This window comes from Chroicocephalus ridibundus, chromosome 6, assembly GCF_963924245.1.
Source record: "Chroicocephalus ridibundus chromosome 6, bChrRid1.1, whole genome shotgun sequence".
Classification (NCBI taxonomy): domain Eukaryota; kingdom Metazoa; phylum Chordata; class Aves; order Charadriiformes; family Laridae; genus Chroicocephalus; species Chroicocephalus ridibundus.
In genome coordinates this window covers 3,314,272-3,426,151 of record NC_086289.1, presented here as the reverse complement: position 1 = coordinate 3,426,151, position 111,880 = coordinate 3,314,272, and the positions used below count along the sequence as shown (strand labels likewise).

The window sequence follows — 111,880 nt, the reverse complement described above, 5'->3', positions numbered from 1 at the left end:
TTTAGTCATGGAGCTCTTACTGCGATGGCTGTATAGGGGAATGGTTTCCTCTGGAGAGATCTGCCAGAAACTTTATCCCTGCTTTTCTGCGTTGTTTTCCTTGCAAATCAGCTCTCTCACAGAAAACATTACACTAACATGACCAATCCCAGATACTCAACAACAAAACTCCTAAAAAGTCTTACCCAGACAGTCTCCTCATCTATCTGACCAGCTGAATAAACTCGAAGAAGTAACTAATGACTTGCATACACATACACGGGAAAATATTTGGGTTTAAAACAAATCCCCAGAATACTGTAACCCTCAGTGCTTTACGTTGCAATGGCTTGCAACCCTTAATGAGGTATTTCTGTCAGATGAAATTAATGATGCCAGCAAGCAAACAAACACCATGTCTTGCACACCTAAAACACTCTGCGTTCCCCAGGTGGGCTCCAGTTTGGATAATGCAAAATGCCAACCCCACCGAGAGGCTTTCTGTTTCAGAAGGAGAATGTTGTCAATGTGTTGTCAAGCCTACGCAGGCTCTGTACCTTAACGCCCCAAAACCATCTCAACATCTCACCCCAACAACATTAACATTATCAAACACTACTCTGTGGGCACGTACAGCAGTGTGAAGAGATGATCTAATGAGAGAAATGGGGAACAAATGGCAGTGCCTATTACTAAATGCTTGTAGAGTTGTACCAGCAGGAAAACAGGTCCCTCCTGAAGACGCAGGGCACGGGCCAACAGCAGGAGAACCGGACCTCAAACAGCATCCAACAAGAAGGAAAATTCCAGTCGTTGACAAGTGTGGGTGATCTCTAATTCAGGCTGGGGAATTTTCCACGTCAAGTACTATCCGATGGCAAATGTACTCTTCAGTTTGAAACGTCTGCAAGTCTGAAGTTAAATTATGCCAATTTTTTTTTCCTAAAACTCTAAACTTCATTAAGTTGATGCCTGCTTGTATAGGGCTAAGCCTGTGAGGCTCATGTTTTTCTGAAGCAACATTTTCCTGTACAGTCTATTTTCTATTACAATGACTGGATTGTAGAGCTGAAATGAATGTCAGAATTGTTTGCTTGAAACATTACCAGATACCTTATTTTCTGAGGCCTAGAAAGAGAAATTAGGTTTGCAACAGAGATCATTTTTGGTTTGCTGAAGCAAAGGTTTCGTATCATATAAAACATTCCCAGACAGTGATTTGCATTATGCATTTTGTCACCAGGCATTCTCCCAAGGTTATTTATACAAGAGAATTTCCACTTCAAATTGACACAAATTTGTCCTGCAGATTTTGAAAATTACATTTAGAGAAAATAAAAACATTCGGGAAGAACCCTTCTACAAACCCAAAAGATTTTGACAGTAGTGCCATGGCTTTAAGTCTGTGAGAAGGTGGAGTTACTGATGAGCCAGGGGAGGTGAGGACGCAGGAGGCCGGTGCGGTACTCTGTCTCCAAGGATGGCCAGCAGAAATGAGAGGAGACCAGGTCAGTTGGGAAGTGTCCTGCCCTGGTCAGCACGCTGACGGGGGTGCCAAGGGGCAGAAACCAGGCTGAGACATGTCACACCAACCCTGTGCCGTTCATCCCAGTTTCTCACCTGGTTCATTTCCTCACAAGGACCTGGGTGCTGTGATTTCCAAGCAGGATCAGCTCCTCTGTTTGATATTCCCAGCCAGACAGTCTGGGAATGCATACACGTATTTACATCCACTTACATATGCATATAAAATTGTATGAACACGGAGGAGAGATATATTACGACAGTTAGATTGAGCCATATGCCTTAAATTCCTGGGCATCCTGGAGGACAAATGTCTGATTTCCATGTAAAACACTCTTTCACTCCCAACGAGGAAGACTCTGGCTCTTTCACTCTGCCAGAGAAAAAGCAGGAAAAGTTTTGGGGCTCTCTTCTCCTGGTGGCACTAGGTGTCAGTCCCATACCAGAGGACATCCCTGACCCCGGCTGTGAGTATCTCGCTGTGTGCTCCTCTGCAGTCCGTCCAGATCCCTATGGATATCAAATACCCAATGTCTTGTCTCCATACCAAAAGGTCTTGCTGTGGCTCTAGAGTAAGACTACAAGCAGGCTTAAATGTATACAGTGAAGCAGGATGAAATGTATGTAGTAGTTCTCAATGGATGTGTGCAGGAAATCATTCCTCTGAAGGGTGCAAACTTAATGAACCAAAGCTGCATTTCTCTGAAGTCAAGAAACTAGAGACTAAGGAACCAAGGGGGAAAAATGTGAGGTTCTGACTGAAATCAAAGGGGATTTTGGCACTGATTTCTATAGGAAATGTCTCTAGCTGTTGTAGTGAGCTATAACTGGACGAAAGCTTGAAAGATAATCCTTCAGATTCAGTCTAGGAGACCATGTGTGTGGGTGTGTTTATGGCTATAATTTATCACTCTGTGGTGGAGACCCAGAAGTCCACCAGCAAGAAAGGCCCTCCTGTTTGAGGCAGGCCACATGTTTTTCCTGGAGAGCAGCAAGAGGGATCAATAAACCCACAGGAGAGCAGATCTACCACGCAGCTGAGCTGTGAAGCTTGGAGGATGCTCCTTCTTGCAGTCCCTTTTACAAGTTCTGCTCGGAGCTATGTGTGGTCCAGCCCTGATGTCGGCTCTCAGTACGGGACTACTTGCTTGGCTAAAAAGACTTTTTTTGGGGGAAGAACCCTGGCAGTTTCTTCCTCACAGCCAGCATTACCTTACCTTACGTGTCCTCTTGAAATGCCTTGAACTAATTGATGTGTTTTTAAGAATACCTCTGTGGAATGCAATATATTTGTTCAATAAATCTCTATCTTCTCTGCGAGCAAAAATTAACATCATTAATCCTACTTTACAAACACAAAGAGGCAAAGTAATCTAACAGAGACAGTCAGAGCACAAAATATAACTAGGTTCCTTGTGTCCAGCGCAGGTCACACAGCTGGAGGCTATCTCAGTGGCCAAAGCCCGGCTCACAAACATCCCTCTTCCAAAAAAACTGACCTTACATCTCAGGCTAGATTAGAAAAATAAAGCCCAGATATCAAAGGCCAAATTCCAGCCTCATTGAAACACACTCAATGGAGCGTTGGTGCAACGGAGGTTAACACTTGCGAGGATTTTTATAGGCAATATTTTTTTACCGTCGGATTTGTGGCGTACAAAGGCATGACTTCTCCAGCAGTTTCAATAATGGTGTTATATTTAACAGCACCAAATAAAAACACAGCAGTTGGATCAATATTATATTCATATTTTATTCCATAAATAAACTCCATTGGTTTGTAAGCTGGTTGTTTTTACTTCCAAAATGTACAAATAAAGATTTAAATATTTTTGGAGGAAGCATTACAGATGGTTTTAGTTCTGCAGTTTTGATGCAAACATACGTCTTGGCACCACTTCTTAATATGCCGTTTCTATAAATGCTTAATGCTCACAGAAGTGGAGTAAAATATATATTGCAATGAAAAACACGAAAAACAGCGTTATAATCAAATTTTTAAATATTGCTCTTTAACAGGTAAGCTTGCTATGTAGATTCACTATATAAACAGGAATAGAGTTCTTCAGAGAGCTAAAATATTGGTCCCTTTTGGTATGTTAAGTATTAATGTGAAACTGCTGCTGCTATGATTACGTGGTAATGCTATTTCAGCTAGTTTCTAAACATAACAAATAATGATATTCATTTTTCTTTACTTCAAGGATTTAACTCACAGGAAATCAATTAATAGAATACTTCAGAGAAATAAGTTTTCCAGATCTTATAAACCCAGTTCTATTGCTACAGAGACGTATACTTTTTAAAAGACTAAGATAAATAATACCACTGTAATTCAGTATTTGCATTAAAAATTCTTAAAATTATTTCCTCTGGGTAAACTGACCAAAAGGTGATGCTCTGAAACAGCTGCGTCCCTTTTAGACTGTTTTTGATGACTCGAAAGTTGCCCTAAAATTTCATTTGAAATATATATGATCTTTCTTTATATAAAGAGCCAAAGATAAGAAAAGTACCTCCAAGTAATTGAGATAACAGTAAATTTTATGGCTAATATAGCAGTCAAAGGCATTCAAGATCCAGTTAGGATGGTGGGCAAGAGAATCCTTTGTCATTCCGTGTTTCTTTGAAGGAGCTGGTCCAGTAATTGCTGGGAAAATAAAACAAAGCAAAGCAGCCTTAAGATACCATTAAAATACATGAGGAGGATAAAACTGTAGAAATCTGCAATGACACTGTAGGTGAGATGGTATTAACATTCTCGGACTTCAAATCTACTGGCTACATTGCTCGGAAAAAAAAAAAAAGGCACTGAAAGCTCTTCCATCTCGGACAGGAAGGGAGTAATTAGATGGAGGAACAGAGCCCTTAAACAATGAAAAACTGGTACTTGTGTGTATCATAGAGCTGAATTATCTGGGAATGCCTCAGATCCGCCCCCGGATTAGCTGTGCTAATGCAGTTTTCTACCACAACTAACTTACTACTCGTTTTTAAAAACCAAAAGTCTAGGGTTCTTATTCCAACACAAGGCTCAGCTGTTAATTCAAGTTTAAGGAAGTGCCTAACCCCAAGGACAAGATTTTAAAAAATGCTTTGCTCCTTTTCCCACGAGGCAGGTGCTGCCTCTACGGACCCCATTCACAGGTAAAGAAGGGTTACGAAATTATTCTTGGCATTCGCAATAAATCCTTACCTTTTTAAAGATCTCAACACGCAGTCTGTTACTCTGGATGATAATCCGTTTCTGTTTTTCTTCTTGTTTCTTTTTTACTTCTGGTAAATTGTCATAAATCCTGGAATGAATTTAGAAAGTTAACTTCACACGTCATCCCTGGCACTCGCAAATAATTTAGGTTTCCTATAGGAAACGTTTGCCTTCAATGCAATACTTGTCATTAATAGGCATCTCTAAGTACTTGAATTAAATTTATGGCACGGGAATTACAAATTATTAACAATAATGTTTTTATATAAAATCTAACTTGTTGAAAAACACTTTAATTTTGGACTAAAAAGTAAAGAAAGAGGCGGGATCGGGTTATCTCAATGCAGCAGTGGAATTCTGGAGTAGCTTCTCATGAGCTCTGTGGAGTTGGTTTCAATTTATAGCAACATAATTCAAACCAGAATCTGGCCTGTACACTTTTTTATATATATATATTTGTGTCACGAAATTAATACCAAGAAATTATTTTCAAGTATTTTTCTAAAATATATAGAATATGTAAAAATATTCTAAAATTCTCTAATCATCATTAAAAGACTGTAGACTGTTAACATTTTTTCTCACCGCCGTTAGAAACTCTTTTTACCAAGGAGAACATAATCTGCCCTTTGGAAAAATAACAGGAGTTGCCCTCAAAAGGTGACTTCTGGTCAGATCTTTTTCCACTGAAATAAATGATAAAATTCCTAGGGGTTTGAAAAGAAAGGCGGACCTTCCTTTGCAGGAGTCCTTCACGTGCAATGCCTGTTAGTCCCGATTTTTCCTCCTACTATTTTGCAATACCGAGTTCTCGAAGCAGCCTGGTTTGGCTCGCACTCAGCCAGGAGATTGTATTTGGGAGAAGAGAAATGGGACGCACCTTGAGCGCTCTTAAAAGCGGGGTGAATTCTGCACGGAAAGCCATTTGCAGCTTTCCTCGCTGTAAACGGTGGCGTGAAGTGCAATGCCGTTAAAGGTCACACCCCGCATTTCTAAGAGTTTGCTGCAATTCCCACACTACATGCCATAATCGGGATGAATAAAAAACCCCAAAGTGACTGTACTGCTTATATTTTCGAAGGTCCAGCATGAGGTACCACTCTGGGACTTTGTTCTCACACCATGGTACCCCACGCCATCTGAAACTGCTGGAAAAAGGATGCTGAAAGGGCAGAGCTGCCCCAAATGCATCAAACTGATGCAGTGGAAGAACAACGTGAGCATTGCACCGAAGCGTGGTACGCAGCGCTGACAGAACAGCCATCCAGCATATGGAGATGATGTGGAAATACGCTGCCTTAGGCGTGAGATGGCAGTGACTCGCAGCGAACTCTAAAGCGAAGTGATTTGTACCTTTTTGATCTCATATGCATCTCCTTCTCTGGAATGAATCTTTCCTTTGGTTTGAAGAGGTTATCTAGCAGAGGGAAAAAAAAAAAGTTAATATTGGAGGAATCTGCGTTTACTGAAATTTTAAATGTCACGTTCCATGATGACTTAAGGCCGGATCCAAATCTCCATAGGTCAATGAAAGGACATTTAACAACTTCATCCAGAGCCGAATTGGTTCCTGAGGCTGCCCTGCAGAAAGGGAAGGATGGAGAAGACCCGTAACAAAAAGCTTCGTTGCAGAGTTCGTTTATTTTAAATGCATATGACTTTTGTCATTGTCAGATGCAGCTGTGTACACCCTTTATTCAGATCAAGAACCAGCAAAGACTACCACTGTACCGAGTGACCTGTTTTCCCCACATACAGGCAGTTGCACCCACACACACCGGCCGCATCCTCAGCTGATGTGTGTTAGGCACCTGGCCTGGTACGATCATTTCCGATTCAATTTACTCCTGTCTTTCAGGGCTGTGAGTAGTTATGTCGAGCGTTAGGAGGAGGAAAATTGCATTACTCTTTCCCGATCAAATATGAAGATACCTGCGATAATTCCAATCAGCATTTCCCTGGATGCGGCAAAATAATTACCAATCTTAGCAGTTGACGGGTCTCAGGAATAGGTAATTTTAACACCTTCCTTGCAAATACGGTTTCTGAATGGGAAGGGATGTTGCTCGTACAAGGTGGGAAGCCAGTAAATACGTAATCAGAACTGGTCCTTGATGAAGGAGACTGTCTCTAAACACCTTTATCAGGAGAGGAGGGAGGACTGATGACCGCACAACTACGTTATTTAGATTAACACCAGGACGATGAAAGAAAAAGTGGGGAGATGGGGCAGGGTCCCCCCTCCGTCCAGCGGGATCATCCAGAGGGGGAAGGAACATCCCTGTAGGGCACGAGCTGCTGCCCTGGTGCACGCAGGCAACGTGGGTGGTTATAACTTGAGCTTCTCAGTTCAGGTGTAGGGAAAAAATGGTTTTATGTTGTGGTCTCTCAACACAAGGATGACCAGAGCGTTGCCTACGCCCAGCCAGGTCCAGGCCGTTTCCCCGGAGCACTGGGGACAGGGGTATGATGCCCTGTGTAGTCACAGTAACCTGAATATCAAAGCTATTTGCCAGTATCTTTGCAGAACATATGTATAAGATAAGTATATGTGCAAGCTTTTTAGCACTTCCATTTTCCAAGGAAGTTTAGGAGACATAATATATATCACAGCAGGCACCACGTTGACCCCTTTCTGCCACCTCACCGAAGAGACAAAATACAATAATCAAGGAAGAGAAGCAAATACAGAGAATAATTAGTTCCAGAACTGCCCAGTGCAGACACTGGCCCCGAGCAGACACAGTGTCCACTACCCAAAAAAGATCCCTTCCCCACCAGTATTCCTTCCCCGCTGTTTAGGACACCAAATGGGAGACGTCTCAGCAACCAAACAGCCTCAAGCAACTTAACGGGTCTACACCCAGAGGCAAAGTCGTCCTCAGATTACTGTGTTTCCCAGGAAAATGCTACATGTCCTTTAAGATCACTGTTGTATCTGGATGTAGAAATCAAAGGGAGCTTTGCAGCAGGTCCCGTTCTGAACTGGTAGAGTTTTCAAAACGCTAATTGAGAAAGGGGGGGAGGCCACGAAGCCTCCTCTGCCTGAGGACTAACTTTTCACCACTCGGCGGCTGTCTAACGCTTAATCATGCTTATTAAATCTTCAGTACACACAAGCAACATGCTCAATTTGCTAGGAAAATATAATTTGCCTTTTATTTATTAGTGCTCTTATGTTCATTTACGTGTTCGTTAACTTGAAAGCACTCGGATGCTATTGCTGTTCAAATAACCCTGAAACTTAAGGGAGCAGATTGCCTGTGACCTGCATGGTCCCAGCGAAGGATGGGGGTCTGGGGTCATCGATGATCTGGGAGTGGCGTGGATCCCAGCGCGGTTCAGAGCAGCCGCAGCGTGGTCCCTTGCTGCTGGAGGTTGCACGCCTGGTCCTGACAGCTCAGGGTCGCAGGATGCATCCCTTCCTGCAAGGCACGTCCTCTAACCCGGAGAATAGCACGGGATCAGGCTGAAAACCTAAAAAACCATCACTATAGGTTCTCTGCAGTGCTAAAACAAAACCAGAGGTGCTTCACGCTGCACAGCAAATTCAGGCGCTTTTCTAGTCTGTGTCACAATACGGTCCTCAGTACGTGATCCCTGGCGTGACAACCAGTTCCTTGTGTGTACCCACGTCCTTGGGCACAGAAAAGCAGCTGAGAGCACTGGAAATAACCCCCCAGAAGAAACCTGGACTACCCGCACCAAAACCTCCAGCAGCCGGCCATGGCGGACCTCTCCCAAGATGCGAGACAATCAGACAGCACGGAGCCCGCGTTCTATACGATTTCCTACACACCGCGAGAGACATCTGCTCAAATGCATGAATTTTTACTCCAGGAATTCTCAGATGTAGGATTTCTGGAATAAAACTAATTGGTTTAGGGATCCCCCCTCCCCTCCTTTTCCCTAAATAAAAGCTGTTAATGGGACATTAACATTCCCAGACCTCTGTGAGTAGCCACCAGGACATGCCGGGTCCCAGCCGGGGATCTGCAGGCCTGCGACCTGTCTTGTAAACAGTGTGACAAGCTAATCTGTATTTTTTCTACGAGTCGCTAAGACAGGCTGGCCTCTGTGTTCGAGTGCTGGGAAGTACCGCAGAGGCCGAGAGCTGTGCGAGTGCCGGAGCGTACGGCTGCTCCTCCGGAATAATCCTCTCCTGATGGTCTTGAAGGGCATCAGACCCATCACTGCCCGTGAGTCTGCCTGAAACTATGTATGTGGCTGTGCCGGTGGCTTTGAAAGGGAAGGCTCTGGGGAAAATCCTCCAAGAGAAAATAAATCTCCCTTGGTTATAAAAATGTCCTTTGTGAAGCAGCTCGGAGTCAAAAGGTTAACACTTAGGGGTAAAGATTCATGTAGTATCTCTCGGCTTACTCTCAGGTCACTATGTATAAGAAAAAAAAAATCCTATGCAAGCATCAAGCAGAAATAAGGCTAATCCTTGATGGATTTTAGGATTAGAATTCAATAATTATCTGAAAAATAAGTATAAATTGGTGTAAATGAAAAAATATAAATCATATGTGCATTTAAACACTTGCTCATGTTCAATACCAAGAGGAAAGCATATTTCAAAGTGGAAGAGCAGCACACGTTCAGAGCTATAACAACCTGCCAAACACATCATGAGGACCTGAATTAACATCCTTTCCTACCAAGCGAAGATCAAAGTGGAGCAGAAGGTGGACAATTCCCCAGGCTGATAGTCTTCTAAATTGCATTTTATCAAAGTTCCTTATCAAATTTCATAGCCCTGTATTACTTTTGCAGAAAACTATTGTGAAGGCTAGAAAAGAAGAGATTTCAAAGCAGACATTCAGCATTTCCCGTGATGCATGGCAGCTAAAAAAAGTATAGACAGATAGGCGTGAAACACTTCATTGGTGTTTTATTCAAACCTTGTGAAACTACCGAGCTTCTGGTATTTACACCGACACAGTGTGCAACCATGGTCTGACATCTCCACAGTGGGGGAAAGAAGCCACTTCAGCAGGTTGTAAACGAAAGTAAATGGGTCATCACTGTGATATATTTTAACTAAAGCTAAACTCCACCTCAGACAGGATGAGTAACTTTCCTGCTCGAGAAATTAGTAAATGTTTAGACAGAGGACAGAGAACAGATAAAATGGTTGTGTTGGAACCGTCCCCCGACTTCCTATTCACCACTAAATCACTGAAACACTTAAAAAAGAAAAAAAACTGGCAAAATTTATCAAAGGCTAAACTCTGCCCATCAGAATATGCACACATTTTCTCCGAATGTGAATGCAAATTCTCCAGGTTTGTTAGGAGCTAAAACGTGCCTTTGAGGATGTGTTGCCAGCCCCTGAAAAGCACAGCACTGATAGTGGTGGTTTGCTAATTAAACTGCTTTTTTACTGAACTGGAAAAATAATTCACCAAAAGCCCCTTCACCCAGAGAAGTCCTAAGATATAAAAGACTTTTTGAAACACTGCTTTTTTTGAATCAACAGTCCCCTAAAAAATAAGTTAGCCTTGAATCCAAGATAAATGTCAAGGTGGCATTCGGGGTAACATGCCCATAGCACTTGACTGGGAATTCGTCCAGAGAATATAAACTAGTGCCTACACCCAAGGGTGCTGCCCGAAGTTTTGCACGTCGTATGGCAATGACTTCATGCAATGAATTACTTCAGCTGAAGTCAACAGATGAGGTTTTGGTATTATTTATAAAAACTGCAATAACCCACTAGTTAAAGGTCTGATGTTAAGACTGCCTGGACCTTCTGCTTATCTCAGAGACGGGCTGAAGCTCAAAGGTGGTCCTTCACCCAAGAGGATCCACAGGAAGGGGGTTCATGGTCTGTCCCACACTGTGGCTATTGAGACTTCTGGTCCTCCTTAATATTTCAGTCTTAACAACGGAAAACATGACTAATATCTCCAAAAAAAGCTGTAAAGTTTACAGGTTTATGAAAACATTTTCATACTAAATTAATTTTGGGCATGATGCAGGAGATTTGAGACCCTTCTGCCCAAATGATACTTGAACATTCGTGGATTTAATCCAGAAAAAAAATTTAATTAGCATCTCCCCTGGCCTTCCAAAATAATTCTTGTTTGATTACAGCACGTAGTCTTGAGAAGCATAAAATTTCTTTCAAAAAATAGCAATTAATGGAGAAGGTACGACAGATCTTGGTAAATTCATCAAATGATTAATTTAATCTTTGGTAAAATTTGTACCAGCTTCTTAGTCCTGGGTTCTTTAGTTGCAATTTCTAATCGTGGGTGAAATCAGACCTGTAACTCCTAGATTAAAAAGCTCGTTTTTCTATTAGGCTGCTTCAAGACCCCAATGAAATTATCCCCCAGCAAACTGACAGAACTTCATGAGTCATCCATTATAAAGCACGTTGTTTCAATGCTGTCGTCATCCACACAAAACTCTTCATATTTGAAGATTTTCCAATTTATTGCCACCTTCCCTGCACAGAGGCTGGCTATCTCCCCCCTTGGCAAGGATGATGGCACGGAGGGGACATGCCGGTCACCCCATCCACTGCATCACCTCCTCCCCTGTCGTCACAGTGAGTCCGAGCATCGGGCTCCCAAGGGACCCTGTCACCCACTGCCAGTGACCTGCAACGTGCTGCTGGGCTTAGCTGACTCATAGGCACCGCTCTACTCAATGTGATGAATAATAATACCATAAAAATAGGTCATTCCTCTTCCTAATTCAATTACCCGACTGCAGCTTGGGCTTTATTCAGCGCCGTCAGCCTTAAGCAAGAGGCCAGGTGCCAACAGGACCAGTGGCACTACTGCTCACTATGAGTTTTGATGGGGAAAAGGAACGGGAGAAACGGCACAACCGAAGCCATACATGAACAGAGATGGGCTGGTGGCTGCAAACATCTCATCAACCACCAATGGCATCCGAAGACCACGAGGATGCATGTTAGCGGCTGCAGGATTTGCCAGCTGCCCATTTATTGCAAATTCCCAGGTTGCTGTCTTCTCCTCTCCCTACAGTCCAAATAAAAACCTCCCTGGCGTAGAGCTTCTCCAGAAACCAACCCCTTGAAAACACAAACAAGCAAACAGCCATCCGCGCCCTCCAGGCTTTTGCAGTTACAATAAAGCATGTTGGAAAGGTTTAGAAGCACGGCTGAAGAGGTATAAACTTGTTTCCAAAATATTAGTAAAGATACAGGATTTGGATGCAAATCCAGCGAAACACAGCAGGCACCGCGGTGGGGGTTGAATGCTAACGTTCAACTTATATTGCCCTTTCCAATGAACCACCGCCCTCTCAAAGGAAAGGAAAATGGAAGGTATGAAAAAAACATATGTGCCTGAGAAAATTTTTTTAAACCTCTAAGAGTGCTTGTGTACACTAAGATCACAAGGCTGTTCATTATGCAGATTTAAAGGCCTATAAACAGCTGGTAGTCCTGTCACTGAAGTAATTACATTACGGTTTTCGAGATTTAAATCCAGTTATTTGAACATTGTTTCTATTCAGTTCGTCACAGTGGGATCTCTAATTTGTTCGACATAGTCAACAGCCGAGTAGTCTATCTTGGACTAATTAGCACTCTTGAAATTTCGCAGTACGCATTACACAGCACAAAGGCTAGCGTGAGAGTTGCAGGTTCTCTGCCTTCAAAGTGCTCTTGTGACGATAAAATCTTCTGCAGGATAAACATTTTCATTTTTCCAAGATTACTTTTAGCATTTCGTAAAATCCTGCTCGTGAATTACAATTAAAAATGGTAAACAACTTGGGGTTTTTGAGGCTGAGAAGGTAAACGGAAACCACACAGATGTTGGTATTTATATGGAAATGATGTGAAATGCCAGTTATTTCTTTCTCCTACAAGAAACTAAAGTTGTAACAACACTGTCAAAACATTGGAAAACCGTGCGAGCTAATAATTTCGTGTTATCAAGAAAGATGCTTTAGTCTGAGGGAATAATCTCAGGTGGAGAAAACCCTCTGAAGGTCACCGCTCTTTTTTCTGGGTGAGAATTATTTTACTGAAATTAAAGCTGCAAGTCCCGAGCGAAGCGCGTGTAACGAGCTTGTTGCAGAGAGGTATCATTGCAAGTGCAGAGGGCAACACCTCCAGCTGCAGTTTAACCCCCATTTACACCCGCATAAAAGCAGGCTGGCACCCACAGGGACAGTCCCGGCTCTCCCCTCCTGTGCCACCTGCCCTTGCACATGGGAAACTGAGCCGGGAATGTCCTCCGGCGGCGGAAAACTAATCAGATAACTAATTTTATCGTCAGCGCTTGTGGCAAGTGTGCTGCAGCGACCCGCTCTGCGAGCACCTTGGGGTTGCGCGGAGACGATCTGCTCTTGCCCAGCCACAAATGTGCTCATAATCCATCCTTGGGGTCACTGTGTCGGGGTCAGTGGAAATTAAACTTCATCAGCCAACCTGCTCTTACAAAAAAGACCACTGGAAAATGTCTGAGGGTGTGCTGGCAATGAGCCCTATGAACCTCAGAGCCATAAAGACCTCTACCTCCTCAAATCCCAAAGACATCAGGGAAGAGCAAAAAAAAAGAGAAAGGAGGAAACTATCAGACTGAAAAAAGCAACCACAAGATCACACCCTGAAGCCTAGAGGTGCCGTCAATACGATGCTGTATACTTAAGCAAGTTTCCAGGTCATCATTTTACTCTCCTGGGTCCTTAATTGCAAATGTTGTTTCAATGTGTGTTGCTGTGAAAGAGCAGCCGGCTTCCCGAGAACAAGAAACCTGCAGGCGGGCTGCGTCTGGCTGAGATTTCTTAAAACTAGCAGGGAGAAGAGAAGAACCATTAGTTCTAGTACCAAATAAAATACCCGTGGCTATGGGGACGTGGCAGAGCTACTGTCCGGCATGCACAGAAATGTTTGGTGCCCAGTTCCCTTGACTTCTAATGGTGGCTGAGTCTAACACGTTTTGGCCTTTGGAAGTCACTGTGACAGACGCTTGTGGAGAAGACCTTGGGTATCTTAATTGGTTCCACAGAGTCAGTCTGTAATCTGCACTATGTGTCCAAGAAACTAAAAGACAAATATGATTTTAAATGGTGTTTTAAAATTCAGATGTGATTTTAAAATTCAAGGTATTTTAGGGACATACAGGTACATCCACAGCTCATCTTGATTATTGCTTCCGGTCATCCACGTTCAAGAAGCCAAACTAAAAGAAGAGCAGAGAGAACAGATGCAGCGTGGAACGGAGACTGTTATGAGGGATGAGAGGAGCGTTGGTCCTTCAGTCTAGCAAAACAAATATGAAAGGACTTATAACTGCTGTCTCTAGAGGATAGGCATTTTGCAATTTGAGAAGGCAAAAAGCTTTGTAAGATGGGGAACTACGCTGGCACTGTAACAAATGGGTATACACTGAGCATTAGCGTCTTGAAATGAAGAAGTTACTGCCACCAGAAGATGGTGATGCAGGGCTGATGCAGTGCACCCTGGGCTGTGGGACTGCCCTCTCCACAGCTTTGGTGTCACAGTCAGATGCTCCTGGACCACGACGGACTCACAATATAGCCAGTATATAGTATAGCCAGAGATGGAGGTGGCATCCAGGACTTTCTGTGGTTGGACGTACAGACACACCTGTGGGTATTTTTCCTTTTCTGGGTACAGAATCACAGACTGGCAGGGGTTGGAAGGGACCTCTGGAGATCATCTAGTCCAGCCCCCTGCCAGAGCAGGGTCACCCAGAGCAGGTGGCACAGGAACGCGTCCAGGCGGGTTTGGAATGTCTCCAGAGACGGAGACTCCACCACTGTGCCCTGCATAAATCCCAGGCTCTCTACCACTTGAAAAGCTGGCTTTGAAATACGTAGTCAGGGATGAACCCTGCCATGTCTCCTTTGCTCAGCCTGTTTTGGCTGGCAGGCACCTTTGGTGACCTCTGTGCATGGGTGCGGTACCAGAGCAGCCTGGGAGCTCTCGTTGGGAAGGGTACGGTCTCATTACACCCATAAAAATGAGAGGCTGGTGCCAAGGGAGGAGACGCTGTTCTCCTCCCTGTCTCCCACCCTCCCTCTCGCCTCCCCCGCATCAGCTCATCCCACCCCATCCCAACACTGTTTGACGAGCTGGGTCAGTCATTGGGTCTGACAAAAACTCAAAGAGGGAATCCTAGTCTAAAAAAAAATAATAAATAATTAAAAAGCAGCTCCTGATAGACCCAACTGAAATATGGGGGCACAGACGGGCCACGCACAGCGACAGAGCAGGCGGTGAAACTGCTGCTTGTGCCCACAGCATCCCTTACCCCAGGTTACAATGTGAAACGTCATCCTCGGGTCACTGCGATTTTGATGTCCACTTCCCATCTCAGAAAATGGAACTGTGCTTGCATCCCCTACCTGGACTACAGCGGCACTTTCATTTCGTTTTACTTTTGTTTTCTAAAACATGAGGCAAAGTCCTTCCTGGCTTTAAAAGCCCACATTAAATGCTAAAATGTTTTTTCCAGGGAATACAGAATAATGATGACAACAAATGATAACTTCTCTTCCTTCCAGCTTTGGGGGCAGGCAGAAGGGAAGGAGAAGGCTGCAACCCCGGTGACATCAGCGGGGACACCAGAAGGACACGGGCAGCCAGTGCCCTTGGCGAGCACGAGGGGGACGCCCTTGTCTCTTCTGCCAGAGGGGTTGCAACTGGAAAAGTTTGGGAGCACCTGTAGGAAACAAAGATCCCCCACTCTGGGGCTTATTAATGGTACTAATCCTTCAGCACAACAGCGTCAACCAGCAGAAGTCCTAAAATACCAATTGTCAGGACTCGGAGCAAATTAAATATGCTCAGTCCGCTCCTACGCAGCCCTCTGAACTGCCGCCTACGCAGTTGTGTTTTATGGGGGACCTAGGATTTCCAAAATTAATTACAATTATGCTTAAATAACAGACATGTGACACTTCTGTCATTATAAAAATATTAAGATCTTACAAACAGAAAATTATACATGGCTGCAGGAAGCCAGAGGAGTTACGGAAACTAAAGATTCTCTTTAGACAAATTTATCTTTAATGACCAACCACTAAAAGAGGGAAATAGTAATTTACTTGAATAATTAATGAATATATTTTAATATTATGCTTTTATTACTCATTAAACAAGAATAAAGATTACTCTTTAATTATAATTTAAGGAGAAAGAGGTTTAACCTTTCAATGTTTTGTTTCGTAAAGTATTTAGAGAGTGGTTTGGGGAACTCCCAAAGGCGAGCAAAGAAAGGGGGAGATGTTTGCCACTTCTTCTGTGATACATGACAAACTCCTGGCCTGGGCCACTGCCTGCTGGGAGGGCTTGCTGGTGCTGGCACAGAGCCACCACCACCGCGGGGCAGCGCCGCCCTGAGGGATCGGAACCCAAGAAAATTAACCGGGATAATTGAAACGGTGAATGAATTTTATCCACTCTTTAAAATATAATTCATGTTTTATGCTTTGTTTACTTACGCTTATTTAGCTCTTACTATAAAAACCCATTATGTATCTGATGTAAGGCAGACTCCATCATACCGTAACAGATGGCACAGATGTACCAACAGAAATTGGTACTCTCCAAAGCAAAGCATGGCAAAAGCCCCGAGATGGGGACTGCGCCCGGCCTTCCTGCACCCAGTCTCATTCCCCAGGGAGCAAAAAACACATACGCGTCTCCCAGCGCTGAGGGCATCAAAGATTTTATCTCCTGCTTCCCCCAGGCGACCCATCTAGTTGTTTAATGTTTTCCATTGATTAACTTTTCAGTAGAATAACGTGGCTTCAAACAGCCACAGATTTAAAACCAAAAATGTAAAGAGAATGTCATTCAATCAAGTGAATCTTTCTCTTTAGTCAACTGAATTAAGTAACAGCCAGATGGCAATCAAAAAACAAAACAAAACAGATAAAAGAAAAACAAAAGTAATTTGTTTAACATCTTGCGCCTAGGTAATATTTACAGAGGTGCTATTGGGAGGGAGCTGCGAGGGAGCTTCTCAGAGAGAAGCATTTTACTTGCCGGATATCGAGACTGTTTACCACTAGGGTAATAAACCAACCTAATCAACTTGAATTAGGAAATCACAGAGTTCAGATGCATTGATTTAGCAGCCTTGCATACAGCTGCTGGGCAGACGAGCGTACTTTCCCAGCTAGCTCACTGCTGAGGGCTTCATCAGTCAAGTGGCAAGTCCACACCTGAAGCTGCTGAGAAGCTGCTGAGAAGAATCATAGAATCTTCATGGTTGGAAAAGGACCTTTGAGATCATCGAGTCCAACCATATGCACACACAGAAAAAACCCAAAAAAAACCCCAAAAAACCCAAAACCAAACCAAAACAAAACCCCCAAAAAACCGCCAACAACCTACAGTCTCTGCCCTTCAGAGCATGCCCTGAAGTGCCACTTCTAGACGTTTCTTAAATACCTCTAGGGCTGGTGACTCAACCACCTCCCTGGGCAGGCTGTTCCAGTGCCTGACCACTCTTTCAGTAAAGTCATTCTTCCTAATATCTAATCTAAACCTCCCCTGCCGCAACTTCAGACCATTTCCTCTGGTCCTGTCATTATTCACCTGGGAGAAGAGGCCAACCCCCACCTCTCTACACCCTCCTTTCAGGGAGTTGTAGAGGGCTACAAGAAGACCAGATGGGGACTCCTACTCCCCAGTCCCACCTGTCCCCCCCACCTGTCACTTCTCTCCCCTAACTGCTCTTTCTGTGAGAGGTATGAAATGCCATTTCTTGCTATCACCTCTACAACTAGCAACAACTCGCATCACGCTGAAGAACACAACTGCACGTGACAATGATGAAAAGTCCCCAAGGAAGTCTCCTTCCGCTGCCACAGAGCACGGAAAACACCTCATCCCCACTAACCCATCTCTGTGCTCCAGAGACTTTCTGTTTTGAGCAGCAGGGCAGACGCTGGAGCGCTGGCGGGGCGAAGCTGGAGCAGCGGGTCTCACGTTTTTTCACAAAGTCAATATGGAAATCCTATACACGTGGCAAGATCTCAAAGACAGCTACAGACCTGTGGCGGGTCACAATTCAACTTACCACTGAGAGGGTGAGGAATGGTGTATTGCTTTTTTTTGCTTGAAGTGGATGTTGAGGAAAGCTTGCGAACGAGGGCTCCTTGGTTGCCTGCAGGAGCATCGCTCTGCTGGGCTTTCCTCAGCTGGACCATGTGCTCAAGCCTCTTCAGCCTTTCTTGGGAACGAGAGATGAACTGAGGCTTATGGATTTCTAGTGCTTCCTAAATGAAACAGAAAAACCGCTTGGTTTTAAAAAAAAAAATTAAAAGGAAGAAAAAAATGCGATATGCATCTAAGTGGGTTCAGTAAGAGATGCTCAATGAAAATGATTGCTTGTCTTTACGGAACGTAGCAAACTGCCCTCCTGTCTGTCTTCACTTCCTTATACTTTTAGAAAGCTGCTTTGGTGTGACATTTCCAGATCAGACAAAATAAGAATTTCTGGAAAAAAAAAACAACCCTCAACTTTCAGAAAACAGATTCAAAAGGTTTTGAATTACATATTTTTATAAGTTATCCAAATCCACGTTCTTGATGTTTTGCCTGTTTCCTTGTCTCACCCCATCGCCGAAACAGCTTGTCACCCGCAGGTCACAAACTTTCCTGTTTATTTAGGTTGTCAGGCAGATCTATTCATGGATGATCCAGAAAGAAAATGCTTTCCAGTCAAAGGCTGCTTCAGCATCTAGGAATGTCTCGGGGCAGGAGGCAGAAGTGGAGATTGATCTGCAACACGCTCCAGAGGAGACGGCAGGGAAGCACGTCTGCTGCTGGGGCTTGGTATCAACCTGGGGTCCTCTCCGTACCTACAGCTGCCGCTCGTGGTACTGGATGTCATGCACATTTTGGAAATTGTCAGTTCCAAGGTACAATATCAAAAATGTCTTTGGGAAATTTGTAAATCCCCAGACTTCTACCATGTTCCTCTACAGGAATGGCCGGTGGAGCCTAGAATGGGGAGCTTTTATAACCAGACAAGCCAAGCAAGTCTCGGCAGCTTATGCAAGCCACCAAAACTTCACTGGAAAGGAGAAAAATCAAGGAAACATGAACTTCTGCCCTCTGCTACTTCCCAGGAAGTGAAGACCATCCATGAAACAAAAAAGAAACAAAAAAGAAAAAAAAGGAAAAAAAATAATAAAAAAAATAATTAAAAAAAATCAATCCCCATATTAACAGCAACAACAACAACAACAAATTGATATTTTACCCGCAGCGTCCATGGGGCTGGTGGCGTTTTCTCGGCCTGGGAGCCGGTTTCTGGCCGGGTGAGCGCGTCGTTTTTCTCACGAGCAACATCTGGCGAGCGAGCGGCGGATAGTGTTACCCTGCTGGCTCCCTCCCGCTCGCCCTCCTCCTTGCGCTCCTTTCTTTTGTCACTTGAACCACAGAATTCATAATCACCTTCGAGAGATTTAAAAGTTCATTAAGAGTGCACGGTTAATTTTTTATTGGGTTCTCCACCTCATTAGACATAGAGGGCAATTTCTGAAATAAGAATGCCAAGGTATTATTAATAGGCCTCATTAAGCAGAATAGATCAAATCTAATCATAGGTGCTACTCACTGCCCTGTGACACCCAGAGTATCTTTCACATTAAGCCAGACATCACATCGAAGCGTAATTAAACCGCTCGGATGCTTAGCTCCATTTGCTGGTATTCGCTTCCCAAAAGCAAGACGCATCTGTAACACGGTGGCATCATGGAAAGGAAAGGATATCCCACTGCCGCTTGCAGCTTGAGTTCATTTCAATTTGTCGCACGTATTGTCGGGAATAACATGTTGTTATGGACCTTAATCACATATCATTTCTCTTTGACCATACCAAGACTTTCATAAACACTAGTCGTCTTTTTTTTTTTCTTTGCTGATAGTATGATTTTTCTTTCTATCATTTCTATATATTCATTAGCCAGTGGAAAGACTCCATGAAAAAAAATAAACAAAAAATGTGCATTATAGCATATTATTATGAAAGCTGTCGATTCACATTGAGAAAAAAAAGATTATTTTCTACACTTATAATTATTCTTTAACGCTCTATCACTCATACTCCCTGCACAAATTAGGACCAAAAGAGGCTATATGCTCAGAAATCAGAGTTGACAAGATTCTCATTTAGAGGACAGAATTAATCCAAAATAACAAAGGAACTTCAGAAGAGCTCCATATGAGCTATTTTGAAAAGTCACACTGGAGTACTTCTTCCTTGCCAAATAATTTGATTTCTAGAACTAAATATCTGGGAATAAAGCCCATTACTGTTTTATTTCAATTTTTGGTTACAATAAACTTAAAATATTTTCCTCTTTATGACATATTGTACATATTATATTGTACTTAAAAAAATATTAAAATGATCTGTGTTGGGTACATGTGCCTTATAAAAGCCTGAACTGTGTTTCCTCCCTAAGACTGTTCTTGTTAACATTTTGGGGAAAAAAAACCTTGAAACCTGTGAACATGAAATTAAACTCCTCGATAAGCCAGGTTTACAGAGGTGTCGATTAACTTTATCTTTGATAGATCTCAGCGGATGCTTCGCTTTTGTAAAACTAAGTCACTTCCAGTTAGTGACATGGCGTGATTTACCTTCAGGCACTGAAAGCAGAATGTAGCCTTTTCTCATCTAAATGGGTGTTCTATTCAGTAGCTTTACAGTCAGAAAGGAAAAAGTTTTGCCTACCCGCCTGCAAAAAATCGGTAAAAAACGCTGTAAGAAAAAAGGCCATATGATCATTATAGCATTTTTAAGGTGTTCTTGGAGTAAATTTCTCACGAAACTATTGATACGAAAGCCAAATTAATCTATAGGATATCCCAGTTGTCTTCTGCGAAAACACCTTATGCATGAGTACAGCTGCTTGTGTCATCTCTGTTTTAGCGATGTCAATAAACGCTGGAAGTAAGACATCCCAACGGGTGACAGCTAGAAGAAATTATGTTTTACATGCTGAAACCTTGTTGATAATCAGTTGTTAAACCTTTTCTTTTCTTTTCTTCGTGATCATGTCTCCAAACGAGGTTATTTCATGCTATGCCTGTGCACCACATAGTTCAGGCTGTTGGGTCGAAAAGAAAAGATTACAGAAGCGAAAGAAAGGTATGAGAACAAGGTTGTAAGACTAACCTCACTTCTGGTGTTTCTTGGTTGGCCTGGGAATGCTTGACTCTGCAATTTTAATGTATTTTTTCAGTATTTTTTTGAATCTACTTACAGAGTAAGCCTATCTTTCTCATTTTAATCTTGTTTTCTATTAACCATAGCAGTGTATAGAGTCAGATGAGTTGATTGATCTCTCACCAGATGACTCATACTCAGCACTTAAAGCTGGACAAAAATGGACTGACTTTCCATTATTTCACTTTTTTCTTTGAGACTGATCTCATCTTATTATTGAAACCATATTCCTAACAACCACAGTAGGATTTGTACCTTACTTTTTAGGAGCTGGTTTTGCCTGTGAACGTTTTCTTCCCAGAGGATTCTTGACGAAGCTTTTATATTGCACATACTGCGGGAGACAGAGTTTTTTGGCTTCAGGACGCCCCGCGCTTGGATCTCTTTGGATTTGGAGGTGCCCTCGGAGGGGTCTCTCTTTTCCGATGGGCCGTCAGTAGCCGCAGCAATTGCCTTTCTGTGAGCTGTATCTGGAATGGAGCCAGACGCTGTCGCGCTGCTCCTGCCCGCGGTGCATTGCTGCTTCTTGCTTCCTGACAGCATTTGTGTTCCTGTGAAAAACAGGAAAAATAAAAAAAAATAAATAAAAAAAATCAACAACCCCAAATTCTATAACATGGGAACATTTCTCTTCTCAGTCCTCTGGTTCTAATCATTTTTATTTCCTGCGAAACTGCTTTCGGTCATATATTTTAAAAGTTGTAACTGATACAAATTTTATTGCGGCTGTGCTGCAACAAAATGTTACTGATAGAAATAATCACAGAAGATACTCTTCATAAAAATAAATTGCCATTCTAAATAATATAGAGACACTGTGATGGGCAGCATGGAAGGAGTCAAAATACCTCTATCAAAAAGGTACGCTATGTGTCTTTCTCTTGTCTCTTATTCACTTGAGAGGAATATTCTAGATTGGTTAAACCTGATGGAAATTATAATTGCAGATCCAATGGTGGCTGTGACGAGAACTGAGGTCAAAGCGGTTTGGGGATCAGGGTTTTAACCTCTCCGTAGTGGGGCGGCTGCCTCGGAAGCATCCCCCATCCCCAGCATTTCTAGTGCCCTGTTCTGCCACTGTGCAAAGCCCCAGCAGGAACCAGCAGCAAAAAAACCTCTGATTTCTACAAGACATGCTCTCCCCTGGAATTGTTTTGATGAGAAGGATGTAGCACAGCAGCTACAACAGCAGGACCCTGCCATGACCAAAGCGACAGAGCTAGTTGGGAAAGCGCTGTGTTATACAGGCCTTGAAAGAGGATTCCCGCTGCGCACCACGGCTGCCAGCAAAACCCTAAAGCACTGAGAGCGTGGGCACATCAGCGCACAGGAGTGGCCACTTCCCAAGGTGCATTTAAGGCAGAGTTTTGACGGGAGACAAGAGAACAGAAGAAAAAAATCAGGAAATGAAATCCAAAGAATTAGGGACCACACGAAAAGGGCATCAGGATCAGCAAGGGGGCCGAGAAAGAAGGAGCAGATGGGAACTCTTTTACGTCCCTATAAACCCCTCGGCAGTGGTCCCTGGTGTGCAGGACCCACACGGCCACGCACGCAGCATGACTCTGCTCTTTCTTTTGTAATCACGCGCACAAATTGTCTATTGGCAGTCCTAGTCACAGGCTGATTCAAGGCCTAAATGTAGATGGAAATGCCCAATTGCTATTCAAAAACTCTGAAAGAAGGCAAACAAGAGATTTGGGAGGCATAAGGGAAACAAACCCAACTGGTTTCAGACTAACCATAAGCCCAAACAAACCAGGCAGGGCTTGTCCTGTTCTATGTTGTGGACACATGATATCTAATAAACAACTGGTGTTTCAGTACAAGCACTTTTTAAAAAGCAGCCACATAATTCTTTTCTCTGCTGACTCATTCTCAGCACTCCAAACCCTCTCTAAACACTTGTTTCCAATGTCTTGGTTGAGGACCGAGGGGAAATTAGAAGTGATTTTCTCCTTTGACCCAATCCCCGAGGAAGAGTGACATGCCACATCATGTCAGACACTTCCCTATCTCACAGTCATTAAGTACAATTAGGTCCTGCAGTGTGGTGCAGGAAGTTTTCAGTTCATTTTCCCAATCCTTAATCCCCTCACAATAGATGAGAGAAATACTCGTTGCCACAAAATGGTGGTCTCCTTCACTTTGTGGTGTTCTGAATGGCTCATGTTTCTTTGTTGATCAACCTGTATTTCTGAGGAAATCAGAGGCATTAAGGTACAGCATCGGGTGCAGATGAGAAAGCTTTTAACGTCTTAAGTTCCTTTCTATAACTGCCCGTACAGGCAGAAGGACTCAGCTTCTCAGGAGATGCTCTCATGAGGAATCCCTGAAGATCAGCATAGACAGAAAAAATAACTTTTTTCTAATTAACTTCCCTGAGATAAACCCCTTCCTAAGCAATTTCACAGCCATACAGAAAATCTGGTCAAAGCAAGGAAGTGCACACAGAGCTCCCAAATTCTAGGCTGGCATCCAAGCTCTCCCTCTTCTCTCTGGTATAACTTATTTCTCTCCTTGCTTTTCACACATTGCAAATATTTGCCTTATCTTTTGTCAAAACTTAGCTCTCGTCTCAGAGGAAAATAGTTTGGATGCAAATGCTCTCAACAAACTGGATAGACTCAGTTCCATCCCAGTTGGAGCTCATGCGTACACAGCGATCCGTTCCTTCATTCCCCGACCGATCCCATACCTGCAGTTACACACTGTGTTTCTACAAATGTTTTATGACATATGAAGGGAAAAAAAAAACACTGGGACAGATTAATGGGGTCATGGGCATCAAAGAATGTTTGTGGGAGGAGGTAGAAATAGGCAGCACGGTAGGAGAAGATGAAGAAAGCAGCAGGTAGCATTAAGTAACTGCAGAGCGGCAGAGAAGGAAGTCTCTTCACAAAGGCAGCCAAGATACTAGAAGGATAGAGGGGGGAAAAAAAAAGAGGGCAGCTAAGCCACAGAAAGAACTTGAATGGAAAACAGATTATCTCTTTAAATCATCTTTTAAATTAAAATAGTTTACTGGCCCGCAGAAAGCAGAGAGGAGAAGAAAAGACAGTGGAAAGGAGAAAAGAGTTCCTGCTCATCCAAGGCAGCATCACAGTAGGAGATAATTTGCCTTCATATCAAGAAAAGGTCTGTGCAATAAATGTGCGTGTTGTGAAGCCAAACAGCTTCTTCACTGAGATCGCCAGGGCGCTTAAACCGCTGCCGTGTGCCCGGGAGAGGCGATTTGCTGCGGCTGGGCATTGGTACCCAAAACTACAGCACGGATCATCAGGGTGGTGAAAACGGGCTGTGCTAGGTAGCCGAATAAAACAGCGGAGACCAGAGTGAGGGAAGGAGTTGTCTGTAAGTCACATCTCTCCTCTCCAACATCTTAGAATATAGATCTGAAGAAAAGAAAGAAGAGCTGCCTGGAGTATTCACACTCCATTTACTCCTAACTACCAAACTGGCTATTCGTGGATATTGGCTTCCACGTGTAAGTACAGTAACCTTCAAGAACCGAGAATTAAGCCCCAGGAATTTTCTTACATATAGTGCAAACGGAGACAGCCTTCCCTTTCACACTGCAGCCCTTCGCTGCTCAGAGAAATGCCCCCAGCGGCATTCTGCCCATAACACAAAGGGGAATTCCCTACAAAGACGTGGCTTAGGAGAGAAAGAAAAGAAAGGTCTAAAATTAGAAAAAGGTGATGGCTCCTTCTTCGCATTTTATGACAATTAGAAAAGCACGATTCCTTATGAAATTCAGGTATAAAAACACTGCATCCTGTCTGCATGAAAAGTGCCTGCCTTAGGATCTTGAACTAATATTATAACTAAATCTTAATCCTTATTAGATTCACAGTATGGTGGGGATATTCTTTTTTGGTAGTTAATTAAGGCAATAAGAAAAGGTGGGCCTTGTTCTTGTCTAACATCGAAGGCAATCAGAATAATAACGTAACCGATTTGCTGAATTCTTTCCTCTAACTCCCTCTTGAATTAACCTTTCAATTCAAAAGGTACACCCAGGCGCAGTCAATTCCCAGGAAAACACAGCAAAGCAAACCAGACATGGGCTCCAAAGATCAACTCCCTCATCCTCAAAGCAGCTGTCAATTACCTTAACTAACGAACGCAGATGCAAATGAAATTTAGAGGGGGGAAAAAAAAAAAAAAAAGAAAGAGGCAAAGGTACTTAAAGGTAAGATCACAGAGTTTCACTCTGTACATTCTGGATCCATTTTTAATATACCGTGTGGGGAATTAGGACTGTTACTCTCATTAAGACTATCTGGAATTGTATATCTAAATCCCCACACAGCAAACTTGAAATATATATACCCTTCTGAGAATAGGTAGAATTGCAACTGGATGACTAGCAATATATGTTTTTTCTATTATCCCAGCTGAAGAAAGACTTTAAAACTAATGAACAAAGACATGCAAGTGTAATGCTTCGGGAGATACAGGAGAACAAAACTCGAAGAAACAGAAAGCAGAATGACTCCGCTAATAAAATTCAGTGAATATAGATTCTGGTTGTAAAAGTTCAGCCGCTTGTAGGAGAAAAAGTTAAGGAGCAAAATCATAATTACATTCGGAGAAAAGTCCTTTTCGCCCTATGCAAGTAAGAAAAAGACAGCAGTTCAATTTTTAAATAACGACTTAGTGAAAACCATATGATATTGTAGGAGTTAAAAATATTCCGTAAAACCAGGGGTAGGTTTTCAAAAGCTCTTTTTTTTGTTGTTTTTTTTTTTCAAGAATCCTTGATCTCCGAGTAAAATGAGTATATTGTTTTACTGTAAAGTATCTTTTTACATTTTCCTCCCTCTCCCTTCAGGGGGTTTTGCTAACAGGAAGTGACCCTGCATTACAGCAGGTTAAACTTGCCTTTCCTTCAAACGCGGACAATTCAGGCAAACATCCACTTTTCCATTGTTACTCCTTTTTTTTTTTTTTTTTTTTCCCCTTTTCACTTTACAACAGGATAATGCAGCTTTTCATACTTTCATGTGGCACTCTTCCTTGCTTTTCAGTGTGGGGTTTTTGACCGTTCATGACAAAGTGCTTCTTTGAAATTGGCCAAAGCTCCTTTTAACAGACGCAGCGCTACAAATCCTCCGCGACCACCAAGCAAGCCTGACAAGAGGCGCCCGGGGAAGGAGACACACAACGTTGATTCACTGCGTGTCATTAACGAGATCAGACATCGCCACTGTAGGTAGGCTTTACATTACAGACCACCTGCTGGGTTTTTTGTTGTTTTTTTTTTTTTTTTAATTTAATAAAAGTCCCGTGCCCTGGGCTGCTGAGCTCTCCCAGACCTCTTTGATGGGAGCTGACACTGCTGGTACCCCAAGCAGAGAGGAGCAGCAATTAACGTTCCTTAAATGTAAGAAACTTCTACCTTCTTCAAGATTTAGACCCAGGCACACGTAGGCGTAGGTTGTACAGAGCCCACACGTGCCTCAAGCAGACAAGCAACGATCCGTGATCCAAAGCAAGACTCCAGCATCCCATGATGACAAGGACTGATGACTCAATTCCTACCATGAATCAGGTATTGCCACAGCTAAGCCATACGATCTTAGATGTAAGTAAACAGATCGCATCGTCTCAACAGCCTGGTAACACAGAAAAATGGAAACATTGAGAGCAATGACAATATTATTAGTTATTCCAGTGTTCGTCAAGGGATGGGAGATAGGATGGATAATTTATTGTTCAGATCACTGCCGAGGAAAAGACATCACTCTTAGTCAGTCGGCAAGGAGCGCTACAAAATTCAAATGTTTTTAGTACAATTTCTGCTGGCCAGCAGTGAGAACCGTGTCCCTAACTGGCTCTTGATGTTTGTCAAATGACTCGTTTGCAAAAGGCCAAGTGTCAGTTGCTGTTCAGCATTAGCGTCCACGGAAACTATCTGAATTGCAAAAAAACCCGACAGCTACCTGACAGTAGCTCTGCCCACGCTCCCTAACCAAAATGTAATGCTTAACGAGGTCTTGGATTTACCTTTCAGTAAAAACCTGGGGCTGGATCCTGAGGAACAGGGCTGGGCCACATCCTCAGCTCCATTCCCACAATTGTCTAGACCCAAAGTCGAGGCAACTTTGTAAGCTGTAACCAAAAGAATCAGCCAGATTGTTACTCCCGATGAATATGTCATTGTACCAATACCAGTGCTTCCTCAAACAGCCCTGCCTGGTGAGGATAAGGCTTAATTATCTCTTCTATACCAATAACACCTCAAGCTAAAAGTCTAGATTACAAAATTATCTCTAACATAAAAAGGTTGGGGTTTTTTCTAGCTAGTTCTTTTGGGTTTCTTTGTTTTTTCTTTTTTTTTTTTTTTAAATGACGTTGGCAACGGCAGACACATTTCTCAGAAGGAAGATGCTTTCTTTTTGCAAAAGCTACTATTTGACTGTAGAAAGTCATAATCATTTAAAAGAGAAAGCTTATCAAGTGTACCTAAGAGCTATTAGGCTTCAAACCTATAATCAGTCCAAAGTAGGAAGAGCCTCTTGATGTCAAGAAACAGCTTGTTTACAGAGGCTTTTGGCAAAATTAGAGTGTAGTCCAACACTTGGCTTCAGAGCAAACAATCCCATAATGCAGCTAATCAACGGCACCTCACAATAAGTCTCTCTGTGGTGACTGCCAATTTATTTTCTCAAAACACTTTACAAATAACTAATCAATCTTCCCTCTTGGTGTTAAATAAGGGAACGCCACTTCTTTCAGGGAGCCAATGGGTAGCCACGTGCCACTCAGGACAGGATGTGACGCGCCGACTCTGACCGCACACGGAGGAGTTTGGTGGAACAAGAGTGTAATTTGCAATGACTGCACCCGCAAAAAAAGGAAACGTTCCTGCCTGGCACCTGCAGGAGATCATCTTACACTCTGATTCATGGGAGTGTATTATTGCTGCAGAATATTTTAGTGGTCAGGAAATAATCCACCCACGTGACTGGATTCGACTGCTTGCACCAGTGAGTTCCCAATACCCAGCTGGTCGACAATACCGTTTGTGTATTTTGCTAACATTTTTCCCCTTTGCTTCCTATGTGCTGGGACAGGATAAAAGGAAAAATATTCCCTTTTCATTAAACCTTTTGTAATTTGGAGGTTGGTCAAGCACCCGGTAATTATTTTCTCATTGAAGATAATCAGTCTTAGATTTTAGACTCATGCCTCGAATCATCATTGTTTTGCTTGTCCTGCCTTTTGGGCCATGCTATACCAAAGCTGTGTCTTTAACAAACCCAACATTCCCGGGCAACTGGTCCTGAGTCTGAGAGGGTCTCTCTTCATATTGTTAAGAACCATGGAAATGGTTATTGAAAATACTTTGAAATTTGCTACTGTACTTATGAGACTGTAACATCCACGTAACAAAAATCTCAGCATTAGATATCCATGTTTGCATTTCAAGGATGTCATGCTAGAACCTATCAGGCGCTATTGTAGTGACTGAGGGAGTAATCTGATGCAGTGCGACTTTAAAAAAAAAAATAATATTCTGGATGATTCAGAACATTTAAATGGTGATTTGCAGGGTAAGAAATGTATCAACCACTTGGTATTCTCATCATGTCAAAGACACCTAGTTGTTCAGCTCTTTCTGATCATTTACCGCAGCCAGACTGAGCCAAGTACTCATTTCACAGACTGCAGAAGAGTTGCTCCCAGTTTAAACCAAGTGTGAATAAGGGGAAAATGAGGCCCTTTACTCCAGTGGCATAATGCAGTCACTGAAGCCACATAGCCCATCTCTTTCTCTTAATCATTATTTTAATGATTCCACTATTCAGCCCTCCAGTGCTTGCCCTGAGTGCTAACGAGTGACTTGCCCCCTCCAGAGTCTTTCACTTCAAATTGTCTCACATTTTCACTAACTCTGACAGCTCAAGATAGAAATGTCCACCCTGTGCAAGATGGAAAACAGTGGAACAAACCAAACCCTTAACTTTCACGTGCTGGAAAGCTGAACTTTAATTTGGATCTTCATCAGGCACTATGATCATCTTTGGGAAAAATAATTCTAATTTATCAGTTTCGCTCATAGAAATGCTGTGCTTAACATCGTTAACAGGGCAGACATCCTTCTGTCTTCAAGGGAAACAATGGCCTTTCTACCCAATGAGTTCATTGCTATGCCCCATAGTATAAAACTAAGCCTTTGATCTGTGAAATGCATGCTTCCTGAAGGTGGGGAGCTCCTTCAGCTCCAGTCAAATTACTTTATGGTCATGCCCTTAAATAAGTGAAAAAACCACACCAAAAGCCCCCACAAAACCAAACAAAAACCAATCCCCACCCATCCGTGGCTGCTTGTTGCCTAAAACCGCAGAGAAATTACTAAAGAACAATTAGCTCTATGGGAAACTGTGAGTGCTCTATTCACAGCCAAGGTCACCGTGACATCACAGGGCCACGGAGTCACCAGTGCCGTCACTGAAAAACCAGCCTGGGGGCAGCTTTGGCTTACACAGCCTTGAGCATCATCTCTCCCTCTTGCTTACGTCTGATGCTATGACCTGCAAGGGTAGCTATGCATCCATGTGACAGGGCAAAAGTCCACATCGCTCTTCTGAGTCCCGTTGTTCTTCTAAATAAGTGGAGTAGGGAAGAATATCTCTCCACACTGATCCCTTGCTTCTCCTCTTACACCCGAGGGCATCACCCCTTCCTTTGTCACACCAGAGGATGGGGAAGCTGGCAGCAGGCATTTGAAACAAGGAGAAAAACTCAAAGACCTTGGTACTCCATAAACATAAAAGGGTCCTACAGAGAAGAGGAGGCATCCCCTTCCTTTTTAAAATGAATAAAAAACCCTCCAAGATAAGGAGGGGCAACTCCTATTGCTCATCGCACAGGTTGGGGTCTGTCTCAAAGGCTGGCAGCATCTTCTAGAGTCACTCATAACTGAGGACTATTGATTCCTCACCAAATTTTCAATATCTGTAAGGACTGAGTCCTCAATTTCTCAGCGTTTCATGCAGTAGATGAAGGTCACATCGCAGTGTGACACAGGCCCAATGACACAAAATGTCTAGACTAAGGAAAATTGACAGCCTCCTCGATTTTAAATTTATACCAGATGAAGTGAAACATCAAAGGAGCTCCTTTTAATGGGCTTTTTGGCATGTGGTCCTTTGTTCTTAACAAGTCGGCACCAGCTGCTATGTCCATAATGCCAAGTCAGTAACGTCCCCGGCCAGATTCTCGGCTGATGTAAACCAGTGTCACTCCTCTGAAGGCAGATATTTCTATTGGTTGACATCAGCTGAAGATTTGGCTCCTCATGCTTAGCAGGTGCAAGCTAAAGTAAAATCTTCTGTGTCATATTTCATATTTCTCCTGTCTTCGCCATCACTACCGCTGTACACGTTCTCAGGCTGGAGAGTTAATTAGCATCAGCTGTAGCTACTCAAGTTTCTATACAATAAATTCCATATTGTAAGGAACAGCTTTCGTCTAATTATATCTTGTTCGTGTGTGTGTGTATATATATATGTATATATTTCCCCCCACACACACGCTCCAATCTCGTCCTCTGGGTTATTGCGTGGTGACTTTCCCATAAACAAAAAATGAGGTGAGAACACCAGATAGGCCACATTCATTCATTGCATCATTTCAAATACTATTTAATAGTTGAAAGTAAATGCTGTTAATAGGCTTCAGCCTTAAGATTGCCCACATTGGCCCATCATGATTACCCTGAGTACATATGAGTTTCAAGGTGACCTACAAATATTTTCTTGATATACAAATGTCTCAAATAGCCGGGGCTTTTCAATGTGTATTTAAAATGAAAACATTTTTTTTGCTTTGCAGGTAGCAGCATATCGAAATCCCACAACACAGACTGATTTTACTCTAATACAAGTGTGATATATATAGAGATATATATATATAGAGAGAGAGACGCACACTACATAAAAGAATTAAAATAGCTCTTGAAACAAAATCTAGTTATTTACCCCTTACTAAACATGCTGCTGTCTTCAGCATTTGTTAATAAAACTCTTATTTAAGAAGGAAGCAGAAGCTTACAATCACTTGGGGCCATTCAACACCCTAAAAAGCCCAGATCCCGTCTCAGATTTCCCCGTTCACTGTCTTGGGTTGCTTTATTTAAGTAAATCATGCTTTCAAGTCACCTGCCATTCTCTTTGGGAAAAAGTATAAGCAACCACAATACCCGCTCTCTGACCTGTCTTGTTCACGGATTTAAACACGTTCTTCCCCTTCTTGGGTACTTCATTCCTGTATTCTGCAGGAGAAGGGACGCCGGCAGCGCAGCCCCCCCAGGTACCCCCTGTTCCCGGGCTGGCTGCCCACATCCACAGTCGCAACCATCGCATCATATTGCCCTTCCATTGCTGACTCACGCGTGCCTCATAATCCCGTCCTTTGGTCATCTCCCCCCACCCTCCTTGCGCACCCTCCACATCTCCTCTACCTCAACGTAGGGCTGCGGGAGCCAGCACAGCGCCTACCATCCAAACCGCATTGACATTTCTCTCCACCTCAGCTGTTCTTCCTTAATAACTCTGCACAGCAGTTTTGGGCATGACAACAAAAGAAAAACAAAAGTGTAGATGTTATAAAAGTTGAGGTGTTAGCAGAAATTATTTCCATTTATAACATAGCTGACGTTTGTGAAGGTGCTCAGGCATCAAGACATTTACGATTATCTAAGCTTAAACATAAATTTAGATGTTGGCATTTATAATCTTTCATAGGAAAGTGATGATACTGTTTAATCAAGAGGTCAAAATGAATTTTAAGTTGTCCAATTTTCTTCTCTTTGCCCCTTTTTCTTAATTCAGCATAGAGCCCGGTAGGCAATAAATTGTAAAAGATGGATGGAAAACTAGATATTCATGTGGAATATATTCTTCATGAAAGGTAGGTGAGAAATTAAGATTAAAAATGCTCCTGTCTTCAGCAGAAACAAGACAAATCTTTTCATTTTTAACTTACCTTGTATTTATGAGACATCAGCTACAGACAGTAAAGGAAATTGCAGCATTCACTTAAAAGCAGCGTTAGCAAGTTCTGACAGCTTGTTAAAAGCCAAGACCAAAGGCAGGGTGATGCACATCGATCACCCGTGACAAAGACCTCATGGAGCTTACCCTTGATCGCATCCCTGAAGTGGGTCGTTTCACATTAACGGGTACATGTTCCTTAAGCTGCCCAAGGGATTTATGTGCTGGCCACTCATTACAAATAAACACAATTACGTCCTACAACTCTACGTCCTCCCACAGTTCAAGTCTGACTTCATGTGTAATATGGATTTTCCTGCACTTACAGTCCAGTTTCTTGCCAGATATTGGAAGTGAAGTAACCAAAGCAATGGGGCCAGCAGAAGGTACAGTCCATAGTGGTGAAATCACAAGATCATATTCCATCCGTGAGATGCTATAGCATGAAACATGGCTTTGAACGCTAACTGAGTTTGAGAGATTTGGATTCTAAGTATAATTACCATCCATGAGCATAGCCCAAGATTTACATTTCATTCTTATTCCTAAAATATCCTTTTCATATGTGGCACATTGTGGAAATATATACCTCTGGAGATTATCTGGACCAACCTCCTGCTTGAAAGCCAGGCCTTAGATTAGGTTATCCAGGTCCACGTAAAGCCAAGTCTTGAATACTTGGATTTGAACATGAAACAGTATGAGTAATACTGTAAGGAGAGTTGTCATTACGTTAGTGAAGCCACATGAAAAATTAGAGAAAGGACGCTCCAAAGAGGCCATGAGTCAACCGGCCTTATAGGAAACAGCAAACCTGGCCCCAGTACCTGTAAAGCAGGGAAATTTTTGGGTGCTCATTCCACTTCAGCTCCTAATAAGGCAGCCTGTACATCCTGGAAACTACATTTACAGATTTCATACAGCAAACTCTAGCCTTGAAAGTAATTTTTCTTTCTCTTTTTTCCCCATGGTGATGTTATTACCACTTGTATTTCTGCTGGCAGGAAGGTATTGCCTACAGCTGCAAACTAATATAAACTCAGACTTTCTGGGTCATCAGAAATGTGACGGACAAAGTGCTCTCCGCAGTTCCTTCATCCGTAAGATAACTACGTTAAAATATTAACATGGTGTCAAAAATCATTCACTGCCCCTTCTTTGCTAGTCCTTCCTTCTTTTTAAACGTTTAATTTCACACGCATTTCATTCCATAAGCATATATCAGACCAAAGCTTAAGGTGAATGGATTTGAGCTAGTAAACATTGGAGGAAAAAAAAAATCTAAAAGAATTGGGAATCTGTAATGGTATAAAGGACTTTGCTGATGGGGTAGTTATTTTGCTTTGCTCATAAAGCAGCATCTTGCAATACGGGTCTTGTAATCTTGAGCTGTATACACAGAAGGGCCACAGCAAAAAGCAGCAAGGCAACCGTGTCCCATTAGAGCTTTCTTTAGGTATTTCCAACTAGTCCAGGAAAAAAGAAAACGTACAACAGGCTGTAGGACTGTGCCAGATTTGCACCAGAAGGGAGAATAGGACCTGGGAGATCACTTCTCTCCCTCACTTCACCCATTTTCGGAACCAAGAGGAACTCACTTTTTCATTTTCTCCCAGGTTAAAATCATACCAATTGCCTTTCATTTTAATGAGCAGTGCGGATGTCTCATGCATTTAACTAGGTTTCTTGTGATTTGTCACATTTAATGGCTGACGGCTATGCAAGAGCTCATTACTTTAGGGATCCTGGTGAGAAAGATTGTTGTTCTGAAGCATTATTCTGGCTGTTTGTACAAATTTCACACAGGAAAGTAAGTAAGTAGTAAGCTGATAAACACCTTCTTATATTACAAAGGGCCTGATCAAGAGAAATATGTATCTTTACATTCTACATTATTGCTTACACAAAAGGTGGAAGCAGTTAAAAAGGTAACACTTCCCATGTTTATTTACACCTGTATTCATGTGTACACAAATGGTGGAAATAATTTCTCAAAACCCAGTATTTCTCAGCTGGTTACCTCACTTATTTCCTCTTTTTAGTAAAATTGTGGAACCATGAGCAGTGTCCTATTTCACTTTCTAACTACTTCTAGTAAAAGTGATTCTTTCATCACCACCACTGTATTACCAAGCCCAGGGAAGGATCGGTATTATTCTAATCCTTGATTCGGTGGTATACCACAGAGAAACCTTAGATGGTGTTGAACAAAGCATAGTATGCATAGTACTTTCTATGGAAACCTCAGGAGGACATCGTTATTTGAAATTAGGACGGTCTGCAATGAAGTCCAAAGCCGAAACACATAATTTGCTGGTGTCAGTCAGTGGAAGGTCCTCACCAACCATCACCCCTTTACATTTCTTCCTTGCTTTAGGCCTGGTTGGCATCTTCTCTCTCCTGTTCCCACTGTGACATCTCCCCTTCAACAACGGACAACGTTTATAAACATCAAGAAATATTTTACCTCAGGCGTTTTTCTGCAGCCAGCCCGAGGGGTGCTTCACCCCGCAGACCCCTGCGGCTTTCATTTAGGGGCCTGACTCCGGAATTACTGACACCGCTGGTTTCTTTGTGGAAAATCCTGGCTCTATTGATAATTTTCTTAAAGGTTAAAGCAGGAGGCCTCTGAATAAAGCAGCTGCCTTCTCACTGTTTGCATCTTGATTAACGGCAGGAGCCATCCCACTGGTTTCAGCAGTAACACAAGGTGCAAAGGGACGGAGCATCCTGGGTTTTGTGCCTTGTCCGGCCCGTGAGAAAGCACACAACAACTCTGCTGTCTCTTTTTTCCCATTTCCACACTGGGAGGATGAAGTTACAAATGAATCTTAGGAAGTGGCTTATGTTCGTATACTGACCCTTAGATCAAAAAGGCCATATGAGAACAAGGTAATTGCAATTAAATGTAGCCCAAGGTCGCAGGGTACACGGGGGGTAAGTTTAACCTTAGTGTTTTTGGTAAAAACCAGACTCGCTCATTGACATTCTTCCCATCCACACTCCCTTCCTGGAGAGTCAATAAACGCAGCTGTGGCTGTTCGAGTGTGCTGTAAAAGAGCTGCTACAGCCCGGCGCAGCAGAAGCTCTACCACTCTGGGCATGAAGCAATCCCCACCGTAGCTCTCCCTTCCCCAGGAGCAACCTTGCAAAGAAAATCTCATGTTTGCAAAATGCTTGGAGATGTTTGAAACAAATGCGTTGAAGATATGCAAACCATCCACCTGGAGCCATTAGTTACAAAGGCCTGGGCTTATTACTGCAGCCTTCTACATAAAAGCTGAAAATGATAATTTTTAATCACAAGGAGCACAAAACCAAGCTCAGTGCAGCCATCTCCTCCTTAATCTCACACCTTGAAATTCAGCCCTCATACAAAGAAATTCTCGGGGGCTAAGCGCTTGCATGTTGCTGTGAGAAAAACAACTAAATTGCAGTTATAAATGGTTAAAAATAGAGGTTTAATGCAGAAAACACAGGCAGAGTTTGCTCTATCACCTGATGAGCAGCATGCATCACGAGCATGGCAAATATATTCATGGTAGTCCTGGAACTGAAAACGTCTGGGTCGTGCTCTGACTCAGCGTGCCTCTGCAGAAGCAAAGGTTACCATTATCTGTTCACGTAAAATCATTGTGGTGGGTCTGTTCCAGCCTGAACCCCTGCTCCACCAGCCTGAGGTTTCTGGAAATTACTTACCTGCCTCATCCCTTGAATTAGGAAGCTGGAGAGAAAATGTAGCATGAGAGCTGCCAGATTGCTTATCGTCCTCTTCCTTTGTTGTTACTACGTTATTAGGTCCTCTGGGTATATCCACAAATGCTGGAAGTTCAGAGACAAAGACACTTTGTAAAGGGTATGTACTACCCAAATAGCCTTCATTTGTTGTCTCTCTATTAATTACATTCTTTTCTGTTAAGTCTGCACTCCAGTTTGATCTGAGTGGAGTCTTGTTTTCTCCTAGGAGCTTTGTCTTAAGTATCTCCTCTATTGGCTCTCCATTAGCTATGCCATCTACTCCATCTGCTGTTAATCTAGACGAACTGCAATTTATATTGAAGGACAACACTGATCGGTGAATTTTTTGGCATTTAATCCGAGGTTGGTCAAAGCACACATTGAGCGACTTGTCTAAATAATAGATGGTATTTGGACACTGCTGAGAAACCTGAAGGTGGACACATGAGACGAATGAAGGTGGTACTTTCTTTCTCCCATCCCTGCTTTGAAGATCCACGCCATTCTCCTTGTCGCCAGGGTCAAAAATCCACTTTCGTGACTCTTCACCTAATTGTGAGCAAGGTTCAGAAATCTTTAATGGAGAGACATTTTGGTTTGGAAGGCCGGGCGGAAGCCAGCGTTGGAGGGCAGCAGGGATTTTGCTGGAGGTGGTTGACACGGCGTTGGGCTCTTGCACAGCCCCAGCTCCACGTGCTGGGTCACCAGAGCCTGCAGCAACACGCCTGGCTGTAACAGTTATGGAGGCAAACCCTTTCTGCTGGTTTTGACACTGTTTTCCTTCTGTGATGGGAGAGTCCGATGGAGATGTGGCGTCATCTAAAGAAGCTTGAATTTCTAATCTGCTGGGAAGAACCGTAAATGCTCTACTAATGTTCACTGAGCCACGGTTAGCCAAAGATTGCTTGGTGTGATAAGCACTGGGCTGGGGGATCGTGGACTGCATAGGCAAAGCGGGCCGATTTTCTTTTGATTTATCCTCATCAATCATCTGCGAAATAAGTATCGGTGAAATCAATTTTGTATTTTCTGATGACAGAGATTCCTGCAAATGAAAAGATTCAAATCATCAATGTACGCTACCATAATATATATAAATGTTTCTCATCTACCATCTATCACACTGGACAGTTTTGTTTGACATTTCTTGTTAATTTTCGATTCATCCAAACTTCTTTGTCATTTGAAAACACACGCTCTTGAAATCAGTTCTGAATTGTCTGGGAGACTTCAATAAAAGCCTTATCACTCTGGTGCAAAAAAAATATTAAAATCAAAAATGTGTGTTCTATGCTATTATTTTCAGTATTTAACCCATTGTCGCAGTTGGGATTTGTGGCTGCTATGTTTCTTTAAAAATGGACATGTCAAAGGCGGTTGCCAGTTTCAGACTCTAAACTGCTCTTTCATGACAGTCTGCTGGAATTTAAAATGCATTTAAAGATATGGTGAATCATTAGCCTGAAGGTCCACGTGTGCCGTCACATGCTGCAGAGGACAGGTGGGCACCAGGGTTGTGACTGCTCTACAACCTCACCAGTTACACGCATGGAAAAACTTCTCTGTGATCCCTCCCTCAGTGATATAATTTCCTATAAGGGCTCCGGGTACCATTTTAATTCATTAGTTTCCCCTTGCTTATCATTACTTGGTGGCACCTATCAACGATGTAAAACCGCATATGTCCAAGACTGATTGACAGGGGCCCAGATTCATTTTTCCAACCATGACAGTAAACATCTATCTTGATAGACCGTACATTACTTCACTTGATATGATAAAGGAGGTGCTTTTATGTTAAAGCTGTCCGACAAAGAATAAACCTGAGTTTAAGATCTCCTGCTATTATTATCCACACGGCTGGTCACAAAAGTCACATGCAATAACGCATCTGGCCTGATCTCGTGCTGCTGTAAATTGGCTGATTAGATTGCTCCTGCCCTCTGTTCCTTGATCTCCCAATCCTAATAGGAAAAACACACGGAATTGGCATGCAAATTCTCAGGATTAGCTCCATAAGGAAAGTTCGGTCAAGTTCATTGGGGGGTTAGGTGCCATTCGCTAGCTGTACTTCTGCTTGTTTATGAATTCGTCGCAGACCTGGGTGTCTATCATCTGATAACTAATGACGGTAGCTGACAAGTATTTCGCAAAACATAATATTCTTCTTCCTCAAGGAAGACTATGTGAGTGACGAAGTTGTGACCTCCCGGGTGCCACGGTCGCCCTTCTCAGAGCTTGGGTGCCAGGGATGGGACCCTGCGCTGAAGCCGATGGGGAAAACCATTCCTGTGCTCCTGTCCCCCATCCATGGAAGCAACACAGACAACAGGCTCCTTTGTAACTCTTGGGAAGGCTGATTTGGGAACCCAAATAGAGAGAGTTAGATCAAGAATTTATTAACGAGGTGAAGTGCCGGATAAATTTTATCAACTCTTTAAACCAGCTGCCTGTGGTTTTGACAATTCAATAATTTCGCAGCCCCAGGGAGAGAATTTTCTTCCTCCTTTGTTTCTTTCATGGTTTGTAACAACATTTGCCTCATATTTTCCACACTGCATTTACTTCTACCTACAGGTTTAAGACCTTTGCACGCTTTCCAAAACTCTCGACTTCCACGAGATTTCTACAGGGCACCAAAGAAGAATGTTGCTTGAAACACTTTATTTTGGATGCATTTCTCATGCTCCAGTAGTTAATTTGACATTTATTCCTTTTGTTAAGGGCTGCACAGATGGAGACATCCTGCAAGAGTCCAAAGGCACGTCAAAAATGCTCCCAATTATCTTCAAACTCATGCACCAATATTTCAAATAATTTGCTTTCCCTTTTTCTGCCTGAGTATATGTATTCTTCCTTCCTCCCAACCTTTGGCAAATAAATGGATCTTTAAGTTTTGACCAGCTGATCCTATGCTCGTTGGGAGCTTTCAAGCTTCACAGCATCTTGTGAAAAAGAAATCCGCGCTCACACGAAGTAATTGTGGCGAACTGAAAACCTCAGGCTCTATCATGAGAACACCTGAGACAGAGTGTACTGATATTTGGGATACCACTTGACTTACTCTCCTGAGGTGTTTTTAACAACCTTTTTCCCACTCACAGAACATGCAATTTTTTTCCTCCTCACAAAGAGCACGTGGAATCACAACATTCAGCCATCATTTTAGTTGGCTTTTCTGCTGCCTGAGTTAAGCCTAGCTAAACAAAACCAAGTCCAAACACACTGCTCAGCAACCAGCCATTGTTTTTTAAACCTGAATGCACTCTGCTGGCGGCTATCTAAACATAATTTATTTATTTTACCTTGGTAAAGCTTGATTTTCTCTCCGCAGCGGTCTCCCGCTGAAGGCCGGTGCATGTCCTCTGACCATCAGTGCCCCACCGCTTCTGTGTCACTCCTGGGGAAAAAAATGCAGAGAAAGTAACATTATTTTCGGTGTCCTGGAGGAGATGAGTTTGAAAAATGTGGGTTTAAATGGAGTGCAAGCAGGAGGGGAAGAGCTACTGTAAGTGATCTGATTGCCCTGGGACCTCGTTATCGGAGGGATCCTATTTCTCCCCCTTCCCAGGAGCGGTGCTTGAAACGCCCCTGGGGTCCTGTTGCCAAGATGTGTTTGTGGGCAGCCCCACAGTGTGCTCAGGGCCGGCCCAAAGCTTGACTATCTCTGCTTTTGATTTCCGTGGCTTCAGGCACAAGAGTGGAGGAATCGGGGAAGATGGGAAATGAGGATTCCAACAAACGTCGCCTTTGTGTAGCCTGCAGAACCGGGAGCACAAATGAGCACATTAATGGGCCGGACGCTGTGAGTTGGATTTCATTTGAACTAAGTCACCTCCACATTTAAAGAACCACAGTAATTTTAAATCATATTCACACATTCTATTACATCATAACTTTTCTAGTTCAGTGGTAACTATTACATCATTACATCAGTCTCCGATTTTGTCATCCTTTGCTTTCTGTGGGCGCTAGCCTGTCTGCAGCTTTTTACACAGAGCTAATTTCCATGTAACACGGAGCCTGGGCTATTGCAATGATGCATTACGTCTGCTGTCAAGAGTTTTGCCAGGAATTACGTTACTTTCTATTTTGTAATAAGCATCCAAAATTAATTTTCAAAAATTCTCTGTTTGGACTGAAACCTCTTGACATTGCTGGCTGTTGCTTTATAGCAACACATCACACCACCAGTAAGACGTTTTTTTTTTCTTTCACTTATCTTGCCACAGAAGTTGGTAATTTTTTTACTAAGCAGAATTTCAGTTTACATGTAACATAATATTAACAAAGGAATATAAATCAGCTTCACCTTAAAAAGTGTTCACTAACGCATATCCACCATAGCACCACGGCTTCATCTCCTTGGGTAAGGGGTGGAAGGGAAAGAGGGGGAAGGTATCAGGTCCATCCTCCATTGAGAGAACTCCTTGAGTCCCACCACGGACCAGCAACCAGAAAAAACGAACTAGATGTTTGATTAACCTTCTGCTTTAATAAAGTACGCTAAAGTATACTTTAGCAAAGCATACTTTATTTGCACAGCTCCAAGATGCCAATGCCACTGAGTATATTCATAGCTGGTGTTAAAAAAAAAAAAAAAAAAAAAAGAGGTTTGCTTTTGTCATTGAGCAAAAGAAGGTCCTGAGCAACAGAGAAAACAGCTGGACTCATTAGCCACAGTATGGAAAAAAATAAAATCCAGAAAATAGCCGAGCAGAGGGCCCACTACACATTTCTTGGCAAAGATATAATGCACAGTTGCAACCAGAGAAAACGCAATGAACCTGATCTAGCACTGGGTCGTGGTCACTGCTGGCACAAAACACGGGCGAGATGCCCTTGGAGGCTGGTCCTCGCTCTGTTGGGGGACACAGGGAGAAGGAGGTGCTGCGCCTCCAGTGAAGGACAAAATCCACCTGCATCCACAAGCGGTGGGATAAGGGTAACTGCTGGGTCAGCCTGATGGAAAGGTTGTTTTCAGTCTATCAGCACTCTGGTGAGTTACACGTGAATACCTCCACGATGAAGAGCTGCTACATATGCTGTCTTATTCACTTTTTAAAACAGCTAAGCAGGGAATAACTTGCAGGGAAGGATAAAGAAGAAATTGTTGGATTGAATTAGGGCAAGACCTAAAAAAAAAAAATCCAAAAGTTTGATAGACAAAACGTACGTAATTAAAGCAACAACTTCACTTAAGTTATGAATATTTTCCTCAAACACTTTACAGTAAGAAAGCCACAGTTGTCTCAGATAGGGCTGCAAAGCTACAACAGGAGAACATCAACTTGTGAATGTCAACCAGTGCGCGAGGAAATCCAGAAGGCTGGCCGGAGATAAATCAGATCCAGACAGGCACGCTTTGCCAGATGGCCTTTCGTGAATTTCATTCAAATGCATTTTCAGCACAAGAGAAAGACGGTGTACTACAGGGTCAAACAAGAACAAGTTGTCAAAGTCCACGCAGCAGGTTACATATAACATGCAAATTGTTCTTATCAAAGTAACCTCCTGTAATTAGCAATAAGCTGTTGGTAGAACCTTCCAATTTCACACAGATCCCTTGGAATAGGTTAGTTAATTCTTGCTTGTTTAACTCGAAAAAGTAGCTGTTTCTGGAGCAGGAGAGTTAGGAAGAAGTGAGGTGGGAAGAAGAGGAGGAAATGTTTATTTTCTTTGCTAAATCATCCAGAGTGGAGTTTTGCATTGCATTTTGTACCATATCCTGTGCAACAGCAGTCTCATATTACTATGGGAATCCTATTGTTGAAAAACACTCAGACTTTCGGCAAGTCGTTTCAACTAGTTGCTGAGATAGATTAAATGGCATTGGTGGCAAAAGCTCTGGTATTTTTCATGATATTAAATCTATTATTGGAAGCTTCACATGTGTTAATTCATGTTAACAGAACAAGCAAAAAAAAACCAACCCCCAAACCTTTAAAAAGAGCTTGAATCTGTGTTTGAAATGAAGACACTTCAGGGAGCGCAAGGTTTTAGCTGAGGTGTCTCCCATACGGAGGTTTTCATACAAATCCTTATTGCTGACAAAACACATTGCACTGGAACTCTTGTTGCACAACGAAATGCAAAGTTCAGTTTTTCCCCTGGTGCGAAAGCATGAAAGAAATGGCATTTCAAGTACTTTCCATCCCTGTGGGGAGTATGAGAAACTTATTTCTATCCGACTTGAAATCCTGAGGATTTGCTTAACCTCCCCAGACCTTCCCTTCCCACAGTGACCCACCTCTCCAGCTTACAAATGGGAGATGCCATGAGGAATAGAGGAACAGTTGCTGGCATATGAACTTTGTCCTATTACATCTTCACTCTTTTTAATTTTTTCCCCACAAATACTGTTTGTTGAACCAAATGATACGCTCCTTGGCAAGGCATCTGGACATCCGGCTACAGACCAGGGTTTTCCTAATTACGGAGTGCAGCTGGAACCGATTCTCCCAGTCTCGAGTGCCTGGATGTCTGCCTCGGGCCAACTGGCAGACAGCTCAGATAATGATTCAGAAAAGATGTACTTGTAAATCAGCTTGCTAAAACACAGATGGATTGCAAAGGTGAGGGTGCTGGTGAAAAATAGTGTTCCGCGAATGCTTGGCATGCACAGGACAGCCCAGTTTGTAGCCAGCTGAGGTTTTGTACAAAACTTGAGATGCACACGAAAACAGTTCATGGATAATGCTATTTTGCCAGTGTTTCAGGTCTTTGCTAGACACTTACAGACTGCCATGCTAGGGGAGGTTGTTTGATGACCCCCAGAGGGACACTCTGCAGAGCTGGAATGACTTTAGACCAGTGGCCTTGGCCTCAACTCCAGTTTTTGTCATGATTTCAAGGGGAATCAGGCTCCCCCACAGGTCCAAGGCAGCCAGGGTCCCTACAGTCCCAAGGTCAGCACTCTTGATTACCCAAAAATGCCCAAATTCCCCCCTCAGGACCTGAGGGCTAAAGGACATCGATGGCTTGGCTGCAGGGTCAGACATCAGAGCAGTCACTCAGCTGATACAATATCTTTGGCATCACGTAAGCCTTTTTTTAAAGCCTTTTTCTGGATGTCAACCACACCACACAGCTCGGTGTTGTCGGCAAACTGGCTGAGGGTGCCCTCAATCCCGCTGTCCATGTCACCAACAAAGGTGTTGAACATCACCAGTCCCAGTACCGACCCCTGAGGGACACCACTCATCACTGGTCGCCACTCGGACATCGAGCTGCTGATCGCAGCAATTTGGATGTGGCCATCCAGCCAGTTCCTTAACCACCGAGTGTTCCATCTGCCAAATCCACGTCTCTCCAATTTAGAGACAAGGATGTCATGCAGGACAGTGTTAAATGCTTTGCACAAGTCCAGGTAGATGATGTCAGTTGCTCTTCACTTATCCACCATTGCTGTAACCCTGTCGTAGAAGGCCACCAAATTTATCAGACATTATCTGCCCTTAGTGAAGCCATGTTGGCTGTCACCAATCACCTCTTTAATTTCCATGTCCCTTAGCAGAGTTTCCAGGAGGATCTGCTCCATGATCTTGCCGGGCACAGAGATGAGACTGACCAGCCTGCAGCTGCCCAGGTCTTCCTTTTTTCCCTTTTTAAAAAATCAACTTGGAGGAATTAATTTATACTTTATTCTATTTAAAACATTGGATGTGTTTAAATTTTCTTGTGACTTATTTAATTCAAATACCTGAGGAAGCCTTGAGGAAAAGAGTGTCATCATTAAAGATTCACCATGCTCCCTCTCAGTAGGGGTTGGGAGAGATCATAATTCACTTCTTCAGATCTGAAGTGAGTCATCCAGAAAAACCATCCGGACATTACAGATGCATCTAAGAGGAAAGCCAAGTCAGAACGAACACCAGAACCAAACCCACATCTCCTGATCTTTCTCATGTGTCCTAAAGAAGGAATATCATGAAATTGCAGAGATTATTGTCATCTAAAAATAAAACCGAACAATGAAGCTAAAGTTCACATGCCTGGCATTAAAAGTAGAGACGGACAAATGCTGAAAATCCTACCTTTTACCAAAGTCCCTGCTGATATTAAATTGATTTATAGGGGATCTACTGGCGAATGTTGTGTTTACTTGTTAGTGACGAGAGTGATGCATCTCCAGAAAGCCTTGGCACCCGTCAAGGACGTTATCCTCAGCCTTCAGAAGTGGTGTTAAGTTCAAGGAAGAGGTGAGGCATCGTGTTGATGGTGGTCCAAAGGCAGCACCCCAGTGAAGATGGGGCACAGGCAGGGCAGGAAGGCAGCCCCATAGCCACGCGTGGATTTTACTCTCTTACGATCTCATGAAAACGCACCTGAATTTCATCTCTGCAGGGTTTGACATTCAGCTGCCTTCATGTAAGAAGACAGCAGCATTCACTAAAATACTTAAGGAGCACACGATGTCATCCTGATAGCTCAAACACAGCTAGAAACCACCCTGTACTTACCCATCAAGAGAGGCTGACAGAGGGAGAGCACATCAGTCCTGCTAAAGCATCTTTGCTGAACTTATAAGAAGTAGCGTGCACCTACTTACAATGGGGGTCAAACAGCAATATAGATTTAAAAGGGGAGAAAGCAGCTGCCAACTCTTTTCTTGAAGTCTTTCTTGTCATGAAAAAAGCCAAACCAATACAAACAAGTACCTTGCCACAAAGGAAAATACTTGAACACAGTTGCACAAAGATAACAGTATTTTAAGGCAGCTTTGTTGGGAAGATTTTCAAATCAGAGTAAGGAAAACAGCCTGAAATCATTTCAGTCTGAACAGGATTCATTATGTAAACAAAATAGAAAAATATTTTTTTAAGATGTCACGATGGATTTTCTTCTATTACAAGTAGCATCATGAGATTTGTTAAGTGAATTATCTTTCCCTGCTTGCACACCTTGAAGCTGTAGCTGGCTGCCTGCAGAGATGATTACAGGATCCGCCACGGAACGGACAAATGAGTTCTGGTCTGCTATCAAAAAGCCAGAAGTCGTAAATCTCTCATTATCCATGCCATTAGAAGCAAGGTGCTCATCGGGGGGCGAGAAAGAGCACTGGAATTACATCTTGAAACCCATGCATAAGAGAAAAAATATTGTGTTTTCATTATGCATTGCTATTATTCTTTATCTTCGCTTAATAAAATAAAGTGGGAAATCACCCCCAGCATATTCATCACACACACAGAGACAAAACTAAGTAGATTCTTCCCTTTCTCCTCATCCTCCAAGTTTTATTTCTCATTTTAAAATTTTCAGTGGTTTGGGGAGGACCACATTCCTAGGTTTCTTTAAGCAGCATAAGCTTACGCTGACAAATCTCAGTCTCCAGAAGCAGCGACTAACTCACCAAACCTGCCAAAGCCCAGCTGTGTGGACATAACTCAGGCCAAGGACTCAAACGGGAGCACAGGGGAAGATTTAACTGACATAGGTTTGATTTCTCCAGTCTAAATAACATGGTCTGTCACTGGAGCTCCCTGCTGGAGCTCCTCTGAGATCTTTATAAAATGTAGTAGGAGGGGAATGGGAAGCTTAAAGACATGGTATTAGAGGAAGGATATCTGTAAAGCATGGAGAACTGGCGTCGATCACAAGGGATAAATATTTTTAAAAGACGAATAATTTTCTTTCATAATTTTTCTTCCGTAGTTTCATTACAGAAATGGAAAAGATGTCCTAAGTGTCAGAGGTTCCTGTGGCAGTGAGAGGAAGAACTGGAGACAAGGAGCAAGCCATCAGGCTCCTCAGTGCTGATGAGCCAAGCAACAGAGGTCTCAAAGCTCCATGGTGCCCCCCACTTTGATGTCTGGTGGGACTGGCTTCCACCCATCTCTTTGCACCACTAAAATCAATGCACTATTGTCCATATATTTCTCCAGGATTCTGGGAGGTGGATACTTTTCTATAATTTGGACACAATTCCCTAAGAGGATTTTGTAAAGCAGTGAAAGATTGTGCACGAGCAGCAAAAAAAAACCTCCAAACTATCCTTGAAGAAAAGTACTCCCCTGTAGGTAAGGTGGGGTTGGACTCAGAGGGCTCTGAGCAACCCAATCTAGTTGGAGATGTCCCTGCTCATTGCAGGGGCGGGTGGACTAGATGACCTTTAAAGGTCCCTTCCAACCCAAACTATTCTACGGTTCTATGATTCTAATCCTGGCAAATGTGATACTTGTGTGAGGTGCTCTATCCTCACACCAAGGTAAGGGGCAGCACAAGGGAGATGACACCTTTAGTTTCTTGTCAAAGTTCCTGTTTGGTGCCCATCTTGGTTTTTTGGTAAGCTGCTGATGCTAGAAAGTTATTTGGGATTTTTTAAACAAGTCTTCCTGTGGGGCTTCAGCAGCTCTGGAAGCAGCATCTGCAGAGGAATCACCTGGAGGAGTTCTGTTCTGGAGGTGATGTTTGGGACCATGCACGATGGCAACTAAATGGAGATGAAGGGCTGACGGGTTCTGAAAGTCTCTCACCAAAATGGCACAGGAGGCAGAAGAGAAAAACCAAGTGCAAGGTGATTACTGGAGGCCTGCTCTTTCACGTGAGAAATATGTTACGTTGACTTTTGAGTTAGACAAATTTGACTAAAGCATTTAAATACAACCATTAGATGTGCCAGAAGTTTGCACAGAAAAGAAGATAGACAGGAGATAGAGACAAAGAAAGGAGGAGAGTCCAAGCAACAGCAACATTTAAATTTTTCCCGTTCCACTTATCTCTAGTTTTGAGGCATTCTGAATACTATTCCTGGTTCCGATCCTTGCACTAAGATTCGTTAGTACCGATTGCAACGTTATTTGGTTTATTGACCACTGAGCACCGAATGTACTTTCAAGATGAAGATGTAACTAACAGAAAGATTTCATACAGAAAGAGCTATTGGAAGGGATCCTCCGCCACTCTCAAAGTCCCCTTCACATCACATTATTAAGACATCCACATTTTAGTGACCACATCCCTGTCTGAAAGTCCAAGAGTGTTTAAGATAGCCAGAAAATTCTTCAGTGACTGTAAACATGACAAATGCTATGCATAAGCAAACAAAGGAAAAGCAGTTCTGCGGCCAGAAAGTATATTTATGAAGAGTTATTTCAGTGCTATTACGTGTATTCATGTAAAGGTCATAACATGCACAGAATTTGATGGTACAAATGGATTTTGCAAATAAAAATTCCACCCATGTTACTCAGAACTGGTAGCAATTACAAAACAGGCACATTTGCCTAAAGCTGCTTATGCATAATAAGAGCTAGAGGTAATTGTTTGGCCTCAGTGATTCGGTATTTCTTACATTTATCTGCTTTTGTAAGAGCATAACTTTAAGACAAGAAACTGTAGAGAGGACAAGAGAAAACCTGTGCACTGTCTGCTATCCATGCATTTTATGACTCAATATATATCCTGCTGCAGGGATTTTTCACCCTGGTTTTGCTTAACGATGGTATTTGCTTTATTGATTTTTTTTTTTTCTTTTAAAACTCTTAATATGGTGGTGGCTCCAGAAAATGATGTGTGCTGTGGGTACAGATGCTTTTGTCAAGACATCAAAGTAGCGATTCCAACACACATCTATATTAGACCAATTCCGTTTCCAAAACAAAGAAACAGGATGTTCACATGAGCCAAATTTGACACTGAACAATTTGTACAACGGAACTAAACTCAGTGGAGCACCAGGCATGCCAGATTTAATAGAGACTTTTCATGTTACTTTTGTATAATGGAAGCATTCATTTTTGTGTAATACTTGGAATATTATTTCTTTCTGGGAAGTCTTTCACATTAACTGCTGTGATTACAGACATCAGAAGCTGCTTGATAATAGGGGATGCAGTAGGCTAGAACCAAGAGGAAAAAAAACCAAACCATCAGCGTTCATAGGATAAAAACGCAATAGCTAAGATTTAAATAAGTATGAAGCCTAAAAATTTAAGTTTCTAACTCACTAGTTTTATCAGAGCAAAAAGCTTTATTTTGCATAATTTAAGACTACTATGAAGCTCCCACTAATTTCAGTTGCCTTGACTCTAAATCTAACGACTCTTCAGCAGTTGAACTTAGTGATTATTTTACCACGTAAAACTTTTTGGTTGGTGAAATGATACCTACGTTTGCCTTTTGAAGGGAAATTGAAAAACCAATCTCTATTCATAGTGTGCTTTTACCATGCGGCCGTGATTTGTTTGATCTTGGAATTAGCCCTTTTGAATTCCATTGCAACAGGTTTAGAAACACAGATCACGCTAGAGATTAAAGCAAAAAGGTAGGAATATAAATATAAAACAAGGCATGGAGGATTTTGGTTTTACCACCAGATTCAACAAAAGATATCTGGTAATTGCTTTTGTTTGTTTGTTTGTTTAATCACTCAGGCTTTCAACTCAGAAATGGAGGGTGCAGAAAAGCTTGGAATCAATGATTAACTCCTAAAGCCCTCAGAACCTTAATTTTTGGTGTCTTTTAAATATGGGTGGCAAGGGATGACATTTAGAGTTTTCGAGCTCTCTTTTGGCAGCAGATGTCACCGCAATGAGAAGGAGCAGGGCTGGGAGCACCCACCTGGCCCCACCGGCCGAGCAGCCCTGGCCGGACCAGGCAGCCGTGGCCGCTTTTCCCAGAAGCAATAACCTGCTGCCTAGCAACAACACAAAACTCATGATTGTTTGTATATTCCATTTCTCGTGCAAAACTAAAAGCTCAGATCCCAAATTATTGCATTCAGCAACATCAGAGCTGCAACAGATGGATAAGAAAACGCATTTTCCTTTACTTGCTGCAAGACTTCCTTGCTCTCCGGATTGCATTCTTAAATATACACACAATCCCCAACACATTTTGATGCCAGGCCAATCCAGAAAATATTTCAATATGTGAACAGTTATTTTCACAACAGTTGTCCTCTAGGATCTACCACTACGACTAAAGTAATTCACATACCTATATGTTTTAATGATGAGGTCACTAAGAGTGATTTAGGGCCAAGCACAAAGGGTCACGTTCACTTGGGCATCAGCATGCTGGATATCATGACAAAACTATGCTTGCAGGGAAGTTGTCCCTCTGTTTTAGAAGTCCTGATTTTTCCTAACTATCATTTACTACAAGTGAAACAATCAAAGAAAAAACAACAACAAAAAAAGCCCTCCCACAACCTTTTTGCGCTGTGGTCTCTACTTGGAACAAATTTTTAACCTGATTTCCAGAAGGAATTTAATTTATGCCCTGTCCTTCTGTGTGTCCAACCTGGGGCTTTTGAGCTTGTGGGCTGTTTCAGCCAACATGACAGAAGGGTCGATAGCTGATCTCCGACAAGCTTACTGCAAAAATCAATGGCTTTGTAGAAATGAGAGGCTGCCAGAGAGAGAAGTTCACCACGTTTCCTCCTGTTTGATCCACAGATGCATTGACCAGCCGAGCAGGACACCCCTAGCGCCACATCGCTGGTGGTGGGTGCTGGTCCTTGTCCTGGGAGCAGAGGGAAGAGGGGATGGGTGAGGAGATACAGGGAGGAGGGCACAGCACCAGGAGACACTTGGATCTCAGGGTACCAACTCACGGGCTTGATCTCTTCCTCTCTTGATCTCAGTCTGTATTTTCGATTTCATCTCTTTGTTTTCATTCTCTAAAAAAATACGGAAATCTCATGCTAAGATTATGGAAATTGAGAGGCTCGAAGAAAAGTCAAGTGCTAGAGGCCGATCTAATGATGCCGTAACTGCTTGACCCCAGTATTGCTGTACCTTAGACATAATGATGTACAACATCTGTCCTCCTTATAGTCACATAGCAAACCATTACTGGAGTAGTTATCTTCCTAAATGTGCCTGCTATGATAGACACAGCATCGGATACCCAAATTTTACTACAGAGAATACCTGGAATAATGCTGTGTGAAGTAATAACTGAACAGCTTAGGTGGGTATAACGAAATGCTGAAGTAACTATCTATCGAAGGCAAAATTAAGTTGTTCTGGATGATTACCACCACCACTTTGTTTGTCCTACAGTTGTTCTGTTCAGCAACAATCTCTGATCCAGAGCCAACACATAAGCCATTAAATAATTTAGCTGCACTCTTCATCCAGCACAGCTCCCCCAGCCAAATTCTGACCCCTCTCAATTTCAGTCTTTCCACGGCCTGCTCTGGGATGAGAGTTGATCCCTAAGGTCTCTTCAGGTCCACCAGTTACAGGAGACAGACTCTGCTGAATGTGCTTTCAAAAACCTCTTTGGTCATTATCGGTATTCTCTCTAACATTAACCACCATTAAATTCTCCAGCTAGAAGCCGCCGAATGACCTACAGGACATTACCAAGCATTTTCAGGCTTAACAAGGAGGATCCTAAGAGTTCACAACCCCATACTGGAGACACCGACGCTCAGGTGGGATGTGACCAGCTGGTGATCTGTCTGAAGCCAAGAGCAATGAACTTTGCATCGGGAGCAGGGGAGATTTGCCCTTGCACAGGGAGCCAGTGCAAGCCTGGATGCTTCGGCAAAGGAGAAATTCGGGTGGAATTTTCTTTTAGGAAAGTTTCGGCTGGAAATTCGGTTTAGACATAACACCTACCTACATTGCTACGGTCCTTGTGCAAACCGTACTTTGGGGTCTCTGCTCTCTATTTTGGGCTGGCTCACAGCTGAACTCTCATGCTACAGCACAATTCTGCCCCAAGCAATTCTCCCACACAATTCTCTAACCCAAGCGAAAGCGCCAAAATAAAATCCCTTGGAAGCAGGGGGCATTTTATGGAATAGGTTGCAATTATTAAACCGACCTCCTCACACTGGACTTGCAACTCCACTGTGCCAGTGGATTACTCACTGCCAGTCACACTGGCTGACTTAGTTAATATGTGCATCGGCAAAACATAATAGCTAGTCCTACACGGCTTCTGAATCCTTGGGAAAATACAGCTCCCACCCTTCTTCACCCCACAGCCACGCTCCTGGGCTAACCTCAGAGAACTAACGCGTTACTGTGGGTACACTCTTGTCCGTCACGCTGCTGCTGGGCCCACGCTTTCCCATTTTAGGATGGTGCCCTGGCTAAATTCCCAGCCACAAAACCACTGCAGGTAGCTGCGAGAGGCCAGCTGAGTGCTCCGCTTCCACTAACTATGATGTCCCTCCTTCCAGAAATAACAATTTCACTTCTCCTCTGAGTAGCCTTTACCCTCCCTTCCCCTTTCTCACACCACAACTACATCTTTCTACCCTCATTTTCTTGGGCCAACAGGCCCAGACCAACAAAGTGTCTTTATTGGATTACTTGAAGTCACTCTGGTTAACTTTCAATGTTTTTTAGGATGGGGTGGGGTTTTGGCTGTTCACTTTTTTTGATTTGGGATGGAGATTATTTATGTCCAATCAAAAAAAAGTTAACTTGGTGACTTTTACATCCAAAGGCAAAGCGGATAAGAGCTTGGCCTTTCCTGGGGCACATATAAATGCGTGCTGGGAGCACTCCAACAGCTGCCCCACCACGAGGCGCCAAACAGGGTCACAAGCCAGTAAGGTTGTCTTTTAAACCACGGACATCGATTCTCCTGTTGGAGCTGAGATCTCTTGTATTTTGTTTCCCGTGATACATAACACGCAATTTGGTTAGTGAGAACGGTAAACAGATGCGTATACACAGGTATTGATTCTACAGAGTACTGCATTATTCAAGAGAGTTGAAACTAAACGGCCAATTTTTACAACAGAAGTATTTACTGTAAACTAAAATCCCACCAACTGAAGCCAGCTTGAGAGGATCAGCACAAAATTTATGTGTTGCTTTAATCACTGAAAAGACTAAGGTCAAATAACGGTAAGAAAGAAAAAGCAAATTCAGGGCTACTCGTTTGTACGTTGCTTAACCTGTCCTGTTATTCACAAACCTGCAGCACAGAGAGGGACACCTGCAATGGCAGCCACAACAGCACGTTTAACCTTGCATTCATTTGGGTTAAAGGTTTTCACCCCCTCAAACAGACCAAAACACAGGCTTTCAGGGTAGTGCCTTTTTAAAAAGAAAAAAAAAACAACAAAACACACTTATAAGTAAGTATACTATTCAGATGCTTAGCGGGATAAAAGCCACCTATGTCGTGTAAACAAAGAAACAAAAATTTCAGCAAGTCATTCGTGGTCTTTTAAATAAAAGGCCAAAAATGCTTCTCATGCCCTAGACTGAAAGCATTGTTTTGGAAGATCAGTGCAGTCTACGTCATATTGATTTAGGATCGTTTTATTACTCTAAATGTATCACTGCATTAGTTAGAGTAACATTGGGATTAACACCTTGGCCAGAACGTCAATGCTTATAGGTTTATAAATGCAGATTTATATACTTCATTCAACGTTTAAGGGAAGTTTATTAATCCACAATTAGGTGGTGGGCCGCTGCTTTTTAAAATTTATTAATTTATTTAATGTAAATGAAGTACTGAAACTGAGCACAAAGTGTTTCTGTACCTTGGGTATAAATTAGCGTTTCTGACTGTGGTAGCCATAGTGACAGCACTAGGATTTTTCCAGGATTTTCCAGGTTGGGGGTTTGGGTTTTTTGCTGCTGTTTTGGTTTTTGGTGGGTTCCTCCCACCCCCACCACCCCCCGACAGCATTGCCAATTTAGTTCCCTGTTGCTTTTAAAAAGTAATAGCTAATTCGATAAGGTGCTGTTGACTTCCCTGAAACTAGCCAAGAGAAAGTTCCACCATCTCCAAAATTTATTCTTCCAAACCCCCTGCTTTTCTACCAAAGCTTCCAGTTAGCAGTTACTTATTGGCAGAGCTGGATTAAGGTCTGGAATATACTAAACCCAAATTATTATAACTTCACGCTCGGATTCCTGGCGTAAACTCCTCCTTTGGGGAACCAACCCCAAGGTTAGATCCATCAGACTGGGTCAAAACTAATAGAGAAAGGAGCAGGGAAGGGAGCCCATGCAGTATGAAGTAATGCTGTAATAAAATACGATATTTCCTTGAATGCGGAGTTTCCAATAGCTTCACCTACAGCAAGCTATGATAACAGCCGCTGCTTTGTATGAAGAAATAAACAGCTTTATGTTACTGACCTCTATCACATATAGCCATGAAATCAGAGTGCAATTGTAGTTATTTGCTGCTTTTTAGATATTCATTTCTCTTCCCCGGTGCTTAAGAGGGCTAACTGAAGGCAGCTTATACTAGATTAGGCTGCCAACACCTTCATGCATTATAGGCTTCCAAATACAATTTTTCCCTCTCAGAAGGGGAAAGCGTTGAGTCATTTCTTTTAAGGATCCGATGGAGGTTATTGCTCATAAAAAGAAAAAGCCAGGTTCAAGGCAGGGCTAAGTGAAAGGCAGCCAGCCGGCCGCAGCCCCAGAGAGCAGCTCCCGAGCCTCCCCGGGACTCAGGCTCCCGGCTCCCTTGCTTTGCTCTGCTCACCCTTTCCTGGCTTAAATCAGCCAGGCACTAGCAGCTTATCCGAGATCATAACGTGGATTAACAAGGGCTCATCGGATGGAACCGTGTGCCAGAAATAATTATGGCTTAAAATGCAAGAGCCTGGCAGGAAGGGGTTGTCATTTGTGAAGCCAGTCCATTTAATGGAGAAATAACCCGCTTATTACAGTAGAGGATAATTTGGCAGTTACAGTTTCAGTGGCTCAGAGACATAAAATACAGTCTCATCAATGTGTAAGATTAGAAGTAATTAGCCCCTATATGGTAAAGTCATCAGTTAGAAACTAGACTCCATCTGGGGACTTTTTGTAATGATGCCTTAGGGACAGGTAAGATGGGACCTTTGACTTACGTGATTTGGAAGGGACTGAGACCTAATTAAATCCACAAAGATGCAGTAACTGCAGTAAGAGGGATTTTTAAATATGAAACATATTCCCTTTCTCTAAACAAACTAGGTATATTACACTCTGGAACAGTAAGAGAATTAATCACAAGACAGTGAGCAAACAGCTGCTGTGCGGCTGCCAAATAGAAGATGATACAGGATTATACAGAATTGAAGAACATTTAATACGAATTGAAGAATATTAATAGTTCTTTTTTAAGGGTAAGGTTTTATTTAATTGTGGTGAAAACCAAACACACGACTCCCATCGTAAATCCAAGAGAGCACGGGGATTTTTTTAAAATCTGTTTTTCCAAATGGGTAAATTATAATAAACACTGATTGCCTTAAATAAATGAAAGCTAATTCTCTGGCAGAAATAATATACAATTTACTTTTTCACTCATTACAAAAAAACCAAACTTGCAGCTTTTCAAAGAGCTATTATATTTTTGCTACTGAGTTCCATAAAGCACTTACCATCTCCCATTTTCTTATAAAGACTTGGCACTTTGTATTGGAGAAACGAAAAAATTTAAGTTAGGCTCTTAGCAATGATTGCCTCATTTACATGATCTATCTTCTCCCAAGAAGAAAAAAAAAAAAATAAAAAAAATCACTGTATAATATTAACATTTTTCTACCATAACTCAGTCCTCTGCATTTTGTCAATGCAGAGCTGGATCATTAAAGCCTGGAAGCTAAATGGAAAAGTATTTTAAGGCCATGAACTAAGAGTGGAGCAACAGAAATATACTGATCTCATGATATACTGATCTCATGTAAGTTCACACACTTCATCATGCTGCTTAAACAGACTAATTAAAACAGCATCAAACTCATATGTAGGCAGGTCAATGCCTAAAGAAGTTAGTACCATCTAGCCAAAAAAGTCAGTATTTTTTTTTTTTCTACATTTGTAAAACAACCACTTCCCTGGGCAGCCTGATCCAATGCTTTCAGTGAAGAAATTTTTCTTAATATCTAATTTAAACCTCCCCTGGTGCAGCTTGAGGCCATTTCTTCTTGTCCTGTCGCCTGTTACCTGGGAGAAGAGCCTGACCCCCCCTGGCTGCCCCCTCCTTTCAGGGAGCTGCAGAGAGCGAGAAGGTCTCCCCTCAGCCCCCTTTTCTCCAGGCTGAACACCCCCAGCTCCCTCAGCCGCTCCTCACAAGACTTGTGAATTCAGTGTTTTAATCCACCATTAAACATCTGTGACGTTATACATTATTTGGGATTGCCTGTAGAACTGTGAACTCAGTAATCCTTATTTCAGCCAGACTTGGTGAAAGGACATCAAACCAAGCCTCCAGCTATAAATACATTATCCCACACAACACATCCACAGTCAACTGCACAAATAAAAACATGTTATTAGCATGATGACCAAGACCATTCACTTAACAAAAAAAGCCCCACACAAACCAGCTACTGCCAATAAAGAATCCACCATGGCATCTCACTGGGGATGTACAGAACCACCATAACTCACATGCTGCCATGCTGAGCTGTGAAAACAAACCAGCCATCATTAGCATTTCAAAATGGATTAATGTTTTCCTTTAACTACAGCACACACATATGAAATGGTTTCTCCTCTGCACAGTAGGGTCACGGAATCACAGACTGGCAGGGGTTGGAAGGGGCCTCTGGAGATCATCCCATCCAACCCCCTGCCAGAGCAGGGTCACCCAGAGCAGGTGGCACAGGAACACGTCCAGGAGGGTTTGGAATGTCTCCAGAGACGGAGACTCCACCACCTCTCTGGGCAGCCTGTGCCAGGGCTCTGCCACCCTCAAGGTAAAGAAGTTCCTCCTCATGTTTAGGTGGAACTTCCCATGGTCAAGTTTGTGCCTGTTGCCTCTTGTCCTGTCGCTGGGCACCACTGAAAAGAGCCTGGCCCCATCCTCCTGACACCCACCCTTTAAGTCAACACTATTTGGTCTGACCCGTGTATCATTTCTGTGGATATCCACACGTGCATAATGTAGTTCCACCAGCAGCTATGTTGCAGAAGTTCAGTGGCTCTTTCTTTACAAGAAAGAAAAATGTAACCACTTACTCTGTTTTTAGAAGAGCATGATGAGCTTGATGGCTAGTCAATCACCATGAGAAAAATCAACAACAACCTAAATGCTCAAGTATTTCAAGCCTTCAAGTGACCTTTCAAGGGGATTTCAGTTCAAAAACACAGTATGAGAAAAAGCTATGGATTTTGGAATTCATCTTGTATCCAAAGCCCTTGCTAAATGTCTCTTAGAGATTGCTAGAAACGTAAAATAAACAGCAGTGGGGATCAAAGCTAGGAAAAAAAGAATTAAGGAAAAGGTGAGCTGGTGTCCAGCCAGTGATCTGGGTCAAGCAACATATATAACTATTTGTCTTTGACTACATGTGTTGGAAATATCACTCGGCTTTCAGGAGGAGAATGATCTCTCCTCAGATAGTCAGTCAGAGAGACTGGGAAAGATGGAGGTGGACACAAGAAAACAAACAAACAAACAAAACCCAAAAAACAAACCCTCACAGAAAAAAATAGTCCCAGCCTAATAGATCAGTCCCTGGGCAGGAAAATGCAATGGAGAGAAGGAAAGAGGAGAGCTTTACTGGGAAAACTCTGGGGACTAAGGAGGAGGCCTGCAAGGAAAGCCTGGCTCCATCTACACCAGAATAGAACAGCACAGTTAACGCTTTTAAAGCTAAGAGAGTTTTCTTGGTTGTTTTTTTCCCCTTTTTCTTTTTTTCCCCACTCCCGAACTAAAAGCTGAAGAAAAGTTGGTTATAAAAGCCTCTCTATCTTTGGAGAGAGCGGAGAGGGAGAGTCTTAGGTGGAAAAAAAAAAAAAATAATAATTTCAAAGAACAGTCAAGACAAGCAAGACTGCATTTATACATGGAGCATAAAAATCGCAACGAGAGCAATACTAACTGTGTGAGTTCAAATAAGCATACACAGTGCAGAAGCGCTGAGTAATCCAGAATGCCTGTTTATTTTTAAAAAAGGGATATTGATATCCCAGGCATCTCATAAATATGACGGGATTAAGATAAATCAGTGGACACTATGGAAAAAAACCCCGAGTATAAATTACATAGAAGTGACAGAAGACCGGGCTGACAAAGGAGCAGAGCCAAGAACCAAGGAAAATACACAGTAAACTGGGCAAATAAACAAAACACACACAGCAGTACCTCAAAATCTCCTTAAATTCAATTTCCATCCTAAATCAGCAGACGTATACTAAGAACCGATATTTTCCCAGAACAGCCCAGAAGGAGGACTGTTACTGCCAAACACTGACGATAAACAAGTGGGGACTTGTCCGTAAAAGTCAAAAAAGAAGCAATATGGTAGAGATCTACAAAAATCACAAACAGCTTTCGTAAGATGCATTGGAAGAGGTATGGGGAGACGTGAAACTACTGGGTAGTTACACACACGTTAGAAGATACTTCTTCTGCACAACACGTCATTAAATCGTGAACCTAAACGACCAGAATCAGGATAATGATGTAATTGGGTCCTTGCTCTGACCCGGTGCTGCTGTTACGGTACGGTCACAAGGCCTCTATAAAAGACACTGTGGGCATCCTTTAGAAATATTCAGGAAAATAAGACCTCAAGAAATAATGCAAAGGTGGTTTTTGGCTGGTTTTTGTTGTTGTTCTGGGGGTTGGGGTGGAATTTTGTTTTTTAGGGGGGTTTTGCCTTTTTTTTTTTTTGTTCGTTTTTTAAACAGACCTGTTTGGGGGTTTTTTTGCTGATCTTCAAAGCCATAATGTTGGTAAACTCTTATACACAGCTAAATGGTGTACTGCAAGCGTTCATGAATATGAGTGACTGTGAGAGGACACATCTTGATTAACCCACCGTTCACACAAAGACAGTCTGCAAGAAAATTCTACACTTTCCAAGGAGTACATTGTTCAAATAAATCCATTATGCACTTATTTTAGCATGTATAAATTGCAAAAACAAAACAAAACAACACAACAAAAGGAGTTTGTAGCTGCTGTTCTTTTTGATGTATGTTTACGGAGGAATTCAATAAATTAATGAAACAGAAGTTCAGAAGTTCCACTTCAAACTTATTTATGCCAAAACAACATGCACTGGGCTGAAGAAGAAATCTCCGTTCTAAAATAAAAGCTAAGCTGTTTACGGAAAAAACAAACCAGCACATTGAAGGCTTTTGCCCATCCCATATTTTGGGAGGATACTCTGGAGGACAGGGTCATAACTTCCACAGTCTGTGTTGCTGTTAGGAAGCAATGACAGATTTATTGTAAAGATTTGTCAGCAAGAGCAGCCAGGTCACTGTGCCCCAATACACAGGAAATGTTAATCTACCTGTAACCCTATTACAGATGCAGGCTAAACATTTCCTTCCCCAACCCATTGGCTTGAGAAAACATGTATTTACCTTATAAAGCTGTAACTCTGCATCAACATTCAGCTAATTGGAGGTTTACTGTCATTAATTTAGATAATATACATTCATCTTACAAAAATAGCTTCTAGCAGCTTCTTTAATTTAACCTTTCTTTTAGCCTTCTTTTTTTTTTTTTTTACTGTCACACAACTAGCAATTCAGTGCTCACAAATGACCTCCCGGGCCCCAGTCATGCCATAACAATCAATGGTAGAAAAGTCATAAAACAGATTAAATTCTACAGCATTCGCTTTGATGAATTAGAGGAATTTGTTCCCTTTAGCTGCTCAGAGATAACCTTTGATTTTTAGCTGAGCGCGCTGCATCGGAAAGAGTAAACTAGAAACACGTAGTTTTCTTACTTGCGTAGCTGTAGTGGACATAGAGCCCCAGCGTCCATTGCAGTAAAGCCGACTTTTAAAGATTTTTTTGCTGTTTCTCTCTGTTACCTCACTACTTAAAGCAATATATGAGGAGGAACTGCCCATGACAAGGTATTTCTGTATAAACTTTGAGATTATTACACTATAATGATGATATCTTTCCTACCTGGTGTCACACCGTGGCAGAATGAGGCACAGCTGAGGATCGCTTTCCCACAAAGCAGATGATCCCAAAGTAAAAAAAAAATTAACCTCACCGCTGCAAATCACGTGACATGTTTTGTTCAACGTAAAATTATTATTCACCATTTAAATTAAGGATTGCAAGGGAAATTCATTCTGAGCTTTTTCCATTTCCCTCATACACACAATTTGGCTAATGAACCAAGAAACCAATTAGTGAAACATCTCAATTCATAGCAGGTTGAGGTAATCTTTAGCCAGGGCACAGTTAAAACTCCTGCACTGTGAAAAGAAGACTTTTCATCTTCAGAAACAGCCCTGTGGAGTTAATGAGCCCTCCTGATACAAAGCATCAGTGATGGCACTATTTGCCCAAAGACTTCACCTCTCCCCAGCAGCACCTACCAGGAAGCAGCAGAATCTGGGTGAAATCTCTACGCAAATGCAGCATTTTCTTTCTGTTGATATTCTGTGGATCTTGGTGGATGTGCAGTCTGTGGCAGCGCATGGCAGAGGTTGGATGGCTATATGTGGAGCTACGGTTTTTGGAGAAGCTTCATTTTCACGCAGCTGTTGTCCTCTTGCGCGTACAATCCTCTCTTACCACCATGCCTGAGTTTTGCACCCAAAGCGTTGTGCTGAAGACCTTCTCCCCATTTGCAGCCCTACTTATTGGGTCAGGCCGCTCTGGCTGATCTGAGCCTGTGCCGCGTGCATGGCTGAGGAGATGGACTACGATGGAGGCCACTTTCCAGCTCCAGCAGTGAGCCAGGAGCACCCTCTGAGATGCCCTGGTCCCATGAACCAACAGAAAAGGTCTTACACTTTAGAGACAAGAGATTTGAGGACTCAAAGAGAGGAGGTGGAGAGAACAGTGCTCAGACCAGCTGACTGGGAGGGCATATCTCAACTCCCACCTTCTTCCCAGGTGCTGGGATCCTCAGCCCAAACCCCCTCCTTCATGTCAGGTGTTTCAGCTGGTTTCTCTAGTTATAACTAAATGGCTCATTAAAGGGTTAAAGAAACAGGAGATGGACTCCAGACCTGATATTCAGGAGTATATTTTCCCAATTCCCAGAAGAAACCCATAGCCAGGCTGGAGGGTGAAGCAGGTAAAACAACAGAGGGTTCATGGGTTGAAGAAAGCACATAAAGGAAGAGGGGAGGCATTCCACTGCTAGAAGGACATCTTTGCTCCAGGGACTGCTCATGCATTTTGCACTATAAAAAGTACTTTAATAAAGTACATTAAAAAATGAGAACCAGGAACTGCAGCCCAGGCATTCCTTTCTGCTGCTGTAAAACCAACACAGGTGGCAGTAAACTCTGTAACACAGAAAATACCCTTGTTTGCTAAGCCACATTTCTTCCGTGGGGTTTCCATCCTAGTACCAACTGTTTCTTAAGATGGTGTTATCACCCTTGGTTAAACTGATTAAAGATATATGTTCTGTACCAGGGAGGCATGTGTGCACAAGTGCAAGACAGGCATCAATCACTACTGCTTCTATTAAACCATACAAATCTTCACACACCAACCTAGGACCCCAAAAGATTTCCCGTCTCCCAGCCTTCCTACCACTTCTCACACCTCAAGCCCCAATACCACCCTTGACATCCAGAAGTCAAATCCAATGCGCCCTCTTCACGCATCATCCCGAATGCCTTGCAGCTAACTGGGGTCTTGGAGGGGAGCTCACCTGAGCTGGAAGAGGGGTAGAGTCATAGGGGTACGGCAAGGAGCTCCGCAAGACATGGATATTTTTTGGAGGTATTGCCTGTGTAGCGACACTTATCTCATGCAGCTCGGTTAAGTACTTCTACGAAGGCATGTGAGAGCAACCCAGCCAATATTCTAGTAGCACTATGGTGTGCACTTCACAGTTTGGGGAATCCCAGGTTTAGAGGAATTTAATTTCAAGAGGAGAGCACTTCCAGGGATGATCCTCAGCTGATACCCTTTCTTGCAATCAGCCTGTGCAAGCCCTTGGAAAAAGAAGAGAAGCAAAGCACATCTCCTGGAAGTGAAGCCCGCCCGACACATGCGTGTTTAATGAGTCCCGGAATTGGACACAATTCAGAAGTTGTATATAGACAGACTCAGATCGCTACAAACATGAAGTGCAAGAAATAATTTGAACTACTCAAACATTATTGAGCTGCAATCAACTAATCACTTAGGAAAAAGACCAAGAGTCACGAACAGCTGAATGTAAACATCTTTTCAGCATGCAAGAATAGGCAAAAAGGAAAACAAGTATTAGGCTGCATAAGGAACAGAATGCATTATGGAAAGTACAGTTGCACTAAAGAAAATCTAGTGGCATGCTAAAGTACCCTCTCTACTACTGATTCTCATCCGTAAAATTTTAAGGAGACCCAAGTTGTTTAGGTATATCTGTTATTTTTAGTCTTTAGGTACCAGGTGCTGTTATAGCGAGAATTTGGGAATGGGTAATAAATATGGGAGGCTTTGTTTTTTAAACTCAGTGCATCAATAACCTCAAATTTGCCCATAAAAATATTTAATTCAAATTCACCTAAGAGTTCCTCTGAAGCTTGGGCTCAATTCGATGCTAGGTGGTAGAAGTTAGCCAATTCCCTTCTCCTTAGACTAGCGAAGAAAAAAGGAGAATGAATTTGACTTTATTTACAGCAATGGTAATATGATGAGAAGCGTGAGACTTGGTAATTGAGTCAGGAGTAGAAGTGGAAGTCTCCTGTGACAGCCTGTAATTGTCAGAGCTCCAGTTAAATTCAGCAGACACGGATTCAAGTAATATTTTGAATGCCTGGATAGTACCTGCATCAAACCTGGCCTCCGGACCTCTGGAGCTTTGCTTCTCGCTGCATCTTGGTCCTTCCATTTTAATACAGCAAATATTAACCAGAAAACTGTATGGGTAATTCTCCACTTCATGCTAAAAATATTTCATATAGAAGTGCATAAAAAATTCCATCCCCTAGCAACCGCGAGATTCCTGCTCGAAACAGTGATGGGAAAGATGGGGCTCCAGGAATGTTAGAGTCAAGCAAGGATTCTGTGGGTGTGAAATTGTTGGCAATTATGTCTGATCACTGGCTGCACATGTTTTTGCTGAATGCGTTCAGATTTACTGTAGAAATTGGCCTGAAGTATTACCGAATTCCGGGAGCCCTGATTAAAATAAAGCGCGTTGAAGATACATGTACTGCAGAGAGACTCTCGAGTCCAGGGAGAGCTCTGCACGAGCGGGAAGTGTCAGATGCCAGAACAGCAACAAATTAAAGAAATGAATCGTCTCAGGAAATATTATTGCGGGTTTCCGAAAACACGCTAAAACGCAGTTGCTACCTGAGGAGCACAAAGGGGAAGAGAAGCAACATTAAAAGCAATAAAGCGGAATTCAGATGTGAGTGAGAGGCAGAGAAGCTCACTGAGGATCCAGAGGGTAAATGAGCACAGGTGATTAAGACTAAGTCATGACACAGGAACCTGCCGTGCTCATCTATCGGCTGGAAGGGTTGGAAAGGTGGACCCAGCAGACAAGGTAACGCCAGGTGCTCGCTCTTTCCTTAGTCGCTTCTCACAGACCCGGGACAGGACTGCATTTACCAGCCTGTAAAACGCAGACAGGAGCACGAGTTTCCTTGCGGCTCGCTCAGCCATTCCTCAGGTTTCTCTCCCCTGGCTTTTTCACCTTTCTGCTCCCCGAGCTGGGCGAGCTCCCGGGAGGAGCCACCGAAACAGCTCTCTAACCCTGCACAAGCCTACCAACCCCGCATTCAGCCCTCTTTCCTTGGACGCTTCCCGCAAGCATTCCCTCTGCCGTCCTATTTGTTTCGGGAGAGGTTTGCAGGTAACGACACAATTTTGGAGTCACAAACGTGCCCCATCCAGGAGCTGTGGTCCTGCCCCGTCGCAGCCCTTCCACCCTACGCCAGGCTCGCGGGGTGAAAGCAGCAGATGCTGTGCAAGAGGGGGCCCTTCTGCCAGCCCCCTGATGAGCCCCCAGCAAGAAAAGCCCCCCTGGCACTATGGAAGAGGGCTCGGAGACCCATTTACAAGCCATTTTATCTTTCCACCTGCAAGAGCAAAGGGACCTGCAGTGGTGTTTGGCTCCCGTTCTCACATCCTCCTCCCACGTACAATAACCAAGCCAGCCCACGCTCCCCACAGGGGAGACGCACATGAAAGCGATTGCTGATGGCTCAGCTGCCGAGGGAGGATTCGGCTGTGGGCGGCGTGGCAGCGTAGAAATCGCCATCGACCGCACAAAGGTGAGACGAGAGACCCACGCAGATTGCTGGCCCACAAACTTGGTCTGCTGCCTCCACAGAGGACGCGAAAAGAAGGTCAAACCTTATTTAACGATCTCATGTTGCCACTGTGAGTGTGGGTATCAAGGAGATGATATAAGTGCGGTTGTGTTAGGGATGACTCCCTTGGCCACGGCTGAATTTTGCACTTAAGGCAAGGCTTCAGCCCTTTGGGTGAGGAACAGAAGGTTTTTTTTCCCCAAAACATAAAAGTACTTACCCTCTGCACACAGAAGCATCTTTCTCCCATTTTACTCATAACCTTTAGATTAACTCACTGTTCTAAAATGTTTGTAGGTGATATCACGATGGTTTCCTTTTAAAGAGATTTATTTTACAGCTAAACTGCTGGTTTGTATTCTGAAAGCTCAGCTCCAAGGTTCCACAGCTTTTGGGGAGTCTTTGGGATTAACGTACAAAATTTCTGTCTCTCAGACTGTACTATCTGCGTTTTTTAGTCACCCTCTTATAAGGCATTTCTCCAAGAAGGTGATTTTCCCTCCTGCTCACCATATCTTTGGCAGAAAATGCATTTTAGTTAGCTAATCAAATGAAGTTGTATTGTACATGAAATATCAGCAATAATAAAAGGCAGTAACGTTATGTCTACTGTAAGAACAAGTTGCAATATACATCCTTATCTGTAATAATATACCGCTGGGATAACAATTTGATGTAACGGTGCTCTTAAATCTTTGCTTGGCAGAGTGACTAGCAAGCACCAGGGTCTGGCAAGTAGTTTTTGGGAAAGAGGAAACTGTAATGATAAAGATGATGCTGTGACCATGAAGAGAAGGATCCTCCTCTGTGCACCTTCCCAGAGACGACGCAGAGCCTTGGCTGCCCACGGAGGAGCCCGTGGAGCCACAGCCCAGGCAGCCGCTCTGCCCCGAGGTCCAGATTTACCAGCTTTTTTACCAGCACTCAACTCAAAGGCGCCCACGTGCTGTCCTTCCCTGGGTGTCTCCTCCCAGCCCCATTTCTAGTGGTTGTGCGAGGCTGCATCCTCAGCTTTCTGCTCTCCTCTGTCTCTCCAGAGCATTATCGCCCCTCTTTTTCTGCATTCTATATCAACTGGTATAATATAAAGAAAAACTCCGCTCACGCGTGCCTTGTATGCGTATGTTTTGGGTAGGACACGCTTATGTGTGCATCAGAAACTGCTACATTTTTCTCCATTTTGCAGTTTCCTTGATATGAACAATTAAACTGATTGAATACTAGTGTATCCTCGCATTTCAAGATCTAATCTAACCTAAAACAGCTTATGTTTTTACATACGCTTTTTTTTTTTTCCTCCCAAAGGATTCCAGTGTATTTCATAAGCTGCAATCATAGAATGATTAAAATTAAGCTCTTTCTGGAGCAGTCCGTAGAAGGCATATTGATAACTTGCCTTCACTACCCATTTCAGTGGAGCAACAGAGGGAAATCTTAGCTAAGCACAACAGCTAAATGGCAACTGATAGAGGAAATCTGTGGCATGCTCAGAACGCAGTAAATGTAGCCGGTGTTTCTTCTGAAGTGCAGAGAAATAAATGTATTTTTTGTGAACAAAGTTTACATTGCTCCAAAAAGCATACTTTAGAGCATGCTAAATCTAATACCTTGCTCATCAAGTTATGGTCCCCACCAGATGCATAATACCTGTAGTTCTTGATGAGACACTCATTTTCTACCACCAATGTCCGTAAGTCAACAAAAATGGTCACGAAAAGAAGCAAACAATATTAAGTATCTAGAAGCATAAATGGGCTCCTAGAAATTGTCGGTACCCATGGCCAGGTTCACTTGGGCACTGGAGGATGCAAGCACAAGGCTCACTTTCATCTCCATTAATATTTTTAGTCAAAGCTTAAAGAACAGCAAAACAAACTAATCTGTAAGAGAAAATACATATTAGCATTTAGATTAACAGTTATTATCTCCGTTTCCCACCACCAGACAACAGTGAAATACATGATGATGGTTTAAGATTTTTTTCAAAAAGGTTAAGGGCTCCCTGAATTCAAAGGGCTGGGAAACACTGGCCTGTAAGATGAATGGCACTGGCCCTGACACGTGCTGCATATCCTCAGTACATCTGGACTCTGGTTGGAATTAAAATTCATATTGCAGTAGCAATTAAAAGACAGAACTAGGTCATGAGCTGTTGTTCAAGGCACTACGCAAGCAAAGAAAGAACAAGAAAAAAACCCCGAAGCATGCAGCATTTGCCTAAAAATTTCAGCATTGAGAAATTCAGAGATAGGAGATAACAAAAAGAGGAGGATACAACAGGAAAACAGGAGTTGGGGTGTTTTAGCACTGCCATGCTACGCGCTCACCTTGTCACCAAGCAATGGCTGTTAGCACTGGGCAGTTCTCAGTTCGCATTACGGCAATTTAATTTCAAGGCGAGGACAGGGCACGGCTGACCTGGCGATTCCCAGCACCCACCAAGCGCCGAACACCCGCTGGTGTGCTTGGCCCCGTGCACATGGGCTGGTGCCGCACGTGCGATACGTTTCTTTACACCTACACGCAGCATTGTTTGCAAGAGTCATTTCTGTGGCTGGAAGATTTTTATAAAAGAAACCATAGCAACCCTCCTAAATCTACCGGAGCAGCAGTTAACAATTTGCTATGTCCATTCTGGTACGCGGCTTTTTCTTTTCTCCCATTAAGTTCTGTATCTCTGTCCAACTATTTTATTCTCTATGGAAAAGATTGTATGAGAGACATATCCACAATGCACTCTACAGTATATCATACTCACTGTGACAATGCGCATTGTATTATCCACATGCGATTGTAGATGTAGGAAGTGAGAATGGAATCCCATTGCTTCTATGCCTTTTCTAAAATTGCGCTGAGAAATTTTGTGCTGTTATCTGCAGTTTAGCATGGAATGTGCGGACTGCTTTTCTGGTTTTGCAATGCGGCGTAAAAATTATTATTGGGTGGGGTGGCTGACACACCGGAAGGCTGTGCCGCCATACAGAGAGACCTGGACAGGTTGGAGATCTGGGCAGAGAGAAACCTTATGAAGTTCAACAAGGGCAAGTGTAGGGTGCTGCACCTGGGGAGGAACAACCCCATGCACCAGTACAGGTTGGGTGCTGACCTGCTGGAGAGCAGCTCTGCGGAAAGAGACCTGGGAGTCCTGGTGGACAACAGGATGACCATGAGTCAGCAATGTGCCCTTGTGGCCAAGAAGGCCAATAGCATCCTGGGGTGCATCAAGAAGAGCGTGGCCAGCAGGTCAAGGGAGGTCATCCTCCCCCTCTACTCTGCCTTGGTGAGGCCGCACCTGGAGTACTGTGTCCAGTTCTGGGCTCCCCGGTTCAAGAGGGACGGGGAACTGCTGGAAAGGGTGCAGCGGAGGGCTACAAAGATGATTAGGGGACTGGAACACCTCTCTTATGAGGAAAGGCTGAGGGATTTGGGTCTCTTCAGTCTGGAAAAAAGACGTCTGAGGGGTGACCTTATCAACGCTTATAAATACTTAAAGGGTGGGTGTCAGGACGATGGGGCAAGGCTCTTTTCAGTGGTGCCCGGGGACAGGACAAGAGGCAATGGGCACAAACTGGAACATAGGAAGTTCCACCTAAACATGAGGAGGAACTTCTTTACCCTGAGGGTGGCAGAGCACTGGAACAGGCTGCCCAGAGAGGTGGTGGAGTCTCCAACTCTGGAGACATTCAAAACCCACCTGGACGTGTTCCTGTGTAACCTGCTCTAGGTGACCCTGCTCTGGCAGGGGGTTGGACTAGATGATCTCCAGAGGTCCCTTCCAACCCTATGATTCTATGATTCTATGATTCTATGATTATTAACGAAGGTGAACACCCGACTTCAATTTAATGGGTGTCTCTTTCTCATTCACTCAGTCACACGAGCAAAAAGATGGTGGAGCGAAATTTTAGCAAAGCAGAGGCCAGCCGCATCATTATTGATTAAACCTTGCTTTCAGTATAACTTAGCCTAAAAAGTGATCATAGAATCATAGAATGGTTTGGGTTGGAAGCGACCTTAAAGACCATCTTGTTCTACCCCCCAGCCCTGGGCAGGGACACCTCCCACCAGACCAGGTTGCTCCAAGCCCCGTCCAACCTGGCCTTGAACCCCTCCAGGGATGGGGCAGCCACAGCTGCTCTGGGCAACCTGGGCCACTGATCTGGTAACAAAAACTGACTACACAGGAAAAAAGTACCCTCCTCCTGTAAGACTTTGCAGGGGGACTTTGCCTGTTAAAACCTGATACTATTGTGAAAAAAAAACAAACTTGTAAATACATTTCCAAACTGTACATTCCTCACGACGCACAAGAGCTATGGGTAGGACTGATTTACACGTAGAATCGTCTGACAGCTGTGAATGTGTTTGTTTCATCTCCGTGGATGAAAAGCTGGATGTGAGGAGAGCTGCACCAGCACCGCGCTGGTGACACGGAGAGGAGAGCGGGCTCCTTCTCAGCATCCCAAATGCAGCAGTTGGTGGCTTCAGAAGAAACAGTAGGCAGAAGAGTTAGGTGCCGAGTGTGCGGCCATGGGCTCTGCCTTGCCCTCGCCTCCCCACGGGGATTTCTGAGCTGAGCCATGAAAGCCACCTCCCCAGGCTGCCCGGTTGTTGAGTACTCAACCTCCCAACTTTATTTTACATGTATGCAGCAATGAGAGACACTAGAAGTCTAGACTGATAGAAGTATAAAAACACATGCAATCAGTGAAATTCAAATGGATAGATTTGAAGCAATCCCAGAGGTGCTTCGTGCTACCCACGAGGACTGCAGCTAGCGTTACCTTCTGCTCAGTCTTCTGATGTTCGAAACACTTCTTTTTTTCCATATGTTCATCCTGGGCTAGACTACAGATACAAGCAAAATTCTACCTATATTCTCTTGACTCAATTCTTCATCTTCCAAAAGATGGCCAAAATAACTGGCAATAGCTAACTAATTTCACCACTGTTTATTATATGTTTGTTCTGCACCATTATGTTCTCTGTCCCTTGTAAAGCCTTCACTGATGGTCTTTAATCATCAGGAAAGGTTTATATAAGGGCACCAGAGGCATATTTTCAGTTGTTTGTGATACATCCCTATGCAGGACCCTAATTATTAATGGTAAAACACCATCAACAAGTCAGGATGCAACACTCATCGAGAGGCTGTGTACACTTTGCGGGGAGTTGAGGAAAGATTATGCACGTTCAAAACAGAGAGTGGTCATCACCATACACCCGACAGTAGTTTACACTGAATTTTCCCACTTGCTGCTGGTGGACTGTCAGGTGTCAGACAGTGCCACAGGAGGGGGTCTCAAGCGTAATTCCACAGCGAGAACAAAGCTCTTCGGAAACGTGTTGCCAGGAAATACGAAAACAGCAAAAATGACAACGTGGTTGCTACAGAAGAACACCGCAGTGTTATTCAGAGTAATCCACGCAGATCGCTTGATTTTGACAGCAACTGAAAAGGTTTAAGATTCACCCACAACTGAAGGGAGTATCTTGCCAGTAATAGATTAACTCCTTTATCAACTCAGGAAATAATTAAAGACTTGGTTGAAAGATGACGTATTTCTCTCTGGGGCCACTGATGCCTCAAACCATGGAAATACCAAACAGTTTCCAACAGTTGTTCATTACTGTAACAGTTAGAGGGAGACTCCAGTGTCTAATAATATTCTTAACATAGCTTCTCTGAACGTAAGCAAATTATACTAAAAAAAAAAAAAATCAAAATGTTTAACCTTTGAAAGCGTACCATCATTTACTGCTCATAGTGCAGGAGATCATTTTGAAAGACACCACTGTCAACTAATGAATGAAAACGAACACACTCTTCCAGCTAATTGCCCTCACAGCGCAATACAGCAACGCGCACTATAGACAAGTCAGTTCTTGAAGGCTGTGAAATCTAAAGTTTTCAATCGATGTTTTTTACTCATCTAATATAGCAAATCAAGGCCTGGGGGAGACGCTTTGTTTGTCAGTTGTGGCCACATGTCAAGGCTGTGTCATGGGCCCTTAATATACTTTATAGCTTAGACTTCTTCAAATGCAGGTTATAAAAAGAGTTGCTTTCTGCCTGTCAGTAATTACTGTCAACCATTAGGTGACAGTTCAGTAGTTGTCATTTAAATATATTAAGGCTGACATTCAGGTTCAGAACTTCCCTTTCTGTAGCTCTGAATGATTTCATCATCTGCAGTTCAACCAGAACAGAGTCTGGGGCTCTCTCCTCTTGCTCCCTGCCCACTCTTCTGATCAAGAAATCAAATCTTCCTTGGACATCACTAGGTGTCACTACTGGGTGCACACACATACACACAAAAACCTGCTCGGGAGCTCAGCTAATTCCTGAACTGATTACCCCACTGGGGGGAAGAGATGCGCTTTCCCAAAGTACTGTGCAATTCAAAACTTGAGGATGAATCTTTCATGCACGAGTTTTACAAGCCATGGGAGTATGACCGATGTGTTACACCATCACACAACCATGATTAATGCATGCTGCACATCACCGATGACAATCTGAGAAAGGTTTGGGCCTGGGACCGCACACATAGGTTTGAGTGTGACTGTCCTCTGCGCACGTCTCCCTCTCTGGAGAGATACAGAGACAGAAATGTCACATGAAACAGCAGCAATGTTGTATGAAAGAACATTCTTGACACATGCCCTGGGGAGATATCAGCTTGGGGTTGGGCGAGACCGCAAAGAGGGTAAGGACTGCCACTCCTCCGGGCCTGGCTGCTCTCAGACACAGAACGGGATGTACAGCAAAGGAACACATGGAGAACAAGTAAAACCCTTTCAAGTTCTTAGGCATTGCAGCTTTACCTGTGCTGTGTCACACCAGCTCAGCTTTTCCACTCAGAAGCCACTAGGCAGCTACTACAAGCTTACTACTAATGAAGGTAGGTACGTTGGTTTAGTCTTTTGTCAAGGTTAAAGGCCAAACTGAGTCACCCACAATGTCATGTGGTTCCCTTCTGCTGGAGACCCTTCCCATGTGGCACTGCTGTCCCTAAGGTCCTACACACAACAGATGTGGCAAGTCCCATCACAAGGACATGCTGAACCAGGGGACGCATCTCCTCCTCCAGGCTCTGCTCCATAGCCAGTGACCACATCGTGCTACCTTTGCTGAAGTTTGCTACGTGGCTGTGACCTGGGGGACCAGTAAAGTAAGTGGCCGATGTTCAGCCAGCGCCCGGCTTTCCCAGGGCCAGGCTCCCAGACCTTGCTCAATCCGCACGCTGTGCGGGCTGCTCGCTGGCTTTTCCAGTCTTTCTGCTTTCTCTGCCACAGGCTGCCAGACAGATGCAGAACAGCAGCTAGAAAATTTCCTCTACCTGTACTTTAAAACTTGCCTTTTATTTTGCGTACTACTTGGGCTTAGAACTGGAGCTTGGTATTGTTTCAAATATCTTAGCCCAGCAGAACTACCACTTATTCAAGCTTTGCCATGGAAGCCCTACCTAGGGAACCTCAGGACACTTCCACCTTGATGCAGCAAAGTCCGTCAACCGTAGCAATGCCCACAGCCAGGCAGAACAGCCACAATACACTGCCTTTGTGTCACCAACCCTAAAGAGCAGCAAAATACATCTTACACAAAGGAGGGAATGCTGCCAAACCACGAACAACCTGCTCCCACCATCGCTCGCAGCACTCACACCCATAGCTTTGCTCTCACAGAGCTTCTAACCCGGGGAAACTGGAGACTACACCCCCTGCCCTCTGCCTGGGATGAGAAGCAAGGAGACATGGGCATCCTCTAATGAAGAGACATGAGGATGACACGTCAGTGGTTACAGAAAACACCTCTTGCTGTACATAGTTTGTATGCACAAAGGAAAAAAAAAAAAAAAAACCAGGCTGCTCCAAATCACCGAACACACTATTTTTGATTCAAAATGAGCTGAACCACTCTAGAGCACTTTTTTTGGGCCAAGTTTTAAAGGCTTTTCAATAAATTTGCATGAACAGCCACCTCTAAAATTCACAAAAGGTAGTAAAAATTAAAACGGGCGCCTCACCCCTGCCCATTGCCAGAAGGAGATCCTTAAAAAAAATAGCTGCATGTGATATATATATATTTTTTTATAATTCAACAAAGGAGAATGAATGTAGAAAAAAAAGTACCCTCAGAACTGTGGTTATAAAGTTCAAGTTAATGTGCAACCAATGCTTGTGGGGTTCTCCAAGGATTAGGAACCAGAACAATTGGTCCCTTCCAACCCAAACCATTCTATGATTCTATAATTGACCCCATGGGCAGGGGGCAGAAAGGGACGTACCTGGAGATCATTAATGCTCCTGCTGGGACCCTGCGTGGAGGAAGTGAGAAGAAAAGCTGCTGCCGAGGGCCACTCCGGTCTCTCCCCAGCAGCAGCTGCCACCCTGCCCTTCCTCTTGGCACTGGTCATTTTATTGCCTCCAGCACTCTGCTGTCCGTAAGAGACACGTAGCCTCAGCATTAAACTGCTTCTATATGATAGTTCATATCATATATAATCTGTCTATAAATATATCATACCGTATATCATACATATCATATAGCGCAAATAGATACTAATAATCTAGTGTACCTCATTTGCAAATACAAAACATCAACATCTTTGCCATGTAATGAAGCTGATTAAAGAACAATCAGTTCATTCTTGATATCTCAACGCAACCAACAGAAAGCCAATGGGTACTTTATACTGACTTCATTTAAGTGTAAATTTTATATACCATCTGGAACTGCCATCCATTGCATTTTTACTTCATTTCTATTTTGTCCCCTTCAGGGGGCACACAAGAGAACATTTCCACAGAGGAAGCATCTTAACCCAGCAATGACCGCGATGGTTATAGCGTGACGTTCACATCCACGCTGCCGCTGCTGGCATCCAGCACAAAGACGGGCTGGTGGCTTGCAGAGCACCAGCACCAGTTCATGACTATTTATACCTCTCAACCCCCATTGTACCAAAAGCTTTTCAGTAATTAGTTTTCCCTCATTAACAGATGCGCTGCCTGGGGAAGGGCACTCAGGTGCTCCCAAGCCCCATCCTGGGTTACAGGGCAGCACTGCATGGTCTTGGAGTGGAAGGCTCGGAAGCGCCAAGCTGGGCTGAGGAGGAGGGTACCACACCCGCAACACCTGTACAAACGCGTTATCCCCAAGGCAGAGCTGCAGCTGCTATTTTGGCAAGATCAGAGACCATACCAGCAAAAAAAAATACTCACAGGACATCACCACCAACACCATGTATTCAAATGTGTAAGATGAACCATGTTTATCAACATCGCTCTTGTGGAGGCCCAAGTGTACCTTATGAGACATCAGCTGTCATAGTGAGTTTTTGCTAAAGTTGCATCCTGTGCTAAAAGAAGCAAAGTTTATATACCTCATGTACCAAAAAGTAATCTACAAACACAGTCAGCAGGGTGAGTAGTGCTATTCTACTGCAAGCACATCTCTAATAAAATACGTGGGGCTCGTACCTTCTTACTGACACATCTAATCCGTTATTCCATTTGTCTCTTTTATACTTTTAGAAGCAACATAGACGTGTGGTAAAGTCTAATTTAATATTATCATTAATGCATTCAAACACATCACCAAAAACCGTGTTGCTAAAATTACATTACAGAAAAAACAGGTAAAACAGACGCTGTTATCGCCTTGAAAAATATGGGCGTTCTGCTATGGCACCTACTGATGTGAGTCTATTGAAACCAACGGATTACTTACGTGGATAAGGATTCCTCCTATGATTAAGGAGTGCAGGATTACATCCATTGTTTGCATATCTCCTGTTATTTCCATATCCCTATTTTCACCTCTTGCTTTTTTTTTTCTTAAAACGCAGGGCATTTAATTACTGTTAGCACTAGATATCATTATGCCGTACTTTTATCCCTTCAAAATTTGGCTGTCTTTCGGAATGTCAAAGAAAATGCTTTTATGATCAAAACAAAGGCAATAAAGTAGAAGCAGCAGAATCTGGACTATGTAATTAAAAACAAACAAATAAAAAGAGGGAGAGCTTGTTATCCACAATCAAAACTTATTCAGGATTCTTTTCATATTCACGCTCCTACCCGTGGCCTCTGCTCTTGGGAGCTGATTATTTACATCAGTTTTTTAACTGTGCCAAGGAGCGAGTTACCTGAGAGTTCTCAGGCAATGCTGACAGTGTCACTACTGGAAAATAACAAAAATCAGACAAACAGTTGAAACAAATATTATAGGTAAGTACACTGCTAATGACTAATAAAGCAAAACATTTTGCTGCTCTTCACCTTATAAAGAAGTGGTAAGTCTAGCCTTAGTTCATCACTGCCATATGCTTTACATACAGAATGTGTTTTCTTCCTACCCTTAGAAGAATTCGGTAAGTTACTAATTCTTTTCAACTATTTTAGGATACAACAGAATAGTTAATGCATGGTAAGAACGTTCTGCAGGTCTCGGTTGCTGTTCCCAGCCCAATCAGGAAGGTATTTAGCTGAATAAAGAGCAACAGCACAAGTTACGCTTGCAACAGGGAACCAACATTTCTGATGAAAAATAACACACGTCCTTTCAGATTCTCCAGTTTGACACAGAATTACATCGGTCTCAGTTTTGGTTGCAAGAAATCAGACGTGGATCGTAAATATGTTTAGGTTTAGTAGTGTGCCCACAAGGCTTTGAAAATTTAAATAATACATGTTAATTTCAGAAGGCTCGATCATAACTTTAGTGTCAGTTCTGTAGATACTGTTTATGTATTTTCTAGAGTTAAAAATAAATGCATTGCATGCCTTTTGAGGCTTCATTAAGTCATTATAAAAGCCAGAAGAATGCAGACTATTTTTAGAAGGACCGGTAAAACAATGCACATAGTTTTGCACATATAGTTACTGTAAACTGAAAAAAGCTTACAGCGGATTCAGAAAACGTCAAAAGTTGCACAAACTTACCGAAGCCACCTGTTTTCTTCCAAGAGGAGTAGTTTATGGTCAAGTACAGTTGAGTCACAAAAGACTGTGTTTCCCGGGTCCATTTTGCGTAAGGCTTAACCTGAAAATCCACCCGGCTGTGTCGGGCGCAGCGCAGGCACGGAGGTTTTCCCTCTCCCGAAGGCATTTCGCTGCTCTCCGGGGACCTGCGGTGGCCCGTGCGCGGCCGGGCCAGCCGCCACTTGTTGCAATGGTGACAGGAAAAACCAGGATCTGCCCGTTCTCGGGCTGCAAGGGCATGAATAATTCATGCCCTCCACCTCCCCGCATTAGCATGCCGCTCAGGCAGCGCCAATGAAGCAATTCATTTTGTCCTTTGTCTTCAGGAAAAGCTTGCTGGATTAATGAGGGTTATCTGTGATGATAAAACCTGGGCCTGCTGATTTATTTAGTCTGATTGGTTAGACTTTGTGTCCCTAAACGCAGGTTTTACGGCCGGCATATAAATTCGGTTGTGCATCCTCAACCTTAGGCAGGCGCGGGTTGTTCGGCTACAGCAACAATATCTAGCTACAGCCCATGAATGTTTCATTTTCTGGGCTTAAATATTGAAGCTGGGCTCTTTGTTTCCGAGTGCTGCTTGAGGGAAGTTAAGAGGAAATCTCCAAGTGCGCCGCTCGCACGTGGGTTTGCGCATATTTCTGTAACGACCTCTCGGACTGCTAAATAGCTAACACCTGCCTTCCAGAGCGTTTGTGTCCTAAGCACAAGGTATGCAAAAAAACCAACCCCAAACCCTGCAATAAAACCCAGCAAATTTATAATTTCCTTTTTTAAAAAGTGGCCATGCCTGGCAGTGCTATTTTTATTTTTGAAGGCGGTATTTTCCAATGTGATATTTTAGTTTTTATTTGAAGTTTTTTTAAATAATCAGCAGTAGCATCATAATTTTCCTCAATGCTCACCATCTAGAAACCTACAATAACTGGAAATGACACCAATAAAATAATTCTGATTAATTGATCGCAAACCTAATCACTGAGCACCACGAAGGCTTTTTTAATCAATTAGCTGTGTATTTATATAATGTATTATTGGATGCATACACTCCGATTTTACCATTTTATCTGATACTGCTAAGAAGAGGACTGTATTCGTTTTGGTATCCATAGTCTAAATAGGACACTGGCAAATAAGAGAGTGTAGAAAATCGCTGCAGAAATTATTTGAACTCACTAAGGATAAAAGTCTTAAAAACATGTGACTCAAGCTGGTGTGCTGTCAAAAAGGATACGGAGAGTTAACTTGACTACAGTGTACAAAGGGCTTCACAAGGACAAAATGCCTGGCACAGAAGTGCTTCTGAGGTACACGTCTCTAATGGAGAAGGTGATTACCTACTACAAAAATCTACTGAGTACATTAGTGACCTCTGCATTCCCTAGATACCTTTCCAGAAGATATGCTTTTGCCGAACAAACAACAAAAAGTTACTGGACTCAGAACAGCTTTAAAGGCTTCAAACATAGAGAAGATAAGAACAAACTTCTTAAAATCCTTTTAGCATTCTATTGTGTTCCTGCAGTTCATTGAAGTCTACAGGACGTGTCTTCCTACCAGTCGTGTACAGTGATTTTGGTAATCTTTAAATCAAAAAAATTTGCAATTATTTCAAGATTTCACCCAGAGAACCATGACATTGTAATGCAAATTAGGCTGATGGATGTTTCATGGCAGACTTCATAATGTTTGCTGCTCCGCCTTTCTAGAACAACCCAGGTGGATGCACTTTTCCTCCCACCATTTTCTCGTCATTCCAGTTAAGACAAGAAATAAAAACAAGTTGGAGCACAAGGACATGAAGTAATTTCATTTTGCCTGAGAACTTACAAGTAAAGCTTATTTCTGTCTCTAATGTTTTTATTCTGGACTGGTTTAGACTGAGAAAAGCACAACTTTACTCAGCGTTTGATGTAGATGGGATTGAGAGACTGTTAAGACTTTGATCACCAGCTTAAAACTGCAGCAGAGGCAGAAGAGTTTTTGATAATCTGCTCGGTTTTGGCACAAACTCGAATTTGCTGTTTCTTCCAGATTGCAGGGGCATGAGGGTTTCGAGGTGGTGATTAAAGAGATCACTGTTGAGGTCACCACCTCCCATGGTGGCCTTCTAACAAAGCCCCAAAAATATGTTTTCCCCTGAAATAACGCTATTTGCTCACCTGCATTAAATGTTGAAGATATCCTTGAGGATATGTGCGACACTAAAGGAAAGGTTAGGCAGAAAGGGAGAAGATAGCCAGACATACCGGCCAACTCAGTCCTGGGAAACATTTCCCCGCAGGATGCACCGAGACCAAATTTGCTCTTCACTCTGTATATATAATGATATCTCTGGCTGCAGCTGTGGAAGGGGATTATGCAGGTCGATATCAGCAGAACAGCTTCGGCAATGAAGTTGGCATGTCCTGCAACTTCTCTAGAGGTCTCCAGGTAGCTGGTGAACAGGAATGAGCGCGAGAGCTACAGAGAAGGAAAAGGAACAGCTGCCTATTGATGCTACGCGAGTTTCGCCTGAAAAATTGATTGACACAGTTGTAGCTCAGAGTACCTATTCAGCCATTGTCACGTATGCAAGTCAGTGACAAATTATGGTTGACTGTGCTTGAAAGCTACAGAAATGTGGAGTAGCATGAGCAGGAAGATGGGGTTCCTATCCATTGCCATCAAAATATCATCTTTTAGTGCTGTTGACAGTTTAATAGCTACTTCTGTATGTTGGAGAGCATTGTGAAGTACTGCCACTATATTATTAACCTAGGCTGGAACTTTCCTGCAAATGCAGAGCAAAAAACCACACAAATGGAGCTTCTGAAATAGTTTAAGATTAAAGGTGTGCTGTTCACAACATGAATAGTGTCTCTCTAATTGCATTTCGGAAGGACCCAGTAACACTTTAACCCCCAATTACGTTATCGCGTATTTTTTCAGATCAAACCGATTCCATTCCATTTTAAATCCAGCACTTTAAATTCCATTTGTTTCTTCTAAGCAGCTGAGGTGGGATGTGGGTACAGGGGAGCTACAGAGCCTCCCACTGACCTGTGAGACTCACTGCGTAGTGCTCCAGTGATGACTGTCAGAGCTTCAGCCCTTTAGTAAATCTCCACTGCTCATAAAAATACATGCCTTTGTGCAAAGCTGCGTCCACGTACGTAATTACTTGAAACCGTTCCTGGAATATACTAAGTTGCATCATACCTTTGAAATGGTTAGCACGGCCCCGATCTGTCACAGTTCAAAGAAGACGTGTATAACATCGGACAGATTAAGCATGTTGTGTAGCTGGGGAGGGACAGGGTGATCATGTGACTACGGAAAAGATTTGGGATTCAGGAGATTGGAGTGTGACTGTCTATTGATACCTTTAAATTAGCTATCACTGTAGTATCTGGTTTCTGTCAAGGTATTGCAGAAAATCAGTGAGATGCGTCTAGGAGGTTAGAGAATCGATTCTCTGCTCTGCCCATGGGCTGACCCTTCCCTGTTGGCTGTCTTTCAGCGTGTCACCTCAGCTATTTGGCTTTTTTTTGTTGTTGTTCCTTGGCCCATTGGCAGGCCACATGTTCCCTGCTGACAGGCCTGTCTACGGCTGCCACCTACCCAAGGTGGCACATACCCACGGTGGCCAAGCTGACTTCAAGATGAGACACCGAATGGTGGCTCTTCTGGCACGTGACACCAGGAGGGGCGATGCTCCAGGATGACCGAGGACGACACCATTAACCAGCCCTGGAGCGCCGCAGTAATGGGGTGGCAGATTTGCCAAAGCCAGGGTTGTGCATTCTGCTTTTTATTCCCCATCTGTTTTGTTGGGGTTTTTTTAAGTACCAGAAAAACAAAGCATTACAAAAATGTCAAGCTGTGAAAAGAAAAGTCAAAAGCCAGAAAATTCAAAGTTAATGCTGATACTTTAACTCAAGTCATTAACTCAGAGGCATGCCTGAAGCCTGGGCAGCAGCCTGAGCTGAACTCTTGCTGGCTGGTGCAAGCGGCTGAGGATTCGCACGTCTGAGGGGGCACAGATTCATATATTCAAATACAGGAGGGGAACGGGGACTGGTTGAATTAAGAGGCTGGATGCCACCGGTATGGGGGAGAAAAGAGGGGGCAATCAAGAGACAGGTTTCCTGAGAAATTAAGTAGGGGAAAGGAGGTGAGAGAAGAGATAAGCTCGTCTTGGAGACTGGCAGAAAAAGAAAGATTAAGGACACTGACAAATGAGAAACCCAAGAGAGAGGACATGAGTTAAAAGGCGGACAGGGAAAGAAAGAAGTTCAGGCAGGAACGACAGGGAATAATTGTGAAAAAATCCAAAACCAAACGGAAAAACAGAGAGTGTGAGGAGAGTGACTTGGAGAGGGATCTGGTATCGATCTGGCACAAAGACGGGGACTGGAGTGAAAATGGAAGGAGGACAACGCTCTCTCAGAGGGGGAGAAATGTAATTAGGACTGTGAGAGACTGAAGAAGAAAAATCTAGAGGGGAAAAAAAGATCCCATTTGGTGGCAGCGGACAGAAGACTCAGGGCATATTACATTTGTTCCTCTTGGGTAGCCGGGGTGGAACTTGATTCAAGTCTCTGTTCCCCTCTCTGCCCAGGACGCTTTGCATATTGGACCTGCCAGCTGAGTCCCATCCTTAATTTCTGCCTATTATTTCAAAAATTCAAATTACGCACAAGAAATAGAGACTAAAGCAATCACTAAGGCTGCAAATGAAACGCCCCAAAGTAAGGAGGTTCTAATAAAACTGAGTAGGGAAGGTTTTTGCAAACCCTGTGATACGCATATATATTGCTCTTCTGTTCAAGATCTTAGAGCATTTTGACTCTTTGAAAATACACACAGCTGGATACTTACATTTAATTAAATTGTTTTTAACATAATGACTACAGCAGCTTCAGCATAATTCACAATTAAAAGCAATCAAACCCCAAATTAAAAATTGCTCTTATTCAAATATCTAGCATCAGTAATAGACTATATAGTTTTCAATGAAATGGGAGTCATAAAACTACCTTCCAAAGTTTACAGTTGTAATAAGTACAGATTTATGGGCAATAAGGAAGTATCTATGTGTACCTTCATGTGCCTCTCATGTATTAGGCTAAAGCTGAAACATCCCAAAAAATGTCTTTAATTAGTTTAAGCACTTAATTTAACAAAACAAGCAGTTCAAACAAATACAAACTACTGTTCTCCAGCCACCACGTACATGAAACAACTATTATTTTTGCAAGACTAATAAAGTCACAGGTGATTTTATAACAACGTATTTAACGCATAATTTAAACCTAAGAGCAAGGATGTTTTTGCATCAGGACTGAGTCAAGGGAAAGAAAATATTATCTGTTAATAAATACCATAGTACTGTTTTTGTATAATCCCTCTATGTCTGTAATATGTATGAAGACACTTCAGAAAGCAAGTTGCTTTGCTTATAAAGACATGCAATAAAAGTACTTGTGTAATTTTTCCCTTGAATAAACAAGAACATATTTTCTGTTCCATCACGTAATCCATACATTAAAGAAGAACAGTGCAACGATGAGAAAATAATTGAAGTTAGAAAGTCAGGAAAAAAAATACCGATAAGTGGACTGAGGGGATAGTTTGCTGGCTCACATTTCAGATGCATTACATAAAGCGGCTAAATATTTGTATGGAGTGTAATGAACTTTTTTTTCCTCCTCCCTACAGTAGATCATGGCATTACAAAATACTGAGCACATTCAGCTACGCTAAAATTGGTGGGAAACAAGGAGCCCCAGCATTTTTCTCAACACAGGTCGGAGCCTTTTTGGCTGCAATCCAGTACTGGCTCTCTCGCAAGTCCCTTTCGGCACAGGCAGAGGCTTTCCAAAGGTGAACATGGGCTCAAAATTCCCATTAGTGGACCCCAAGTGTGGGGGGGTCTAAATTCCCACAGACTTTTATAGCTGTCTCAAGAGATGAGGAAATTTCTTTAATTTATCGATAGAAAATGCAAAAATTGGATTGATGGTAAACGAAGAAGGGAGTGGCAGTGCAATTTTGCAAAATCACCCAGAAAATGTGGATAGCAAATGCCCCCCTGATAAACATTCATATGGCAACAGCGAGCCGAACTGCGCATTACGTGTCCTCTGCAATCCTGCAGCAATTGTTCCTACAATGGTTTCTTCCCAGCATTATTCGTCAAGTAACTTCTCTAAACTTCAGTTAGATATCATTCTGTGAATACCGTTATTTTATGAATATAAATAGTAATTGTTAACTTCAAATACCTTTTGCACTTTACAATTCTAAACACCGGTGAAGTATTTTACTGTAGTTAAGGGTTACTTTCCCACAGGTCTGCTACAACACAGGTGAAATCCTGGCTCTTGCAGAGGCCACAGCAGATCTGCCCACACCTTTATAGGTGAGCAGACTATACCAGAAGCCTTACTTGCCCCATCCTTTTAATGCCATCTGCTCAATACTTAGATATGAGGAAGACCTCCACAATGCCCGTGCCTATGGGCCCTTGTTCTTTGTTTAATACCAATTGAATAAATCATGAATCACCACCACCTCAGCTAAAGAACAAGATGTCAGAGCTGGGGGCAGGAAAGAGGCAAGAGAAGCTGCAGTTGCCTTCAGCTGCAGAAGCAGGACCTCGAGATCGGCAGCACGGGAGAGACGGAGGCCCAATGCCTCACCTGACATCCACCACCAGAGACCCTGATGGCCAAGGAAGACCCAGTGGAACCGCTGGAGCGGGACAAGGGAAAAGGGAAGGTGTCTCGTATTAAATTAACTGCAAACTGTGCCACAGGACATCACCCTCACAGACACAGGAGAGAAACAAGAGGCTTTGTTTATAAGTGTCTTTAAAACTTGGGGTGAAACATCCCTTCCTTTTTGTTATTAAAAAATAAAGCCACCTCAATTCTTCATTATACCTCTTTGTTATTGCAGCAGAGACTATCAGGAAGAGCTGCCTGTATTGTACAGTCTGGACTGCAGCAATCAGCTGTACACAGCAGCGCTTCTGTACAACAGATACAGCCTACCACTTAATGATCCGCTTCGTGGGCAATTTGTACAAAGAGGAAGCATTTGCTTTTTTGAGTCATTTTACTTTCTCGCAATAAATAGAATAATAAATCGTCATGCCAAGTATCTAAACTGAGCAAGCGCCTGTAATAGCCTCTATTTCCTCAAATATTTACCTCCCAAACATTTTTAAAATTTAAACATAAGCCATTTAATTGCTAATAAACCATTTGATATTAATTGGGTTCAAGTAGTAAAATAGAAATATGTTTGGCAACTGGCTGTGCTGTTCATGGGTCCCGATTAGCAGTGCTGCTGGACTTGGACGATATCTTCATCATGGCATCACCAACACAAGACTATTGCAGTTTTAGAGAACCCTAAACACTTGAATGAGAATAAAGAGAGGGAGAGGAAGTTGCGATCTCTCACATAGGTGCAGTCATTTAGTATTGCCTTTGCTTCCCAAAAGCAGTTTTATCCAACTTTATGAAGAGACAAGTCCTACCATTAGCTCACATCATTTGATGTAAGCTCCACTGGAGCTCGAGTCAAATTCTTTGCTTTTTCCTGCACAACATTTCTAAGGTCTTTCTTAGACAACAAATTTAAGAGTTTTGCTTTTTAACTGCATGTTGCAAAGTGCTCATAGTGGTCTTGATTAACCTCTGTCTTGGACTATTAGAAACATCTCTCTGACCCTGACAAATCCCAAACCACCTCACTTACAGCCGTCCTTCTTCACAGACAATTTTTCTGGCTCATTGCTTCAGCCAAATGACTCTTCTGTTCGCAGCCCTCCACTGCCTGCTCTTCCCTATTGCTACAAACACCAACTGGTACCATGAGGGTGGTGAGACACTGGAACAGGTTGCCCAGAGAGGTGGTGCAAGCCCCATCCCTGGAAGTTTTTAAAGCCAGGCTGGATGGGGCTCTGAGCAACCTGGTCTGGTGGGAGGTGTCCCTGCCCAGGGCAGGGTGGGTGGAACTAGGTGATCTTTAAGGTCCCTTCCAACCTTGACAATTCTATGATTCTATGTTGATCCCTGCCTCCGCTCTGATACAAACACAGCCCCGGCTGCTGCTCTGCCGTACCTCTCAGTCCTGAATCGCATTTCATGCCAGTCTTAATTAACTGAAAGAATTCCCATCTCAAAATTTAAAAGGAGAACTGACTTTCCTCTTTCACACCCTCCCTTAAAGGTCGCCTCTGCTGCGACTCCTGCAGAGAAAAACCACCAAACACCTTGATAAATGTCAAGGAACTAAAGTCCCAGGACAGTGCTTGTGATCCTCACGGTCACCTTGTATTTCTCTCAGTTTTTGTGAGAGCCACCCATATTTTCCCAGCTTTTACTTCGCCAGTAAATTCTCTGGCACCGTTACCACATTTCAGTTGCTGTTAAGTGCCTATCCCAATGAGCTGAGACGGCTGGCTGGCACCGCAGTACAGATGGGACCCTGATTCTCAGTTTGGCAGCCACACCAAAATGGATAGATCATTTCAGATGGGATCAATTTAATGCTTTCCCTTTCATATTTTCATGGGTCACAAGAGAGGTCAGCCGAAAAAGCGGTACATGTGAATCAGGAGAAAGCCTTTACAATGTCTATAAAATTTCTCAGTTGATGTTTAGAAAATTGTCTTCTCCGACCAGTTCACAGGATCCCAGGATAATCCCTGTGGGAAGGGATTGGGAGGGCTCAGGTCCAACCCTGTCCCCGGCAGGGCCAGCTCCGGGCTCAGACCCGGCTGCTGGGGGCTTTCCCCCTGTGGGTCTTGAACGCTCCGAGGATGGGGATGGAACCACCTCCCCAGGAACCCGTCCCTTGGCTCCTCCGCCCTCGATCGTGGTAAATCCGCACATCTAGCTGGTTTGCCCAGAAACAGAGTCACAGCCCGAGAGGTTGCACTGATTTCTAACAGAAATCTATGTTACAAAAAAAAGACAGAAGAGAAAATAAAAAAACCCAAACTGTTTGCCCACTACAACTTCGGAATTGCTTAGATAATAGAATAGCATTGGATCACAATTTTAGTATTACCTCTGCTGTTCAGTTCTCTCATTATAGAATCACAGAATGGTTTGGGTTGGAAGGAACCTTAAAGCCCACCCAGTGCCACCCCCTGCCCTGGGCAGGGACACCTTCCACCAGCCCAGGTTGCTCCAAGCCCCGGCCAACCTGGCCTTGAACCCCTCCAGGGATGGGGCAGCCACAGCTGCTCTGGGCAACCTGGGCCAGGGGCTCACCACCCTCGCAGCAAAGAATTTCTGCCTCACATCTCATCTAAATCTCCCCTCTTTCAGTGTAAAACCCTTCCCCCTCATCCCATGGCTCCCCTCCCTGCTCCAGAGTCCCTCCCCAGCTTTCCTGGAGCCCCTTGAGGGACTGGAAGGGGCTGGAAGGTCTCCCCAGAGCCTTCTCCAGGCTGAACCCCCCCAGCTCTCTCAGCCTGTCCTCCCAGCAGAGGGGCTCCAGCCCTCCCAGCATCTCTGGGGCCCCCTGTGGACACACTCCAACAGGTCCATGTCCTTCTGATGTTGGGGGTCCCAACATGTTTAAAACCAGAAATGATTAATTTTTTTCAAATAAGATTATGAAAACATACAGGCTACCACAAAGCGTCAGAGCAAGCCCAGGACCGCATCCTGCACTCTCATCTACTGATCACCATTTCCTACTGCTGTGCCTTTTCCTTGGGCCTGTTTTAGTCAGAAGCTTTTCAAAGCCACCCTGGATGAAATCTTGGCCTCACTGGAGCAAATGGAAAATCTCCCATCAGCTGCTACGAGGCACAAATTCTGTATCATCTTTGCTTTGCCATGTAAATTGCTAAGGCTCCCCAAGGTGTATAGGTTTTGATTACTTTGTCGTCTGCAGCAACTGGGTCTCATATAAAAGAAATTTACAGGCACAGTAACCTGCTCGACCTGAAACAATGAGCAACAAGAAGTAATTTCATTGTGTAGTGTATGGGGTTTCACATTTTCCCTTTGGCCATAGTGCCGTCTCCGAATGCAAGTAAGTAAATTAATTCCCAGATACAAACTTACAAAGGGCTTTCTTCATCTCTCGGTGTCTTGTTGCCTGATTTTCTAGGAAATTCATGACCTTCGTAAATAATTCAAAAGGGAAGAGCAACCCAGGAGATGACAAAAGTTCATCTGCCTGCAACTAGGCAGTTGCTAGGAAGGGTGGCATTTCTGAAGAGGTCACGTTAATGGCAGGGCTCTAGTAAATTAAAACTTAAACAGGTCAATGAGGTTGATGGCTACAATTATGCACTGGGACTCGGGAAAACACAACAGTGATTAAGGATAACGCAAACGCTACTCCCATCTCTAAGCTGCAGATGACCGCGTTTTAATTTTTTTCTCATGATAAAAATAAAACGTGAAAATATCTTACGCGGAAATTAAAGGCAGAGGGATCAGTTCGGTTAAGAAACTATGCATTAATTCCATCTTAAAATTTTGTTGCACTTGAAAAACAAACAAACAAACAAACAGCAGGCAAGGAAGGAACTGATATTTCACAGAAGATGGTCCACCGACTGCGTCCATTCAGACCAACGTGGAAAGACACTTTTGGTCTAGAGGTCTGCCGGCTCATCCTCACAGCTACGTACATTTTTAATGTATGTTTCCTCTGGGACAGAGTTCATGCCAGGCTGTCACATGGAAGGCTGATGGATCTTTCAAGAGTGAAATATATATCAGAGATAAAAGTGTGAGATAAATATATGTATATTTAACATACAAGTTATGAAAACTTCAGGTTAGTTAAATATTTTAATTTAATTATTTAAGTAAATATTTTAATGTAATCAAATACCAACAAAATATCTTCCAGCCTTGGAAAAAGACAGCTGCAAACTTCTGTCTGCAGGATGCGAGCGTGCTGCGTATACACACAGAGAGCTGGAAAACTAAAGACTGCTCGGATCTGTGACACAGTGGAGCTTCTTCCATTGAATCATGAAGGTAAATGTACGAGTGTAAAAAAAAAAATATAAAATCCTTATCTCTTTTAAAACTTCATATCAATTTCTTGTAAGAACTGTACACATTTTACCATTGTCTGCTCCTGTAGCAGTTATTTAATTAAGTGGTTCTCCTTAACGCACTGTTTCAGTTGCTGTCGGTATTGAGCAGGTCCTTCCAAAAGAAGCAATCATAAACTGCGAGATGGGTTTACTCAGCTGTGGCACTTCTAAGCTGATTTAAGCAGTCTGTCAAAATTGAGTGAAATTAATTAATTCACTGGAGAGGTTTGCCTTCTCCAAACTTAAGTGAAAAGTGATGCAAACTAGCGGTAATCAGATCTAAAGTGATCTAAATTATTTTAGTAACACAGAAACATGTACTCTTTCTAACACAGAGGGGCAGATCACTGAAGACAAGATACTTCTCTACTGCAAAAATCCAGAGGAGGACAACCTTATTCCTACCACACCGGAATAAATTTCCTCCTCGGTGGTAGCTTCTGGGTTTTGGGTGTTTGGCTACACCACTCAGACTCCATTTAACAGCCCGAACTGTTGCGGGATGGTGAAGAGCATTGCAAGTACAGAAGCAAAGACAACAGTAGTTGGATTACGTCCATGTCCAACTGCCGGAGATGCCGAAGCAGACAATTGCCTTCTGGTCCTTACTAAGGCTTTTTCAGGTTTTAAGTGCTTCCCTGATAGCACTGTACACAATTATAGGTGGATTAGAGAAAGTGGTAATAGGGTATTTTTGGTCTAATCTTCTCTCAATTGTTAATATTAATTAAAGGTCTTCCTCCTCTGCATTGTACAAAAAACATGAACCGCTTCTTAAAATTAGCATTTTAGCTTACTAGCTACTTAGTGCTGCTTTTTTTTTTTTCATCAATTTCTTATTTATTTATTTTAAAAGAACCATGCCGAATACCAGGAGGCCTGTGAGAACAGGAGACAGCCCCAGCAGAAACCACGGCACGCATTACGACCAAGTGAGGATGACCTCATCGTCGACCTCATCGCATTCAGAACTGGCCACGACGCCTACCTCCTCAAGTTGGTTTCCCCTTCATACAACTGTCTAAGTCTTAGACAAAAAGACAGCACAAAACCTACAAAATAATCAAACCGTTTGAGCCAGAAACTGGGAAGAATGGAGACACAGAGTCATTGGTCTACCTGAATACCCGAGGAGGTTCTCAATATCTGTGATAAAGCACCGATTCCCCTGAAGCGTGCTCCGATGGCCGTGTCAGAGCGGATTTGGCTGTGAGATACGAGCAGCTGGCCGTTCTCTTTGCAACCTTGCAGCATCTCACCGCAATCGCAAATCTCCCGCTCTTCGTGTTATTTTAAACACACCCTTGACGTGAATTATGGGCGTTCGCCATAGAGTGGATTGCTTTGGTAGATGGTTTCATAGGCGGGTTTGCAACCTTTTACTGCAAAGCAAACACTGAGTTGACTTTTATTACATACTCAGCCATGATTTGCAAGAGGGATTTTTCCACCTTGCTTAGGGAAGTTCCCACAATACGAGCTGGCTTTCAGAAGACATTTCTTTTCAGCTGCTCAAGCTGATAGCCTAGAAACTGGAAATAAATAAATTAAAGAAAGAAGTAATAAAACCCCCCTACTATTACTAAAGCATACCTGTAACAAGGGGCAACTGTAGCAATCAAGTATCAGATCAGAGAGATTATCCTTGTAGGTTGGATTAATTCTGGTTTAACTCGCCCGTTGAAAAAAAACAGCCCATCTTTTAGAAAAAGAATTCATACGAAAAGGGCTCTCAGTAATGCGGGTAGCGGGATTAATGTGTGAAGAGCAGCAGCCTCCATGCAAACTGCCATGGAGTGCCAAGCACACACAGGTGCAAAGATTTCTGAGGTTGCTTTGGGACGTTTTGTGTATTACAGGGGAAAAAATAATAATAATAAAAAAAAAGTAATGGAGAAACAGCAAGAAAAGGCAGCAAGGAGGCATTGCCCAGGGCCACAGAAGAGCTGTGGAGTTGCCCAGAGAAAACGCTAAGCAAACATCACTGGTAATGAACATTGAGTAGAGGGGGATCGGCGCGGTGAGCAAGGAAACGGTCTCCCACAGCTCAAGCCCTGCTGCGCGGGGGGAAACGGGAGCGTGAACGTGCCCCAGAAGCAAAGAGGGGCTCATCAGAGGACCACACACGACTCTATCATCGCTTTCTCATCTTAATGGAAACAACCCGCGGGACATCAAATATTGGCTCAGTGCTCCGAACAGAAGGGATAACAGGGTTATTAGACAGAGCCATACCTTTAACTCATAGAGTGCACTTTCTGAAATGGCTTCTCAGAAAATAACTTTTTTGGTTTCCAGGGGTAGGAGAGTAGAAATGAATGCTACTGCAGATTAGAAAAATAGCTGGCGGCACCATATACACGAGAAAAGAAAGGGAAAATAAACGGTTAATGCACAAGAGGCAACAAGGGCTAAAATGGTAGGGCAGGAGTACCAAAGTATAGTTTATAGTAGTATAATTTATATTTACAAAATTATACCTATATTATATATCTAATCTACCTATACAAGCACATATATACACATGTAAATAAACTACGTAAAGTGAGGGAAACAGCCTTGAAAAGACCTTTGCAAACAGTTTGGATTTTGGTTCCCAAATGGGGAAAAAAGGAAACATAAACTCTTCATAGCAAATCAGAACAAAATCACTCCATTCCTGTCCTCAATTCAGCTCCGGGTTACCTGCCCCAACTTCTATTTTTCAGCGAAAAACTGTTAATCCAGACAATTGCCTTGCCTTAGACATAAAATGCAATGAAAATCGTACGCTGAGCACCAAACTGTGCTGACTCCTGGAGCACCGGATGGCACCCAGCGCAGTGCAGCAGCAGATCAAAATCTGAACTTCCTCAGCATCGCCTTACAGAGGGGGGATGTTATTACAGAAGTTGTGTCAGAGCTCCGATTTGCTTTTATCTAGTGCTGTATTTCAAGCTCCTTCTCCCGATAATAGTATCTCAAGGATTCTGACTATTAAAGTTATCTCAAAGTGATAATCGTTTTCTCTACAGGGAGTAGGTGATACACTTCCTCTCCTTCTCTTCTCTACCATTTTCCTCTTTGTTGATACCTCTCCATCCATCTCTGCATTTTCATGCCAGCTCTACCTCCCATAACCTCTTCCTGTACATCTTGATTTTTAAAGGCACCCATCTTTGGCCGTTAGTTTGCCTCCGTCTGCAGCACGACCTCATTTCACTGTAGGGTTGCCATAAAATCATCTATTATTGCCCGTTTTCTGCCCAAACACCTGGAGTGCGTTCCCATCCCACTGAATCCGCATTTTGCTTTGCTTCTCTTATTCTGTCCCTCCCCTGCTTTGTACGCTGACACTTTTTTCCTAATTATTTTATTTACACATATGCCTTTTCCACGCGGTGCTCCCATCTTTACAATATCTCTGTCACAGACTCCCCACTTCAAATGTATGTAAGAAGATCTTGAATTTTTGCCTGTTTGCGGATGTAAATGAGGCGTCCGGGATGCGTTACCCGACTTGCGTGGACAGTATTATTAGCTTATTATCAAGCTAATAAGTGATATTAGCTTAATCTAATATCACTAATGTGAAAAAGTCAACTATTGCAGTTAAACACAAAATTAAATGAGGACAATTTGACAGCGTTGAAGGACAATTTGAGGAATCAATTATGCAGAATTACCTGTGCTCAGGGTTTGTCCTGTGAGGGTGCCGTAGGGGTCAGCTGAGAACTCTCCAGGTCCAATAGTGGACACACAGTCTTGCTTCTGGTTGGCATCTCTTTTCTCCCACAACACAGCGTGAAACTACTCTGTACTGGCCAAAATGCAAAATTATCCCCAGTTCTCAAGGAAAACAAAAATCTGACAAAAAAAAATCCCAACCCCCCCAACCCCTCTTGACCTGTCTCACAATGCCTGTCACAGCCCATTTCTTCGTGTTCCACATCTATGTCCTTTATGGTCCGGGGCAAGCTGAAACAGGGCATGAACCTGTGTGGGTGTTGGTGCAGCATCTCCCCAGGAGCGCAGGGATGCTAAGAGAGAGGCCAGCAGCTGCCTGGGCTTCCCCTTCACTCTTGATAAGTAAATTTCTCATGGATAAGCAAGGAATTAATCTTGCAGCAGGTCCCAAGCCTGCTGTTTCCAGCTGTGTGTCAGGCCCCAGTGAACGGCAGCTCAGCGGGAACCAGGGGAACACGCTCTCGCCATAAGACAGTGCTGCTGGAGCCTGGAACAAAACCACCGGATAACTACGTGCCTCGAATGTAATTTCAAAGCTAAGGCAAGCTATGTGATTTCAGCTGTGATTTATCTGCCGGCCACTCTAAATTAATTAGGCCGGGGAGCCTTCAATTCACCTTTCCACCGGCTGCAGGACAGAGATGCCCAGTGTTGCAACCACTCGCAGTTTTTCTCCGTATGGTGACAGCCAGCATCTGTCCTCCTCACTCGGTCAGGACCTGGGGGGCAAATTCTGCACCTCTCCAGTGAAAAACCTTTAATTGCAGCTTTTGCATTAGTGCAGTTGCTCTCTGGATCAAAATCTCCAGACACCCCACCTGGTTGATCCCCCCTCTCCCACTCTCAACCCAAAGGCAGCAAGAGCAGTTGCAGTTTCTTCTGTCCTCCTTACACCTCTTGAGCGGCAGCCAGACAACCTAGAATTTCATAAGCTCTTTCCCGGACAAAAATCCTCTCTTGATTCTCCAGGTCCATGTCTGAGTTTCCTCAGCTTTTGTAGAGAAGAAGGCTGTCTGCTAGGGGCAGCAGTAGCCATGGGGCAAGATGTCTTCTCCAGAGGGAAGAAAGCCTACAGCAGATCTTGTGGACTTACTACCAACTTTAACTTCCCTGGAAGAATTCTTAGGACTAGAAGATAGAGAGAAACCCAAATGAGGAGGGAGAGGATCAGGATATTACGTATCACTCCAAACAGCCTTAAGCACATTGTTTTGATGGTGCACCAGTGCAGAAGCCCTGAAGAAACCTCCTTCCTTCCTCCACCTCTCTTAATGGTTCCCCTACAGGCTCCCTCCATAGGATAGCTGCCAGTAAAGCCTTAGAAGCTGTAGAGCAATCTTCCACATGGAGCGTGGAGGCCTTACTATCCTGCATAGCTACAGGCAGAGGGGACAAACTTCTAAGCAAAAGAGCAAAAGCCCTGACCCCACCACAACCAGCAATTCTGTATTTTGCCAAGCTGCTATCCCAGCCCTCTAATTGCACCTCTCCATTAAGGACAACAACCAGCAGCTGTTCTGTGAAGCCTTTTTTTAAAAAAAAATATTTTTTTTATTAAATAAATTGTTTCTCATTGGTTAAACACGCTGGTGGATGGAAGGAAAGAGATTTAAAAAAAAAGAAAGAGAGAGAGAAAAAGAAGACACAGCTAAAGGTCAAATGAGCTCAGCCCTCACATGCCTGCTAACATGTCTGCACTCAGGGTTATTCTTGAATGTCAAAATAAAGACTCTGAGTCTGAGCTTAATAATTTCCCTGGAGCGCCATTGTCCTGCAGAGACAGTTTGCCTTTCAGTTCTCGGCTGCTGCCAAGGGAGAGGTGAGGGAAGTGAACCACTTTATTTATTGAGTTGGTTGTTGTAACAATTCAAACCAAGCTCAGCATCACTGGCTGCTCCTTTCAGGTCGGTTCCTGGAATTAGTAGGTTTTCCTTTAGATCTGCATAGCTGAGTCTCTCTGCTTTTATAACGCTGTTTTGTCCTGGCTTCAAATACATCTTCTAACCTGAGAAAGGATTAATCCATCTTTGATATCACAATTAAAATGGATCAGGAGGGGGAAGTAACGATTGATCCTTCAGCCGTTGTGCTGATCTGCTGAAAGTGCTGACTTATGCCCATGAGCAAAAACATTGAATCACAGGGATCAATAAACAGAGCTGTAGTGGCGCAACTGCTGCGGGCCGCACTGTTAGACTTGTACTGGCAATTACAGAAACTGGGTTGGCTTTACAACTGCCTCAACAAATGCCCTATTACCCTGATTCTTCCTCCGCAAAAAAAACCCAAAACACCCTTAAATATCCTTTGAATTACGAAAATGGTACACTTGTGTGCTGCTTTCTGCCTTCCCAGAGCAAAAAAATATCACTGCTGTTTGGTAAATGCTTAAGCTCATTTCCATTTTAAACTCACAGATATTACGATAACTCCTCTTAAATCTAGAAAGTCGGATGTGCTGTGTAAAGAAGGTTTATAAATGAAGAAATAATTCAACTTTTTACTTTCTGATGCTGCGGGCAGGCAATTAAACATGATTGAACTTCATAGCTTAGTAGTTTGGAAGTTCTTAATATAGCTGATTGCATCTACAAAATACTTGATGAATTATAAAAGAGGCCAAGGGACAGATCGCTATGGGTTTCATGCCTCTAATGGCACTTATAAAAATGCCTACAGGAGAAGATATTGTGCTCTTGTTAGCTGTGACCTAACTGAAAGGGATCTTAAGGCTAAAGGATAACGGCAGGTAGAGGAGTCTTTGCGTTACGTGTTGGGTATGTCATACTTTGGAGAATGAACACGTCCTCAGACTTCATTAATCTACATTTTTCCCGACCATAAAATCACAGTACTAGACGATGATGTTCATAATCGTAATGTGTGTTGACTGTAAGGCAAAACAGAGAGAGGCAAAGCACCTTCTTCGCTCTGAGATCAGCTTTGCAAGTCAATATTCACACCCCTTTGCAAGAGTCAATACCAAATATCTGGGATTACTTTTTCATTGGTAAATATCAATACCAAATATTTGGTTAAAGCATCCCAACAACATCCCAAATATTTCATAAAACCCAATTCTGCTGCCTGCAGGTCAGAATATATATAGTTAATATTTTAAAATTAATCTTTAGTGTTTCATGTGTTGTTTTGACATGAAAAAGACAGGCAACTTATCGCTATATTTTTTTAATTGTACCTGGTGCTTCATTTACGCCAAATCTGCAACCCTTTCTAACTTTTTCAAAACTGGTATTTTTTTTAATCAGATATTAACCCAGCAAATTATTTCAGCTCTTCCTCTGTGTAGGAATTTTGTCCGTTGACTTTAGAATGCAAGGAAAACTGAATGTGAGATCAGGGTCCATCAAATCACAGAGGAAAAATCCATTCATCTGCCTTGGTTTTGCATTGTTTTTTCATCTTGCTAATAACTTTCATTCATTTCCCCACAAATATTGCTATGAAAGAGTTCACCCCCAAAACCTCAGGGTCCTGTTGGACATTGTCCCCTGTAAGCTTCCACTCCATGGAGCTCATGGTAATGGGTTCTGTTGATTTTTCCCATAACAGAAGATTATGTGGTTTTAATGGAATATTACTAATATGGCTACATTAAATGCCATTTAAAACCTCCTTCAAATTGGTATTGACCGTGTCGAAATGGCCCTATGTAGATATCCCTGTGATGGGACATATGGATGAATATTGTATCTTCATCAGAGGCAGAATTTTCAAACCGATACAGAAACCTCTGGAACACATTGTCATATTTTCCTAAGTGGATTTGCTTTTCTATACAAAGGAGCTAAAAATAGACTAGTGGCTATATTAACAACAACAAAAAACTGGCTTCTAAGTAATTATCAACTACCACCACGTGTTGAATTACCATTTTGTTCCATAGCTGTTTCAATCAATACACTATTTATTTTCAAATCACCATGCACTAAGGATCATTTGGACATATATCCCATAAATACACATTACCTCATTATCGACTCTTTCTATCCACTGCTGCATTATTAACATTTCACTAAAACAAGCAATCAAGCAGTAAACAGCAGGAATTTATAGCAGTAAGCAATTGCAGTGACTCCCGTGCAGTAATTGCTCCCCCAAAATATTTTTGTAGGGATGACCAGTCATTATGGGGATTATGCCCCCAGGAATCATTTTTCTCTCTGACATTCTTTACAAACAGGTAAATTTAACCAATAAGCCAGCGAAGTGGGAAGAAATACAATATTTTCAACGAGCTGTATCAGGGAATGTACACAAGACACTTAAATTGTACTTTCTATCCAAGGATCCAATCGCTTGCACATCCATGAGAATTTCTGTTCCACGAAACTATTGTTTTAATCCTATAAATCCCATTTCTGCGGTTGCTCAGTAGCCTGGAAAAGAAACCAACCAGCCACCCGAGCCCTGAAAGCAGAATTGCTTCCCCTCTCTCCGGTTGGCAGTGCAGCACTAGGGATGCGCAGTGCCATCTTTATGCAACTCAGGCAGGGAAATTATCCTCCTCCAGTATTGCGGGATGACTGATGGCTTGCTCATAAAAGATGATCTACTCGGGGGCAATATCGAAGGCTGCAGTGGCAAATCGCCAAGAGCTCGAGGGCTGCACCTAATTTGCATGTAAATTTACATCAGTTTTAAAGCCATAAAGAAGCGCAGCGGTAGTACTTGAGTGTTTCTTGATAGGTTTAAAAGCGGGCCGCGCGATCACCAGAAATAAAAACCTGGATGTCGCCGGCTTTGTCGCCTTCTGCGCTGAGTTGGGGGCTGCGCCTTGAACCCTCCGCTCTCGGTGGCAGATGCTCAGCATCCCCCGGGACACCCCCCACCTCGTCCCCGCTGCAGCAGCCTGGGCTGCAGAACCCTGCTCCCACCACCTTCATCTTAACGATGTGTAACGTTATTTCACCATCCCCTCATTCCAGCCAGGTGTCATGTTCCTCCTCCGCAGCCCTTGGAGGCTGTGGCATCTGTGCCCAGAGAGGGGTGCCGCGGAGGGGCAGCTGCTGCGCACCCCCAAACCAGCCTCCCTGCAATAAAACTACGTGGGTAAAGAGACTGCATTAAAGTGCTGAGTTTGCAAAACACACCCCCATGCATATAATCTACAGCAGCTAAGAACATCTTGAGCACATATATCTCTCTCTGTATATGCACTCCTTCATTGCATGCACTGGCACGGTGATGCAGCTCTGGGAGGATTGCGTAAAACCGATCGGATTTGCAGAAAGTTAGGGGAGCGGGTGGAGGGTGGTGCTAATTGGGAAATTACCGAGGGAGAGGAAAGGAGATGGAGAGGGCAGAGGCAGGCCCCTGTGCCGGCCGCTCTGCAGGGGGAGTGAATGGGAAGGATGAGTTCAAACCTCTGGATTTTGGATACGGACGGAGGAAGGGGATAACACAGAAGCATCCTGCAGCCCCTGGCAGCCTGGGGCCAGAGTGGACGTCTGACTGCAGGAGCTGCACTCAAGGTGATCTTCTGTGAAGCTGCTGCCGGATTCGCTTCATTTCCAAACCTTGCATTTGTGCTCCTTCTGTCAATAAAAATCCCTGCTTGAATAGATAAGCCAAGGCCCGGTGTCTCATTAAGCCTGAGAATTCAACCCCCTGCTTCAAGCTCTGTCCTCCCACACTACTTTATATCATTAAGAAATATTGCCCAAGCTGATCCACTAAATCCTTGTATTAGCCAGTGCAATTAAATCTAATACAGAGGGAAAAATGGGAGCTAGTGGGACTTGTCAGTGGTGTGAGTTCCAGCTGGGGAGCTGAGTGGCGCCGAGGCGATGTACCATGGCCAGGTATGTCACCTTCCCAGGCTCATAAACTGCGAAATTTGATGGATGAGGTATCTTAGAAACGCATGTGATACAGCTATACAGCACAATCCTGCATCAATAGTGTTTTTGTTAAATTTTGTGAGATGAGGTGAATGAGAAAGGGGCTGTTCCAGTGTTGGCAAACCCAGCGACGTGATAATTGGAACCTCCCCAGGTACTTAATTGTGCACAAGCAACAAGTTAGAAGAAGCACAAGCAACAAGGATATACTTACAAACCCTAAATCATTCTATTTTAAATTGCTGAAGAAAATGCTCAGAGTTTCTCAAGATGAATTGTGGAATACCTTGAAGTGAGAACATAAATCCCAATGCTGTCATTCTTTTTCTCCGAGGAGTTATTAAATGAAGCATCCAAAATACAAAGTCAGGCTGTTTGCGCTTCTAGGATTGTACTCCTTTGTCAGACGGAAACTTTGTGACTTCTGAGTTTCAAAACAACGTCCTAAACATGTCAACCATTAGCAGTGATACTTCATGAGATTCGCAGATAACACCTTAACAGAGTACGTAGCGATTAAGTTAATTTAAGTGATTCATCTCCACTGCAGCCTGTTAGACTCGTACATAACAGTCATTTGCATAGCAATAAAAATCTCCGTTTGTCCGCAGAAGTCGGTTTTATAAAGATATTCCCAACCTGAATTATGTCTGCCTTCATTTGTGTGCTTGGAAGATTCCTTTGATTACTACTTTTTGCCTATTTAGCTTATCCCGACAGACTAAAGAGGAGATCCGACAGAGCCGTATCCACGTCGGCAGTGCCACAAATGAGTCCCTTCTGAAGGGCATTACCGGCCCGGCTGGGAAGAGCTCTTCCAGCTGCGGCTGCGGGGTGAATTTTACTTATGTGGCATTACTGGAATTGGAACGTGGCCAAGGTATTAACATTAGCACTCCACTTTCACACATGCACGCACGCATACACACGCGGAGGAACCACAGGAACTCTAATGAGCCCCGTTCCAACGACTCTGTAAGTCTGCATTAACCCGGGATTTAAGCTCCGATCTTCCCTCTGCGGAGGCCAATTGCTAAACTTGCTCCAACTTTAAAAGGTGCAAGATCAGATCCTTACGCTCGAGATAAATCAAAGGAAAAAGCTCTGCCAAGTGAACGGTTGGCGAGTTTGTGTTTTCTGGAAGACCCGACTCCCTGCCGCATGGAGCCGCTCGGCCAAGTTGGCCGCAGCAGGAGGTGATACCGCAGGATTGTGTAACACAAACCCCCCCCCCCCGCTCCCCCCAGCCCCAACAATTAATGACTAATTGAAATTACTTCTCCTGAACTGATCGAGAGCCATATGGATTAAAACAGATTTCTGAATGCTAATTACACTACATCATTTTCCCAATTATTTTTAAAATTGGATTATGTACCGGGAGATGGGATGTTTGAAGCAGCCACTAATGAGCAAATCATGCATAAAAACTTGTTTGTTATGTTGGTGATTGGACAAAATAAGGTTGCAGGCATGATGTGGTGTCCAAATAAACAGGAGAAACCTAAGAGATTCTGAGAGTAGCTGTAATTTAGGCAGCTTCAAAAGCCATGTTAAAGCCGGAGTGTGTTTTAGAGTATTTTAACAGCTATTTCCCTCGCTGGAATGGCTCTTGGAGGGCAACTGCCGGTTCCACCCATCAGGCTGGGAGCTGAGGCAAAGATAGGCAAGGAAAAAAGTGACATTCAGGTGAAGGACGGAGATGGGAGCAGAGCAGGGAAGAAGGAAGGACCAGAGGGGGTGCCTGTGTGCCGCAAAATGCAGAAGGGTTGTGATCATTAAACTGTGCAAGGGAAGCGCGAGCAGCTCATGAATCATAGTTTCGCCAAGGAAGACAGGTGCAAAAAAAACCCCTCTAGTGGGAGGTGTCCCTGCCCGTGGCAGGGGGGTTGGAACTAGATGATCTTTAAGGTCCCCTCCAACCCAAACCATTCTATGACTCTATGAAAAGAAGCCACGTTGCACTACTGACCGCGTTCTGCTTGGCTCCGAGACAGCCAGGACAAGAGGGACAGGCTCCTGTAGAATACAGCGAATGTGTCGATGTGAACTCACTGCTCAACAGGCTTTTCTTCCTCTTTTTCTCATTTTCCAGCAAGGGCTAATGTTATTGCTGGCTTATTGGGGATTTCTAAGTTTCCTAAGTGACCAAGGAGCTTCTAATCCATTTTCAAAAGTTGCTGAGGAGCTTGAGAATGTAAACCTGATTATCAGAGGGACTCCAGTATTGCATTTTTCTAAATGTTTACCCCAGCTCTCTGATCTAATCAAGAATAACACAGCAATTTAATTCCTACAAATCGCCTACGTATTGCAAGAGCTAAAACTCTTTCGATTACCTGCTCAAATATTATAAAATCTACGTTTAGTCCCTTTAAACATTTCTGGCTAAACAGTTTTGCTGTGATTCAAGGGCAGTTCAGGACAATATTCCAAACACGTTTCCAATTCCTGTACGGATCTGTAGATCTACCTATCAACCCATCTGCCTGCCCATCTACCCACCCCTCTTCAAGAGGCCAGCATACTGCATGAAAAGATTTATAGCTAATTTCTCCTGGAGATCCCTATAACACAATTTCCCAGTAAATTTCAGTGCTGCATATTTTTCCCCCATGGAATTAAGTCATTTACTGTTTGGAAAATAAAACAACCAAAAAAATCAACAAAACCCAAGCCATATATATGCAGTATGTAAAGAATGAGGTTTCCAGAGCACTTGCTCCAAAGCTTCAGATTTAAGTCTATAAGTAGGAAATAATACTCATTTCTCGACAATACAGAATGCGTAAGTCAAGATGTGCTTGGCTTCAGACCTATTTTTTCTGAGTATCATTCCTAAAAGAGAAATTCTGAGCTCTTTGCATCACTTGAAATAAGCTTTTTTTCCTCTTTAAAGGACATGAATAAAAAAGGACTTTCAAAAACTCTGGATATTTTTACTACCTGGATTGATAAAGTCGGTGAGTTGTGCACTGTTCTTTCTTCGCTCAGAGTTCTCCTTACCATTTTAAAGGCCTATATTGCCCACAATTTTTAAAAAATCTCCTATAATCACTGAGATAATTATTTTCTGATGTAAGAATTCTATTATAACTTTGAAATTTAAGTTCAGTTTCTACTCCAATACCAAAAAAGGTGTATAGCAAGAAGGGAATTAAATGATAATGCACTCTGTAGAAACAATCAATGTCTTTGAGTCAATCTTCCATTTACATTTTTTAAACTATTTTCTCTGGTAAGCCTTAAGACAAGACTTCCATAGCAACAGAAACGAGCACTAGCTCCGTGTTACAATGAATGCTAACAAAATCGCAAATGGAGCAAAGAATAACAATGGTAGATTATTCATTTTTAAGTTATTTGAATGAGGCACAGTTAACCTCAATGAGAAAAAAAAAAAAGCCAATGTTTTTTCTTTAGCCCAGCCATAAATCAAAACCTAAATGGCAGATTCTGTTAATTGCTCTGTTCAAAGTAGTCTCCCTGTTTTCAGTTGAGTGCAACAATAGAGAACAATTCTTGGTTGGTTTTTTTTTATTTTAAACCTGAGACACACAGTTCAGTTTCCTCCTGATGAAATCCTGAAACAGCAAAAGGAAAGTCAAAGAGGTTTCTGCCATTAACTTCAGTGGCCAAGATTTGACCTAGAAGGTGCATTTGTTTCACCACCTTTCCTTCCCTGCTCGGGTTACCCAGAGAACCAGGTGAGCGCCCACGAGTACATCCAGAGAGCAGCATCACTTCGCCCAGATTTCATCCTTAACGTAGTCAGGGAAATTCGTTACTCGGCACCGATAGCGCAAAGGGCTGCAGTGACCCACAAAGAAAACTCATGGGCAAAACCGAAGCCCTTTGCAGTTCAGTGATTCCATCTTCAGGCAGCTAAACCCAGCTGGCATGAGCAGGGTGAGAGCTCTGAGAGACGAGCGGGGCTTGGAAAGGCTGACGAGTTTATCGCTTCCCACTTCCAACCCGGCTGCGGGAGCAGCTCAGCTCCTCCTCGCCCGCATCCCAGGCTGCTCTCCCCCTCAGCGCTGCTGCACCCAGGGCAGCCACCACGGCCCCCAGGGCTCCTGATATTTTACCCAACAAGATTTTCTCTAATCTAAATAACCTTCTGGAGGTGCAGCAGCAGATGCAGTCACTGACAGTAAGTTCCTGGAGCGCGGGTGAGATTCCTTTGACTCTTGCGCAAGTCAGTGTGTGCCTGGCAATGCCAGTTGCCTTTGACAGTGAGTTTTGGACAAGAGCAAAGCAGTCCCAAGAATTAAGCATTTCATTTCATTCTAATAAAAAAATTTGTGGGTCTTTTTTCCGTGTTGATATTGCCTCCATTTCTCATCGATAATTTCAGGTTGCATAGTTTCAGGTTAAACGATTAGCAGATCTTCTGGAGTCTTAACGCTGCTGTAGGAAGGGGAAAGAAAAAGTCTGCCTGAACTATTTCAGCCCCTTTTGGGCTCATGTTCAAATGTTAGGCTGAGAAACAAGCCATCGCTTTCTGCTTGAGAACATGCGTGTTTCTTTCATTTCAGTTTTCAGATGTTTTTTTTCCTTTGCTTCATTCTGTGTTACAAAACAAGTACTCTTGAGGTAGCCGTTGGATTAATTGTGCAGATGCTTTCTGTCCATGTGAACTGTGGGTGACTGCGAACAGCAAGGTAACGCTAAAGAAAGTATGAGTCTTCGTCTGCTTGTACCTGCCTCAGCGCACTGGCACCGAGTCATCTTTGAGTTTTATTAAAGAGATGGTTCCCAGCGGTTTCAGCGGTTTCACTCGAGCATCCCCAGCGCCAGGTGGTCACTAGACCCTCAGTGCAACCGCTGCATTGGCAGCGTCCCACCACATGTATGCTTTCCCACAGGATTTAGTTTTACCTGTTCTCGTGATTTTCATGGAGCTCATTCCTGAGTTCTTTGAGAAATACGAGACAGAGAAGGTGGCACGGCGTCAGCTTCAGTGAAATAATTTTGTATCCACTTAAAGTGCTTCCACCTCCATTTTTTTCCTCCTTCCTTCACTCTAGTATTCCCCCTCTTTGTTTCTTCTTTACTTTTTAAATTATGTGCTAAATAATTGTATATGAAAACCCTAAACATGCATGGGTTTTTTTGGTACATTTTACCTTGTAGCTAATGTAACATTGCTTTTCTTGCCTTTCTGGCAGTACCTAAATAACTCCACTGTTGGAAGCATTCGCAGCTCCTGAGACTCTTAAAAGGGAAAAACACACAGAAAGGCCATTACTACCTGCAGTTCCTTCCCTGCGGGCAACCTCCCTGCCCCTAATCCGCTCCCCCTTGTGCCTATTGAGTCAGAACTCGGCAAAGCCAGACTGAGCAGACCTGAAGGCGTGGGAGCACACATCTACAAACGGCCGAGCTCCCCAGTCAGCAGCAGGGGAGAGGTTGTTGTTGGAACAAGAAGTTGCACAAATTCTCATCTGTTGTGTATATTTTTCCATCTTCCTCGGAGGCTTAGTTAGGGCATGGTGAGGGAGATGTCCGGCAGAGAGCAGGACAGATTCGTTTCGGAAGGTAACAAGGATTGCCTGCAACATCAACCTTTCCCTCCCATCATTGTCTGTCATTGAATCATAGAATCACAGCATGGTTTGGGTTGGAAGGGACTTTAAAGACCATCTAGTTCCAGTCCCCCTGCCCTGGGCAGGGACACCTCCCACTAGACCAGGCTGCTCCAAGCCCCGGCCAACCTGGCCTTGGACCTGTCATTTGGACCAGTTGAAAAGCTCTCAAATCTTCAACAGTTCTAGATGACTAGCTCAGTGAACAGAATACCAGTCCTGGCTATGTGTCTTATGATACACCATCTGCCTCTGAACTGAAACTTGCCATTAACCTGACAGCAAAGTGTGACCAGGGTTTGGCCCACACAGATGACATTAAAGGAATGGGGCTGGATTTGCAGCTGATTTACGCCGACACGCTGAACGGATATTACTGGTTGTATAACTCTCACTTGTGTCACTGTACTGCAGTGATGCTAGAGTTGTTTTTTGAAGTGGTTTGTAAGAAAAGATTGTCATCAATATTTAAAATTCATTTTTTCATGAAAATTTAATTGCGTGCTATAGTGATTTTAATCTAATTTACTCAGCAATCTTTCGATAATCCCCAAAGTCAGCAACAGTACCCCAAGTGACCAAAATTCTTCTTGTGTTCTTTTGCTTGTAACTGCTTTATCATTTTGAAATGTTTTGTTTATAAATCCAGACTTACCTTACGCCCTGTCATTGCCGTTACATTTTGCTCTTTATGTGTAAACAGAGTGTACTTCAAAGAGCATATATCATTATTAATAGTTAATAAGAGAAATGGAAATAAAAGCTCCACAAGCTGGTCTTGTAGCGAGGAAGCAATTCACCGCACTTTATGGGAAAGGCTTTCGTTTCTGTTAGCTGTCTCTCCGAGATGAGATGGCTCTCTTGCAGGGACATAAAAACAACCCCCTACTTTTGCCCTTACTGGATATGTAATCTTCAAATAATGAGTATCAGGATGAAAACAAGTCAAAGAAGTATCCTAGAGCGTTTTCACCCTCTCTCACTGAGGACAGCAGTTTTGCTTGATTAAGGGTTACAGGACCAGCCTCCCAATAAGCAGTTAGCTCTGGAATTGAATGCATGATACGTTCCTTCTCCTCTCCCCTGAGCTAACTCTGCCACAAAATGAAGCTGGGATATTGATGACTTCAAAGGAACTGTAAAAACTAAGTAACAAGCCATGATCAACCAACACACTGAAATACTCTATGGCAGAGAAAAACTGTCAGAGGGGGAAGAATTATTCTGAGTCCACAGTATTTTTCTACAAGGTGTAATGAAGCTAGCAGGGTTGTATACCCACAGGACACAATGCAGCAGCACGGGAGAGGTGAAATACTATTTATTCACATTTTTGTTAATACAGTTATTAGCTCAGCGGGAGGTGCTGTGTCTAATTTATAATCGAGTTCGCCGTGGGTGGTGGCTACAGGCAAATGATCGGAGTGAACTTTCGACTCAACCAGCCCCCACAAGTCACAGGACTTCTGCGGTTTCCCTGAACTACAGCAGCTCCTTGAGGCCCCGCTGGGAAGGGGTCCCCCGGTGCTGGGCAGTATGCAAACGTTTGGATAAATCACATTTCTGAGGCTGAACTTTCCAGCGCGCTGCATGCACGCAGTCATTGCTATTCAGCGAATGCAGCAAATGAGGAAGCTGCCTGTTATCTGGTGGGGACTCGAGCAGAAGTCCTTGATCAAAGGACAAATACCTTTATATTTAGTGATTCCCTAATCATTCTCTTAAAAAGGTTTAACACCAGCAGGTGTCTTCAGTGATGGGATATTTATTTAGCTGTCTATATTGCTCTCTTCACGTTAATGACATGCTATTTTTCCTTCTACTTAATTAAGACAATCTTCAAAGAGACCCCTTTATAAACAAATTAAGGTTATCTGACTCAGAATTTAAAATGGAGCACTGTTTGATCAATACAATTGATTGAAGAGAGCTGAACCCATCTCTGGGATACTTTATTTCTGCCTGGAAAACTTTTGAATGCCTTGCTTAAGCAGAGGTTGGAGTGCACGACAGCCTCACAGCTTCCCACACCATTAGCCGGGCACTTTTAGAGTGGGGGCAAACAGCACTAAAAAAAAGGTCAAACGGAGCCATTGCCTTTAAATAAAACTGTGTGAAAGGGAGTTGGTGAACCTGTCACGCTTTCAGAAAGATTAGGGATTGTGGAGAAGATGATGTTGATGACAAGATATCCACGCATGTATTTTTAGTTTCCACGAGATGCAGTTTAGCACACAAGCGAAGAAAAATACAGAACCCTTCATCCACCCACCCATTCAGTGATCCATGCATCCATATGCATCCACCCATCCACCCATTCACCCATCCTTCCATCCATCCACCCATTCACCCATCTTTCCATCCAGCTGTTCATCCATCCATCCATCCATCCATCCATCCATCCATCCATCCATCCATCTCCCCATTCACCCATCCATCCATTCAACTGTCTGTCTGTCCATCCATCCATCCATCCATCCATCCATCCATCCATCCATCCATCCATCCAACCATCTGTCCATCCATTCATCCATCCATCCATCCATCCATCCATCCAACCATCCATCCATCCATCCATCCATCCATCCATCCATCCATCCATCCAACCATCCCTACCCAAATACCCAGTTATGAACTGATTGAACTGGAAAGAGATCTAATCTGTCTTGTAAAGACAACAGGAAATTCAGATGGCAACATGTCAAGAATTATGTAGATTCAGACGCAATGGATTAGATGCACTATTAATTTATATTTCTTATAAAGAATGCAGTCTTGGAATTGTCAATCTCATTTGGGATGCTTTCATATAGGACTTTTCAGGCATGCCCTCCTTACAAATAATGTTGAGATTGCAGTAAATTAATTAATTTAGAGAAATTTTTAATATGTCCTCCAGGACTACTTTTCACCTTGGTGTGTACCTGAACATTTTATCTGTCTTTGTGAACTTCCTAACCAGAGAATCTGCATTTCTACGTACATCGCCTGTGTTCATTCCACGATGCAGGACAGCGTTGCATCGTACAGACTTCTAATAAAAAAGCCTAATTACACTGCAGACCTACAGGCAGATAAAGTTAGGTAAAGAAGGAGCAGTAAAAAGTAGCAAAAAGAAAGCACCCGAAGAGTTACCAGACACAAGGAAATTACATCTTCGTCTCACTGATTCAATACTGCCACAAAATTCATGTCAGTAACTAACAATTTCATGATAGCTGTCTGCCAGCTCAACACTAAATTCTCTTATCCTGGAAAAAAAAAAATACTTAGTCATGCCTGCTCCTGAGCTGGCTTAGAAAAATACTTACGGTTCTTCCTCACTAGTCTCTTGCTTTTTATTTATTTCAGTAGAAGATGCACATTTCGCAAAGGGAAAGTTGGAATTTAGGGACATACTTCCTGCATTTCCAACGCCTGGGTATAATGGGGGAGCCTGTGGTCAGGCTGCACTGGGATCCGTTTCAACCCTATGACAGTAATCATTTCAATATGATATCAATAACATACACTTTTGGATGGTTAATTTAGTTCAAATTTATCTGCGCCAAGATATCAAGCTGATAATTGATCTCCAGCTTTGTTCTGCAGCATTAATTGAGTTTTAGAAAAGCTTACAGATCAATTTATTTTAGTTAATGCAAATCTGCACCTATAACAACATGACTCAGATTTATCACTCTGCTGTGATTCCCTTTTCACGCTTCAGCAATTCATGTTTACATCTGGTTTAAGTTTTTCTAATCTAAAATAAATCAGCATGAAAAAGCATTTGATTTCTCATTTAGATTCTCAATTGCCTTTTATTACAAAGATAATATCCCTCGTCTGATTTTAAATGGTAGAATTTTTAGGTTAAAAATAATGAATAAAAATGTTGTCGCTCCATAGTTTTTGCAACTAACCTGAGTTTTATTTGCCTTTGAAAAAAGCAAAAGCAAATTGGGGTTCTTTTCTGTGGACAAGATAATTTAACGTCATTTAAATAAAGTACAGCACTTGCACGTAATCTCACCTTTATGCATGCACTTACAACGGGAATATTTAGCCTTTACAGCCACAAACTGACAACCACAGGACCTCTCTTACGGGCAAAGCCCCTCTCCTGGAGACGCCGCGTGCCCGAGCTACGCCGGAGGGTTTGAAAGCCCAGAGCTTCGTGAAAAATCTCTGTCCCCGCTTGTGTTCCAGCCAGCCTGGCTAGAGCCATGATTAATTTCTTTGCTCTAACAGTATTGACTTCAAAGGCATTTAAAAGCTGATGCGAAAAGCTCCTCAGCGTCAGGACCTGACGTGACTACCTCCCACACAGCCCTTCAGGTGCAGATGGAGAATAAAACCACCTTGGGTCAAACCGAACCAGTTACAGCAGCACCAGGTCTGTAATCTCTTCTTAAAAAGCAGAAGAAGATGGCTGTTTTCAGGTGGACGCAGACGCTGCAGGTGGATCCCTGCCTTACAGAGGGATTTTGTTTTATCTTTGAGTTTACCGACAGCGTCCATTGGCTTGAAGCAGTGCCCAGGTCGGGAGGTGAGCCCCACCAGCCCCAGCTCCACCTCTGTTTTGCAAACGGCACCCGCGGTGGCTTTGCGTCCACGTGGGTGGGGGGTGTTCGTGGCACACAACGTGGCACTTCTTTCCCTGCCAAGTATTTTGTGGTGCTAAAGAGTCACGACTACGAAACGTCCCGCGAGTTTCCCACAACCTCCTTTGCAGAGCCACCGCTTTCTCAGTTTTGTTTCAGAGCTTTTAAACACACCTAAATCTAAGCTGCTCGCCACGACCTTTCGGCACAGCATGCGAAAAACTCCGAATCGACTCTTTCCTCTGTAACCCCCGGTTTTACCTAACACTGCACATTTCGCAAGTACTCTTTAAAATACTTCGTTAATATTTCTGTAATAGCAGATCTGCAGTACAGGGAAGAAAATATTTGCCCGTCTCAAAATTTTTGCTGTAGGCAACTGAGATTATCATCAACCTGTATCCGTTATAATTGGGTATCTAGCACTATACAAGAGGAAAAAAAAATCAGTTTGTAAAAACATGAACTCTCTTTATTTTTCATCAGAGAATTTTATGTACATTGTGTTATGCCAATGAGGTGCGATTTGTCACATAGTTAATGGGGCAGGATACTACTAATTAACCGGATGAGATACAAGCCAGTAGATCCACCTTTATCAGGAGCAGAGCAAACGGCTGTAAAAATTTTCCCAAAGTATCTCAATTCTGGGGTTTGCATAATGTGATGTGACTCTGCCAAGCGCCTGCTGTGAAACTGGAGCCACAGCCAGCACTGCGGTCACCCAGGCAGCGCAAAGAGTTAAAGGGATGCTTTCTGAAGAAATTGGTGGGGTTCTTTTTGCCATGTGGGTCTTGCCTTTTTTTTTTTTTTTTTAACTTGACCTTTCCTGAACATTTCCATGGGGTTTTTTTGCAGCCCACTCATCCAAAACCCCATGTAGATTCTGCACTGTATTGATCTTGTTCGCTGTAGAAAACGCTGACTGAAGAAACAGAATAAAACTCAACTCTTAGCTTTTGACAACTTCCATTGGTTCATGAAGGTCAGAGGAAAATGCCATACCCCACCCTCCAAATGAGTGGTTGCTTGGGAACCGGAGAATAATTTTCAGATTGTTGTATACATGATGAGCTACTGTTCAAACAGCTTCCCGGTTCTAAACTCAGACTGGCAAGACCGGCAAATTCAGGTTTTGGTCATCGATTATTTTTTTTTTTCCCTACTCCCTGTGATAATTTTAGGCGGGATGTCAGAAGCGTATCTTAAGTGTGTGTCTTCACTCCTACTGTCTGCTTATCGCTGCAGATCAATTATCAACGGGAAGTCTTAACTCAAGAACGCGCTGCTGCCTGCGAAGAGCCATAATTAACGGGTCCTTTTTTTTGCATTCAACTTGTGGAGTGGGTGAGAAAAGGGGTACCTTATACAGCACTTGGCTTAATCTCCATGAGTCAAGCTGCAATTTTTATATCCTACCTGGAATTTGGGTCGGATGTATTTTCCATATATATAAGCTATATATGGAAAATATAGCTTATATTTTTTATTCATGGATATTAATTATATCCATTTCCATGGACATAAGCTATAAATTAGCTTAGCCATAGTGACAGTACGGAATCCTGTTTCTGTATTTGAAGGGGTTTTTTAGTATGCAGTTTTAAAACTGGGAATAAGACAGCAAAACAAGCAAAAATTTCACTCTAGCATCCTCTGGCTAAAATATCTAAGGCAGAGGACCCTCTTTGAAGCAAGAATGCATTTCAGCACAGCGTGAAAGGCACGATGTGCCAAGGGAGGTGGTGTGATGCACCCTCCGTGACTCCCAAAACGTGGGGCAGAAGGAAGAGCCCAAGCTACTCTCTCTTGAGCCAGTTTGGCATGAAAGGATGCGTTACACCAAAAGAATCAGCAAAGAGACCATCCTTGCCCTTTCCTCCTCCTAAATTACACTTTTCCTTCTTATTTTATAATCCAAAAATATTCTGAAGAGCTTTTTGCATGGAACAGTATAAAATGTTGTTCTATTCTTTAGCTTCTATTGACAATTTTATCCCTCTGGAACAAAGGATTAATTTATTTTTTCCTATTAATAAGCACATTTTTACAGTGCTTGAAGAAAACGGGCACCACAGCACTATTTTTTTTTTGTCTGCTTACTCAATTATTTTAGAAACGTCTTTCAAAGTAGGTCAGGACAGAACTATATAAGCAAGTAGTCTGTGAGTACTTTTCCAAAAATAAGTGATGTACCCTGATTTGAGGGAGGTTCTGGGTTTTTGAAGACCTCATTGGCTATACCACTGCATTTAGAAGAATCTTAATTAGGAGTGGAAAACTAATTATGTGGCTCCGTTGCCTGCTCTGGAGCTGTAGGTGCTGCTGACAGCAGGGCCCTGACAGATGGGCAGTGGTACAGCAGCAGTCGGGATGGGAAAGGTGATAAAAGTTTTGACTATTTTTTGACTTTTAGAGGAGATTCATCTCCTTCCTCGTCCAAGGCAGCCTGTCGATGAAGCTACCAAGGGGGTCGCTGGAAGATTTCAATGAGCTACTGAATGAGGTTGGGTTTTTTGGGGGGTTGGTATTTTTTTCTTTTAAATTTCAGAGTGTCATTGGGCATTTTAAGATCTCCACAGATCTGAGCCTTGGTTTCTCGCTGCTTCAGTTCCCTGCCTGTAAAATAGATTAATCACATTTACTCATCTCACGGGAGCATTGCGAAAACGCATACATAAAAAGGTTGTCAGACGTTCATATATCATTTAACAGGGAAATATTGGTACCTAAAATAAACATCTGAAAGCCTTCCTGTCCAGGCCAGAGACACACAAAGAACATTTTTCCATGCTAGCAGCCAGCAAGTAATTCTGAGAGTGAGTAATTCTTCCCTTCAGAGACAAGCACCAAACACATCCACTGAGCTGTAGCTTTAACTGAAAACGTGTAGTTATCAACTGTTCTACCAAGTCGGGGGGCCCGTAGGCTGATCTTGCTCATTAATCCAGAATTTGGCACAAAAGGAATCAGAAAATAGTACGTTTGTTTAATTGTTTTTCACTCAGGTCCCTTTCAAGTCCATCCTTTCCCATTAACAACCGTCTGTAAAGTGTTTCTAGCCGGGCCGCCACCGGGAATTAATCCCTCTGGTGATGCCGTTTTCTGGCACCGCCGCGGCGTTGACGAGTCTCACCGTCGCAGGCGTGTTCCTGACGCTGCTCCGAAAGGCGCGTGACTGCGCTCTGTCCTTTGCTTTCCTGTTCTTGTTTTTTCCTTTTTTTTTTTTTTTTGTTTTAGGGTGAAAGGCTGTTCCCAGCACCGACAGTCCTGCATGCGCTCCCAGGCTTTTCGAGTAAATCCTACACACTTAAACCCATAAAATAACTAATATACTTTCATCTACTATGTATCTGTATACATATAATTATCTTAATCTCATTATTTTTGAGCCAGTAACTTTTTCTGTTGACCTGATGACAATTTTAATGGAATTGCTGCTCTCACCCTGCATATTGGCTACATCTTTACTGCAAACAGAGGAAAGATAAGGAATTCACCCTCATCTGTAAAACAGCACTGCAGAGCTATCAGCTCTCATCTCTGCCTATATTTCTGCAAACTTAAAAGGAGAATTTTGTGCGGCTAACAATTTATACAGCTTTTTTGGGAAGTGTGTTAGTTTTTTAGTGTCAGAGCAACCGCAAAGGACTTCACTGTTCCTGGAAGCCTGAGCGAGACTTAATTTGGGCTGAAAAGATTTTTGGTGGAGTTGCTCTTATCTATTTAATCTATTAATCTATTTTACAGTTGCTTTTATCTAAGCCAATGACAGCCTGATGGTACTGTGGCTTTTAAGGTGCTCCTTCACTATAAAGCAGAGCTGCTTGTTTGGAGGTTTCAGCAAGTTCTAGCTTATTTTGAACATTTCTGTTAAGTTATCAGCAATAGCTCGATTTTCCCATACTCTAAAGATTTGTAGAAAAAGTCATTTACTCTTTTCCTCTTTCTCCAGCTCCTCCATTCCTGATAAATTCCTCTTGGCCAGAATGAAAGCAGGAATCAAGAGAAGAGGTCTAGGCTTGGGGATGTTTTGTACCAAAGTCCTTCCGTACCTTGTCAAGTGAAATCGTTGCATTGCCAAGCAACTTACATCTTCTGATTCAGTCCTCCAGCCGTTTTATTTGGCCGGAGACTTGTGTAATCCGGTGAACTCCCACCTTCCTTGCATCCACCAGCCCCCACATGCTGGGCTCATCCCACAGCACAGGCTGAACCAAGAGGAAAGTTCTCAGAGAGGTCGGTTTACTAATTTTATTCTATTTTACTGCTGGTATTATCGCATCAACGCTTCCCAAATGTTAACGGCTCGGTTAAACAAAGCAATGACCCCAGCCGCGGGTGAGGACAAGCACCCACCACCCGGTCGAGCCCCCCGGCCACGGCGCCGGTGAGCAGGTTGTGGCACGGCTCCCCCAGCAGCACCCCTCCGGGCGGCTCTTCCAACCAAGGTTGTTCCAACCTGCGGTGGGAGGCGCGGACAAGCGGACCTTTCAGGGCGAGCAGGTGTGACTGCAGTGTGCTGCAGTGCCCTCCAGGACAGCAGGTGGGCCCACGCCTGAGAAGCGCTCTGACCCAATAATTAACCCAAGCGAGGAACAGTACGTGTCACGAAATGCCACTTTTTTGTTTTGGTTTGCTTTGGGTTTTTTTCCCCCTTTGCCAAAAGATCTTCCGGCTTTGATTTAAAAAAAAAAAAAAAAAAAGAATAGAAATGTAATCCTTCAGATTTCCTTAGGATTTTCTTCTTTTAAAAACCTAAAAATCCTTACCTTTAGAGATTTAGATTCTCACCTTTAGATTCTTTTTTTTTTCTTTTTTTGCTGCCAAATAAGGAAAAGGAACATTTTTGCACAAAAAGAGCATGCCCATAATTTCAGTCCCATTTATCAGCAAATGTTCTGTAGCAAGACATGCCTATATTGCTTTGTAGCCCTATCAGACAAGGTATTAGCAAAAACTCCTGTTACACGGACACTTGTGAACAGCTTCCAGCACTTCTCCGTGCCAGCATTTCGCGAGCAGGGGTTGTCACTTCACGTGTGGAGGGCCAAATTGATACTTAAGGAGTTCTTCCCTTCCTGAAAAATGGCCTGAAACCGAGGTAAGGGTCCCAAATCATTCATCTTCAAAGAGTTTAGCCATTCAACATGAACTTCTATCATCCAGCACAAGTCAAACAACTTCCCACCGATTCCCATGGATGGTGAATTAGGACTGACTGCCTTCTGAAAAATGTTTGGATCGTGCACTAACCACAGGTCTTCTATCCTGACCACTTCATACCACCATTAAAATTACTTGAAACCTTTAATTCTTTGACACTGAGAAGAAAATTTGCGAAGAGAGTGAAGTCTAAAGCAAGTTCCTTTGTACACCCCTGAGCAAGTCCCTCCCTAGCAAGGGGGCTTGCCGGCCTTCAGAGAGACACAGAAAGGTCTTTGAACGCCTGTCATCTTCCAGAATAACAGCATCAATATGCACGAAGGTTAATGTCTCACAAAGGACTAGGAATCTGCATATTACATTTATCAAAAGATGTGTAAATGAGCCATATAGCAGACTACTACAATGCCTTGCATAATTTATTCCATGTACAATAAAAAGCTGATCAGATTTCATGCATGTTTACTTTTTGAAAGATAACTGCCTGAGTGTTTGAACTAGCTCTGGAATACAAATACGGTTCAAAGTAATGTGTTTATCTCCCTGACATTTTAATCTTGAAAACTTTCTTATTCTCATTGTTTTGACAGAGCGATTCTCTTTTGTGAGAATAATCTCTCCCGAACACGAGAGGACTTGCTTTGTTTGAGACATCCAATATATCCCAAAGTTTATGAGATACGCAGAAGTGAAACAAAAGACCCGTAGTAAAAAGCAGCTATATTTCTGATATTGTTTATTTTCTTTCTAGAACTTTAAAGGATGTGAAAATTCATTAAATCTGAAGCGACATGTTGAAGCCTCGGAAATAGAGAAATCCTTGTTTCATAAAGAAACGTCAACGCGCAGAGCCTTGTGCTGCAATCCCTTGCTCTCGGAGCAAGGTCCTTGACGAGTAATAGGCTGTAAAGGTGGGCCCTCACACATCTATTTCCTTCTCCACGCTGGTAAATAGCTACTAACACAAACTACCTCACATTCGTCGCCTTAGCCTAAGGACTATCTAAAAGAAAAATGCAATTGAAACTTTTTATAATTCAGGATTTCACACTGCCGTGGCATCAGTGTCTGAATGTCTGAAGCTCTTACTAGTATGTAAACATTTCTGATTTCAGCAGATGGACTTTTTTCCCCGCAGTTATGAATTCACCCTCATCGTTACCTTCCACTTGCTAGCTGTCTTTGTTCTCCAGTGCCGAGCAGGTGCAGACGAAACTTTTTTTTTTTTTTTTTTTTTTAGTTTTCCTTTTTCAGTTACTCTCCAAAAAATTGGTTCTTACCACATGAACGTCTTCAGACTCTGTATGCGAGGATCGTACCCGGTGTTCCTTGAGCACACAACCAGCATGGCTTGAAGACTCTCCCTGGCAGCAGATGCGGCTGAATTTCCCGAATCCTTCATGCTAGAGGGAATGCTGGTGCTGCGGGGACGCCGGGCAGAGGAACAGACCCCTCTTTGTTTTCAGTTCAGGTGCTGAAAGCTTTTTGGAGCTGCCGTTAAACGCGCTCACTTAACCTCCCCCCCCCCAATTACTTTCAAACCCTGAGATAAAGTTTTCAAGCCTGCTGTATCTAAAGCTCCGGAGGGATATTTTGGCATGCAGATCCTCGTCCCTGGCATTACACTGCCCTCCCAAGCCCCGAGAGCATCGTCCAGCCCGTGTTTCATCCCCTGTTTGTGGTGCTGCTCCATCGTCCCACGGTTATCGGGTGTCTCCCACCGCTCCGGTTTCAAAGGCGCGACCTTATTTCACACTGAGAAAGATGCTCTGAAATGAAGTACCGCATTGCCAAGCAAGTAGCTGTATTTTTTGAGCCTCAAACCTCTGGTTTTAAATAACTATTATAATGTCTTTTAGTGAGTCTCCAGAGCACCGGCGTTTTGCAGAACTCTGCAAAAGCTTTTTTCCTTAACATGACTGATAAGTGAGCGCGCGTATAATAGACGCAGTGTCCTAGCAGTTAGAAAAGATAAGATACACACTTGTGTAAGGAACAACTTCCTACACAGAGTACATTCTGTCAAATTATTCTTTAATAAAAGAGCCTCATGCGTAACAATGCTGCAACAACCAATTCTGCGTACTCTTGGATGCT

The 111,880-nt window shown here is 43.1% G+C and overlaps 1 protein-coding gene across 3 annotated transcripts; it reads right to left on the bottom strand.

The window, feature by feature from the left end:
* Positions 1-3,231: 3,231 nt before the first annotated feature.
* On the bottom strand, positions 3,232-111,484 carry C6H10orf90 (chromosome 6 C10orf90 homolog). 3 transcript variants are annotated; one of them, XM_063339607.1, is made up of 10 exons: positions 73,744-73,818; positions 43,366-43,507; positions 38,969-39,063; positions 35,625-36,708; positions 21,180-21,470; positions 18,946-19,139; positions 17,758-17,956; positions 6,065-6,128; positions 4,700-4,799; positions 3,232-4,153 (listed from the first exon to the last, which is right to left on the bottom strand). In XM_063339607.1, the coding sequence occupies exons 4-10, from the start codon at positions 36,652-36,654 to the stop codon at positions 4,115-4,117; spliced, it is 1,917 nt and encodes a 638-aa protein (XP_063195677.1). In that variant the 5' UTR covers positions 36,655-36,708; positions 38,969-39,063; positions 43,366-43,507; positions 73,744-73,818; the 3' UTR covers positions 3,232-4,114. The 3 variants fall into 3 exon arrangements, with proteins under 3 accessions (XP_063195677.1, XP_063195678.1, XP_063195676.1); XM_063339608.1 differs by lacking the exons at positions 43,366-43,507; positions 73,744-73,818 and adding an exon at positions 111,064-111,484; XM_063339606.1 differs by lacking the exon at positions 43,366-43,507 and having other exon boundaries at positions 73,744-73,977.
* Between the last annotated feature and the right edge of the window lie 396 nt (positions 111,485-111,880).

Excerpts from the sequence above, each read along its gene's own strand:
- C6H10orf90 (XM_063339606.1), bottom strand. The coding sequence starts at position 73,909 with ATGCCTTCGGGAGAGGGAAAACCTCCGTGCCTGCGCTGCGCCCGACAC. Across the intron at positions 39,064-73,743 it reads GAAGAAAACAGGTGGCTTCG|GAGTGACACAGAAGCGGTGG; the intron begins GTAAGTTTGTGC and ends TTTTTTCCCCAG. Across the intron at positions 17,957-18,945 it reads CAGCCCCATGGACGCTGCGG|GAAGCACTAGAAATCCATAA; the intron begins GTAAAATATCAA and ends TGTTTCATTTAG.